Source organism: Astyanax mexicanus, chromosome 4, assembly GCF_023375975.1.
Source record: "Astyanax mexicanus isolate ESR-SI-001 chromosome 4, AstMex3_surface, whole genome shotgun sequence".
Classification (NCBI taxonomy): domain Eukaryota; kingdom Metazoa; phylum Chordata; class Actinopteri; order Characiformes; family Acestrorhamphidae; genus Astyanax; species Astyanax mexicanus.
The window spans coordinates 31,352,894-31,497,072 of NC_064411.1; the positions used below are offsets into that span (position 1 = coordinate 31,352,894).

Below are 144,179 nucleotides of genomic sequence, written 5' to 3' on the forward strand. Positions count from 1 at the left end.
TCGACAATTCCACGCGGTGTTTGTTTACAAACTGCCGCCTTAAATACAGGAAGCAAGAGGGGAATGAACTGGAACTAACTCAGAACACAGTCAGAGCGTAACGTGATAGGGGTAAGGTGAGCGGGTGTTGTTGACTTCATTGTTCATGGGATTTTGGGAAATGGATTCCGGAAGTGTGGAAGGAGGACATGGCAGCGTGACACACTCACAATTTACACTGAAAGGGAAGTATTGGATTGCAGTGCTATTCACAAGGAAGATAAACGTTACCAGAAAAAAATAATGAAAAAAAAAAAGATAGGGGCAGTATTAATTATTATTACACATAGAGAAGTAGTGTGTAATGTATGTGTAACACAACATGCATGTAGAGTTGCAAACGTTCCTAATCATGTGCTGTGATAATTCATGCCATGCATCTCATTAGTTTTTTTGTGAGTGTTGATAGTGCTCCAATAGCATACCATACATTTTAAATCGGGATGGGTCTGGCAATGCGGCTACTTCGTCCCTGGACTTGCCTCTTTGTCATTCCCCTCAGTGTCTTGTCCACAGCCTCACCTTGCAACCTCATTACCTCCAAGGTGTTGTTTTTTGTTCATGTTCAATGTTTATATAACCCAGAGTAGGTCTCTTGAGAGGTAGTTGCACACATTTTCTGTGCCATGTAGCAAGTGATTGACACTGAGAGCATCCTGACTGTGTGACTTCCCTGAAATTAGTTTTTGCAGGCTGGAATGTCTGGCACAAGCCCAAAAGTGAGAGATTCATGTGGTTTGTTCACAAAGCATTTATTACCTTTCTGCAACATTCAGTTTGAGCTTGTTCTTTCCACAGTTCCCAGGCCTTTTCCACAAATCAGGTTGCCAGGTAGGGAACACTATAGCAGGTGAACACAGTATGCTTCAGACTTGGCATCCTTCTAAAGTATTATACAACTGCAAACCTATCAAGACATAGTGGTCCAACCAAACTGACAGATCGAGCAAGGAGAGCACTTGTCAGAGAAACAGCTAAGAGACCCAAGGTCACTCTGGAGGAGCTGCAGAAATCCACACCTCAGGTGGGAGAATTTGTCCACAGGAGAAGTATTAATGTACACTCCACAAATCTGGCCTTTATGGAAGAGTGCAAAGAAGAAAAACATGGTTGACACAAAAAGACATAAGAAGTGCGGTTTGCAGTTTGCCACAAGCTAAGAAAACCAGTTGGAGGCTGCAAAAGACTTGAGACTGGGAAGGAGATTCACCATCCAGCAAGACAATGACCCTAAACATATAGCCAGAGCTAAAGTGGAATGGTTTAGATCAAAGGATATTCATGTGTTAGAATTGCCCAGTCAATGTCGTGACCTAAATCATATTGAGCTACTGTGGCAAAACATGAAAATTCTGTTCAGAGATGCTCTCCATCCAACCTGGCTGAGCATGAGCTGGAAGAATGGGGAAAATCTCTAGGGCAAAAGTCTCTAGATTAAATAAACTGGTTGAGACATACCCCAAAAATACCTGCAGCTGTAACTGCAGCAAAAGTTGGCTCTACTATGTATTGATATAGTTAAAATATTAATATTTTAACTATAATAAAAAGTTAAAATATTTTTTGTTCCACTTCACAATTATGTGCCACTTTGTGTTGGTCTGTCACTCAAAATCTCAATAAAATACATTAATTTTTGTGGTTGTAAGGCGACAAAAAGTAAAAAGTGTAACGTTACAGAGCGGAGTCAGACGCACGCGGTAAAAACTAGATGAGGCTTTAATAAATGGGGCAAAAACAGAGATCGTAGTAGTAATACAGGCGAGGGTCAGAACCAGAGAGACAATAAACCAATGCATTAGAACAGAAACGATAGACAAAGAGTAAACCTGAGCCAAAATACAGAGTCAAAAACCGGAAGATCACAGAGTAAACAAAGCAGAACGGGCGAGACAAAAAACGGAGTCAAAAGGGAAAAAACGGGTCATACACGGTAATACAAAAAGATAGAGAACGCTCGGTATGTCGCTGGATAACAGTGGCAATACTTCGCGGAAAACAAGTGAAAATAGACTGACTTATATACAGTGAGATAATAACAAACAGCTGAAAGCAATCTCAGAATTCCGGAGATGACGAGCGAGAGAAGGCGCGCTGATTGGTGGAGTCCGGACACGTGTCAGACACAGATACATTCTGGGGGTTGGAGTCCTGAGGCAGAGATTGTCCATTGACAGATACAGAGGAGTCCTGGTTTTGGACTACACAGTCAGTAATAGACGTGACAGTTCCCCCCCCCAAAGAGTCCGGGCAGGCTGAGGAACGAGGTCGCCCGCGACGACCACCAACCGACCTCTCAGTGACCAGTTCAGAATTCTGACTGTCGCCACTAAGTTGCTGGACAGAGACTCTCCTCCTCGGACGACCTCTGGACGAACAGGTGGGCCTGAGTCTAGGACGACCTCTGGGACGAGGGGCTGGCTTCTCAGGATGCCGGGAGTGAAAATCCGCTATTAAGCCAGGGTCCAGGACTTGGGGCGCAGGAATCCAGCTCCGCTCCTCAGGACCGTACCCCTCCCAGTCCACAAGGTACTGCAGGACACCACCACGCCGTCTGGAGTCCAGCAACTGGCGAACAGCAAACGCAGGGGACCCATCAATAGTCACCGGAGGTGGAGGGGTCCCGCCAGGCACAGCTTCATCTAACGGACCTGTAACCACAGGTTTGAGCAGAGATACATGAAAAGAATTAGACAAACGAGAATGACTTGGAAGGTCTAAACGGTAAGTAACATCATTGATACGTTTAACAATTTTATAAGGACCAATATATTTAGGAGACAGTTTTTTGCTTCCCTCAGTAGGGCGGAAATCCCGCGTAGACAGCCAGACTCTGTCTCCAGGTCGGTAGGGAGGAGCATCTCCACGGTGACGATCAGCCTTGTCCTTCTGGCGTCGAAGTACAGATTCAATGCGTTGGTGTGTATGCTCCCATACCTCTTCACTCCTTTTCATCCAGTCATCGACCGAAGGAACATCAGAAGTGATCCCGGACCATGGCATGATGGGTGGTTGGTAACCTAATACGCACTGAAAAGGGGTAAGTCCGGTGGTGGAACTAGTCAAAGAGTTTTGGGCAATTTCAGCCCAGGGGAGATAACGGGCCCAGTCTCTTTGGTTCTCATAACAATAAAGTCTGAGGAATTTACCTAGCTCCTGGTTCATCCGTTCGCATTGCCCATTAGTAGTGGGGTGATATCCTGAGCTAAGACTGACTGAAACACCTAAGTGTTCGAAGAAAGCAGACCAAACTTGAGACGTGAACTGAGGGCCTCTATCAGACAAAATATCCTCAGGTATGCCAAAAAAACGAAATACATAATTAAAAAGGGCTTCAGCAGTTTGAAAAGCTGTGGGAAGAGACTGAAAGGGTATGAAACGGACACTACGAGAAAATCTATCAATAACGGTAAGAATAGTGGTGTAGGATTGAGAATTAGGCAGATCAGTAACAAAATCTACAGCTATGTGAGACCATGGACGAACAGGGACAGGTAAAGGTACCAATTTACCGGCCGGCAAAGTTTTAGGAGTTTTACACTGGGAACAAACAGAGCAAGAGGAGATAAAATTATGAATATCACTAGACATATTTTCCCACCAATATCTATTTAACAGGAGTTGATGAGTGCGTGTTTCACCAGGATGACCAGAAGTGACAGAAGAGTGGGCCCAAGTGATTAACCGGTCACGAAACTGAGGAGGTACATACCTCTTGTCACGGGGACACTGGATAGGAATTTCCATATCCTGTAAAGCACTCTCAATCTCATCATCGACCTCCCATCTGATAGATGACACAACCACACCTGGTTGCAGGATGGTCTCAGAAGAAAGAGCATCTAGAGTGTTGTCGTCAGCATACAGACGAGACAAAGCATCAGCTTTACCGTTCCTACTGCCAGGTCTGTAAGAAATGGTAAAGTTAAAACGAGCAAAGAACAAAGACCAGCGAGCCTGACGGGGATTCAATCTTTTAGCTGATTGTAAGTATTCAAGATTTTTATGATCAGTCAGAATTAGAAACGGATGATTGGCTCCCTCTAACCAGTGTCTCCATTCCTCTAGAGCTAACTTAATAGCAAGGAGTTCACGGTCACCTATACCATAATTCTTCTCTGTGGGAGTGAGTTTGTGTGAGTAATAGGCAACAGGGTGTAATTTCAGAGGTTCACCAACTCTCTGAGAAAGAACTGCTCCGATACCAGTTTCTGAGGCATCAACCTCTACAATAAAAGGCTGGCTAGGGTCAGGATGTTTCAGAATGGGTGCTGAGGAAAAAGCCTCCTTGAGAGACTGCATGGCCTTCTCGGCCTCAATAGACCATGCCAAGGTTTTAGCTGATCCCTTTAAGAGAGCAGTAAGAGGGGCAGCAATACTACTGAAATTTCGGATAAATCTGCGATAGAAGTTAGCAAAGCCTAAGAATTTTTGCAAATCTTTGACTGACTTCGGAGTGGGCCAGTTAACTACAGCATCTACCTTATGGTCATCCATGGTGATACCTGTGGGACTTATAATGTAACCGAGAAATGTAGTGGATGAGAGATGAAATTCACATTTCTCACCTTTAACATACAGCTGGTGTTCTAGAAGTCTATTAAGTACCTGACGCACATGACTGACATGATCCTCAAGCGTATTGGAGTAGATTAAGATATCATCTATAAATGCAATGACAAACTGGCCAATCAAATCACGAAAAACGTCATTAATAAATGCTTGGAAAACAGATGGAGCATTCCGTAAACCAAAAGGCATAACACAGTATTCGTAGTGCCCCCTAGTGGTGACAAAAGCTGTCTTCCACTCATCACCTGCTTTGATACGGACAAGGTTGTAAGCACTTCTAAGGTCTAATTTGGTGAAAATGGTGGCTCCACGAAGTTGTTCTAGGGCTGCTGGAATTAAAGGAAGCGGATAAGGGTAAGGTTTGGTAATTTGATTTAAACTACGATAGTCAATGCAGGGACGTAAGCCCCCATCTTTTTTTTGTACAAAGAAAAAACCAGAAGCAGCAGGGGACGTAGACGGACGGATGAAACCCTGAGCTAGAGCCTCCTCAATGTATTCCTCCATAGCTCTTTCTTCTGCCTGAGTGAGAGGATACACTCTAGACTTGGGTAATGTAGCACCTTCAACAAGTTCTATGGCACAGTCATAATGTCTGTGTGGGGGTAGCTTGGTAGCATTAACCTTACTAAAGACCTCCTTGAAATCTTGATAGCTCGGAGGAATGTTAATTTCCACTAAACTGACGGGACTCTCAATAGAAGTGGACCCAACAGACAGACTAGGGAGCTTAAGACAGTGCTCAAAACAGTAGGGGGACCAAGACAGGAGTTCCTGCTTTGACCATGATATATCAGGATCATGTTTCTCCAGCCATGGCAGACCCAGAATTACAGAAAACTCAGAGGAGTCAATTACTAGGAAGCTAAGCAGCTCCTCATGTAAAAAACTAGTGGCTACCTTCACCAAGTCAGTCTTAAATGATATCAGTCCCATCCCCACAGGATCTCCATCCAGAGCAGAAATCCGCAATGCGTTGTTCAGGGGTTGAGTGGGGAGGTTCAGCTGTGCAGCCACATCTTGGTGAATGAAATTTCCTTCTGCTCCGGAATCAATCAGTGCTGCAAACACAGAAACAGAAGAGCGGTAGGAGAGAACAACAGGTAACAGGAAAGACTTTGAAACCAACCCCTTATTAGTGGGAACACTAACCACATTAGCGCGTGAAGTAGTCTCCACGCGCTTTCCAGGGGTTGGGGCCTGACGTCTATGCGGACGGGCCTGACAATCACGTATTACGTGACCAGACCCGCCACAATACATGCATAGACCACCATGAAGTCTGCGTAGACGCTCTTCTTGTGACAGACGTGATGTGTCACACTGCATGGATTCGGGAGCGCTGTCATCTCGGGAAGGAAAGACTGCTGGACGAGGGAGGGTTGCAGGACGAAGGAGATTCACAGGGTTGGATGAGGTCCGAACAGGGGACTGACTGAATGACCAACTTGTTTTTTTAGGTTTGCGTTCATGCAACAGTTGATCCAGACGAATAGCGAGTTTAATAAGATTATCTAAAGATAAATTTTCATCCTTACACGCTAATTCGGTTAAGACGTCAGAGTTAAGACCATTGCGAAACATTACTAAAAGAGCAGGTTCATTCCAACCACTACTGGCTGCGAGAGTGCGAAATTCTAGAGCATAATCTGCTACAGAGCGGTTGCCTTGACGAATTTTGGAAATTAATTCTCCACTAGACTTGCCCTCATGAGGATAATCAAAGACCGTGCGAATAGTTTCTACAAACTGATCATATGAGCTACTTTGTAAAGTAGGCCAAACAGCAGTAGCCCAATCCAGAGCTTTACCAGTCATACAAGATACCATAAATGCTATCCGAGCCTTATCAGAACTGGGTGGTGAATTACTAAAAAAAATTGAGCACTGTAGCAGGAAGCCTTTACATAAATCAGGTGATCCATCAAATTTGTCAGGTTTACTAACCGGAAAAATGTGGTCATTAGTGCTTGAAGGAGTTACAGGGGATGGTACAGACACAGCAGCAGTCGCACCCAGTGTTTGTAATTGTGAAGAAAGCTGTTTCATACCTTCAAGCATTAATGCGAGTTGTTTCTGTTGTTCAGCTTGTTGTTGCGCCATAGTAGTCACGGACTGAGAAAAACCTTCAAATAACTGTTGATGCTGTTGGAGAGTTTGATTTTGGTTACTCACGGCGTTTTTTAGAGCCTCAAAATCCGCCGTCTGCATGATGGCGAAGTATTCTGTAACGTTACAGAGCGGAGTCAGACGCACGCGGTAAAAACTAGATGAGGCTTTAATAAATGGGGCAAAAACAGAGATCGTAGTAGTAATACAGGCGAGGGTCAGAACCAGAGAGACAATAAACCAATGCATTAGAACAGAAACGATAGACAAAGAGTAAACCTGAGCCAAAATACAGAGTCAAAAACCGGAAGATCACAGAGTAAACAAAGCAGAACGGGCGAGACAAAAAACGGAGTCAAAAGGGAAAAAACGGGTCATACACGGTAATACAAAAAGATAGAGAACGCTCGGTATGTCGCTGGATAACAGTGGCAATACTTCGCGGAAAACAAGTGAAAATAGACTGACTTATATACAGTGAGATAATAACAAACAGCTGAAAGCAATCTCAGAATTCCGGAGATGACGAGCGAGAGAAGGCGCGCTGATTGGTGGAGTCCGGACACGTGTCAGACACAGATACATTCTGGGGGTTGGAGTCCTGAGGCAGAGATTGTCCATTGACAGATACAGAGGAGTCCTGGTTTTGGACTACACAGTCAGTAATAGACGTGACAAAAAGCCTTACTCTAACCTTACTTTGGCTGTGCCCAGATACCTTTTGCTACTGATGGCTGGTCCACAGGATCATCAGATTTTATTTGATGTTGAAGAAATCCCAGTCTTCGCTTGATAGACTGCCTCTGCACTGCTGGTGGCCAAATCAATTACACAGCACGATTCAGAGGCACAGCTGGCCTCACTGTGCAGGACCTGAGAGAGAGGTCTGCACAGGGTGGCTTTCCCTGTGGATCCCACAAGATCTGCAAAGTAATTAATAGTGGGAACAAATTTGCTTAAGAACTTCAGAAGTGCATTGGAGAGCAAGTCCACGACTATTTTTAAAAACATGATTAGTTTTTTTATGAGCATGGCTCCCAGAATGCAATGTTGGATTACAAGACTTTTCAAAAAGAAGATAAAAGTTACCAGGAATAATAAATGAATAAAATCTTAGGGCCCTATCGTACACCCTGCACAAGGCGCGTTGCGATGCTCTTCGCTACCTTACACCCCATCAACAGTCTTTATCATAGGTACTATTTGCTCACATAAAATCCTTTCATTTTCATAAGAATCGACAGTGTGCCTTATTATCCGGTACACCTTGAATTGGTATGAATTCTACAATTCAGGTATTAACCCCTCTAAAATCCCTTGTTGCCATGCCAGGCTACAGGTTTCTCTGCAGTAAAATAACTTATTTACATTCTGAAAATTTGAGGGCTTTGAAATCTCCTACAGGACACTCGGAAAAGGTGCCTGTTTTCTCTCTACTTCACTTAATAATTTCAGATCAGTAACAGGAATCAACAAATTCTGCAGGTTTGAAAATAGACATAAAAACTAGACAAACATAACGAGGCTAAAGGTTTTGGAGTATATAAACTGGTTGGTTTGTATTCAGGAAAAAGTTCAGGAAAGAGCCAATTTTGTGATTTTATTTATTGTATTTTGACGTTTGACCTTTTCTCAGGGTGCAGCAAGGAGGGACGAGGAGAGCGGACCCAAATGCCCCAAATTTTAAGAAAAAATCTACAAGACCGTACATAAATTTAGAAAGATAAGAGTTCTGCTTATTGCACCTTATTATCTCTCAAACTCAGTAAAGAATGCAAATTGTGGGGCGCCGAGTGGTCCAGCGGTCTAATGCGCTGCCACTATGAGCGGGAGGTCGCAGGTTGGAACCCCCGCTCATGCAGCTTTGCCATCAAGCTGCCGGTGCTTAGAGGGAGCAAAATTGGCTCTGCTCCCTCTGGGGTGGGTAGATGGCGCTCTCTCCCCATGACACTTAAGGTGGCGCTGGGCGGCACGAGGCGTCTGTGAGCGGATGAATCAGAACCTGGCCGCTGTGCTTTCCTCTGAGCGCGCTGGCTGCTCAGGCAGTGATTCATCCGCAGCAGCTCGAAAAAAGGGTGACTGACTTCACACGTGTCGGAGGAGGCGTGTGCTCGTCCGCATCCTCCGAAGGTCACAGCGTCACCGGTGATGGGGACACACAAAGGGGTGGGACAATTGGATATCCAAATTGGGAGAAAATGGGGATTAGAAATTAGAAATAAAATGATTTAAAAAAAAAGAAGAATGCAAATTGTTAATTACATTATTTATTTATTTTTTTCATAAATTCTGTGAGTTGTTTTTTACAGTGACAAACAGAAGGTCATTAAAAACGTCAAGAAATGCGGTTTCTACATTGTGGCTTTACCAGACTGTAGGTCTAAAAAGGTTTTGATATTCTAGCTTCGGCTGTAATTGGAAGGCAATAAGCTTGCAACGCAGTGAAATGGAGATCAGAAATAGACTGGTATTTGTTTAGATCAGCTAAACGTATGCCAAGAACTGTCCTGACTGCAAGAGACTGTTCCACTGAATGACTTTAAAGCAAAGAGCTACATTAATCTAGTGGGAATTAAAGCAGAACTATCAGGCAGACTATTTCTGAGAGGAGGTGTGAAGGTAGGATCTAGCTGGCATGAGTAGTTATATCTTAATTAACTCTGTGGAGATCGATGAAGTAGAGAGAGGACGTCTAGAATGTTCAGAAATCTCTAAAGAGGAGTGGAAGGCAGACCTTCAGGTCCTGTAAGCCTTTAGGAGAAGCCTGAATAGTTACAGTATGTATTTGTTATGTTTAGTTTATTTTATAGAATCCTTATTTAAAATACTTTTAGGAGTATAAGTAAAAGTTCTCTTTAGAATTCTTTACTTTAGAACTCTTTACTTGCTACTTTAGAAACCCAGGGTCGGAGTTTAGGGTTAGTCATGTTACCTCACCCCTCCCGAGAACAGAGGGTTAAACAACATGCACTAGATACTTGGTTGTTTCACCCTTGGCAGAACCACCTGCAATCAAGCGTTTGTGATAACTGGCAATAAGTCTTTTCTCAGCGATGCTGGTGTGCTTCGGGTCATTGTCCTGCTGCAGAACCCAAGTACACCTAAGCTTAAGGTCACAAACTGATGGACGGAAATTCTACTTCAGGATTTTCGGGTCAGTCATGTTGCAGCACCACTGGAGCAGAAAGGGGTTAAACAAACTGCATTAGATAATGGTAAAACTCTTCTTCTTTGCATGATACAGGTTTTACTAGCATTTGTGGATTGCATGGCAAACTGTGTTCACCGATAATGATTTCTGAAAGTGTTCCTGAGCCCATGTAGGGATTTCCAGTACAGAATCAGTTCTGCCTGTTTTTAATGCAGTGTCACCTCTGGTTTTCTAAATCTTTTGATGGTATTATGTACTGCAGATGATGAGATATCCAAAGTCTTCACAATGTTTTATTAAAGATGTTTGTGAAACTTTTCCACAGGTTTTAGACAGTTTTTACACAGATTTTAGACAGTTTTCCGCAGATGAGGGAGTATCTAGGAGTCTATGTATAAGGCAACATATTATGTAAAACTCACTTTTTGTGTGCTTTTGTATTTCCATTTGGGTCTTAACTGCCCTAAAATAAACACCCCAAGCACAAAAAAACAAGGTTCCATTTTCTGTGAATCACTTTAAAGAGTTTGGTGTCAGGGATCGTAAGCTTCAATCAGCAATTTGCATGCTTCATTATAATGTTGTAATAAACAATAAGTAAATGTGCATAGAACCACCCTGGCACCACCCCTCACCCGTGAAGCCTCCACCAGAGACCCACCGCGCAGCTAAACTGAAGAAACGCTATTTCAGTTATTTTTGTTGAGAACCTCAGACAGTACACATCAGGATAAGCCAGCAGACTTTGTCTGAAGGAGGAATCTGTACCTACTGTCCACGACAAGTCAGCAGACGAGAAAGAGCTTTCTGCTTCTATCAAAGTTAAGCATGAACTAGCTTGTTTGTGTTGTGCCATTCAGCACAAGCTAACACTCACATGTGACAGAGACCTTAAACAGCTCATTCTGAAAGGGACTGAAACTGGCAAGAAGGAAGCAGGTGAGATCTCTTTATGTGAGATCTATCTATCTATGGGATTTGCTATGCTATGCGGAGTCGATGTATGTATATGTATATTTGTACTGATAATGTCAGAGGCATATATATATATATGACGGCATTCGGGGGGCTGAAGAGGGGCATCTTTCAGCCTGGATAATGGTGGAAAAAGTGATTTATCTGGGCAAATTATGCCCTATGTTCTCCTTTAATGTAAATGAATTGCAGGATAATGTAGATTCTGTGTTTTTGAGGGGTTTTTTCTTAACCCTTGTGTGGTGTTCGGGTCTGTGGGACCCGTTTACATTTTTTATCAAAGGGAAAATGATACAATTAAATATTATTTCTAACTCAAACTTATTGGTTTTGGGTCATTTTCTGTGAAGAACATATATCAGAACACATTTTTGATGAACAAACACTGTACACCCCCCCTACACATTTACATTACATACAGGATGTTCGGGTCTACTGGACCCGGGGCAAACAAAGGTGTTTACTCTGTTCTCCTCCTGTCTGGGTGTGTAGTTTGTGTGTGTTTTGTTTCTGCCCCTGTTGTTCCTGTACCAGGTTGTAATATTGTTGAAGAATTCAATGGATACCTGTCAGAAATTGAATGCTCTTTTGCCCAAAAAATGAGCCACCATGCATAGCTGCCCAGTGTGATAAGAATGTGACTAGGGTTGGCGGATGGCATGTCCCCGGTACAGGACATCAAGTCTTTTTTTTGAGCTTTTTATCCCAGATTCCATCCAAAACATTATTCTGAATTGCACTTATTTAGAGGGAAGGCCTGTTTTTAGAGAAAAGTGGAATGAAGTTGGACCTATTCCATAATTTTGCAGAATTTAAAACATTAAAATGCAGCGGGTCCACCAGACCCATGAACACTGAGTAACAAAAATATGAACACCATACAAGGGCTGAGAGAGAGAGTATTTACATGCAACAAAAATACCAGACCAATCTGTCTGTAGAATGGATTATTATATTAGACATTGCTTGGATGGTCACGGCAGGACACTGATACATTTAATTAAAATATTGCGTCTGCCAAATCTCGAGAATACTTCTGCTTTCAATAAAAAATACTAAGGACCGCATTTTTCTGAGTTTGAATCCAGGCCTCTGTGTTCCCGGTGGGCCTATAAACATAATAACCACATTTACCACAGGTGTAATTAAAGAGGTCCAAGGCTAAATGAGGGGGTCTCAGCCAATTAAGGATCATTTTAGTGAAAAAGACACAATCTGGAGAGTGCAGCAGATGCTGGAGAGAGTGTATAGTCTGCGTTGTCATTGTTTCTATGAATCATCTTCTCCTTTGAATCCTTTCTTTGAGATGTTTCTTTTTCGTGCTCTAAAATAACCCGGACTGCCAGGGGGATCATTATATGCCTCAGCACACTGTCTAATGAGGGGGGCGGGGCTGTTCAGGGGGTGGGGGGGTACAGTCAGACAGTGAACAAGATAGAGTGCATCTTGGCTATATTCACACAGCAGGTGAAAGTGGCCCAAATCTTTCTCATACCTGTGATATAGATGCGTCATGTGTGTGGCAGTGTGAATGGCAATAAATCTTATATTTTTATTTCCACTTCGATATGTGGTTATATCTGATACATATCTGGCTTGTAGCAATGTGACTCTGTCAAGTCAAGTCAAGTAGTTTTATTGTCAATACTGCATATGTACAGGACATGCAGAGAATTGAAATTACTTTACTTTCCTCTTCCAATTTTACAGTAGGTACAGATAATAGATATAATAAAAGAAAGAATGGGAGACACTATGTGTACAATACAGCAGGGACACAAATAGACATACATAAGACAGAAACAAGGTCCAGTAGTGGTGGGGGAGAAATAGATATGTTAATATAAGTAAAACGAAATAAGATATATAATCTAAAAGAGTGGGAGATACATTATGTACAATACAACAAGAGACAATAAACATGCCTAAGACGGAAGACAATAGTGCAATATTGATGGTGATTGAGATGGAATGACAGTATAAATAGAACCTGTATAACAGTAGTGCAAATATGGTATATAGCTTAAGGCTTGTAAGTGAATGAGTTCGTAAAGTACTTAATGTTCACAGTTTTTGGGGAATGAAAGTGTGTATTGACAGTGCAAGTATATCAGTAGTGCAGGTGTGTAGTGCAAGTCTGTTTGGAAGTGACCAGTACTTTGTGTATTGTAGTACAGAGTTTCAGTACTGTATTGGTGAGGGGGGTGGGGGTCAGGATGCTGAGTGAGTGTGTGCTGAGGGCAGGATTGGGATGGGGGTGAAGAGTAACCGTTTATTATACCTTGGGTGTATTGACAAATATCTTTCAATTATGATTACTTAACTTTAGCATCTATAATTACATAATCATTGTGTGAAACCCTGTATTTTATATGCATTTATATAGAAGATTAACCAATAATCACAATATATATTCTTTACACATATAGTTAAACATTGCTTGATCAGGCATGTAACTAACACAGACTCTATTATATGGCAAACTAACCCACATGATACATAAGGCATTTAACTAACACATAGAATCTATTGTATTGCGTATTAACCACATGTTACTGACATATTAGCATATAACATATGAAATCTATTGTGTGGCTTGTTTAGCTCACGCTAAAGGCATTTTGTCACTGCATGTCATCAATCATCGACTGGTACACTCTGTATGAACTAAATTGATACAGAGCAGGCTCTTAGACAAAGCAACCTTCTCTGTGTGTGGGTGCCTCCCTAAACCTGCAGCTGTCTCAAAGCGGGGAGTGACGCACACGCACACAGATAATGCCACAATGTCCAATTCTGGGAGAATACACTCAGGGCCAAGCAATGGTCTGATCAGACACGTGAAACGGATTACTAGCACGTGAAATTATGCATGCTAACATGAGATGATTTTAGCAACGCCTCATCAGGATGTTTCACGTCATTTGGGGTATAAACATGGAGTCAGATCAGAGGGGGGTCAGAACTTTTACTATTTGATGGCTGCTAACTGTCTTGTATGTATTGGTTCTCCTGAATATTCAGTACTTTGTAATAAATACTTGGTTTGCTTTCAACTCCACTCCACCTGTCTGCGACTCTCTCCATCAAAACGAACACGCAGGGGAGTTGTACCCCGGATGGTGGATGGGGGTAACCCATCTTTCATTTTCTTTTTACAACAGGGGGTAGAGCAGGAAGAGAATTCAGCATCCTCACAGCCTGATGGATGGGGCTGTCTAGCAGTCTGCTGGTCCTCGCCCAGAGACTCCGCAGTCTCCTCCCTGATGGTAGCAGGCTGAAGAAGCTGTGTCAACAGCACCATCAGAATTCATTACACAAAAAGTCATAAAAGGAAGAGAAATAGGTGCGAATAGATAGAAATGGACGACATCTGTGTCATTCCCCACATGGTCCTGTGTTTTCCTCTCATGTCTCTGCCTAAAGTATTTTTACCTGTGTTTTATTTGTAGCTTCGCCCCCTCGTTACCTGTCCACAGGTTCCTTTTCCTTAATTCCAGTTTTCTTTGTCGTTTCTTTTACGTCTTCAAGTCTGTCATGGTTGCTAGTTTTGTTTCTCGTTTCTAGTTAGACCTGGTGTCCCTAGTTTTGTGTTTATTCTTTGTTTTTTTTGTTTTTTTTCTTTATTTTTTCAATAAAAACTTGCACTTACTTCCGCTGTCTGCATCCTCGCTGCTGCACATCCTGACAAGCAGCGTTAATTTTGACATGTGATATTTATTTCTATCATCTTTGAACCATGAATACTTTAGTTTATTGCTAAATATTAAAAGCTCTGTTTTTAGGGTCAAATGTTAGGGTCATATGTTCCAAACACTGGACAAAAATAATATCGTTACAAATATCTGACTTTGTCAGTCTTTGACGAAAGTGTAATGGACTTGTTCATAATTCTCATTTTCAAATTTGACTTTTTATTTACTTCTCGTCTCATTTTCGTTGTGAAAAAAGAAACAAATGTCATTTGTCGTAAATTTTTTTTTATCATAGTTTTCATTAACGAAATGAGCACTGGTCACAACCACATGTTTCTCATGAAATGGCTGAACACAGAAGATGAAACCGAAACTTCACGTGAAGCGTTGCTCTTTAGCACAAGTACGACAGTTACACAGTGCAAACAATTCAAACAAATGCCAGATATTGTTCACTTTAAAAAGATAATAGGAAAAGACTAAAATAAACAACAGGTTAGGTGAGAAAAAAGCTCATTTCTGTCACTCCAGTAATGTGGAGATGAAAAGAGAACCTAAAGTAGCTAAATGGGAAAGAGAGAGAGAAAGAATAAGTGAAATAGTGAAGAAGGAAGAAAGGAAAAGGTATAATAGAGGGGCGAGAGCGAGAGAAAGTGATATGTAAAATAATAGAAACGGAAAATATAAATGAAAGCTGGGAGAAGGAGGGTAGCAAAAGATAAACAAAGAAATTGGGAGGGAGTATGATAAACAGAGCGGAAACAGATAAAGAGAGAGAGAGAGTTTAAACAGACTCTGCTGTAATTGTTTGTACGTTTTGTAAAGCTGGCTGTTTGTTTGCTAATTTATTTTGCGAGGTCATTTGAGGATGAGCTTTATGGTGTTGATTTAAGTCACAGAGAACATTTTAACTCTTATTAAATGACACAGCCTTCTTCTGCTCTTCAGCATCACAGTCAGCTTAGATTCAATGTTTAAATCAGCTAACGTTCAGCATGAATTCCAGATAACTCTGTTTTATCTGTTTCTAAATTCATCCCATTTTCTCCCCAATTTGGAAAGCCAAAGGGTATTATTGATTGTTTGATTTTCATATTGTGAGTGTCTGCGTACCAGTATACAAGAACACATACTCCCCATCTATGTATAGCACAGTTGAACCTGAGAGGGCACTGCAGAGGCGGAAATGACCACAATAAACTTCAGAGGAACAAAAATATTTAGAAAATATGATTTAAGGTTTAGTGCCTCTTTAATCATTACGTTAAACTTTTATACTAACTTAAATGGCTTTCATACACACTGTGTTTGGCCAGATTTTTTCAGTTTGGTCCAAACCACAACTGCAGATTTGAAAGGCGCTGTTAACCACAGTCTGGACCAAAGTCCCAAACTTTTATTTTACAAATGAATGTGATGTTGGTTTAAACTGTTTAGCTGAACAAAAGTTTAGTTTGTTTGGATTGTGAAAACATTTTTCAGACTAGCCATCACCCATTAAACAGTCTAAGAAAAAAATCAGCGTTGTGCAGAAATGTAACTCCCCATTAGACATAACCAGATAGGGAAAGATAGTTGACAAGAAGGAATGACTACACACTGATGGAGATAGACACAAGCAGCGCACAAACATAAGGCATTAATTCATCACCACACCCTGGAAAAGCACCCTCAAACCCCAAACTGCCAGTGGTTAATGAAATTAGAAAAATTTGCGTACATCGGACGTGACCACGCCAGATTGTACTTTGCGTGTGTAAGATTAAACACAAATGAATTCGACGTTTTTCCTACAAGAAATAATGAATTAATGTAAAAAGCTCATTTATTTGGGTTTAAAAACATACACTCATACAAAATGGAATTAATCTGTATACCAGCGTATTTTCATTATGTAAAACCAACAGCCACTCAAACCCATTTATAAGCACAAGGCCTTTAGAATTATAGTGAGCAAACTTTCAGTGGTATAGTCAGCTAATATTCAACTTTAAATTTAGATTTTTCATAAGCTGTCATTGTAATTTGTAAATTAATGATTGATTGAGAGTTTGTTGGTATGAAATGCCCACATGGAAAGACTCTCACCTGCAATCTGCACTAAATATTGTCCACACACAGAACCAGGCAAATAATCAATATTCCAAACGTTTTCACACTGTCAGCAGCTCTACAGTGTAAAGTCTGAAAGAAGCAGCCATGCTGCCTACTGTCATCTCGCAACACAAACTGGTAGGTCACAGTGATCGTATTTAGCCCTGCCAAAACCAGCCGGCACAGAAAGACCAATTACCCCAACAATAGCCATTCCCAGAAACGGATTTGTGAGCTAGCATGGGTTCCCAGCTCAGTGCCTCCCTTGTGCTCTTCCCCACTGAATATCCTGCTGAATATCCTGCTTATCTCTGCGGTAGGTGCTGCTTTCCAGCAGATAATCAGCTGCTGCACAATCTTCGGGATGTAGAAAGTAATTATCAGATTTAGGTAGAAGTTACAGCTTTCACGAATGGAAGTAAGGAACACGTCTCTGTGGAATGGAGGTCGTTCTCCAGACAATAAGAGAAAATACAATTTCTGCACCTCAATGAGATTATTTTAAAACATCTCTAAATGAGATTTTGCTTATAACAATCCTCCAAATTGGTAATTGGTGACAATCTGCATGAGGATTTATGTTTTACAGTTCTGGACTTTTGGACAACAGTGAAGGGATGAGAGACATTTTGGCCGGGTTCAGTTAATGTTACTGTAAAAGGTGGGTTGTGGCTAACTTGACAGTTTTTTTTAAATTAACGAGGCACAGCTGCAGTCTTAGTGTAAATAAATAAGCTTAAAACTGAAATTTAAACAAGCCAACTATGTAAACCAAGGGGATTTGGCGAATAAGCCCTTTTAAAGCTCACCATCCACTAATTTCTATGCTGTGGTGTGCTGGGGAGGAAGCATGAAGAAGAGGGACGAGATGCGTCTGAACAAGTTGGTCAGGCGTGCGGGGTCCGTGGTTGGCGTGGAGCTGGACTCTGTGGTAACGGTGGCAGAGAGGAGGACACTGCACAAACTACTCTCCATCATGGATGATGACGGTCACCCATTACATTCCATCATCATGGATCATAGGAGCAGTTTCAGTGGCAGGTTCTTGTCACAGAGCTGCTCTACGGACAGACTGAGAAGATCGTTCGTCCCGAGAGCCATCAGACTCTTCAACTCCTCCCAGTGGAGCCGGAAGAGAGAAGACAGATGAGAAACAAGGCTCATATGTGCTTTCTTAATCACAGCCTTTTTTTTTTATCTGTACTGGAAAAACACCATACACATCTACACCCTGAGACTCTTTTGCCTCTTTACTGTATATACTGTTTATTTGCACTCCTGGACACTTGTCACTTTACTGTACATCCTGTACACTTGCACTCCTGGACACTTTACTGTACATCCTGTACATTTGCACTCCGGGACACTTTACTGTACATCCTGTACTTTTGCACCCCTGGACACTTTACTGTACATCCTGTACTTTTGCACCCCTGGACACTACACTACGCACCTAACTTAAATATAATACTTGCACATGTTTATGTTTATGTTTAATAGTCATATCTACTAATACCTCCTATACTTAGTTTATTCTTTTACTGCACTACCTCATATCTACGACTGTTTACTTCCACACTTTCTATAGTTTTTTTTTATTTATATATTTATGTATATATTTTTTTAAGTCTCAATTTAGAATTTTATCCCTCAATAAGTGTATTGTACTACACTTATTGTTTGTTTCTACTGTGTATTGTTTTTGTTTCTACTGTGTTGTGATATCTATCTATCTATCTATCTATCTATCTATCTATCTATCTATCTATCTATCTATCTATCTATCTATCTATCTATCTATCTAATCACGACTTTACTTTAAAATGGCGGCTGTTGTAACAGGTTGTAAACAGTAGTTTTTAATAAAACATTTTGTGCTCTTTTAAAGTTCTTAGTGCCTCATTTTAAATGTCAGGGCTCTCCAGATTCTACCAGTGAGGCGTGGAGCTACTTTGAGCCTGGATAAAGGTGTAAAAAGCGATTTATCTACAGGGACAAAATATGCGATGTTAAAACCCATTTTAGCCTGTTTGGACAAACTGCACAAAACTGCTAGATCTCAAAAAGCTGCGGGAGAACGAAGGTGGGCTATTTAACAAAGGTATTTTACTTTTCATAAGTACTTTTTATAACGTTTTACTACTTTTATAATGTAGGGGCAACAACCTGGTTAAAATATCTAACGTGAGAACTCTGGAGTTTCAGCTAAATCTACTGGATTTGGCTTAGTGCTGAAAGCCCCTCCAGCTGCTTGGCCTATATCGCCACCGTGTGGTCAAAATAAGCATGTACACTTTAACATAATAAAAGTCCTCAAGTTACTTCAGTTGAACCTTCTCCTAATTCACACTTTGTGTTTGTTTGTTTGGTTTTTTACTCTCGGTTTAGCCAAAACTAACATTCTGCGACTTCCTAGAAGCTCTTTAAAATATGTTTAAAATATGAAAAGTACATGAACAATATAAAGTGAACCTTAATTCAAAATCTATTTGCTATTTGTGATTGTTTTAACACATACGTATTATTTTGTGACACAAAACATATATTATTGATTTCTATAAACAAATAAAAGGAGAAAAAAAGAAAAAAAAAATAGAATAACCCAGGCTTTCATATTTCACATACTTGAATCTACAAAAAATCGCAAAAGATATCTCAAAAGCACAACCTAATGCTTTCATGTTGTATTTAAATATAGATTAATTACAATTGAAATATACTTAAGTTTCCATAAGTACATTTAGTATGTATTTCAGTACGTATTAATTTTATTGCTAAAAGTAAATACCTTTCCAAGAAAGTATACTTTTAAAAATATTTAGGCTTTTTTATTGAAGTCCCTGTTATTATATAAAATAATATTAACGAAATAAAACATAAAATAATGATTATAATTATAAAAATAATTTAAAAAAAATTGACCACAAACATCTACCACAAAACTAAAGTGCAACATATAATTATATTGCTGCATATAAACTGCAAATAAAGCAACAATTAAATACACTAAATAACAAAACATACAAAAATATATCTGCTTTCAGGAATATAAAGTTGAATGTCAAAACTATGTACGTTTCCATGTTAAGTAACGTTATACTTAAAAAAAATACTTAAATGCTTTTTCTTTTACAAGGGTTACCAAGACCCTGATATTGTATAAAATAATATAGTGTAACAAAATAAATGAATTGTAAAAAGTATGTAATCACAAAACTCTACCATAAAACTTAAGTGCCATATATGTATTGCTGCATATAAACTGAAAAAAATAAATAAATACACTAAATACCAAAACATGCAAAAATAGATATCACGATATTGCGTTAGTATTGCTTAACTATACGAGACACCGTTCCTCTACTGACTACAGAATAAGAGCCGGTGGTAATAAATGATAAAAGCTCTGGGACTTTTATTCTGTATTGGAAGTGCAGCTGCGCCGCGGGGACCCGGAGCGGTGGGAGATTCCGGGCGGCCTGTTCGCCATTTTGTGCGCAGGACTGAGAGGTAGGAGAAACCCAGTCTGAATAAATACAGTAAATGACCTGTTAGAGACACGATGTATTAATATAGCAGGAGTAAAGTCCCGGTACCGGGTCAGACAGGGGCGGGGGACTGGGAGCGCTGAGCTGGGAGAGGAGAGGGCGAGCGGCGCGGGCTGTGGAGCTGCGGGGCTCCGGGGCTCTGGGGCCTGCACTGCTTCACTGCGCACAGATACACAGCATACAGAGATACTCAGTATTAAACCACCTTAAATTAACCGAGTTAACCGGTTTACCGTCTTAAACTGGAGCTGTTCCTGTAGATTATAGGATTTAGGAGGTTACGGCAGCGCTCTATTGGGTCTGTAGTTGGTTAATTGAGCTGCGTTCTTCTTTTACAATTATTTCTTCTACCTTAACTAGCACTACCACCTTAACTAGCGCTGTAAAACCTAGCAACGCTAGCTTTAACTGCTGCAGATGGTAGCCAGCCAGCTAACTAACTATATTTGTTACTGCTGCACCATATAAGTTACTGCTGTAAAGATAATTTAAACGCAATAACTCAGCCATCAGATAGATAGATAGGTAGATAGATAAACAGATAGATGTGCAAATAATATGTTCATAATGTTAAATAACTGTGCTGCCATTATAAATTTAACGTTATATATGTATGCAATGTATACCTATTTTGTGCAGCTAGCTATTGCATTTGTAAATCTGCAGCACTTGAAGTAAAACGAATAATCTGATCCAGTAGTAATCTTAAGTCTCTTATTTTCGTAAAGAATTGATGATTTAAGTCTTAACTTATTTGTCCATCCCAGCCTGTATGCTCATGATTGTATGCTTGTTATTGGGGTCTAAGGTTTCTAAACCCTAGTTTTATTCATGTTCTACATGCCTCCTGTATTTCCACCACTACAGCATAAGATCATATCTGGTTAAAAAAAAAAAGGATAAAAGAGACAGGTGGTAAATTTCAGTGTTAGTGTGTGATTTGATCAGTGTGTGAGATGGGCTTGTTTTTGTTGTGGTCAGGCTCCTGGGGATAGAAACAGCCAGACAGAATGTGGGATCAGGGTGGACAGCCCTGGCCGCAGTGGCCTCTGAGCCAGCAGCAGTGGATGCAGTCGTTTCAGCATCAGCAAGATCCAGGTAAGTTCATTTAGGCTGTGCGCTGTTCACCAAGGTCAGCCAAAACATATTCAAGCAAATAATGGAGTGGTTTGGGTGTATGTTTACAGAGCTAGGGTATTAGGCCTGTTAGCCAGTTACAGTTTCTTTTAACCTTTTAATCAGTACCAGTAAGTGAGCTGTCTCTAATCAGAGGCTTACTTTAGATATGTCCAGTCTCATGCTGCGTGCTAACCTACAAAACAGAGCATACTAAAAAACTAAATAAACTAAATGGAGAACTGTGGGTTTTCTTGGCAGCTGCTGCCCTTGTCCAACATCATTATTGCAGCAGTAGCACTAGGGGTTGGCGGTATGGCCCTAAAATAATGTCACAATATTTAAGGGTACTTTTGTGATAGCTATAGCAATATTCTTGGGGCTATGACAAAACCACTACTGCATCAAAATGAACAAATATTATATTTCATTTGTTGATATTATTGCATACAGAACGAAATTGCACACTTCTAATATATTTAATATACGTTATTGCCTAAGATACAGCACACCCCTAGTTAACACACAGGCTATGGTCCTCCTTGCACATTACTATCAGCAACGTCCAACATTGCTACTGCATAAGACGTAGGCATTAAAGCTGTAAATCTGTTCAGAATTATGTTAACATTGCAACAAAAAATGTTTATTAAGAACAGATCTTCGAAAGATTAAAACACAAACAATGCGAACAATGATCCACAGGCCTTAACATCTGTAAATAATGCTAAAAGAATGATATCTGAATGATTTTCCTCTAATCTAATTTAACATGGTTTAAAAATATAAAAATACTTTCTAAACAAACCGTTTTTATAAAAACACAACTAAAATTATCATTAAAGCCAAACAGACCAAGGACAAAAAAAAACATAATTTACGACGACTTTCCTCCTCTCTAATATAGTTAACTATGTTTAACAGTATGAAACACTTTCTGAACAAATTGTTTTTTTGTTTTAAGCATATAGCCTAAGTGTGAAAACACACAGTGCACAGTGTGCCCAAAGCTTATTTTGTTTTTAACAGTTTGATTTGTTACGTTGCTATATTGTGATTATCACATCATAGCTTTATATAAAATATTAATATCATTTAAAAAAACAGGCCCCCTATTCACAGACCATTTTCTTGAGCCCGAGGAATAGGGTGGGAAATCTCGGGTTGGGCATTGGCTCAGGCAGAAAATCTGAACTCGATTAAGCCTGCAGGCAAATGACTTATGCAACATTGCTACCAGAGCATTGACATTGGCATGACAACAATCTGACTGGTTCCTATGTTGTATCCATGGCTTGTTGTCTCATATCACTAACTTGGTGTTAGCATGCTGGAAATGGGCCTTGTCTCTAAAGAAAAGCCCTCAGTCTTTAATCCCTAGCACTCAATGGATCTGTGGCCCTACATATGGTTAGCTGACTGTGCTGAGAAAAATAGCAAGTGTCCTGTGCCAAACTGTATCTGTGTGATATCCCTTAATCATCAGAACTCTTTGGCCCTCCAGTGAAAAAGTAGCCTTCGTGAGAGTCTCAGTCAAGGCTGTGTTGACAGCAATATCTAACCTAACTTTCTGCTTTTGGCTCAGCTCTTTATATTTACTACTCTTATATATTAGGCTCCTTACACCCAGTGTGTGTGTGTTGCAGGTCAGGTGGACTGGGCCGCTCTAGCTCAGGCATGGATTGCTCAGAAGGAGTCAAGTGGTGGGGCAGTCGAGCCGCAGCCCAACGGACAGGACATCCCCGGGCTGGACGCTCACAACAACCACTCAAACTTCCAGAATCCAGATTCCAACTTTGGGAGGATGTGGCAACCAGGTAAGAACAAACTATGATAGGGATTGTTAAGAGAGAGAGCAATAAAACAACACCAACTATACAGGTGAATTAAAAAATAATATTATTGAAAAGTTATTTTTTCAGTAATTCAGTTTAAAATGTAAAATGTATGTCATCTGCTGGTGTTATATCAAGTCTAAAGTCAGTGCAGTGTTTTGCCGTAAAATCTTACAGCACTTCATGCTTTCCTCTGCTGACAGCTTTTATGGAGTTGCGGATTTCATTTTCCAGCAGGACTTGAAAAGTACCAGTTGGTCTGATATAATATTAAACTTTTCTGAGATACTGATTTTTGGGTTGTCATTAGCTGTAAGCCATAATCATCAACAATAAAATAAATAAACACTTAAAATACATCACTCTGTGTGTAATATATCTATATGATATGCGTTTCACATTTTGAACTGAATTACTGAAATAAAGTAACTTATCAATGATATTCTATTTTTTTTAGATGCACTAGTATATTGTAAAACGCATTGTGATGTTTTGCTTACCTTGAAAAATGTTACTAAAACCAGGCTGTTTAGAGAACTGAAGCCCACTTAAAGGAGAAATTTTGTGTAAAATGGACTTTGGGTATAGTGAAACATGATAATAAGTACAAACTTTTGTCTATTTTATTAATTTTTAATTTTTTTGTTTTGTTTTACACACCTTCAACAAGTTCAAAGTTCAATGTAAGCCTGTTGGGAGCATCAGCTAAACGCACTATTTTAAAATGCTGGAGTTGAACAAAAGTTGAGAAAAGTTGGTAGTCGTTATCATTTTTCACTACAGCCTAAGTCCATTTCGCATCAGAATTCTGAAAATTCATATTGAAAGTTACTCTGACCTCTGGTGGATATTTTTAGTAATGTGTTTCCGCCCATTGATAGAGGTCTCTTCAATAACATGTATAACAGTAACAGACTAACATTCAGTAACATGCATTCTAACATTAAAGGGTTAATTTATTTATAAATTTGTCTGTTGTTTAGACTGGGCGATGCACGGGCAGCCGCCCCCGCCACCTGCAGAGCAGCCCTGGATCCCTCCTGGGCCCGGGCCGATGGATGTCGTAAATCCGTCTGAGGACAGTAACAGCCAGGACAGCGTGGAGTTCACAGCAGACCCACACCACGGGGTCTTCCCTCAGAACAGCCACGGCTTCGGGGGGCAGCCGGAACACTATCCTGTTGCTACAATGGGAGTCAACCAGTTTGATTATCAGGTATGAGGTTATTTTATTCAACGTTATTTTAGGTTTTTATATGTTCTGCACATGAGCCTTCCGGTGCTTTATTACCATTAAATAGTAAGTGTGTATGTTGGTTATAGCGGTTTGATTAATTATTGTAATTGAAAAACATTGATAGATTAATCACTGGCAGGCTCTACAGTGCTGAGCATACTTTCCTTCTTCTTGGCTTAAGTCTAGTTGTTCAGCCTTTGGGAAAGGATTTTTATTGTAAAGTTCTTTAGAAAATAAGCATCTCTTTTTGTGTCCAGCATGGAGCAGCAGCCGGAGCGGCAGCAGCAACAGGAGGAACATTCGGCCCACCAGGCGCTGGGTTCCATCCTCCATACTGGGGGCCTGACGGACCCCAAAACAGACGAGACAGACTTCCGGTTTCAGGTTTCAGGCCAGAGCGACCCAGATCACCCAACCAACTGGGAATTAAAGCACCAGAGGCTGCACCAACTCTTGGTAGGAGATCCTGTGGATGTTTAGTGAAATGTCTGAAGTTTTTTTAAGCATTTTAAATTACTATCACAAACTTTCAATGTAGAACAGACATAACCTTACTGTGGGTGATCAGCCGAAGCTTGTTTGTGTTTTTATTTGCTTTGCTGGAAATATGATGCAAATGGTTGTTAGTGGGGATGCACCACCTATTTGGCATGAACAGTTTTTGGTCATAAAGGGCAGAAAGTGCACTTAAGTTCTGTAAGTGGTAAGACAGAGTAATTTATTCCAAATAATGACGCTTTTATTTCTAATCATATTGCAATGGTTTCTCTATCATTAGGATTTTTCCCACATGGCTGCACTGTGTATTAGAGTGCTAATATATACATTGCCTGCAGTAGTGAGGAAGTTAGCTATTACGTTTTTATTGCTTTTTAATGCATAAATAAAATTTAATGGAGCGGCCAACACCCCTTATCACATTTGTCTTCAGTATGCCACCTCTTCACAAACTGTTTTCTAATAAAAAGACACAAGCTGGACAGGGTTGGAATAGTTAGCTAGTTGGCTTAACTTGACCTACACTTTTATTTGTTCACCGCCTTTCTTCGTATAAATTTTCAAGTAACATGTCTTGAGTAGCAGGGCAAATTAAAGACTGAAATATCACTGCTTCAGTAAACATGTTACTAGAATAGGACACCTGAGGTAAATATTAGGATTAAATTTCAGTGCTGCTGTAAATTAATGATTATAATACCACTGCTGAGGCATTATTAGAGAATAGCAATACTGTGGAAAGTTCTGAATAATATTACACTGCTGAGGTAAATGTATGACAAAAATAGATTCATGATTATAATACAAAAGAATACAGCAAATTCCAGATTTTATAGACCCTGATTGTAGTTAGGGCTACGAATAACAATTATTTTGATAATCGATTAATCTGACTTATTTTTTTAATGAATTGATTTTTCATTGCATAAAAAGGAGAGGGTGGGTGGCAAAATTTGGTTTTCAGCAACGTACCGTTATTAAAAATATTAGTGTTTATATGATGAATGAAATTGAGAGTCACATTAAATTTATTATAACATTAATATATAATGCTACAACAGTGTACGTATAATAAATATTTGCTCGCGGTTATTTTTAAACACTTTTATGCAACGTCACAGTGAAAGCTGTAGCTGACCAGATTTAAGGTGGAGCGGAAAACTCGCTAAACTTGTGTGAGGAATTTACTAAAAATGAGAAACATCTTGTTTAACTATTCTAGCAGGCAATAGTAACATTATGTGAGGTGAATAAATAGAGTTAACTTACTATAAACTTAGCATAATTTTCTTTTTTTTTTTTTTTTTTTTTTTTTTACCTATGGCTCAAACATGTGTCAAGCTTAATTGTGCTTTACTGTCACGCATTTGGTTGGACTATTGCCCCACATTACAGGCAGCAACTGTACTTATGTGTATAATAATATAGACCCAAGTAATTGATTAATAAATTAGTTGGAAATTATTTATTTATTTATTTTTTATTTGATTTAATCGGTTAATTGCTGCAGCCCTAGGTGTAATGCTCTCTCTTCCCTCATTCAGATGCTGTTAAACGGAGAACTCTGCCAGCGTGGATTCGAGAAGGCCTGGAGAAGATGGACCGAGAGAAGCAGAAGAAGCTGGAGAAGGAGAGGCTGGAGAAGCAGCGAGCAGAAATGGCGAGCGAGGACAAGGATAATGATATGGTAGAGGAAGAGGGAGAGGGCCCTCGGGTGCCACGCAAGAGCAAATTTGTAAGCATCCTGTCGAGAACACACTCAGCACTCAGGAGAAGGACCCTGAAGTTACAGCTGACCCCCTACACACACACACAGCTTCCACTATTAATAGTCTTCACTATTGTCAGGGTCAGACTACTGTCAGAGCTTGAGTGAGAGTTAAGTGTAAGCGTTTGTGCTTCGAATTTTAAAGAAATAGCTTAACAACAATGAATGGAAGATAATATGCACTGCTGTTATCGACTAAACTGTCTATTGACTTCCATTCACTGTTAGCAAGATGATCTTAAACTGTTTTTAATGCACGTCACATCTATTGTTTGGGAGCGTATTTCACAAAGCAGAATTTTACAGTTAGCCAGATAACTTAAGCCCAAACTGAAGCCAGTCCAGTAGGAGAGGAGGTAAGGAACACTTCTGTTGGACAGTCTTCACTTTTGGCTTAGATTATCCAGCAAACTGATAAATCCTGCATTGTTAAATACCCATAGGGTATAGATGCTTGGAGATGCTTGGTTTTCTGAAATAGAAGTATGAAAACTGAGGGTTCTTCCACATGCTTTGGGTCTCTTGGAGGTTTTTCCAACCGTCTGCATGTCTGTGCTTTCAGGATAGTGATGACGACGATGAGGAGGAGGAGGAGGATGGTGATGGTGAAGTTGAGGCTCAGGAGGAGCATGTGCTGGTGAGACGGCTGGAGAACAGCAGCAGCAGAAACTCCTCTCCTGCCCGTGAGGAGCAGAGCGAACCGGAGATGACTGAAGAGGAGAGAGAGTTTCAGCTGGTCAGTTTAGAGATTATTATAAAGATTATTTTCATGGACACAGACACGCATGACACACATATAGAAACTCAGTGGTGGGCCTCATTTATTTTACATGAGCAAAACTTTTGCTTTTTGGTCATGGTTGCATGTGGTCATGCTCATCTAAATTTAGTTTCAGAATTAAAGCAGAACAGGTTCAACTCTACTGACATTTGTATGATCCATTTATGAGAGACCAACGAGAGAGTATCTATTGGTTTAAAAATAATTCTCAGAATTTGATTGCACAAGTCTAAAGGTTTATAGCCTTTGGGTATGTTTGCATGTTGTATTCACGGTCTAGCATGACAAACTTCTGCAGAAGTTTAACATATATTTGTCATTTTTTAAGCAACATAATCTAATTTAATTTGCCACATTGTACCACATTGCATGATGTGAACAAAAAATTCCCTAACCCAAAGAATGAGTATTTATTTATTTATTATTTTTTTTTTTTTAGCATTTACAGATTATAACAACTAATAGATTAAAATCAATTATTAAAATAGTTGGCAGCTAATTTAATAATCGATTAGTTGGGTAGATGTTTATTATACACAAGTACAGTTTCTACCCCCTATTGTTACTGCCATGGCAGTAAAGCACCTTTAAGCTGGATGCATGTTGGAGCCACGCGTTTTTATGCTAAATTCAAGTCAATTCTTATTTTCTCTCACTCAGTGTCACTAGAGCCTGCTAGAGTAGGCAGATTTAGCATTTTCCCCCAAGTTTTCACTTCCACCTTAAATTTCACCTTAAATGTGTCTGCTTGACCAGCAGTTTCAAAACAAGCCGTAGTTTTAGTCAAGTTAGCATTAACGACATGTTGTATTTGTTCTGTCACTCAGCATTACTTTAACTGCTTAAACTATAAATCTTTTCTCTAAGCATACTGCTGGATGCATTTCAGATTTTACGGGTTCTTTTTAAGAAATATCAATATGAGATTCATTTATATTTATTCTATTGTTTCCAATCGCTTAAAAATGTATAATATTCATTATTAATATTTTTTTTATACTGGTAGTTTCCCGTATATTGGGAGGGAGACGGTAATAATAGTGTAGTGTGGTTAACTTCTGGTTTACTTCTGGCAGACTTACTTCTATTATAATATCTAAGGGTAGAGTGCAAGAGAGCTAGGGGAAGACTGTGAAAGTGAGAAAGAGCAAGAAAATTTGATACAGCACAAGGGAGAGGGAGTTTGTGTGCCAGTGGGCCCCTTATTATTATCATGTCTTTCTGAATCAATAATGTCTGTTCCAATCTGATTAAAATTTTCAGTTAGAAGTGTGCTACATCATATGCAATAATAGAATTAATTAAGAAAAATTGTCCGTTTTTTTTTTTTTTTTAGTTTTTATAAATTTTGTTATATCGCCAAGAGTATCGTTTTCACAAAAATACAATGAAATATCATTGTTTTAGGGTCATATCGCCCACCCATTCTCGGGAGTACAGAGACATTTCGTCCTGTACTTTGTTGGTATCGTATTTCGACCCCCAGCCCTATTTGTACTTGTAATATACTGACAGTTTGCTCTCCACTCTTTCTTATCCGATACAGATGCTCCTGACCAAAACACTCCTGACCGAAGTCCTCCTGGAGGTGACGAATGAAGAGATCCAGCAGGTGGCCAAAGAAACTCACCGCAAAGCCACCAAAGGTGTGCCAAACTTCTCCTGCTCTGAATCTGTGCCTTCCAGTTTAACAGTGAATCAAAATTCACTTTTCTTCACACACTGTAGTAGTTTTGTTTATGCACTGACTAAGCTCAGATATGAGAGCTATTTATTTGACTGGCATTGTTGTGAGAACAGCTGTGTATGATGAGCAAGTTAGACTGAAATGTCTGTTTATCAGCCATTCTCTGCTAATGCAAAAAGAGGCAAAAAAAATGAACTGAAAAAGAGAGAAGAGAAGATGATTTGCCAGAGAGTGCTCCATAAACTGTGTTGCTGTTTTATCTCGGAGCAGAATTCTCACTGCTATACCAGCGGGACTCCTGTTTCAGAGAGACTGCATTAGTACAGAGTGGTTCTCTCCCTCTCCTCCACTGTTGACTGACTGCCCTCTGCTCTGTCTTTGTGTGTGTGTCTGAGTGTGTGTGTGTGTGGGACAGACTATGTTAACCTTCTTCTTCTCTCCATTGTTTTTTTTTTTTTTTTGTATGTTCTCGCTGAAGACAGCACTTGTGAATAGTGCATCTATTACCTGTTCCGTCCTTCTCTAGAGACTCTTTGAGAAAATGGTGCCTGTATGTGTTTTAACATGTTGTTCCTGTTGTTGATGTGAATCAAAGCTCCTGCAAAACAGCTGGCACAGTCCAGTGCACTGGCTTCTCTCACCGGCCTCGGTAAGTGCTCCCTTACGCGCACTGAAATGGGCGGGGCGGGTGGGCTGTGAGGGTCTGGCTGTGGTGAATCTTGGGGGTTATCTTGTTTTTCTACTAGAGTATATATTTATTATGCCATTATGTTATCTTTAATTGTGAGCTTTTAAAGCAGGTGGTTAGTTGTCTGCGTCTCAGTGTTTTGATATTTAACTTATAATAGCAGATTTAAATCCTGGGGACTCCATGCTCTGCAAGTTGTTGTTTTTGACTGATAACTTTCTTCGATTATTGTAGAAATATAGTATGTATTATTAGGACTGCAGGTCTACCAACCTGTACAGATTTTGACTTCCTAGTACGCGTCTACGTTCTAAAGCATGCGTGTCGCTTAATCTCGCATTTTGCCATGACGTCCTAAATTTGAGTTGTTGCGATGGTCAGTTAGCAACCTACCTATAGAGCCATCCACTACTTTTGTCCACTCTTCATTTTCCTCCAAATACTTTCAGTCTCTCTCTCTCTCGCTCTCTCTCTCTCGCTCTCTCTATCTCTCACTCACACTCACACACATTCTCACTCTCTCTCACACGCTCTCACTGTCTGTCTCTCACTTTCACTCGTTGTCTGTCTCTTTCTTTCTCAATCTCATTCTTTTTTATACTCACTCTCACACTTTTTGTCACGCCCTCTCTTACACTCTCTTTTACACTTTCTTCTACACACTCTCTCTTACACTCACACACTCTCTTACACTTTTTTCTCTTACACTTTCTCTCACACTCTCTTACACTCACTTACACTTTGTTTGTTTTTCTTTTGTTGCTCGCTCTCGCTTGGTTTCTCACAGCTGATGGCACATATAGAATGTGGAATATGAAGCTAGGCTAGAGTTTATTTCCTCTATTAAAACTCAGTAACTCAACACATTACAATATCCTACTTTAAAAATCATCAAAACTAGCCTGAGATATTATAATACAGTAAAAAAAAAAGATGTATTATGTCTGGTGGGCAGATTTTGTACTCAGAATTCTTTTAAGTTTGGCCAATGTGGGGCTGCAGTATATTGTAAATTTCCTGCTATGCAGAACACCCTCTGTGTTCAATTTCCTTCCAAAGGTTTAAACCCTGTAGGGTGTTGTATCATCGTAATTAAAGGAGCAACATTTATATTTAGTTTTACCATGTCAAACAGCGCAATCCAGCAATCCAACTTTGATGACCACCTCAATTTCCATTGTCTGTTTATCATAAAAATATGTAATACAGCGAGGGCTGACGTCTATTTAATTTAATGTAATCTGACATTTTTATAGGTGTCTGTTTCAAATAGCACCAAAACATAATATATTAAACTCTCACAAACTCTGTGGGAGAGCCACAAACTTTTCACACATTTTCTTTCAAGTCACTAGTTTATATACACCTGACACAGCACATGAAGTTCATTACTTACATATTAACTGTGCTGAATCACGTGTGCTGAATGAGGGAAAACATGAACTTGTAGAATACAGGGTCCCCAGCACACTGAAGACTTGTGAGGTTGTAAAGTTCAGTAGAGCATGCTTCGTTCTCGGAAGGTGGCGTCAGCTAGAGAGCGAGATGGATGTGTTTTCAGGGCGGATGTGTGTATCCTTGCTGTAAGTGTGGGCTTTGTTGCTGCAGGAGGTCTGGGTGCGTATGGTTCGGACAGTGAGGAGGACGAGCGCAGTGCCAGAGGCTCAGAGTCGTCCGACACAGACGAGGAGGAGCTCCGGCATCGCATCCGCCAAAAACAGGACGCCTTCCGTCGGAAAGAGCGCGAACTGCAGCAGCAGGAGAGACAGATTCTGGAGACGCATATTAACACAGGTACACAAGCACCCTCATGCACTCACTCACACACATGAACTCATACCTTACCAAATCTCATGGTCCTCAAACCATGTGGTTGTGGTGTTAATTTCTAATCATTTTTGAATACATGCATAGTAGAAGAAAATTGTTGCACCAAATAAAGAAGTGTCAGATTGCAATACTATTTGGAAACAAGGTAAGGGTTACCAAGAACTGTAAACTGTAACAAAAAAAAATCTGACTGATTTGCCATACATATTAAACTACACACTCAGAACCAATATGTAACACAGGTATAGCACTACATGCCAGACGTGTTTGCATGGAGTTGTAGAGGTTCCTAATGGTGTCTTGCTGTGTTGATAGTGTGTCAAAAAGCATCACACACATTTTCAATCTGGGATAGGTCTGGCCATGGCTAAGGCTGGTATCAAAATTCGATATAAAAAAAGTACCGAACGAAAGGTCTTTTTAAAAAAAAAAAAAAAAAAAAAAAAAAGGTACCCTTTAGCTTCATTGCAAATAGCATTGTAATCAGACACGTCATTATGAGGCACATCGGATTATAATGCACACTATCAATGATCGTCTGGTTTCTGGTCTATTTTCATATATGAGGCACACTGGATTATAAGGCTCATTTTTTGCGACACCTTTTTTTGCGAGTTACTAGTAGTAGGAACAGGGGTGTCGCCATGTTTTCCTTCTAAATTCAGCAAAGCAAAGCTAATTTAAGTAAACAAAACTGTAATTCTTAAAAAAAAAAAAAAAACATTTCAGATGAGTCAGACGAGTATTAGCATTAGCGGCTAACCGCTGCACGACAGAGCTTCACTGAGGAACGCTCAGTGTTTTGGTAAGCCAGGGTGATATTAGCTAGCGCTTCATCCCATGTAGCTTGTTTTAACACGGTAAACACACAGACTAAGGTCCAATTTACTCGCGTCTGAACAGCAAAAGCAAAAAATGCTGCTCCAGCAGTGCTAGCTGTATACTTCTGTATAACGCTGCACTTCAGCAGAATGGTTTTACTGCTCCTGGTAGAATTCATAAATAGGGTGCACCGGATTATAAGGAGCACTGACTTGGTAAAACTAAAGGATTTTAAGTGCCCCTTATAGTGCGAAAAATACGATGGCTGTTTTTTGTTGTGTCAAGTGCGCTGGTGGAGTTTTCCTTCCTTCTCTCTGTATGAATGTAATAACATTTGTGTGTATGTTTGTGTTGCAGAAGCACCGAGCGGAGGCAGCAGGGAAAAGGAGACTTATGAGCCTGAACAGTTAGAGCCCAAGCACAAACTGGAAGTGAGAGATAGGGAGGCGGAGTCAGTGGCTGAGCGCCGCAGGTCGCGTAGCGAGGTGGAGGTCAGTGAGGTCAAAAGGTCAGGGTCAGGAAAGGAGGTGGGTCGCAGCGAGGAGAAAAGCGCTAACGGCTCCCCGAACGAACACCACAGCCGGTCTTCACGCTCCACCTCCTCTTCCTCCTCCAGCCAGTCCTCTTCCTCCTCCACGTCTTCATCTTCACGTTCTTCCTCGCGCTCCTCTTCCTCTCCGCGGAGAAAAAGGAGGCGCAGCAGATCAGCGTCCCGCGGCAACCGCAGACACAGCCATTCGGAGCGTAGTAACCGAGAGAGGAGGCGGAGCAGCAGAGACAGAAGCTCTGCCCGGCACAGGAAACGCAGCCGAAGTCGCAGCCGCAGCCACTCCCGCCAGCGGCGCTCCAGCAGGGGGCGCAAGAGCAGGTCCAGGGAAAAGGCTAAGGCGGCTAGCCGCAGCTCCAGCAGGGACAGACGGCGCAGACGAAGCCGGAGTCGCAGCCGAAGGAGACAAAGGACGACCAGCAGGGACAGGGAGAGGAGGAAAGAGAGGAGCCAGAGCCGAGAGAAGGAGAGCAAGAAGAAAAAAGAGAAGGAGGTAGACAAGAAGAAGGAAAAGCAGAAGGGAAAGGAGAAGGAGAGGGAGAAGGATAAGGAGAGGGAAAAGGTTAGAGAGAAAGAAAGAGAGAGAGAAAGCAGCTCGGTCAGAGAGGAGGAAAGCAAATCTAAGAAAAGGGGAGAGAGCGAGCGCGCAGAGGAGAAAACAATACGGCAGGACAACAGCAGCAGCAGGTCCAGTAAAAAATCCTCGGCCAAAAGCAGCCGAAAACGTTCGGACTCCAGTTCCAGTAGATCCCCATCCCCAGAGCTTAGCAAAGCAAAGAAATCCAAAAAAAATAAACGTAGTCGATCAAGGTCAACGGAAAAATCTCACAAGTCTGGTAAGAAGGCAAGCCGCAAACACAAGTCTAAGTCACGATCAAGGTAGTATCCATTTTTTACTATTTTTCTTATTTATATATATATATATATGTGTGCGTGTGTGTGTGTTTGCCTTAAGCCATGTTGCTGTCTTTAATCTATAATAATTTGTTATTTATATATATTGATATTTCCTTAACCCTTATCTCTCCTCAAAGTTCTTCTAGCCTTTGCATTGTATTGAATTGTCATTAAATGGTGTAATGATGCAAGCTTCCAGTAGAGGGAGCTGTTTCTCAAGTTCTTTAAGCTGAATTTTGTTGATTCTGTTGAAGCTGTGAATGTATAATAATGATGAATTGAAGTGTGTGTGAGAGAGAGAAAGAGAGAGTGAGTGAGAGAAAGCGAGAGATTGCACTAAAAGTCTGCTGGTGTTTCTGTTTGCAGGTCAAACTCTCCCAGTCGGCGTAGGCGCTGAGGCGCGCTGTTCCTGACCCGTATACACTTATTTTAAAATTCCATGAGTTTAACGGGCTTGTCTCGTTATGGAGGCAACATTGTAGGTGAACTCTACTCGCCCCCTCCCCTCTTTCCACCCCTTTCTCCACCCAACGCTCCCCCTTCTTCCCAAAGCTGCACACTGTAAATATGTGATATTTTTTAAGCTATGTCTGCAATACAGGACATTTTGAATTCTAGGTTTTTGTTGCCTTGTCATTATGCAAGACTCAGCATTAGGTAGTTGACTAGGATCTTGAAGCTGTTTAACGTTTTAAAGCCCTCCCACAAATAGAGGGAAGGAAACTTACATTTAATGTAAATTGTCTGAATAAAACATATGATTCTTTCTCTCCAGCCTGAGTTTGTTTTGTTTTAGTGATGTGATTACTCTTTAAAACTCAAAGCCACATTTACGTACATATGGAATTAATAGTGTAGAGTAAGCACCAAGAAAAGAATACAACAATAGAAAGGGGTAAGCACCTTTCTTATGGGCTCAAAAGTGATAACTTGCTAAACCTGAAAATCAAACTCGCAGCCCTGACATAAAAAAACAACAGTTTTTAACAAACCAGGAACAGAAAGCAGCACCCAGTTATACTGTCTGCAGTGAAAAAAAAAAAAGAAAATCAGAGTGAATAATAAAAATGCACTCTGTTGCTCCTTTTAATATTTTGGGTTGACAAAAGGCTCTGACTCCACAAGACCTCTGGAAGTGTCCTGTAGTATGTGGTGTTAAGAAATTACCAGCAGTGCTTTATCTCCTGTTAACTGGATTGCATTGATGAACTTTGGTCACTACCAGTTCAATGCCAGTTCTCCAGTTGGTTTTCATTCTAGGGGTGTGCTATATTGTATTTTACACAATAATATTGCCAAACAATCTGACAAAAAAGTACTGAATTTAATTTTGTTTCCAGTTTATATTCATGCACTTCATATGCTGCAATTATTTTGTGGTTAGATTTATTTAATTATTATTATTACTGACCACTGCATACCAGCAGCACACCACTAGACCTGCCTGATGTTTTTCAGATGTTCTGACCCATGTATCTAGCCAGTGTCTCAGATCTTCAAACTTCAGTTTTATGACCTCACTGTTTACTAGGGCATCTCAGAAAATTAGAATATCATTGTTAAATTCAGTTCAAAATATGAAACTCCTATATTATATAGAATGATCTATTTTAAGCACTTATTTATTTTACTGTTGATTATGGCTTACAGACAAAGAAAACCCAAAAATCAGTGTTTTAGAAAATTAGAATATTATTTAAGATCAATTGGTGCTTTTGCCAGTGTGGGCTGTGTGTCAAGTCTTGCTGGAAAATGAAAGTTGCCAACAGAGGGAGGCATGAAGTGCTGTAAGATTTTGTGGGAAAACATTGCACTGACTTCGGACTTCATAAAACACAGTGGATCAGCACCAGCAGATGACATGTCTCTCCAAACCATCACTGATTGGTGGAAACTTCACACAAGACCTCAAGCAGTTTGGACTGTGTCTCTCCACTCTTCCTCCAGACTCTGCTCCCTTGATTTATAAATGAAATGTAAAATTAATTGATGATCAGTGATGGTTTGGAGAGACATGTCTGTCATCTGTCATGCTGATCCACTGTGTTCTATCAAGTCTGAAGTCAGTGCAGAGTTTTCCTGGAAAATCTTACAGCACTTAATGCTTCCCTCTGCTGACAGCTTTCATTTTCCAGCAGGACTTGGCACACTGCCCACACTAGCAAAAGAACCAATTGGTCTGTTTGAAATGTAAATAATTAAAAAAAAAAAGCATATGCACTTTTACTCAAGTCCACGTTTCTTGTACTTTTTACACGTCTGATGTGAACACATTCTGTAAAGCTCAGTCAGGTCAGTGTTGTATGAGACAGAAAATGACGGTGTTTATGGTGCAGTAAGCTGGTCAGTGTGTCCGCAGGGATGGGCTGTAGATGGCGATGTTTCATAAGTCAAACCCCACCCAGGTACAGACATCACTGTTCATCATACTGAGATTAAGAATTAGTATTAATACTATTTATTAATTATATTCAATTATATTATAATTAACTTATCACTGAGAAAGTACAAGGTAATGAAATACAATGAAGTGGAAATTATTTTAGTAAGGTGATTATATGTAATATTTTGCTACTATTACAATTACAAAGATGGGTAAAAGATTAACTAGGTGGAAAATATGGTTATCAAGGGAATAAAGAAAATATTGAGAAATTAATTTCGACCATTACATTTTTTCCCTTTTAATTATCAAATAGCCCATTAAAAATGTCTTATTTATCTCATTTTTATGTATATACAGAAAACACAAATATCAGAAGTGGATTTAGCCTGGCATTAACTGGGTAACATCTGTACAAAATGTTGACAACTATATTACTGAGAACTTTAGATTTTATTAATGATTTAAATCAGGGATAAACCAAAAGAAAAGTTGATAGAAACAAATAATCTGTATACTGTATATTTGCTGTGTACTGTATATTTTCTGTTATTAATTTAAATTAGGGATGCACTATAATAAAAAAAAAAGTTGGCTGAAAAAAAAATCTGCATACTTTATATTTGCTGTATACTTTATTAATAGTTTAAATGGTTTGAATTAGGGATGCACCAAAATAAAAAAAAAGTTTCCTGAAAAAACTGCATACTGTATATTCGCTATTATTAATAATTTAAATTGTGTAAATTAGGGATGCACCGAAATAAAAAAAAGTTGCCTGAAAAAAAATGCATACTATATATTTGCTACATAATGTATATTTGCTATTATTAATAGTTTAAATTGTGTAAATTAGGGATTTGTGTAAAAATCTGCATACTGTATTTTTTGCTGTATAATGTATATGATTTATTGGGTATTTAAACTCAGTTTAGCTCGTTATTGTATTTGACTTTAAGCACGTGCGCTTGTTTGTCCGGAACCAGTGTGTCGGTGATGAGTTTCCTGCGGACAGAGAACAGTGGGGGACGCTGTGGGTCACATTGTAGTGAGTGGTGGAGAGCTGCAGTGATGAAGAAGAGAAGCAGGTTTATTTATTATTAGAATATCATGCAGTCATGCTCTCCAGAAGATCAGCACAGCTCGCCTACAGACTCCTCACCTCCACCTCCACCTACAGACCCGCATTACAGCCGCGGTGAGACCCTGCACCACACACACACACACACACACACAGATATACTTAAACACAGAGATAGGAGATACAGTATATAGGAGGTTAAATGGGTCAGTAGGTAGAATACAGTACAGCACTGTGTGAGAGAGAGAGAGCATGGTTAGTGTAGATAAAGCTGTTGAGATTTATACACTAGGTTAGCTTAGCTATTTTGTCCAAAGTAAGTACTCATCCATTCAGATCACTGAACTCAGGTCAGGTGAATAAAAGTAAGCACCTAGGCATGCAGAGTGACAAACATTAGCATAAGAATGGGTCACTTTTAGGAGGGAATAAGGATGCACCTATGTGGGATTCTGGGCCAATATTACTAGTGATGTCAATCGATTAAAAAAATAAATCAAATTTACGTTTTTTTGTGGATATTTAAATGTAAATAAAAAAATTAATATAAGAAATGACAAATGCAATTATATTTATATTAGTGGTTTCAATGCTAAAATGCTAATGCTAATGAAAATATGATAAATTGGATAGAAGAAACTTTTTTTTTATTTATTGTAAACAGCTTGGTTGTAAGAATTTCTGAAGTAGATCTTAACTGAGTATGAAAGAGCGTTTTTACACCTGTACTTGGTTTCTATGGTCCGGATCAGTTTTTTTTAGTTGGAGCGTTTCTCTCTCTTTTTTTGGTTTGGTTTTACACAGGCATAAACGTAACGCACCAAGATAAACCATGTAAGCACAAGATTGTCTCCTCTGATTGGTCAAAGCTGTATGGTGAGGGAGCAAAAAAGTAAATATAGCGGGAAGATTCTGTGTTCAAGCGCATATATCTTTGCTGTGTGAAGCTGCTTTAATACAGAATGCTGAAAATTTGCCACATCTCTTTTAAACTCACTGCACATAACTCACTCAGTGTGTAAACAGCAGGGAGCAGCAGAGGCAGCGTTTTTTCATAGCAGTATATATTATCTGGCTAATATATCAGATTAAACTGCGCTTTGTCAGCAGTTTAGCTCAATTTAAAAGGAATATATTTGATAATTGGGTTGGATCGAGACCAGATCACATTCTTACCACAAGCGAAACTGAAACAGAGCAAGTTAGTTAAGGTTGTTGACCTTCTTAACAAAAAAACTCAAGAGTATGAAATACTCTGTCCTTGGCTACCAAGGTCACACACTAGCCCAGTCATTTGTGCATGCTTACTAGGTGTGCAAGGCTGTAGGGTGATTTTTTTTTTTTTTTTTTTTTTTTTTTTTTTTCTTTTGAGGGTGCTCACAAGTGCCCCCATCAGCAATTGATGCACCCCTTTTGTGAGTACATTTTGGCTCGCACCAATGATGCTCTTCGCATGAAGCAAAAAAAAAAAGGGAAGTGTAAGTGGATTGAAATATTTCTTTCTCCTGTAGACTGCCTGTCCAGCAGAGTGGGAGGTTAATCTCCCACAGCACGGTGGACCCGGCTGAGGTGAGGAAATTCCAGGCTTTGGCCAGCAAGTGGTGGGATGAGCGGGGCGAGTTTGGAGCGCTGCACGCCATGAATGACCTGAGGGTGCCATTTATACGGTCAGCCAGACTCTAATATTTATATACAGTCATGGCTGAAACTGTTGGCACCACTGAAAATGTTCTAGAATATTTTTTGTGCAAACACTTCCAGCCATGACTGTACAAATACAGCTCTGGAAAAAAATAAGAGACCACTTAAAAATAATGAGTTTCTTTAATTTTACCAAATTGAAAACCTCTGGAATATAATCAAGAGGAAGATGGATGATCACAAGCCATCAAACCAAGCTGAACTGCTTACATTTTTGCACCAGGAGTGGCATAAAGTTATCCAAAAGCAGTGTGTAAGACTGGTGGAGGAGAACATGCCAAGATGCATGACACCTGTGATTAAATACCAGGGTTATTCCACCAAATGTTGATTTCTGAATTCTTAAAACTTTATGAACTTTATAAATATGAACATGTTTCTGTTGACAATATTTTTATGTGAAATTTGGGAGAACTTTTTGTCACTGTTCATTTTACTTAAACATATACCTATAAATAGCAAAATCAGAGAAATTGATTCAGAAACTGAAGTGGTCTCTTAATCTTTTCCAAAGCTGTATAAATTCTTACATAAATGTAGTCCTGTCCATATAAAGAGTATGTAAAATATTGATGTTTTTATTATCCTCCTCTGCAGGGACAACCTGTTGAGTGTGCACAGTGCCCGGCAGATGGGCAGCCCGCTGTCGGGACTCCGGGTTCTGGACGTCGGATGTGGCGGTGGCCTGCTGACTGAGGTAGGGCTTGTTTTTAGTGATTAAAAACAAATAGTCAAAAATAAAGTAAAGTAAACATGGTTCAGGGATGCTTTTTTATCATTGAGCATGTCCACCCTGCAGCCACTGGCTCGACTGGGTGCGGACGTGTTGGGGATCGACCCGGTGCAGGACAGTGTGCGGATTGCAGAGCTGCATCTGTCACATGACCCGGCACTGTGTGGGCGTGTGCGGTACAGAGCCTGCAGCCTGGAGGAGCTGGCTGATGAAGACGAGCAGGAAGAAGAGGGATTCCATGCTGTTGTTGCCTCTGAGGTTCTGGAACACCTGGCTGACCTGGAGACCTTTATACAGTGCTGCCACCACGTACTGAAGGTAATGGACCAATTTAAATTTTCCCAAAAAACATCAGTGCACCTTATGCATGAATTTTACCAGTCAGGTTGTAAGGAGCAGTAAAGCTACTCCGTTTTATACAGGAGTTTCTGGTTATTTCTCCAGCAGTATTAGCATTAGCCTCTAACTACGCTAAGCGCTAGTTCTTTCGCTATTCAGAAGCAAGTATTATCGGCCTGTACCCTGCTGCTAACCACGGCTAGCACTGCTGGAGCAGCATTAGCATTAGCCACTAACCGTGCGAAGCGTTAGCTCTTTTGCTATTCAGAGGTGAGTATTATCAGCCTGTAGCCTGCCGCTAACCCCGGCTAGCACTGCTGGAGCAGCGTTAGCATTACCCGCTAACCACGCTAAGTTACTGTACAGAGGTGAGAATATCTGGCTGTAGTCTCTGTGTTTACAATATTAAAACAAGCTACGTGGGACAAGCTGCTAGCTAATATCACCCTGGCTTACCGGAACTGTCAGGGTTCCTCAGTGCTCAGTGGGCTAAGGGTTAGCTGCTAATGCTGCTAATGATAATATGGCTGCACCCAGTTATAATGGAGATCTGGAATTCTAAGCTTACTGTAAATAAACAGAATAGCTTCTTACTCACCCAAATAAACAGATTTCAGGAGAACATGTTTTGTTTTTAAGAATTACAGTTTTTTTTTTTTTGCTGAATTAGAAAGAAAACATGGCCACACCCATGTACCTTATTAGTGTTGCATAATGTACCTTATAATTTGGTGCACCTTACCAGAAAAAGACGTTGAATGATAGTGCGCCTTATAGTGTGAAAAATACGATACACAGATTGACACTACAATACTTCTACAAAACTTGGCATGCAGTTATGTCTCAGTCAGATATGTAAATGATTACAGGTATGGTCTGATTAGACACTGGGTCTCAGAGGCTACTTATTGGGAAGTGTACCTATTGGTGAGAGATTGTTGACTGCTAGACATGCCTCTACAATGCACTCAAAGGCATTTAACCTAGATTTTTTATTAATCAAACATTTCTGGCACAGTCTGGGATGCCAGTTTTGGCAGCTTGTGATTGTGCAGGATCTCTAAGGCCCAACTGCAACATCTGTGAGCAAATGTGTTCCTCCATGCCCAATAATATCCTCTTGTATCCAGACAAGATATGAGAGCCTTCTTCTTTATTCCATTCCAAAAGCCCTGTGCTGCTCTCTGCCATCCCCTGGTGGTTTGTGTGAAGTGTGTGGGCTTTAAGTGAGAGAGTTTAATCTTGTAGGTCAGTGTGTGAGTGGGTGGTCACCCCAAGCCGGTCAGTGTGTAAATCTGTAATCCGCTCTAATGCTGCTGCTACAGCCAGTTAAAGACTGGGCCAAACTGTTTTTTAGACCCCTGACAACTTTGTCTCCTGCTCATTTAACCAAACATCCTGCCGGGAGTTTCTAAACTGTGGATCTGCACAATATAAAAAAAATATATATATATTGATGCTTTGTAATGGCATTTGCATCTGCTCTTTTAATCAGATGAACTTGTCTGGCAGAAACCTTCCTCATTCTGCCTTTATCTGCACAAACCATTCTGTTCTCTGAATCTTCAGTCTCTTCAGTACGATGATCACGCTTCAGTTTTCATGAATATATCTAATATAATATTTTCAAACCTCGTCCAGGGCGCTGCACTGTTTCATGCTTTTCAGCAGCAGAAAGATCCTTTTTCTTTCCCATATTGCTTGAAACCTGCTTAATAATGTGGAACAGTGCATTTAGTGCACTTCCCACTTTTAAATCTCTCCTCAAAACTCACCTTTTCAGATCTGCTTTCAACGCATGATGCAACATTTCTGTGTGCCTCTTCTTTTTTCCTCTCCTCCCTTTTTCTTCATCTGTTTTTAACTCATTAAATTACATTTTTAATTTTCTATCTTTTATGCATTGATTGTTTTGCTCTATTTGATTTCTATTGTATGGTATTGATGATGTTGATGATGATGATGATGATGTTGATTATTTCCTATGTATTTTCATATTGTGTTTTTTTTTTTATTCATTTATTATTTTTTTTTATGCAATGTAAAGCGTCTTTGAGTATCCTGAAAAGCGCTATAAAAATAAAATGTATTATTATTATTATTATTTAGCATTTTTTATAAAAAAAATTATCATTGGGAGGTTTTTTCAATAAAATTAAATTTAAACTTAACGGGTCATGACTTGAAATTATACTGACTGTAATTTGCATTGACTGTTTAGGAAAATCTGAGAAAAATATCACTCTCATATTAATTTGGAACAAAAATTGTATATAGGCTAGTTGCAACACATGTATCTCACAGGTAGATGCTAACAGTGCATAGCTGGCTTTAGAGAACAGAACAATTTATTTGTGTAATTTATGTGACTTATGTTTCTATTTTTCTTTTGTTAGTGACTTAGAATTTCATATAATAGTATTTCTTTGCTCTTTAGCTCATTTTGGCCTCATGTAAATTTTGTTCTGTTAAAGACCACACTTCTGTTTCAACAATAAATTGTAAAGCAGCGCACACTTTTCTGATTATCAAACAAACATAATCTATAGCATCAAATTAATGTCAAAAGGGAACGCAAAAATACCAGGTGATAAAAAAAATTACCTGTGTGTTTTAATATTTTGCGTGTGCAAATTTACTTCTCGCAAGCACAAATGTGAAAGCTCACAAAATAGGAACTTTGTGAGCTTTGTCAAGCTTAATTTTTTTTTTTCCCCTCTCAAATTCACAGTTGTCCTCATGTGCTGTGCGAATTGCCTGCAGCGGTTCTTTTTGCTCGATTCAGGCTTTTGCGCTCGAATTTAGATATGGGTGGTTTTGACAGTTTGGGGGTGGGGTCAGGATCACCTCCCTCAGCGAATGCTATTGGCTGATATAGATGAGGGCAGAGAAGGGCAAAAAAGAAGGACAGCAGGAGAGTTAGCTAGCTATGCTAAAATCCAAACTGCCGTTTGCCTGGGTTCAGTGCCTGAACCTAAACCTGGGCTAACAGCAGTTTGGTTTTTAGCATAGCTAGCTAACTATCCTGCTGTCTTTCTTTCTCGCCCTTCTTTGCCCTCATCTGGCTGTTGGTAGTAGGTGGTCACAAACCCAATTTGCATAGTAAGCGAGGACTGTGAATTTGAGTGGAAAAAACACACGAGAAGGAGAAAATTTAAGCTTGAGAACAATATTTTGTTCAGCGCGCACACGATTTACATTTGCACTCGAGAGAAGTAAATTTACACACACAAAATGTTAAAACATGCAGATTACTTTTTTTCACCTGTTTCTTTATCCAAACCAATCTAGTCCTGTGTGGAAAAAGGGTTTGCCCCTAAACCTAATAACTTGGTTGGAATTCTTGTGTTTTTTTAATTTTTTTATTATCTCCTCTTCAGCCTGGTGGCTCTCTCTTCGTCACCACTATAAACCGGACACAGATGTCCTACATTCTGGGCATTATCGCGGCCGAGCAGGTTCTGCGGATTGTACCCAGAGGAACCCATGACTGGGAGAAGTTCATCAGTCCTGTGGAGCTAGAGACGCTGCTGGAGTCCAGTGAGTTGAGCCCTATGCTGCACCTTATCTATGGAAATGGACCAGAAAAGAGTTGTTCATTGATAGTGCGCCTCATAGTGCGAAAAATACTGTAGTGGGTTCTCCTATAAATTTCACCTGATCCAAACACTCATTCTGACAGAGGGTAATTCACTATATGATCAATAGGTGACGCGCTATAATGCTTTATAATATTAGTATGATCCAGACAATGTGTCTTCTATTGATTCATTTAAAAATAATCCTTCTCTCTCTCTTTCTCTCTCTCTCTCTCTCAGCTGGTTTCAGTGTGGAGTGTATTAGAGGGATGCTGTATAACCCTGTGTCAGGAGCGTGGAGCTGGCAGCAGAGCACAGCCATCAACTATGCTCTGCATGCACTCAAACGGAGGGAGGAGCCGCAGTCGGACAGAGTTGAGTCTGAGAGCGAGGATGAAGCTGCGTCACGGTCCACAGCCTGAATTTTACAGTCACTTTTTACACAAGAAAAATTAAAAAAAGCTAACATAACAGAGTGACTGTGTCTGTGTCTGGATTGTGGGGAGCATTTAATTATTTGCTTTAATAATTCAGAACATCATATTGCTCACACACATACAGTGCATTTTTCACAGAGGCCATGAAGTATCATGCTGTGTCTGCTTTGTTAGTAACAGTAAACTGTGGTGCACACTGATATATGTGTGGTGTCCCATGACTTTTGCCTTGTCCCATGGAAGCTAAAGAAAGCTGTACTGTGAGCTGATCTGTGGGATATGTGTGTGTGCGCGTTGGGTCTCCTGCATTGAATGTAGATGTGATTTCTGCCAGTCAGAAACTGTTCCAGCCAGATACTGCCGGTCACCATCATTACCACTCGCTGTACTGTCCACTGTGAGTGGTAATGCCTTCTGTAATGTATTCCAGGTACACACGTGACACTGTGGATCGGGGAATGTTAAATGCCTGCACAACTACAGAAATGTAATTTCCCACTATCGGACCGCACTTAAATAGCAAATATTGAACGCATCAAACATCTTAAAAAGTGTACAGGTGTGGGCCTTTCCAAGCCTTCCCCTGAGGTAACAATTCATGATCAGTTTTTATACTGCTGTTCCATAATTTCTGTCATGTCAGAGTATATTGTAAAAAATTGTCTTCGAATCTTCGTATTCTAAGTGATAATCTGTGAATAATCGGTATGTATTTTGAGAAAAATTGTAATAAAATAAATTCTGATTTAAATTTTTTGTTAGTTTGATTATTAAAGTGATTTCACACTAACTTGTTTGGTTCAGACCTGAACAAGGAGGCTGTATCTGTAAAACATAAATTGGTATATTCTTCAGTCCAAGTGTCCACACTGAGTTTGAGGCAGGTCTAAAGCCCTATCCGGACATGATTAGTTTCTCTGGGGGATGTCTGTAAAAATATTGCACACTTCTACTCGGTGATAAAACTCTTGCATCCAGACTGCAAATTTAAAAAACAGGAGAACCAGTGAGTTTTTTGGTTTTCTCGGTCACATAACACATTCAGTGGCTCCTCCATTTCCACTCGCTGGAAACGCGTGCCCAGAATGTAATTATGATGCATGGCAGTGGACAAATAGCTCTTTTATTAAACATGAGGTGACGAAACTCTGTCCGGTGCCTTAGAAAAAAAATCATACATGGTCCTTCCAGACGGGAATAAAATCACAAAGGACCCCCATAAAAGAGAAAATTACCCCAGGACCTCCTGAGAAACTAATCCTGTCTGGATAGAGCTTATGATGGAAATGTTATGTTTTAGGGGATTTGTGACCTTAAGCTCAGGTGTACTTGGGTTCTGCAACAGAACAATGATCCAAAGCACCTTTGAATGGCTCAAAAAGGAAAATCAAGGTTTTGAAGTGGTCTAGGCAAAGTCTGACTGAGATGCTGTGGCATGATGTTAAAAAGGCTGTTTATGCTCAAAAACTTGCCAATGTGGCTAAATTAAACCAATTCTGTAAAGAAGATTTACAGACTTAATTGCAGTGGTTGCAACAAAGGGTGGCAAAACAAAGTTATTAGGTTTCTGACAAACACTTTTTTGTAGGACTAGGTTCTGCTTAAAGAGATAGAGATAGAGAGATGAAGAGAGAGCAATACAGAGACTGAGATACAGAAAGAGAGACAGAGTGAGTGAGATATAGAAAGAGAGAGAAAGATAGAGAGATGCAGGAAGAGAGAGAGATGCAGAAAGAGATGCTGAAAGAGAGAGAGGGAGCATCTCCAGCCCCTCGGTGACGTCACCCGTCTCCATCAATGCGTGCCTAGACAAAAGAGGCAGGTGCGCACGCGCGCCGCCGGCCGAGCATCCCCCGAGCTCGCTGGGCTCCGGTTGAGCTCGCGGCAGAGAGCGGCAGCGGTCGGGCTGCGGGGGGGCGGGTGGAGGCGGTAGGGCAGGTGGGCTGCTGGGGCAGGGGGCAGGATGCAGTGGCGCGCGGGGTTCGCCTCCTCACGCGCCTTCGTCGTGGACCTGGGCCGGAACCGTAGCCTTCCGGTTCCATTCGGGCTGCCCGCGGACGAGCGGCACTCGGTGTCGGGCTGCGTGGTGGCGCTGCCGCTGCAGGACTGCGGCGGGATCATGTCCGGCCTGGTGGCGGAGACCTGGTGGAGGAGGACGCTGTATCTGACCGGGGGAGCGCTGCTGGCCGCCGCCGCCTACCTGCTCTACGAGCTGCTCGCCATCAGGTACCGAGCGGGAGCTGAACAGCTGAGGAGGGAGGAGGAGGGAGAGGGCTGATGTGCTTTTCACTGCACTGTTTAGTAATGGGTTGCACTGGTTTGGCCTGTACTAGACTGCATTAGGCTGTTTTTGGGATGTATTTGGTTGTGTTGGGCTGTATTTGGTTGTATTTGGTAGTGTTGGGTTGTATTTGGCTGTATTTCGTTGTGTTTGGTTTTATTTGGTTGTTTTTGGGTTGTATTTGGTTGTGTTTGGTTTTGTGTTTGGTTGTATTAGACTGTATTAAGCTGTATTTGGTTGTTTCGGGTTGTATTTGTTGGTTTCTTTTTGTTGTATTTGGCTGTATTTGGTTGTATGACACTGTATTAAACTATATTAGGCTGTATTTGGGTTGTATTTTTTGGGGGGTTGTATTTGTTTGTTTTGGGTTGTATTTAGTTGTATTAGGTTATATTAGGTTGTGTTGGGCTGTATTTGGCTGTATTTGGTTGTGTTGGATTGTGTTGTGTTGCATTAGGCTGCTTTATCCATATTAACCTGTTTAGTCACAAGCTGGTTTGTGTTGTGTTGAAATGTACTTAGTTGTATTAAATTGGTGCTGAGCTCTGCTGTATTGGACAGCTTTGTCTGTATTAGTGGTTCTTGGGTTGCAGTTGATTGCAGTTTGTGTTGTTCTAAACTAGGATGAATTAGGTTTGAACTTGAAGTTTGGTTATTAAACTGAATTGTCTTGGTTTGCAGTTGGTTGTTTTGGCCTGTGTTGGGTTGTTTTGGTTTGTAGTGGGTTGTTTTGGCCTATGTTGTTTTGTAGTGGGATGTTCTGGCCTGCATTGGGTTGTGTTGGTTTGTGGTGGGTTGTATTGGGCTGTGTTGGGTTGTATTAGCTTGTATTATATTGTGTTGGGTTGTATTAGATTGTGTTGGATTGTATTGGTTTGTGTTGGGTTGCATTATTTTTCGTGGGGTTGCATTGGACTGTAAAACTTTCTGTTGTTGTTGTGGGTTAAAAGTGTCTGTATTGAGCTGAACTGAATTGTGTTGAATTTAACTGGTTTGTGTTGGGTTATTCTGGGATGTAGCCAGAATAATGGTTGTGGATTGTTTTGGGCTGTACTGGATTGTATAAAACTGGCTGTTCTAGTTTTGCATGGCACTGGACAGATACCCATTAGGTTATATTGATGTACAGATTAATCGGCAGCGGTAATCTGTTAATAGGACTGCAGCACTGGGTTGTAGTGGATTACACTAGAATCTACTGAGTTGTATTGAACTGGTTTGTGTTGGGTTGTAGTGGGCTGTATTGATCTGGTTTGGGTTGTGTTGTAGTGGGCTGTATTAAACTGGTTTGTTTTGGGCAGATGCTGAATCAGTAATATGAATGTACAGATTAAATCTGTTAACAGGGCTGCAGTACTGGGCTGTGATGGTGTAATCTGGCTGTATGTGGGGGGTGTGCTGGGCTCGTGCGGGGGGAAAAGCTTGTATTGGTGCAGGAGCCCCGGGGACAGGGTTGAGTCACGTTTCTCAGGTCACGTGGGTGCAGGGCTTGTAGAGGCGCTGTGATGGCGAGAAGGAGAGATTCTCCTCAGAGCCCAGTGTTCTCCCAGTTACTGCCCTTCATCCCTACACTCACTTCCGGTTACCGTCCTTCATCCATACACTCTCACTCTCTTCCTCTCACTGTTTAACGCACGGGCGCTGCAGCACGTGCCAGATTACACCGCGCCTCGTCACGGAGCTCCGGCTCGAGGAACGTGATGTTCTCCTCAGCTTTTGGATGGATGAACAGCCACACACACACACACACACACACACACACACACACACACACCCCTCAGCCTCACATAGTAACAGCTGACACATAATCTGAGCCTCCCACTATAACCTCCCGTTATTAATAAAAAATGATAATATCTTTAGTATTTAATATTATTTAAGGAATGTTTTTATTTGTAGTAACGACACGATTATTATTATTATTATTATTATTATTATTATTATTATTATTATGAGTAGTAGTAGTAGTAGTAGTAATAGTATTATTATTATTATTATTATTATTATTATTATTATTATTATTATTATAATGAGTAGTAGTAGTAGTAGTAATAACAGGGGCGTAGCAGCAAATTCTGGGCCCTGTACACCCTCTATGTTAATGGGCCCCTATCCATGCCAGTAAACAAAGGAAAGTGAGCGAAAAAAAAATCAGGATTTTCATGGGCCCCTCTCCCTACTCGGGCCCTGGGTAGTCAGGTCCACTTTTCCCCCCACTACCACGCCCATGAGTAATAGTAGTACTGTTATTATTATTATTATTATGAGTAGTAGTAGTAGTAGTAGTAATATTAGTACTATTATTATTATTATTATTATAATGAGTAGTAGTAGTAGTAGTAATAGTAGTACTATTATTATAATAATAATAATTATTATTATTATTATTATTGTGAGTAGTAGTAGAGGTAGTAGTAGTAATAGTAGTATTATTGTTATTATTATGTATAGTATTAGTGGTAGTAATACTATTATTACTGTTGTTAGTAGTAATATTAGCAGTAGCACTTATGTTGTAATTATTTCCTTCTTCTTCTTCTTGTTAATAATAATAATAATAGTAGAATTAATAGTGGTAGAAGTTGTATTTGAATCAATAGTAGTAGCAGTTGTATTGTTCTAATTATTGTTTTTAGCAGTAGTAATAGTAATATTAGTGATAGTGCTGATGTTATTGTTATTAAAGTTAAAATTTAAAGATAATGCTATTATTATTAGTAGTATTATTATCAATAATTATAATAATAGTAGTCTAAATAGTGGTAGTAGTTCTATATTAAGTAATGGTAGTAGTACAAATACTAGCAGTCGTATTGTTTTCAAAGTATTGTTTTTAGTAGTAGTAGTAATAATAATAAGATTAGTAGTAATGTTATTGCTATTATTATTATGATTATTATTGGTAGCAATGGTGCCCATAGTGGTATTATCATTATTATTTTTTTATTATCGTTGTAGGTAGTAGTGGTTATGGTATCATTATTACTATATTACTACATTAATAGCCATAGTAGGAGGAAGAGGAGTAATTGTAATCACAATGTTTTATTATTAGTAGTAGCAGTGTTAGTAGTATAACTACTCTGTAAAAGGTAGCAGCATCTCTGTTTTGTCAAATAACATTATTGAACTTCCTTTATTTCATATTATCTTTATGATTTAACTTTTAGTAAAAATGTAACTAAATACACTTTAGTAAACTAGAGGCATAATTGTCTCCATGTTCGCATGTTGATTTCTCCCTGCAACTTAAACAAAGCAAATAAACTGATCAGCACACCATATAATGACAGTCAGACATACAGATATACAGACATATAGTGTAGAGTGTGTGTAACTGTTCAGCTTACTTAGGATGAGTTTTGTAAAGGCCTCACATTTACCTCTCACTTCATAAAGCGGGTCATGGGAGTAATGAGCCCTTTCTCACATGCAGCGCTGTGGTGATTAAATATGCATGCTGTTTCCCTCAGTGTGCCCTACTGCACACCATTATCTGTGCTAATGTAATCCCTCCTCAGATTAGATAACAAAATCAATCCTCATTCAGAAACACTGCCTCTCAGAAAAAGGCAGATGAGTCTCAGTCTTAGCATCCATTATTTACACAGAATTTATTTGATTTTCATAGTTTTCCACAACAATATAATACATTACACCAACACAGCTACTGCTATCTTGCCAAAACACTGATTTAAAATGCTTATTCTAGTGTAAATGGCATCACATTGGATAATCACAGGGTCATAAACTTGGTAATGTATGTAGTTGAACTGGTTCCAGTAGAATGGGCTTATATACACACACACATTGGAAAACAATAAAGCGCTAAGAAGAAGTTGTTGGTATGGAATAAAACTGCGTATGTGTGAATGTAATGATGATTACAGCATTGGTTGTGAAAAGTTACATTCATAACGTTACGTAAACTGTACAGTTGGAAAAAGACTCTAGTATACTGTTGGGGTCCTCTAGCCTGGATACAATATAGATTTGCTTGGGCATGGAGCTATACAAATTCTCTATGGCATCCTGTGACAAATTTGCCCTCATATGTTGCAGCTGGAACTGTAGATCCTGCACACTCGTGGGATGCATCTAAAGTGGACCCATAACATAAATGCTGGATAGGAAGTGTTGCAGTGCAGTCTGGTGTAGACATTCCTGGAAAAACCTTGCGGTTTGTGGGTGAGCTTTATCCGGCTGATGCATTTAGAAGCTCTTCCATAAGAAACATCTCATGTTCTGCATATATGAGCAGTTAGTGTACTATTAGGGGTGACCGACTGTTCTATATAGTTCTGGGCGGTATGACCAAAAACATTTTATCACTGTATTTTTATTATTATTATTTAATTACACATTTTTGGTATGACTGGGCATTTTATATAGGTCTGTGACTTACAGTACTATTAGGAGTACATATGATTTAAAACACTAAGGCTTTAAATTAAGGCTTAGATTAACATTGGGTTTACTTTGTCCCACAAAATTAGACAATATATAAATAACAAATCAGACTGCAATATCAGAAAAACAGCTGAAGTATGTAAACAATAGACCTTAAAAAGAGATACGCCATCAACTTCAACATAAGCTACAGTATTAATATATTTAAACAGGGCTATAGTTACAGATTACCTCGTATCATTGAGTTTTAGGGAGTTTTATCTATTGCTGAATAAATGATTCTGTGCTCAGGACAGTTTCTGGGCTCGTCTGGGAGATAAAGTGCTGTTCTCAGGCAGGATGGAGAGAGGGGCAAGTGTTAATCTGCTAATGTTTGTGCCATAGTCTGCGCATATCGAGCAGAGTGCATTTATACTTCTGTGGGTGCGTATCAGCGGCTCTACATCGCTGTGCAGATTAAACTGCGAATTTCCAGAGAGGTGCGAGTCGAGATACGGCATAGGGTACATGGCAGAAGTATAAACTGGCTCCACATAGCTGAGCTTCCAGTGCGTTAGCTTGTTATGCTAACTTGCTAGCGTTATCCTGAGAGCTGTTCCAGTGTGCTCCTATGGTGCTGTTCTACACGGCGCTCCACAGCGCCTCTAGTGTTATGGCGGTATGAGAAAAATGCATACCTGTTCTAAATTCCCCTATTATATAATGTATGAACCAGTATACTGCCCAGCACTAGTTGTATGCGATGGTTCTCCAGATAATCAGAGCAGCAGTTGCAGCAGGATTGAAGTGCACACCATAAGACCTCCATATCTCATCGGCTCCCAAACAGAAGCTAGATTTGTTGATAATGTGATACGGTTCCAGTCTGTAGCAGTCAAAGGTTCTTTGTCAGTGTTTGATGCAGTATCCTCTTTGTATTGAGATTGTTTCTTTAGCCAGTGTTTAGTGTGGGTGTGCAGTGTAAGCTGAATTAAAGGGCTGTGCTGTATTGCGTAAATCTCTTGTTTTGCCTCAGAGCTCTCTCTCTCTCCGTGTATGTGTGTGTGTTTGAGGCCCTGCTGTTCTAAAATTAGCCGCTAGTGTGTTCTCCTCCATAAACTGCTCCTGCTGTTCCCCAGTTACAGCAGTGCTACCCGTTATCTCCGCATGGCCGTTACAATACAGTAGTAATGCACCATTGCAGCACACTAACACTGGATGGATGGTTTGCTCCCATTAGTAATGTTAAAAAGGTGACAGATAAGATAAAATCACACTTATCATCTTTTATATCCTGGTGACACATGCATGAAAACCCCCTCCCACCCCAAATCTCTGGTGAATCAGTGTGATCTTGCATGTGCACATGAACACTCTATGAACACTATCCTTGTCATCTGTGTAAAAAGGAAATGGAAACTATATGCATGTAAATATGGTATCAGTGATATTTTATATTGAAATTTAATACAAAATAATATTTTTAATACCTTATGAAAGTCTGTCAATTAATAGAAGAGGCTGTTCTGCTCTCTATGAATGTTAAATTTTTAGAATAAAAGTTTTGAGCCCAGATAATACTAATAATTAACAAACAAATAATGAATGACAAATAGTTTTATTTAGTGTAGAGAATGACTTATATAACTTATTATACATACACTATTTTGCCAAAAATACATTGCTTAATCAAAAAACAAACACCTAGGCATTCAGACTGCTTAGATTAGTTCTAGAACTGTAAAGCAGCTCGGTAATTTTCTATTTTATGGGGGTCCTCTGTAATTTTATTCTTGTCCAGAACGACCATGTATGTGTTTTTCCTCACACGTTTCCACAAAGATCCACGTAAACACAACAGTGAGTTACTGAACCAATTCCTTATGTGATGTCATGTGACTGAGTAAGCCAAAAAAACTCACTGGTCCTCCTCTTTTTTTCAATTGCAGTCTGGATGCAAGAGTTTTATCACTGAGTAGAAGTGTGAAATATTTTTCACAGTCGTCCCCCTGAGAAACTAATTCCATCCAGATAGGGCTTTTGTCAACCTTATCAATCCAAATAACTCTAATGAAATTCTAGTATTTTCACTGTGAAAAAAAAACAAGCACCTTTTTTTTATAAAAGTTGCCACCTTTTACATAAAAAGCGCTACAAAACTACAATTTAAACATGCAGTATTTATTGGATACTCAACCATTTTGATATCTCAGCAGACATAACAACAATTCATAATCCATGTTTCTCAGCAGTGCTACTATAGTCACATATGAGTGAATTTTACACAGCAGTTTAGTCTTTTGGTAAACAACTTCCCTATACAGCTTGTATCTTTCAGTTTGAAATAAAACGATACAAAATGTGATGCTAAATGCATTAAGATGTTTAACTTATGTGAGTGTAACTATTAAATGAAGTTAATTTTGGGAGATTGATCCATGCCCTTTAGTTCTCCCACTCTCAGCCCTGAATAAACCCTCACTTCTCCTTACCTGCATGTTGAACAACTTGGCACCCACCTCCTCCCTATCTTCCTCCTTTTTTCCTGTAACTCTTCTTGTGGGGATGTTTCAGCTTCATGATTCTCAGTGAAGCCCTGAACTTTTAGCTGCCGCTGCTTTTTACTGCAAAAATCATTAATCTGCTTCGTGTGGTGTTGACATTGAAAGTGACCGCATATATATATATATATATATATATATATATATATATATATATATATATATATATATATATATATATATATATATATCTAGGAGTGTTCCGTGTATTAATTGTTTAAATATTTTTAAAACATCAGTGTAAAATACAATACAATAACAGAAAACCTCAATAAATGTGACACTTATTTGTTAATGGTGCACTTGCAGCAGTGGAAAATATGATTACAAAATGTTGGCTCAAAAGACCCTCCACCATTATACACCTATACAATTTCTTGCACTCATTGGAGAAAGAGAAATTAATAAAGTACTGGGTTTCTGAGATTTTTTTTTTCTTTTTTCACACTTTTGGATGCTTTTGAATGTTTTGAATCAAATTCTCTATCTATTCTGCTGCCTGGCTAAGACTTAAGTAAAGAGTAAAGAAAAGAATTAAAGTAAAACCCTGCGCACGCTTACTGCTATTTTACACCCTGTGAACAGGCTTAGTTTCACAACTTGCTTGCATTGTTTAAATAGTGCAATCTATGCCGATGGGTGTCTTGGTCTAGACGTGAGGTGTGTTTTTGGTGTATTGCTATCTTGGCAGCAAAAAACACTTACTTTTTTTACTAAATGCCATTAAGTTTATATGCAGGATATTTTTATTGTCTGAATTATCATATCAGAACATAAAGTATAGATGGGATAATGTTATAGACCAAATTGCCTTTTCAGGAAAAATATTATATTAGCACGCTTAGTGCTGAATTTGCTCCTGTCTCCCACACTCAGGTGTACCTGCCATCTCCAGCCTCCAGACTACGATACCCAGAATGCTCCACACACTGACTCCCTAACTCCCTTACACACTCATGACAAAATAAATCAGCTCTAGCAGATTCTTAAAAACTGCTCAGATGTTTAGTACATTTTTGCTGCACATCATTTGTTTTAACTTGATATTTTTATACTTGATATATTTATACTTTTTTTGTAATGAATTTAGGTCGGTTTTTTTAAGCACTAATAATATCCTTTATATGCTTATTAAAACGTATTGTCAATACAATTTATAAAAGTAATATATTAATATAAATAATATATAATTAAATTAAATAGCCAAAGACCGATCATTAAAATATGTCTGGATCAATACTGTTCCGATTCATTGTATCGGATCCAAACTTACCTATTTGTCAGTGATCATTCATACAGTATTACTTCGTTTATTTTTGGCCAACTTCTTCAATAGAGGATTATTTAGTATCCTTACAGTTGTGTATCTGTTTGTGTGTTGTGTAGGAAAGAGCAGCAGTTGGACTCTAAAGATGCAATCATCCTTCACCAGTTCACCAGACCCAAAAACGGTGTCCCCAGTCTGTCTCCGTTCTGCCTGAAGATGGAAACTTACCTGCGCATGGTGGACTTGCCTTATCAGGTACACTGATCATTTTTTATCATTTAACAGTTTCAGTATTTCAGATAATAACACATGTACATATTATGTATTAGGTACACTGACCAGTTAAGTAAGCTCAAATATTGCCTTAAATTACACATTCAACTGAGCACCACTTTGTTAAGTGGTAAATGTAATTAAAAGCTAATTAAGTACATTTTAATTAGACTGTTTAACTTGACTACTCCAACAGAAGTCTTTAAATGTGGACCTTGGTAGATGTGATACTGTAAGGGCTTTCCCACCAATGAACTCTAGTTCTTAAACCGGTTCCATTCAAGCTTATAAGAAGCTTTTCAGTGAACCAGCCCATGAACCAGTTTATGAACCAGAACAGTACCAGTTCCACATCTCACCAGTTGTTGGCATGTAGAGGACATAATTATGCATTAGTGCACAAGTATTGTATGATAATAACTTTGACATTAAGGCCAAGCAGTTATACCACAAAAAAGATCCCAACTGAACACATAAGGAAAGGTAACTTTGGGGAAATTACTACACATTGATGATATGCAAAGGGTGAAATGGCCCACCTAGTAGCAAAATAGTGCTGTGAGCCAATGGTAAAGGTCACCACATTTATTTAAAACAGCTTAGTTCACTTAGTCCCTATGACTTTAAAATGTGAATACATTTTCCATAACTTAAAATACTCAAATGATCTGACTGTGTATCTTAACTATTTATTTATTTTAGAGTTATTTTGTCTCAATCAATATCAACTTATTTATTTCAATAAGTATTGCAGTCAGATTTTACAGTGTATTTAATTATTTAAACAAAATGTAAAAAAAGGTAAAAGGTAAAAAAAAGGCACATTTAAGGTTGTGGAAGGATTCATGTAAATTTCTCTTGTCCTTTCCTCTTCAGAACTACTTCGACGGCAGTCTGTCTCCTCAGTCGACGATGCCGTGGATCGAGTATAATCACGAGTGTGTGTCCGGGACCGAGTTCATCATTGATTTTCTGGAGGAGAAGCTTGGTGTCAGCCTCAATAAGAAGCTGAGTGGTCCAGAACTGGCTGTGGCACGAGCCATCACCAAAATGGTGGAGGAACACTTATACTGGTGAGTCACTGAGCCTCACGCCACTGCCCGGAACATAATCGGAGTGAATGAGCTTTTACAGTATATGGATTATTAGCCACTGCCTGGATAGTCTCAGAGTGCCGGATGTAATCTCATAACAGCAGTTCATGTTTGAAGTCAGACGTCAGGAAGTCTGCTTTAATTTTGGGTGGAAATGTAGTTTTCTTTGGGTGGAACAGATTAGAGTTAATGAAAATGTTGGAACCAATCCAGTGCATCCTGTTTTAGAGCTCAGATGGTACAGTATTCTCCCATTCAATGAGGCTGCAAATAGCTGCAGTTTATCAATTCAGTGAGGATTGTAAGAATAATGAATAAATCAGTGTAAATACAGTGGTGAATTATTTAGTATTTTAGATTTTTCTGCATAAATCTGACCTAATACTGACTTAAAACATTTTCACACGTACCGTATTTTTTGCACTATAAGGGGCACCGGATTATAAGGAGCACTATCAATGAACGTGCTGGTCTATTTTCATACATTAGGCGCAGCAGATTATGGAGCGCATTATGCGACACTAGTAAGGATCAGGGGTGTCACCATGTTTTCCTTTAAATTAGCAGGGCTCAGATCTGGGTGGTGGTGGAGTGAGTTAACTAAGTTAAGTAAAGCTAAGCTAAGTAAACAAAACTGTAATTTTTAGAAAAGCGGTTTCTTTCAAAGTTAAACGAGCGCTGGATGTTAATCTACACAGATTTGAAAACTGTTTATTTGGGTGAGTAAAGTTCTTCCGTTTATTTACAGTAAGCTTAGATTCTCAAATTTCTCCAGCACTAAGGTTGGAGCATTAGCATTAGCGGCAGGCTACAGGCTGATAATACTCACCTCTAAACGGTAAAAGTGCTAGCGCTGCGGTTAGCGGCTAAAGCTAATACTGCTCCAGCCTCTGTGCTGGAGAAACTAAACTGAAACTCTTGTATAAAGCTGTACTTTAGCGAAGTGGCTTTGCTGCTCCTTACAACCTGAATGATAAAATTCCTACATAATGTGCACTGACAATTTTTGGGAAAATTAAAGGATTTTAAGTGTGTCTTTCAAGTGTGTCTTTCAAGTGTGTCTTTTAAGTGCGAAAAATACCGTACTAAAAGTAGATAAAGAGAACAAAATAAAAAAAATGATCCAATATATACATTGTGAAATTATTTAATAACATTAGAATGTAGCTGCTGCATAATTTAGGGATGAATGCAAAATTTTAATTTATTGGCTATCATCGCAGCCTGTTTAGGTTGTGATACAGATACAGTACCAAAAGTTTTGAAATACCTTATGGCATTCATTGTGTTTTTTATGATACTGTATTTTAACATTGTAAACTTAATATTGAAAAGATTAAGGCTAGAAAGGAACATACTTTAGATTTTTCTAAGTACCACGTTTACCACACTTGGTATATTAATCTCAGTGTCTTCATGAGGGAGAGTCACCTGCAATAGTTTTCCAACGTCTTAAAGGAGTTTCTGGAGGTGCTGAACAATAGTTGCTGCTTTTTCTTCACGCTGTGAAGCTCCAGCTCATCCCAAATCACCTCAAATCAGTTGATTAGGTTTAGATCAGGGGATTGAGGAGGACAAACACGTTTTTTACTGTTCCATATGTGTCCCTTAATTGTTTTCATGTGTTTAATATGAATTTACAATGTAGAAAATAAAGAAAGAAAAACTTGTGAAGGAGATGGTGTGTCTAAACTTTTGACTGGTACTGTATATGGATTGGGAAAATCTGTGAAGTACTGTAGTAGCATGGCCAGCATAGCTTGGTCCTTTTCCAGCATACAATACATGAAATATCGGCCATGTATATGCATCAAGCTGAAGCCAATGTTTCTAAAAAAAAAAAAGCTATGTTCGTCTGGCACTGACAAACACATCAGAGAGATGCATAACACTGTGTTCAAGTGATGTAATGGGCCGGAGGCAGAAAGCAGCCTTGGTCTGCGGTGAACACACACACACTTAAAACAGAGCCAAAAAGATTTGTTTGGGTATATATTAGGCCCTTTTCAGCAGTCTCTTTTATTCTCTACTTGCCTTTCTCCTTTGTCCGCCATTTTAAATTAAAAGTCCTGTGCAAGGGTTTCTAATTGTGTTTTGTAAAAAAAACTTTCCTAAAATTCTGAGGCAGTGGCGGCAATAATTTTGAAGGAATGAGCCACCAGGAGGGCTGCAACAATTAGTCAACATAGTCAACAGGGGTAATGGGCTCACAGACACTCTGCTCGCTCTCTGTGTCTTCAAAAATGTAAACACATCAGATAAGGGACAAGACAACACCCATACTCACTGTACATCAGTTCATCATACATTTAAACATATTCTCAGCATTTAAACCCCACATGTAATGCCTTTTGTTGTCTTTAAAGAGAGACAAATTTGGTTTAAAACCCACCTGCCAGAAACACAGTACACTTTCGTTTTGAACAGGTTGCAGATGAAGTATATAAAAGTAGCCCAAAAAACAGATGCCTTGTGCTGATCAAAATCACTCTAATGCCAAGCTCAGACTACACAACATTTTTGCCCCTTACGATGTTCACTATGTCAGATTTAGCAGTTATCTTCATTTTGTGTCGTTCTCGGGGGACTGGCAACACTACACGTTAGTCACCGACCAATCATCGTCCGTGTCCTTGCGTGAGTTCGTAGGTCATCGCGGGGGAGAAGCAGTGAATCATGGCTACAGAAGCCATTTGTGTGATGGTAGTGCTTTTGTGCTCAGAAAAACTAAAAAAAAAAAAAGAGCAAAAAAACGGACTTGTTCCTGGATGACCCAAATGGACATTACATGCTTTTTGTACTCCAGAGAGAACTTAAGGTATGGTAAAGATGGAGCTACTTAGGTTTCAGTGCCTGTAAACAGAATATCTCATGGATGAAGTAGATTATTAGATGATTAGTAGATTATTTTTCTGTTTTTCTGGTCCAGTGAACTGCAGGAGCACCACCCACTTTCTTTTCCCATGTTTACATCAGTGCGCCACAGAACGCTCTGTCTTCCTATTGGTCAGAGTCAGGGAGCACGACGCAGAGCAGAATGTCAAACTAGACAATAAAATACAAAAAATTCTAACATGCTAGTCTTTCCGTCGGACGCTCCCACGGCGCCGCTTACGTCAAATTACTGCTCTTTGACTGGGTCATACTACACGGACCTTTGTCGCTCGCGACACTGAAACTCGGATCCGACGCACGCAATTTGTCGGCGCAGACAAAATCGGGTCAAAATCAGGCTAAAATTGTGTAGTCTAATCCGGGCATAAGAGTGATGAGGGGAAAGAGAGCGCCATCCACACGCCCAGAGAGAGCAACGCCAATTGTGCTCTCTCAGGGCTCCGGGAGCTGATAGCAAAATGCATGAACAGGATTCGAACCAGCGATCTCCTAAACATCTCAATTGAAGACCTATCTAAGTAGAATTTTCTAAAAATTACAAAATCCATAATGTGCGAAGGTCTCCTGTAGCCTAATACGCTGTGTAATTTTATATCGGTACGCCAAGGGCCCTGAAAGTTTAGCTGTCAAGATGCAGTAAAACATGAATTGAATCAGAAGCCTCAACATTAGGAAACACAGTAGGAAACACAAAACAACCATGCTCAACTATATACATTATCAAATGCATACAGCAGTAAAAAAGGTTAATACAAAGTGTTTTTACATCAATATTGGGCTTGTCAACAGCATTACTGCATGTAACATATCGTGCAATGTACCACCATCATGATTTTGACAACGTTGTTTTAAGGTATGCTGCTTTAAAATATCTGATACACAATACAGTAAAACGTGTCTGGATTGAACCTGATATGATTGAGATTCGAGGTTAATCCAGGCATCGTTTAATCCCTAGTTCCTACATTAATGTTAATATGACAGTGGGGCTGTAGGCACAGCTTATCTTACATCCATGCACGCAAGGAAAACAGCACATAAATAGTATTTTGTGTGTTAAAAGGCTTCTGGGTCAGTGTTTGCCCATTATCCTTATTTATGGCTTTCCATTTTTCTTCATGTGTGTCTCTTCCTGCCTCCACCAGTCCTTCTCCATCTCCTCAGCCGGAAGTCTCTGGGGTTGGATGCACTTACTGCTATTGATTTAATTATTTATAGTCAGGCAGGGCTGCGGTCAGGCCTGTTTCCCTGTGTATCGAATACTCTGTGTGTGTGTGTGTGTGTGTGTGTGTGTGTGTGTGTGCAGTCTGATGCAGGGCTGTAAATATAGCTAATAGATGTCAGCATGAGGACATGGGCAGGAAGTCTGGATCATATTAGTGTAACATAAACACAATGAGACTATGTTGTCTTAAAGGTCCAGTATAATTGAGATTTTTTACTAAAGCTGGCATCTCAGCTGCTCAAATAGATGCTTAATTAGCATAAAATATGGTTAGCGGGTTGGTGACAAGGGTGTGTTGTGATCTGGTGGAGACAATCTTCCCTTGTGTTTATGAGCATTATCCTGCTAAAAAATGTCAAAAGCCCTTTAGAAGCACTGCCATAAGAGGCAACACACGTGACTACTGGATGTCCTGCACATATCGCTGAGCTGTTGCTGTAAGCAATAGCTCCCCAGATTATCACACCAGCAGTTGGGGCAGTTTGTCGCTTCAACTTACCACTAGGCCTCCATATTTGAACCTGACCATAAGCTGATACCCAGCAGAACCTGGATTTGCTGCTAAAGTTTTTGTGGTTGTAGTTCGTAGAAGTCCAGCTCTCTTGTTCATGACAGCACTGCAAGCAAAGGAGAACAGTTACTGGCTTTGTCAAAATGACCTCTAGCTTCTCTTAGTTTAATGATGTGGCCCCTCTTAAAGTCTGTCAGTTTGCCAAAATGTTTTTGGCAATCAAGCCACATTGCTCAAATCTGATTTTTTGCTTCAGCCTGGTCAACAATCTCTCACCAAGAGGTGCACTACCCAGATTAGCCTCTCAGAGGCTTTTTATTGGGCATTAGGAGAAGCACTATTATGCCCGCTTGTGCGAAACCCAGGGTCTGATCAGAGCACATCTGTAATAATTTACATATCTGCCCTACATATCTCTCATTTCAGATCTGTTAAGAGTGTATTATTTTTGCTCAATATGCATATAACTGACATATTGGGATATTTTCCAAACTTACTGTTTATTCCAGTTAAAATATTTATGAAAGTTAATGGAGACAAACTTACTTGTTTTTTTTTATAACTTGTTTTGAAGGCAAGACCCCTCCCATTTAGCTTTCAGCTATTTTACTGCACCCATTCGGCATACAACAGTTTATTTACATTAATTCATCCTATATCACTGCAGCCATGCCCATTGATACTGAAGTTATAAGGACTGTTTCAGCATAGACTGCTTTTTAAATGGTACTCGCTGCTCCTGGGCTTCCTGTGCAGTTGAGGAATGTAGTTAACCCTTTGAACCCTAGCCTATGTTTTTTCTCAGTTTTTGTCAGTTCCACTTTCACTTGTTATAACACAGTTATGTTAGAAAACAGCCACATATTTTTCTTTATACCAGAAGACATTGAACTGCTCAAAAATGTCATCATTTGAGATGTAAATGCCTTCAGAATTTGTTAATCTTCATGGAATTGATCATGTTTTGATCAAAATTTACCCAGCTCCTGTTTTTTTCATTTTTTTGTACTTATTTTTGAACGTACAGACTTTAAATCAATTCACACAAGAGTTTTCTTGTCAGTTATAGTTAGATTAGTTAGATTAGAGTGCATATTAGTTTAATGTATAAGGATTTTGATGATAGGCTTATTACTGTGACAGAATACATGAACAGCTCATGGACAGCTGTACACTTGCATTTGTTGGCAAGCAGAGAGGATCTGAAACATGAATGAGTTTGGCCATGTCTGTATATTAACAACAATGTATGTATGTGTGTTTGATGTGTTTGTGTCGTTTTCAGGGCGATCGTGTACTGTCAGTGGGTGGAGAATGTGGAGCAGACTGAGAAGATGCTGGAAGTTCCTGGTCCGCTGAGTGATGTTCTGAAGTGGACGCTGTGCCAGCTGAATGGAGGCCTGGTAAAGAGGGAGATGTTCTGTCAGGGAATCGGACGGTTCTCCAGAGATGAGATTTACACACTCATGGAAAGAGACATGCGCACACTCGCCACACTGCTGGGTGAGGATATGGCCTCTCTCTCTCTCTCTCTCTCTCTCTCTCTTACACACATCGCTCTGCTCTCTGTTTAAAGGAGAAATGGATTTGTGTTGTAGTGAAACCTGATATCCTCTCTTTTAGCTAATGCTCCCAACAATCTTACAATGCTAGTGATAGGGGCATGTAAAGGTACTGTGTGTATAAACAGTCTGTTTTAATAAACTATCTGTGCACTTTCAATGTTCGCAGTGCCTCATTTTAAAAAGAGCCCTCAGAATTCTTGTTAATGGTGTAAAAATAGTGATTTCTTTGTATGCTGTATTTTGGAATACTGGGGCAAAGGGAGGTGGGCTATTTGACAAACATTTGTACTTAATATCATATTTTACTACACTCCAAGTCCATTTCACTTTGGATTTCCCCTTTAACTCTGCTTTCTGTTTTTTCTCACCCTGACAAGTGTCTTTTAATATTGTACTTTAGAAAGTCATAAGCCATATCCGAATAGGATTTGTTTTTTAGGTGATAAAACTCTTGCATCCGGATTGAAATTGAAAAAAAAAAACAGAAGAGCCAGTGAGTTTTTCTCGGTCACATGACATCGCGTTCAGTAGCTCATTTCCACCCGCTGTTGTGTTTACGTGGATCTCCGTGGAAACGCACGGCCAAAGTGTAATTATGCTGTGTGGCAGTGGACAAATAGCTATTTTATTAATTGCGAGGTGACGAAATTCTTTTTTGTTCAGCGAAAAACAGTATATAATTCAGCCTGTAATTTTCTCAGAGGACGTCTGAGAAAAACACATACATGGTCGTTCCAGACGGGAATAAAATCACAGAGGACCCCCATAAAAGAGAAAAATACCCCAGGACCCTCTGAGAAACTAATCCCGCCCGGATAGGGCTATAGTGTATATAATGTATATAAATATAAATTTGATTGCTGCCAGGACTGTTGGAGCCCATGCATTGTTGTTAGTAGATTGTGACTGTATATGTGCATGTTTGTGTGTTTATTAGGAGATAAGAAGTACCTCATGGGCTCTAAAGTGTCCAGTGTGGATGCTGCTGTGTTTGGACACCTTGCCCAGGCCATGTGGACTTTGCCCGGCTCCAGACCGGAACAGCTGATTAAAGGTAAGTCATGCACAAATACTACCCAGCTCCACATTCTAACATAAACAAGATACAGTACATCTGGTGTATCTGAGGGCGTTTTCTCACCTGTAGTTGATTTTTTTTATGGTTCGGACCAGTTGATGAGTGTGTTTACTTGCAGAGTTTCTCCCTCTGTTTGGTTTGGTTTGGTTTCACACAGGAACAAAAACCTAAACGTACCAAATGCGCACCAATAAACCATGCGAGCACATTGTCTCCTCTGATTGGTCAGAGCTGCCTGGTGCGAGAGCAAGAAAATAAATATAGTGAGAAGATTCTGTGTTTCAGCCCGTATATCTGTGCAGTGTGAAGCTGCTTCAACACAGAACGTTAAAAATTTGCTGCTGCGCTTTTAAAAACAGTGCTTTTAATTGGACATGCAGTGCAGATGTACACGTAGTAAACTGAGTCATGCAGCTGCAAGCAGTGAATGCTGCACATACCACACGTGTGCAGACAGCATTTGTTCATAGCTGTGGTAATTAGTGTGTACTGGCTTATGTATCAGATTTGATTGCTGCTTCCTACTGCCAGTAAGGTGCATCTGCTTAAAATTTTTGAAATCCTTACAACCAAGCTGATATGTTTACAATAAAGTAAAAAAAAAAAAATTACCTCTAGCTAATTTGTAATGCATTATTTATTCCATCACCACGTTTTTGTTTTATTCTCCCTCACACATACAAGTGTTTATTATTAAAATTAACTGACACCACCAATATAAATATACTTAATTTTATAATTCACGTTCATTCTTTTATTAAAATTTTAATACATATACTATAAAGTGCGATTAATCGCAGTTAATCGCAGAATATAATCACAGAATATAATCAAGAGGAAGGTGGATGATCACAAGCCATCAAACCAAACTGAACTGCTTGAATTGTTGCACCAGGAGAGAAGGCATAAAGTTATCCAAAAGCAGTGTGTAAGACTGGTGGAGGAGAACATGCCAAGATGTATGAAAACTGTGATTAAAAACCAGGTTTATTCCACCAAATATTGATTTCTGAACTCTTAAAACTGTATGAATATGAACTTGTTTTATTTACATTATTTGAGGTCTGAAAGCTCTGCATCTTTTTTTGTTATTTCAGCCATTTCTCATTTTCTGCAAATAAATGCTCTAATTGACAATATTGTTATTTGGAATCTGATTCAGAAACTGAATTGATCTCTATAAATTGTTTTACAGAGCTGTATACACTCACACACACACACAGGTGAAGGTAGTATTCATTATGGCTGAAGATTACTCAGAATTAACAACTAGGGCTTGTTAATGTTGTTTTGATGCTGTAGGACATGTGTAAATCTGTTAGTGTTGTCATGGTTACGGTGTTGTGTTGGTACCTGTTCTCAGGTGAGCTGATTAACCTGGCCATGTACTGCGAGCGGATCAGGAGGAAGTTCTGGCCCGAGTGGTTCGTGGACGTGGACGATTTTTGTTCTGATGGCGAGAGCGACAGCAGTGAGGGAACGCCCACTAATCTGATGGACTGCAGCCTGTTCTCACTCACCGACGCGCTGGCCGACAGCGCCGGCAGCTCCCCCACACACACACACTCGCCCGACAGCGACCGCTCCGGACGCTCGCTCTCCGACTCGGACATCGAGGTGGACGGCTCCGACTCCGAACAGCAGGGCAAGGGCTAGATCACACAGCCGATGACCCCTGACCGGACTGGAGAACATATGAACTGCAGCACTGCATTATGGGACATTATGATCTCAGTATGGACTTCTGAGGAGGAGCCACGTGGACTGGGCATCAGTTTTAAAAGTGTGTAACTGCGGGTGTGTGTGTGTGTGTGTGTGTGTGTGTGTGCGCAAGAGGGGGCTTTTTTATGAAAGATACACTGTTTTAGATATTATATTGTCCAAAAGTATCCAAACTTGTATCCAAAAACGTCACAATACATATGAAAGTGAAGACTTTTTTTAGGTTAAAAATAAATGATAACTCAATTTGAAAACTGTCAACTGAAACAAATATTATATGAAAAATAAGAGTAAATATTTTTAGTTAATTTAAGTGTGGATGTCAAATTTTAAACAACCAGTAGAGGGCACTGTTACTCTAACTAGATATATATTCAGTACAACATTTATGCTGAACAGTAAAGCAGAAGCTAATTAAACTAATAAAAAAACCCTTCTCTCATCAAATAAAAACATATGATAATGCATTACTAAAACGGAAATTAAAAAACAAATAAATTATTTATTTGAAAATATTTTTTAGAAAACAGAGCTTAAATATTAATGAATCAGTGAAACTTAAAAAACAAACTCTACATTAAACTATATTTTTCAAAAATCATAAAGATGCTGTATTTTCCTTCTTAGAACATAAAAAAACAAAGCTAAACTATTAATTAATGTGTGAAATATTTTTAAATAATAATAAGTAATCATTTGGTCTGAACAGTTTTATCTATAAGGACCCTCTGTATGACTTTTTTACATAATAGCCATTTAATTTTGCAACAAATTTAAGAAAAATCTGTGGGTTCTCTTTTAAGATGCATTCACAACAACCTTATTAATTTTAATTATAAAGAATTTTAATAAATCATAACACTTTTTTGTTCCTGCAGTAAATAGTAAAATAAATACATAGAGTTAAAAAGTGGATTTTTAATGCAGAAAAACAAGAGTTTGGATACTTTTGGACATGAGTAGATGTGTAATATAGACTTTACTATAGGTGGGATATGTAAGGGGATGGGCGGTGCTGTTCCTCTGAGACACGGTTCAGTACGGCTGAAATCTGAAAATATTTATTTTATTTTATTTTATTTTATTTATTTTTTTATGGTGTTCGGCCTTTGCTTCCTCCGTGAGCTCAGTTCAGTCTAAACATTCTTCACACCTGTCAATCAAATCAAGGCTCTAACCAAGGACGAAAGCGTCCTTTAATATCTCTACTGTCTTATAAAAACACAGCACTGTGTCTGCATCATCACACACACAACATGCACAAACACACACAAACTACTTTTAACATCGTAATGCAAACACAACTAATTCCAGAATAAGATCCACTATTTATTCTGGATCTTAAAAGCAGACAAAAGTATTTAAATCTGTGTTTTGTATGTGTTATATAAATTAATTTCACCTGATTTTGATTAACTTGAAATATTTTATGGTGTAGTTTATTTATTTTTATTTTAACAATGTTTGTTTGTGTTTTGAATGCGTAAGGTGGTGAAATTTGCATTTTAAAAAATTTGATCCATGAAGTCAGATCAGAAGAAAGATCTGAATTTATTGATCTAAATTTTAGAAATGTCTTATAAATGATACAATTTATATAAAACTGTCTATAATGTTATTTTGAAATATTTTTTTTTTCAACAGAAAATTTCACTACCTCCACAAAACTAATTTATGAAATATGCTATTTAATATTAAATTCAAGTTTATCAAAAGTTACATTTAATTCATATATACAAAATACAGATTTTAAAACTTATTTCAGCATTTAAGCTGAAATAATACACCCACACACACATATTCATGCACACACAGTGCTGTGTTTGGATCCCTCAGGCCTTGTACTAATGTCATTTAGCAGGTAGCAGGTTTAGTATAATGGACCTAATACTAAGCGACCAGGCTTCTTATTAACAGAGGCTGCGTCCAAAACTGCACATCAACATATAGAGCAGTATATCACTATAGTACACCATCACTAACAGTGCATGGTGATGTGTGGGTTTGGGTGCAGTTCAGTGCTTGTACTGTAGGTATTTATCCACTTTGGATGCTGCAGTTCGTGTTTGTGACCAGCAGAGGGCACTGTGAGCATTCTCGTGATTTCAGCTGGGCTTAATATTGCAGGCCACATGTTGTATTTCTGTCCTCAGCAGCAGCAGCAGAACTATGGCCTTAACTGAAGCCCAGGCATCCTCAGTCACAGTCCTGGGCATGAGTCGTGTTTCCATTAGTGTAAAATAACGCCAGATCCAGCTCATTAACCACATGCTGAATTAGTGATTAAGTTCCTCCGAGTGTGCAGAGATGTTCACAGTGAGGAGACACACTCTGCTGTTAACAATTCTGTTTTACAATTCTGTGTGGGTAGGCCTGTCACAATAAATACGCTACTTATTACATTACTGTACAATATATGAACCTCACTTGAGAATCAGTCATTTTAACTGATCTCTATATTGCCCATTGTTGTAGCTGAAGGTGCTGCCATGTAGATCAGCCAGACCTGACCCCTGTACCAGTTTCTCTAGTTTCCAAGAGTCATTTGAAGGTGTAGGAAACCATTTCCAGGTCAAGGGCCCTATTTTACACCCTGCGCAAAGTGTTGCGATGCTCGTTGCTATCTTACACGGCGTAAACAATTTAATTTCACGCCTTGTGGCCCCACTGTTAAAATAGCGTCAGAGTTTCTGAATATATCTACGCTGATTTGCGATGTGCTCTGGAAGTGAGGTGTGGTCAGGTAAATATTTGGCATGGTTCTATCTTGGTGGTGGGAAATACAGATGCACCACTAACTGATTAAAACCCTGACAACAGTCAGCCGCGTAATCTTATCTTAAACGTGCATAACAGCTGTGCATGTTGCACGCTCTCAGCTTGTATATATCCCCGCTCACACAAATTACACACACAAATTAAATGCACTGCAGTACACAAACTTGCTTTTACATCAACAATTTCTCATTGAGACATACTGAAGTGCCACGCTGTTAAGATATCAACGTGCCAAAGTCCGAGCACACCTGACTCTTAAAGGGAATGACAAGTGACTATCACAGAATTAAAATTAGCACACCGGCTAATGGCTTCGTCCGGCAAGTGGTCTTATCATCCCACAGCACTGCCGGCCTCTTTCAGCATCACTACCACGACATTAGCACACCGGCTACCGGCCTCGTCCCACATCGCTAATGTAGCATTAATATGCCCTGGCCAGCCAATCCCTGGATCCCTAGATCATTCAGCCCTCCCACTCCCAAGTTCAGTATAAATTATGTTATTATATTATTATTATATAAAACAGAAATTTAATAATAATTCTTTTTTAATAATAATTTTCTTTTTTTTCATTTGCTGCTTCTCTATTAATATTCTTAATTATAATAAAAGTTTATTGCCCTTTAATAGGCTGTAATTGCATTATTATGATATTATTGTCATCACAACAGTGGCATAAAATGATCTTAAAATGACAATAATATTGTTCATCACAATTATTGCAACTGACAATATATCAAACAAAAATATAGTTATCGTGACAGGCCTACATATGTGTTTGTGTTTGTGTGTGTGCACATGCTAATCATGATGATGAGTTTGCCTTAGGTGGTTTAAAAAGCAGCTTTATAATCAATTGATACCTCTTACTTGAAATCAAAGCCAGTACAAATTATTTTTATTTCTATATTTATGTATGTATTTATTTTTTATTTACATATTGATTTATTTACGTATGTATATATGTATTTATTTATCATTTGTGTACAGTATGGACTAATTTTGCACATTATTAATTGAACGGATTGATAGATTTTAAACGAACTGGCGTGACTGATATGAGTATGATCAACTGAGGAGCTTTAATGTAGGTTTTATACAGCGGTATGGAAGTTAAAAGATATGATCATGATGCTCTGCATTATGCGTTACATGTTTGAGGTGTAAAAAAAAGGTGTGTTCAGACTGCAGGTAAATCAGGTTCTAATTCAGTTCCTCGGATCAGATCTGTTGAGATTACCGTGTACAGTGGGATTTGCATGTCTGGACATCACAATATTATTTGAGTGTTCAGAACGTCCAGACTTGAGACGCATCTTTACAAATCAGACTGTACTCACATTTTAAACTACTTTAAAATGTGGTTTAGATCTGATTTGCAAAGATTTGGGTCAAAAAATCAATCTGGATACTGTCTAGATTGATATCTGGACTAGCAGTCTAAACACAACCTGAACATTTGGATTGGGTATGGTGTAAAACTTGCCGGATCTCATTTTATCACAGTTGTGGTGAATGGATTTATACGTCTGAACCTCGGATATAACAAGAAGTTATTACACCAAATTGATAATAATATACTGCATGATGTCAGAGACACTAATTTACCAAAAGTTTACATAAGATTTTGCGTCTAAAACATGTATTTAAAATTACAAAACATTAAAAGGGTGGAGGGATACCTGTGAGTGCTGAGCAAGAAAATAGTTCCCCTAGAAATCTTAGTAAATCCTGTTTTACCACCATCAACATTCCATATGAAACTGGTATAAAACAATGTACAATTTACTAGTGGGTTTTGAGACAGTATATTAAAAAATAAATGGTTATATTTGTTTTGTAACCACAGCAACATGTGTTTCCATTCACCACCAATGTAAAAAAAATGACTAAAAAAGATTGAAGAACTGCAATTTCACACCAAACCCCCGGTCTGAATGCCCTTATCTCAAACACTGAATTATGAAGGAATATTAGAAAAGCTTGTTTGTAGGATTGGGACACAGCCTGTGATTTCGGTCTCCCCAGTCTGCATATGAACCGGTCTCCAGAGGATGTATCTGGACTTTCTGCTCAGCCTCGTTACTGAAGCCATATTAGCCTGGACTGCAGATGGATGAGCGTGCTGTGTGTGATGTAATCTCCTGTGTGTAAGACAGACACTCCTGATGGACTGAGTAATCTGTGAGATATCATGTACTTACAGTCATTTCCTCTGAGTGTGCAATACTGAACCAATTACAATAGCTGTGACAATTTCACTGTGTGTGTTTACATTAATGCATTCCTCTGTAATTCTTGTACATTTAAAAGATCAATTTGGGGGGCAGAGTAATGCAGCAGTCTAAAGTGCTGCAGCTATGATCAGGAGATCGTTGGTTCTAATCCCGGTCATGCAGCTTGCCATCAGCTGCCAGAGCCCCGAGAGAGCACAATTGGTCTTGCTCTCTCTTTGTGGAGGTAGGTGGCGCTTTCTCCCCTTATCACTCCAAAGGGTGATGTCGATCAGCACTAGGGCATCTGTGAGCTGATGTATCGGAACCGCTGTGCTTTCCTCCGAGTGCGCTGTGATGCTACTCAGCAATGCTGCATCAGCAGCAGTTCAAAAAGAGACGGTGGCTGGCTTCATATGTATCAGAGAAGGCATGTGCTAGTCTTCACCCTCCTGGTGTTGGGGCATTTCTAGTGATGGGGGATATACAGCTGAGTATCAGCTGAAAGGGTGGGAAATTAGAAATAAAAATTTAAACAAAAAAAAAGATAAAGTCAAGGCTATATCTGAATGAACCTGAGAACTAAGGTGGACGATGTCTATACCAATAAATTGAACTACTAAGTCCAGAACAAATTGGAGTACATACAGCTCTGTAAAAAAGAGACCACCTAAAAATGATTAGTTTCTTTGATTTTACCAAATTGAAAACCTCTGGAATATAATCAAGAGGAAGATGGATGATCACAAGCCATCAAACCAAACTGAACTGCTTGAATTGTTGCACCAGGAGTAAAGGCATAAAGTTATCCAAAAGCAGTGTGTAAGACTGGTGGAGGAGAACATGCCAAGATGCATGAAGACTGTGATTAAAACCAGGGTTATTTTACCAAATATTGATTTCTGAACTCTTAAAACTTTATGAATATGCACATTTCTCATTTTCTGCAAATAAATGGTATTAATGACAATACTTTTATTTGGAATTCTGGAGAAATAATGTCTGTAGTTTATAGAATAAAACAACAATGTTCATTTTACTCAAACATATACCTATAAAAAAACAAAATCAGAGAAACTGATTCAGAAACTGAAGTGGTCTCTTAAGTACAAATACTAAACTGGTCCGAGGTGAGTCTTGACTATCAATACTAAACAAATACTAAGTGCAAATAAGTACAAATACTAAATAAGTTCAATACGAGTCTGAGAATAAATACTAAACTAGTTCAAGATGTGCTCAGATCAGTCTGAGTATTATTACTATTAAAAGTAAGCCTGTGTATAAATCTAAACAAGTTTTAATACAAATAGATGAGTACAAAAACTGATCTGAAGTCTGTGTAAATGAGTGAAATACTGAAGGAGTCAAACATGCCTGAGTATAAAGCACTAAAGGAGTGTGAGATAAATTAAGGGTAAGAGAGTGTTACTAAAATATCATTTCTAAATGAAAACGTAATTTGAGAGAGGAGACACCACCTTGTTTTCAGTCACTAAACGGGTGACAGACACCCAGGCAGAGTGAGTATTATTAATGAGAGAAAGAGGTGGGAGGTGTCTCAGGAGGGGTGGAGCAGGTGCAGTGTGTGATGGAGGCCTTTGGGCTGTAAAAGCTTAAACAATCTGAACTCAACCTGCTTATCACCCCCCACCCCCCCACCCCCCTCCAAATGTAAACAGTGGAAAAGAAAATTAAAAAGGGAACTCCCCCGACACCCTGAAACAAATTAGAGCAAACAAATTACACAGAGTCAACACACACACACACACACACACAGCATCTGTGGTTTTGGATTCTGGAGTGAGCTCCAGTTAGACTGCAGTAAAAGGTGAAGAGCGGTAGTTGCGAGGGTCATGCTGAATGCTGGTCTATCCGTGTACTCAAACACACACACACCCACACCCACACACTCACACACACATACACTGACACACATACACTCTGAGGAGCATATTCGTTAGTATATCTGAGAATACTAACATTCTATCTCAAAATCCTTACTCAGTATCTCAGAATTTTAAAATCCTCACTTAGTATCTCAGAATTCTTATTTATCTCAATATTCGGAATTAGTATCTCAGAATACTAGCACTTTATTTAAAAATCCTCACTTAGTATCTCAGAATTCTTATTTATCTCAATATTTGTAATGAGTATCTCAGAATACTAGCATTTTCTTTAAAAATCCTCACTTAGTATCTCAGAATTCTTTTTTATCTCAATATTCGGAATTAGTATCTCAGAATACTAGCATTTTAGCTTACATTCCTTACGCAATATCTCAGAATTCTGACTTACCTCAATATTATTTTGATTTAATACTTATTTTCTATCTCAAAGTCCTTACTCAGTATCTCAAAATTCTGATTTATCTCAATAAAGGATTTTAGAATACTAGCATTTTATCTCAGATTCCTTACTCATTATTTCAGAACTCTGATTTATCTAAATATTTTGATTTAGTATCTCAGAATACTAACTTTCTATCTCAAAATCTTTTTTTAGTATCTCAGAATTCTGACTTATCTCAATATTCTTATTTGGTAACGCAGAGTTATTTATTATTCCAAACCCTTACTTTGTATCTCAGAATTCTGACTTATTTCAACATTTTAACTTTATATTTTAGAATACTAACTTTTGATCTCAAATTCCTTAATCAGTATCTCAGAATTCTGACTTTTTTAAATATTTTGGTTTATATTTTGGAATACTAACTTTTTCTCTAATTCTGTACTCAGTATCTCAGAATCCTATCTGAAAATCTTTACTCAGAACCTTAGAATTCTTACTTACATACTTTTAAACACTAACATAGTTTTTAACTTAGTATCTCAACATTCTTTTTATCTAGTAGCATTCTCAAAATTAAGACATTAAATATGTAAAAAGTCAGACTTAGCATTAATGAATTTTCTGAATGTGTTTTATTTCTGGTGTTATGAATGAAGTGACTGGTGTTCTGCTACCCATTCTGTTCAGTGTGTGTGTGTGTGTGTGTGTGTGTTTTGGCCTTGTCTCCTGGCCCTCTGGCCACCTGGCAGAAACTGTGACCCCTCCATCTGTCTGGGTGTGTGTATGTGCTTGTTTGTGTGTGTGTGTGTGTGTGTGTGTGTGTGTGTGTGTGTGTGTGTGTGTGTGTGTGTGTGTGTGTGTGCACCACTTACCCTCAGTAGTCTCCAGCAGGTGGCGCTATTTCCTTTTGTCTCTTCATCCTTACAGACTTTCTCATTTAGATTATTCACTGTAACTGAATTCATACGGTAACAGTCAAAAGTTTGGACACATCTTCCTATTCAATTTCTTTTATTCTTTATTTAATTTATTTTCTACATTGTATTAAATATTAAAGACATGAAAACAAAGGGACACCTATGATATGGATTTACATAGAAAACAGTAAAAAACTGTCAACATGAGAGTTAATATTATTAAATATCTGATGTGCACAGACAAAAAACAATACAAATAATAGTTTATTGTACAACAATAATCCTATTTTATTGTAATATGTATCTTGTGTACATGTGTTTAGTAAAACATTGTTATTTATATATGCAATATTCCTTAAAAATGCAAATATATAAGTTGCACACAGGGACATCCAATTATTAGTCTTAATTTTTTTAAACAGTCAACAGTTGGAAGAGAATCGAGTAGAGTGCAAGGGCACAGACTCAGATTTCTGGACTCCCAATCCAATTTTATGTATAGTATCAGTCAAAAGTTTGGGCACACCTCTTCTTATGCAATGTTTTTCCTTATTTATTTTTATTTTTTTTTTGTAGATTATCAAACACATGAAAACAATTGAGGGAAAGATATGAAATTACGTAGTAAACAGTAAAAAAGGGTGTTTGTCCTCCACAATCTCCTGATCTAAACCTGATGATCTGAGATGGGGATTTGGGATGAGTAGCAGCTATTGTTCAGCACCTCCAGGAACTCCTTCCTTCAAGACGCTGAGAAAACTATTCCAGGTGAGTCTCCCTCATGAAGACACTGAGATTAAAATACCAAGAGTGTGCAGATCTGTCCTCTAAGATAAATGTGCTAGTTTTAGAAGAATCTATAGTGTAAAACATATTCTGGTTGCTTTCACAATTTTTTTTGTTTATGCATGTGTTCCTGATAACTTTAATATAGTCTTCATATTTAAAGATAGATAGATATATAGACAGATACTTTATTGATCCCAGAGGGAAACTCTGGAAACATTTTCTCTCCCCGTCTGGGAATCGAACCCCGGTCTTCCATGTGACAGGCAGAGGTACGGTCCACTATACTAACGTAAAGGTGAAGATGTGTGTCCAAATGTTTTAAAGGTACTCTGCAAATACCTCTGAGCATACTATATGGTTCTCACTGGATACACACCTGTCACATTGTCCTAATCACTGACATCACCAATCAGAATTTAGTATACTAACGTAATCTAACCATCGTCACACCTGTGAAAACAAATGTTTTAATTATTTAATTTATTCACTTCTCCAAATCACCTGGGGCATATAAACGTACACACTATCTTATAAAAAAGCTAAACTTATAAAAAAAAATCAAGAATAAAATAAAGAAGACCACAGAGATCTTAGAGAGGTAGTGATAGAGTTCATAAACAATGAGAAAACAAAGAAATGTACCCAAGATAACCTCTAAGCAACTGAAGGCCTTTCTCACACTGGCTAATGATAATGTTCATGAGTCCAAATACATACCAAAAGAGATTTTGGTACAATGTTTTTGGATGGATAAGACATTGGTTTCAATGGGAAGCGTAATGTTTGTCTAAAGAAAAACAATGTATTCCAGCATAAAATCCTTATCTTGAATGCGAAAAAAAGTATAATGGTTTGGACATGTCTTGCTTTTTTAGGATGGCTAGGCCAGTTGTCTCAAAAGACAAAAAAAAAAGAAAAAAAAACAAACAAACAACTGCAATTCCGTTTTTTTGTTTTTTTTTAGTGGCATGCTCTGCTGGTTCTGTTGTCCAGATTATTTTGGCTCTACAGGCTGGACAGCAGCCAGTAGGTGTGTGATTTTGAGTGTGTGAATGTAAACTTCAGGTTCAGGTGTATTTTAACGGTAGAGTGACATTGTGTGTTTTTAATTAGAACCTGCCTTCCAGCGTCTCCAGCGAATCCCCTGCCGCTCTACAGGCTTCAGACCCAGTGCCCGGGGGCCGGATTATAGCAGGTAACGCTCTGAAGGGCAGGATGGATAGACTGCGCGACTGAATGAGTGTGATATTCCTCCTTCTTTCTCTGCTCTTTCACTTTGGCAGCATTATCTCCTTCCCCAAGCCACCTTCTCTCTCCACCCCTGGATGCTATCTGCTCGGCCTAATGCCGCGCTTGTCAGCTGCTATAACAATCATTAGCAATCCGTACGAGGCCCGGAGGGAATCCGGCCTCTTGTTTCTGCCCTTTTTATCTCTCCTTTTTCTTCTCTTTCCTCCCAAATTCCCCGAGACAGAGGGGATATATCGCCAAAGCCTCTTTAACCTCTGCCGCATTAGGCCGGATTATTCAGCCCGGGTTGTGTTTTCACTCCTTTTCCTCTTCTTTTCTTCGCTTCATGGTCGAGGCGCACATGCCAGGTGTAACCACGCCGCCGTCACACTCCACTGGCTCTCTGAAATTAAAGAAAGCCAGAAACAATAGCTCCAAAACCTCGGCGCTGCTGGGGCTGAGAGGGGCGACGGCTCGACCCTGATAGGGCAAACAATGCCAGGCCTCGTCCTTGGGCTTGTGTGTGAGTGTAGGCTATGTGTGTGTGTGAGTGTGTGAGAGTGTGTATCTGCACTGTGCCATCTGTCTCCCCTTTTCCTCCTTCACTGGATTTGAGGCTCGATTATTCATCTGTTTCCACAAACACAAACACGCCGCCGCTCAGGGAGCTCCCCTGAAACCGGCGCACTGAGTCTCTCTGTGTGTGTGTGAGTGTGTGTGTGGACGAGGGATGCAAGGTGCTTAGAGAAGAAGCTGCATATACACAAGTCTCGACTACAGCGACATTCAAGGCTAACCAGAACAGAATTAGCTCCTAAACTGTGTTCAGCCCACTGATTCTATATTCAAACATCTGGATCATTGGGATCCTGGGTGGAGCAGCTGTCTAAGCTGGACGTTTAGGCTTTTATATCAGTTTGGTTCAAACCAAAATAGTAAGTGTGAGAAAGTGCAAAGAGCCACAAACCACCATCCAGACCAAAGGACCAAAATTTAATCCAAACAAAAGAGGTGGTCTTGATCCGAAACTTGGTCTGCCTGTTTCACACCTTTTTTTGGATGGTTGAAATTTTCAGACCAATCACAGGAAGTTATGGCAGGAGTATCATCACATTGTAAAAAATAGAAGGAGAAATGTTTGATGCCAAAGTCTTACTCATGCATCACATGGGTTCAATAATGTATGCTGGTGTTTACTATATTTTACTGTAGACTAACTCTTATTAAAAAAAACAGAAATCAAACAAAACAAAGTGTATTGTGCTACTTGTGTGCCTTAACTTACTTGGAATTGGATTCTGGCAGAGAGACAAAATTCAGTACAATACCTTGAAACAAAAAAATCACACCACTTTCCAACCTACTGCAGCAAATGTACAAAATGTAAAAAAGAACAAAAACATGGACTCAGAGTGATGCCTCAGCCATCCATGTCTGGTAGTCCAAGAGAGCACCCAGTATATGTCCTCCCTCACCCTGGATGGGTAAAATAGCTATCCCTCTGCCCTATTACCCTTTGCCAGTAAAAGGTTTTCCATCAAGTGTCTTTTTTGCATATTTTGAAAATACACATAAAAATGGAAATGGAAATGGAAAAAGACCAAAATCAAAAACATTTTAAAGATACAATGAGGTGGAAAAGTTAAAATATTGCTAAAGCCAAAATGCAGAAAAGCAGTATTAAGCCATAAATCAAATCAAATTAGTCAATATTGCTTGTTTAGTATCTGCTCCCAGTCCCAGTAGCCTTAGTTCTCTAAAGTTTATTTATTTTTTCTGAAAAATAAATATTGGAATTAGGCAGGACTTTTTGATAACATTTCAATGAAAACTAACTGGCTAATGATAATATAGTGATTGTTAGCAATGCAAAAACATTGTTCTCTCTCTTACCCATCTGTATGTCCTACCAGTACAGGGGACTGAACCAGTGACTTGTTTAAGTCTTCAAACTGCTTCCCACGTCTGTAAGCCACAACTGGATAATACAGGATTTCTCTGAAAACATAGTAAAAATAATAAAGTAAATTGTTGTTTATGTTTTTCCTTAGTTCTCACAATTTAACTGAGCAAATGAACTGAGCCATGCACTTTCCTATCACTTGCAATGCTCCAAACCTTGTGAGGGTTAGGACAAGGGCATGCCTCCTCCGATACATTTAAAGTCGGCCACTGCCTTGAAACGGCTCTGATCTTGGAGCATTTGTTTAGAGCTGTTTAGCCCAAACTTAAAGAGTTAATCTGATAATTGAGACGGTTCTGATACATCAGCTCACAGATGCCTTGTGCTGACTGACATCACCCTAAGAGTGATGAGGGGAAAGAGAGCTACCCAGAAAGAGCAAGGCCATCTCTCTCAAGGTGCTCTCTCAGGGCTCGGGCAGCTGATGGCAAGCTGCATGACCGGGATTTGAACCAGCAATCTCCCGGCACACATCGGATCAGATTCTTACCACAAATCGTGCCGGACTTTGTTTGATACCAAACCAAGACCACCTCTTCTTAAGGGTCTCGGTGCAGCTTTTGTTCTGTATACAATTATGATTACTGTATTCACACCTGCGCAAAAAAACTGAACCAAGGAGAAAAATAAAGTGGTTTAATCAGACTAAACATTCAGGTGTGACTACACCCTTAGTCTGCTGAGCCACTTAGATATCATGTTTTTTAAGTTCCCTGAATAGACTAAACCTGCCATTACAGTCAGTCAGGTGGGTCCAGAGTGCCGTATCAAACTGTGTATGATGCAGTTCTAGGTTTAGTTCTGTCCAAAACCAGAAAAAGGTCCGTAATCACTGCTGCATCTTAATGAAGAGCCAATCACTTCATAATAGATTATTCCATTTGAGGGATCGTGCAGCTAAACTCAAACAGGCGACGCTTCAGAATGACAGATTTGCGGCGCGGCGCGACCACTGATTGATTTCCTCCACGAGCGGCTAATAGATTTAGCTTTCCTCCGCGATCGGCTCTCATTAACCTTCCAGCACTTTCACACATCATAGATTAATTCTTACACACAAACACACATTAATACAGTACACATACACACACACAAACAGAGGCTCTGGCCTTATTTGTCATAGTTTGGAAAAAATTAAACAAAAACTCAATTAGAAGAAATGCAAATAAAGATCTTTTCCTTCTTTCCTCGTTTTTCTTTTTCACTACACTCTCTCTATTTCCCTCTATTTACTTTTCTGTCTCTTCCTTTTCTCCATGTGTCGCCTTATCGTTAGCATGTGTAGCATCAGCGCTAGCAGTAGGCTGCATGATAAATAGTGCAGCAGTGGTGTGTCACTGTGTGTTGACAAACAGACTAGATTTTTGAATTTTCAAATCAAACTTTTAAGTTTTGTAGAAAAAAAAAACAAATTTTTCCTGTGCACAAAAACTTTATTATTGAGTCTCACCAACTTAAAAAATCACGTTGTGCTATTAGTTGGCCTCATTTAGGTTCTATGAAATGTGTTTTGTAAGTTTGGCTGACTATCCTTTAAGATCAACTAAAAACTCACATACTGAGAACAACACTATATTTTCTGTTAATGTAAGTTTAAGCAAATGAGAATGTATGACTATTACATATCTGTCTTATTGTCAGGCAAATAAGTATTGCGGTAATGCAAAAATGATCAGCTGGACCCAGACAGCATATAGACCGGATATAGGCAGATGCTGGTCTTTCAAGGAGGGGAAGCTCAATTTCGGCCTACATCGTAAAATGTGACGGTTTATTTATACGTAAATTCTACCCTCCCTGAGATAGTTTCATCAAGAGGCATGGCCAACAGTACATTTTATTTGTTACAGCACTTCCAGTCAGCCAGCTCACTTTGTCATACCAGCACAGCTGAAAAGACCTGTTACTTTTCCCCATCTTTTGCACCAAATTAATCTGAGGAGTTGATCTGCCCTGCTGTTTAACTAAGTTTTTCTTCGTAAGGAAGACTATCAAATGGCCTCGCCAAAATCCGGCCCACAACATTAAAACTACCTGTCATTATGTGCAGCTTGCTACCTAGCTAGCTCACTAGCTGGTCCTCCCGTGAGTGCTTTGTGACAGTGAAGGGGCTCAGCAGCACCCGCTTCACAGAAACTGTGATAGAAGTCAGAAAGAGTGATAGAAGTCAGTCTCCAAACTCAATCAGCTACAAAAAAAAAACAGCAGAAATAGAAGCTGGATTTGTCACTAGTCGATTTTAACAAAGAAAATGCAGCTAAAGGGATTGGGAAAGTCTCCGATTCAACTCAGAACAGAATGAAAATAAAATGCTCCCTGCACAGATCATTACACTAAAAGATTGCTGATTCGCTCATTTCGCTGTCAATCAAAAAGGGATTCAGCCTCAGGCAGATCATCCAATCATCATGCAGAAGTTGAGTGCCCGGGCCAGCCGAGGCCGGCCCACTGCTCCATAGACCCCCAGAGACGCTGAGCGTCCGATGGACGGGACAAAGCCCAGCATTTATCCAATGACTCGTCTCGTTTCGCTGCACTCTTTGCGTCGCTATTGAAGTCTGTGGACGCTCAGCGTCCGCACTGTTTAAAGCAGCGCTGTGAAGCTGCGGGAATGAGTGAGAGGAAAGCCGCGTCGTTACCAGTGATAAGAAGATGATTCTGAACAAAAGTTGAGCGCACTGTAGCGCATATTTAGTCAATGACATGCAGTGTTGGGAGTAACGGCGTTAAAACTAACGGCGTTACTAACGCCGTTACTTTTTTTCAGTAACGAGTAATCTAACTTATTACTATGACTGTAACTATAACGCCGTTACCATTTCCGACACCCCGTTACTGCACGTTACTTTAGCAGCTCTATGAACTTTTTTTTTTAATTTCGCTTTGCCCTGGTTAACCCCTCCTCTGTCCGGTGAACTTGAGCTTCTGGCCGCTGTGCCTGTGGTTTGGCGTGGTGAAGTGAGGCACAATTGTGACGATTTGCGTGCTCTAATCAATTCAGTGATTGCCGTGGACAACCCAAGTTCCGAATTAAGGACGTTAAGCTCTTTTTAGCTGCTCCGGTTTTTGTGGTGCTGCTGCTTTCTATTTTAGAGCTTAGATTCTCTGCCCGAATCCCACCTGACCTGAGGACCGACCCGAAATCAGGCTCCTATTTTTATTTTATATAAAGCTCTGGTGTGATAATCACAATGTTGCTAAGTAACCAATTATTATTGTTCACTAAAGGGAACGAAATAGCGAAAATTGAAAGTGAAAAACATTTGTGTTAACTGAATCTAATAAAAACGGTAATTAAAAGGAAAAACATAACTATCTCGAACTGTATTTTGTGTTTATAAAACTAACTAAAACGAACTGAAATTACTGATAGAATACCCTCATTTTTGTGTTTAATTTATTTATAAGCGCTGTTGTACAGCGGAGTTGTACAGCGGGAGTTGTTGTGCCGAGCGCGCGGCACTCGTGGTCCGTTAGTTCTTGTGTAAAGCGCTCGCGCTAGCAAGCCCACCCTAAAATGAACAGAAAAATAAAAACAAAATAAAATTAAACTATAATAAAAATGAAAACTGTAATCACGTAGCTCTGGGCGCACGTGAACGCCTCCGCGTTTGACTTGCAGCATTGTGTGTAGCTGTTCTTAAAAATCATTTAAATTAAATAATATGCTTCTATGTTACAGTGTTAATTAACATAATTCTGATTATATTTCGCTCATTCAATCAGCCCGAAAACAGACAGTTTATGGTGCGGATCGGGTCAGGCTCATAATGACAGTTTATGGTTCGGGCTTGGGCAGAATGTGCACGGGCTCCGGCTGGGTCGGATTTTTTGGGCACGATCTAAGCTCTATTCTCTTTTGGTGAAGCTGTTATATTAATACCATTTTAACGGGCATTAAATTGTTGTTTTTGTCCATTATTTTGTTTTATATATACATATTTCTTTTGAGTGTGGCTTGGTTTGTTAAATTTCATCCCCAGACGCGTTTTTCCGCTTTTTTCCGCTTTTTTCAGTATTACAAGTTTTAGTAATTTTCTTTGGTTGTGTGGAGAATTTCGTTTTATTTTTTTGAAATTCGTTAGATTATATTTTTGTCAACATTTTGGGTTTATTTTCGTTTGTTATTTTTTGTTATTTTTCTAATAATAATAGTAAATGCATAATTGATTTCCTTTTTTGACGGGCGAATAATAAAAAGTAACGCGATAGTTACTTTTACTGGTAACTAATTACTTTTATAGTGGAGTAACTCCGTTAGTAACTCAGTTACTTTTTTGGAGAAGTAACGAGTAACTATAACTAATTAGTTTTTCAAAGTAACGTGCCCAACACTGATGACATGTACAGACAACAGTGTATATTTAATCACTTATTTTTTGACATTTTAGGGGAAGATGAGCTTCCCTTGCAGTCTTACAGCAATCGCCTCTGATATAGACACACTGAGCAACACGAAACACAGCAACTTGCTCTTATAGCCTTCAACACTGAAGCTGGAGGTTTTGGACTGACAGAAGCAGAATGGATGTTTTGATGACATATGACTTGAATGTGAGAATGTGCGTTACGACACACCAGTTTCATTTCAGGCATATGCAGTTACGTTTCAAATGTTTTGGACAGTCAGCAACACTTAGAGGTAATGCATTGAAATATGCATTATTTAAAATAGTGATATATCTTTTACGCACCCATTATAGTAAGCCATTACTGGTGAAAATCAGTCAAATACTTTATATTTTGGAGACTGCAGTGTTGACATACTATATTGCCAATGGCTGAATTCGGTAAAAGCCCTTTTTCCATGATTATTATCATTTTTAGCCCAAGATATTGACTGGCATTCGGCCCATTGGCGTTTATTGTTTATACTGGAGGTCAGAGAACCAAAGAAACATTTTTGGCCTCTACCACCAACAAGAAAACCTCCAATTCGCAATCAGTAAAGTTCCTTGCTCTTCCCCATTTTCCAAAACATTTTTGTAGTAATTAGCCTAGTATAATCCATGTAAATTACAAGAGGAGACCAGGTGTTGTGCTTGTGCATGTGCACTCAATTTGAATTTGACTGAGATGTATTAAGAGAATGTGCGTGGGATTCTGCTTACATACGTTTTTATACATTTTGATTTTTTGGTACAATTTGAACATTTCACACAACATTTTAGCAGGAATTCCACAAAAGACTTAGTAGATGAGGCCCCATGTGTCTCATTTACAACACCACTGCAAACAAAGGCAACTAGATGGTCTAGATGTTGGGCAATTTGATAAAACCACTACCCTGCTTCACTTAGTCCAATGATGTGCAAAAATGTCCTTAAATGCACTGTAGAGGCATGTCTAGCACTCAACCACCTCAACACCCTTTTGTGGCAATACTCAGTGTCTAATCAGACCCCATCTGTAATTATTTACATATCTGCCTGAAACATAACTGTAAGCCCAGTTCTGCAGCAATTTGGTGTAAATTATTACACACTTCACTGCCTGGACTTGTGTATACATTATTTGTGTATTATTTTTTAATTTATCAATCACATGTCTGCATGTGTTATTATATTAGCATATTAGTCTTGAACATGGATGACAATAAAAGTGGAGTGAGAGAGCCTCAGGGTCGTTGAATCCTCTGCATGCCTGTAATTAATAACTCAGTCTAATCAGAAACTAAATATTATAATGTTTTTAACGTGTGGCTTTGAAATTTGCATGAATCTTATGAAAAAGATAAACGCTGCATCTAGGGGAAAGATCAAGGTTATGAATTCCTGGAGCCAATTAGAGAAAGAGTCAAGCCAGAGGACAGAAACGAGAAACACACACACACACGCACTGCTATCACTGCTCAGCTAATTATATTTGCAGATTCTGTCATTTAGACAAAAGGCGAAGAACGGTCCTGCAATCAACACAAAATATTTAACGCGCTCTTTAGGCGGCGAGCGCCGACGACTTTTCCGAACAAAGTCAATCAAATATCACTGTGATAGCTCCTGATGAATTATGAATAATTATTAATGCTGTTTTAGGGATAATTAGAGATAGGTGTGATCTTTGTGAGGAAGGTAATGAGAACATTCTCCCTCTCTGCTGCTGGAATAGCAAATTATTTACGCTGTGGGAGAAACCGATACATTTATGTGACCGTTATTTAAATAAGCCTGAGGTCATAAAGGTCAAAACATGTCTACTTAACATTGGCCACTTTATTGGAGAACTTATTTAGTGGCTGCCGAATGGTAACCATTCTGGGTTTGTTGTGGGAACTTTATTCAGAAATGTACTCAGTGTTGTTTTCTTAGCACTGTTAGCTAGCTGTACTAAAGGGCCAGATAATAATTCAGTGGAAGGGCTTCATGACGTTGGGATGTGATGTTTATCACTCTGGGCTTTGCTAATGCTGTGGTAGACTCTTAGCCAGTGTGCTAATGCTGAAGTAGTGATGTTGGATGGGGCCGGTCGGCAGGTGTGCAACTACACACTTTTTGAGGTGTATGCAAACATACTATCGGTGCCCCCCCCCCTAAAATTATTTCTAGATGCAGAATATCAGTTATGTAATATAAAAAGCAGCGTTGGCAACTCCTATTCTATAACTTATTAGTTTTATGATTCACCATCTACTTACTTACTTGTTATGATTGGTTATATTGTAAATACATCACCTGTCCTGCATGTGCGTCACAATGGGAAAAAAAACATGCCTGATTAGTGTTTGTTTTGTTTTTTGATGTGTATTATCAGGGGCGTTGCCTGGGTATGTAAAAATCCTGGGCTCAGCTCAGTTTATAATATATTATTTTATTCGCTGATCAGTTGGATCTGGTGGAAAACATACAATTTTAGGGCAGAGACCAGGGTTAAGAAACTCATTTAAACTAAGTATAGTACTAAATTCTGGCTATCCACAACATTCAGCTTCTATCTAACTGGTTAGCTAAATACATTTCGTTAATTATAGCTTACAGTAATCCTGCAATCCTGAATTAATAAAAACACAGTATTCATTTGAAAATGAAATAGTTATTGGGTGCTCAGGTACATTCTCAAACCTTTATCTGTGTGTTTTGATTCAGAGACGAGTCTTTTTAACCAGCTATCAGAAACATATCATATCACAGATTAAATGGTTATTTCAGTTACCTTTCTTTTAGAAAAATCGCCGTAAAGAGATTATCAATTCACAGCGGACAGCGGCCTGTCTCCTCACTACTAATACAGCTGAGATGAGCGAAATGATTCGGGGCTAATGGAAGCCCAGGCCAGCTGACGCGTCTGTATATTATCATACATGAACAAACAGCTCTTACAGAAAATGCCGACTAGAAATAATTTTCCGGCATAGATTTGGCGCCCCCTCTAGTGCAGCGCCCCTATGCGTCGCATACGCTGCATACCCCCTTTTTGTGCCACTGTCGGTCGGTATTAGTGTGAGATGTGCTAATGCTGTGGTAGACTGGTAGCCTATGTACTAATGCCGCAGTAGTGATGTTGGATGGGGTCGGTCAGTATTGGTGTGGGATGTGCTAATGTTGCGTTAGACTGATAGCCAGTGTGCTAATGCCGCAGTAGTGATGTTGAATGAGGCCGGTCGGTATTGGTGTGGGATGTGCTAAAGCTGTGGTGCTGATGTTGAATATAGCTGCTAGCTAATTATTAACAGTTTTCTTTTTCGCATTTAGTTAGTATGCTCTGTTTGGCCAGTTAGCTAGAACATATTGAGTTAGAACATACTGGGAACATAATTATGGCGAGATGCCCTGCACTTGCTGGTTGTGATTTAGCAAACAAAGAAAATAAGAAATCAATGAATAAGGGTTCTAGGCCTTCAGTACAGGGTCTGGCTGTAAAGTACCACCAGGGCAAGTAAAAAAAAAAAAGCCACCAAAAATTGTTTGTCATGAAGAGTATGACCATGGTCTAACCCTATTTCACCCTAGGCCCTACCTCTCTTTTGTGTGTTCACCCCTAGTGATAGGGTGTCCCGATTAGATTGAAGGGGAAGGTTAGGGGTACTGTTAGCAATACATGACCCTTTAAACAGTAATTTTTCAAAGGCACACTCAAAACAGAGGTGTTCAAGGTCAGAGAAACCCTCAAATTTGAGTATTTTCCTTGTTAAAAATTATGATAACCCCTAAATTACCCATATTTTATGGCCATTTTCTTAATAACATCTCGGTTGCTAGCTAGCTAACTTTCCATTCCATCTTAAATGGTGCAACAGACAGCAGAAGCTGCAGCATTTAATATGGAACAGAAATATAAAAAAATAAAATATAAATAAATAAATCAATTAATTAATTAAAAATAAATAAATTACAGCTCCCCATGACATAGGAATTAAGAAATGGACATTAATGATTAATTACTGCAACAAGCACTGTTCTTTAGGGGTATCCTCAAATTATCAGTCATGTTTAAAAGATTGCTGTACACACTATAACCAAAATATACACCCTCACGCTTCAGTGTCTATGTAAACTACACATTCATAAAGTGTATTCAAGCTCTGCTGCGAGTGTGTGTGTGTGTGTGTTTTATGCTGGTGAAAGAGGACAATGGATTCAGTGTGAAAATGCTCCATTATTCCCACACAATCATCCAGCCCTGCTCTCTTCACAACTAATGAGTGCTTGGCCCCCAGACGAACGCTGCGGCCTCCACCGAGACCGGCTGCTCTTTATTCGACAATGGACCCTGGATTCATCAGAGAGACAAAGTGGCTGGACAAGTCATTCAGCGCTGGAAATGCCAGCCAAAACCTGCTTTTCCCTCCTCAAAGCGCTGTGGCCTGGAGTGTGCCCAGGATGAACAGGCATCCATGGAGGGCCTGGTCAGGAGGGATTGGCCCTTTATGGTGAAATAAATGTCACAATTATCACATTCTCAGTTAATTCTCCTTGACAAATGTTTTATTCAGGACATCAAATAATAATGATATCTCTCTTCCTGGGTTGCGTTGGTCAACACATTTTGCTGTTAGCCTAGCGTACAGACGTTGAGCGGAAATTCGTTGTTACTGGTTGTGTTTTGAGGTCTTTGTTTATCCTATTTAGATATAGTTTGAAAACCCTTGTCAACATATATCTGTTAACGCAAGTCCAGTCTGAAAATCATTTCAGAGTGTCCATCCTGGGCTAAATTCCGACCAGAACAGACGTTCAAATGCCAACAGTTTGGTCGGAAGAGTTACGTAAAAATTGCCCCAATTTCCCAAATTCCCAGCCCTTATGATGCACCTATTATCCACCACTGAGGTAATCTTCGGATCGCACTTAGTCTGGAACCTCCCCCTCGACCGTACCGCCATGGGTGACCCTACCAGGAACCAGACGGCATCGCTCTCAGGTTCATCGGAACACACAAGATTCTCCACCAACGGCAAGGTGGCGATCCATGAGAACACACATTCACACCCATTCATACACACACACACACACATTTATACATACATACACAAACATACATACAAACACACACACACAAATAGACACATACACACACTGATACACACAAACACACTTACATACACAAAAACAGACACACATGCATACACACAAACATTCTAATAAAAATACATACAAACTCACATACACATACATGCACAAACACATGCACAGACACACTTACATACACAAAAATTCACATACATACAACAAACATGTTGTACAAACACACATGCACATACATACACAAACACAAACTTACATGCATACATACATTCGTATACACACACACATAAGAGGTTTTCTTCAGATCGCACTTAGTCTGGAACCTCCCCCTCGACCGTACCGCCATGGGTGACCCTACCAGGAACCTAAGTTCCAGACGGTATCGCTCTCAGGTTCATCGGAACACACAAGATTCTCCACCAACGGCAAGGTGGCGATCCATGGAGAACACACATTCACACCCATTCATACACACACACACACTCATACAGACACACACACACATTCATACACACAAATACACATGCAGACATGCATACATATGCATACACATACAAACACACGTACATGCACATACACAAAAACACACTTGTATTTACACACAATTTAACACACATACATACCAAACACATTTGTGCACATACATATACACAGAAACACACATAATTACATGCATATACATACACAAACACATGCACAAACACACACACACGCATAAGAGGTCTTAATCGGATCGCACTTAGTCTGGAACCTCCCCCTCGACCGTACCGCCATGGGTGACCCTACCAGGAACCTAAGTTCCAGACGGCATCGCTCTCAGGATCATTGGAACACACAAGATTCTCCACCAACGGCAAGGTGGCGATCCATAGAGAACACACATTCACACCCATTCATACACACACACACACACACACACACATACATACACACACATTCATACATACACACACACATTCATACACACATTTACACACATTCATACACACATACATACACACACATGCAAATACACATACAGATACAAAAACTTACACAAACACATTCATACATCCCAAAAACACATGTAGACATGGATACACATGCACCTACAAACACACATGCACCTACAAACACACATGCAGACATATATACACATGCATACATTCACAGAAACAAAAAAACACGTACATACACACACAATTTCAAACACTTAAAAACATACATAAACATACACACATGCTTACAAACATGCATACATACACAAAAACACAATTCCAAACACACATACATACATACACACAGAAACAAAAACACGCATACTTACATGCATACACACATGCACATAAAGACAAAAACAGTTGTGTGTATATGTGTTTAAAATTATGTGTACATGTGTTTGTGTATGTATGTGTTTAAAACTGTGTGTATGTGTTTGTGTGACTGTATGCCTGCGTATGTATGTGTATGTGTGTGTGTATGTGAGTGTATTACTGTGTGTGTATTTCTATGTGTATCCTATTCGTCTATCTCTATATCTATGTAAGTAACGCAACTGTGGTTATTTCTTCTTCTTCCCTTCTCCCACTGATACACTGATCCTTCACTACGCCGCAAGCTCTTCACAGGGGTCATCCGCTGAGCCCCTCCCTTCATAAGCGTTACACTGAACACCTCAGGAAGACTCAGCAGTGAATTCTGGCATCCCAGACTCACCCCCCTCCAAGCTCACGACATAGGAGATCACAGAATATTACCCACAACCTCCAGACCACTATCCCATCATCTAGATTACTGCTAACATCCTACTGTGTGCCTCAGCCCATTTACCAAAATTCTAACCCTGCAGTGTACGTGTGTGTATGTATTTATGTATGTGTTTGTGTATGCATTTAAGAGCTCTACAGCCAGATCATATACAGATCACCTTTTCAGCTCTTTCTTGCTTTCCACCTGAAGCAGCTGAGCAGGTGCTGTAGCCATCCTCTCTGCATGGAAAGAAATAAAAAAAACAAAGAACTAAGTAAGACATGGTTTAAAAAACATTGACACAGACATTGCATATACATGCACAAACAATACAACACAACAAAACAGCATTCTATGCTGATCCTTTTGCTTTAATTAACTAATTTAATTACTGAAAATTGACCTTTCTGTTTGGAGCTGTCTCTCCTGGCCTGTGATGCTGCAACTCCAGGACCTCCACGTCGTTCTCCAGGTCGTCCTCGTCCTACAAGAGACAGAGACAGAGACACAGAAATGAAGGTAATTTACTAATAATTTCACTGCATAATGCTTGTCATATATTTATAGAATTTTATAAGTAATATATAATAATGTTATCATGTTAAATGCTAAAATCTATATTGCCGTGACTGCAAGAATTATGTCTAAAGTGTTTTGGACTAAATTATACCATGAATTAATATAATTATTATTAAATGAGATATAGTAAATAGGACATACAGGGAATCTTCTATAGCTGACAGCAGAATTTAGTCCAAACTCTTACCTGTGCAGCTGGCACTGGCTCCAGTTCAGGCTTTGTGTCCTGAAGGTCCAGCCGGTGAGAGGGATCTGCCTCTTCTACCTGCACCAGGACTCGGCGAGGAGACCTGAAACGACACACAAAGGAGGTCCGAAAGTTGGTGACAGGGCGTTTCAGGGATCTGCGCTGTGTATTAGTGGTGGGTGACAGTGCAGTGTCTCCCTGGCTGGATGGCTCCGGATGAGAGGTGGTGGTGAGCTCTGGAGCTGGAGCTTCTTCGCACTGTCAATGACAAAAACAAAACAATAGGAGATTATTATTCCTTTCACACACCTTTCTCACAGCTTCTTATAACAGGTTTCATAATGAATTGTAGATATTTAATCATTTTAAGATAGTAGAGAGGCAAAGATTATTTAGGATTAACTGCAAATTCTTACCTGTGCAACTGGAGCTGGGATTTCAGGCTCCGTAGAGTCCAGCCTGTGAGCGGGGGCTGCCTCCATAACTGGCACCAGGACACTCCCAGCACGCGGCCTGGGACAGGAAAGCTGCTATGGAGGGGAAGATGAAGGTTTTAAAGACACATATTAACAGATATTCAACAGATTTAAGGTGGTATTTGGTTTTGAAAGCAGCTGTATGACTGTGCTTCTCTGCATCTTAATTAATTGTTCATTGTGATTTTCTCACCTTCTCAATGAGGGCCTTCAGCTTCCCCTCAAGGAACTCGAGCTGAACCCTCCTGAGCTCCGTCCAGGGGTCTGGCTCCTCCTGAATACAACTCAGGATTATATACACTGCAATATAAACTAAACACACTGCATTTTTAGACAAATCAACAAAAACAGTTTGCTAGAGACTCACGCAAAAAGGCAGGAGAGTGGGAGAGTGGTGTGCGCAGTGAGACTCCACCTACAATAAAAATAAATTACAACCATTTTTCAAAACTATAATCAACATATGTTGACATATACATGCATTTACAGTGTGTAAAAGGTGACTGTGATGTTTTTCTGCATATTAATTAATTGTTCATTGTGCTTTACTGACCTTCTGAATGAGGGCCCTCAGCTTCCCCTCGAGAAACTCGAGCTGAACCCTCCTGAGCTCCATCCAGGGGTCCGGCTCCTCCTGAATAAAACTCAGAATTATATACACTGCAATATAAACTCAACACGCTGCATTTTTAGACAAATCAACAATAACAGTTTGCTAGAGACTCACGCAAAAAGGCAGGAGAGTGGTAGAGTCGCGTGCGCAGTGAGACTCCACCTACAATAAAAATAAATTACAACCATTTTTAAAAACAATAATCAGCATATGTTGACATATACAAGCATTTGCAGTGTGTAGAACGTGACTGTGATGTTTTTCTGCATATTAATTAATTGTTTATTGTGCTATACTGACCTTCTGAATGAGGGCCCTCAGCTTCCCCTCGAGGAACTCATGCTGAACCCTCCTGAGCTCCGTCCAGGGGTCTGGACCCTCACCCTGCCACTGCAGACAGGCAGCCCTCAGCTCCTCAGTGCCCTTCAGAAACATGGGGGTAAAAACACAATTGAGGATTATATCCACTGCAGTATAAACTAAACAGGCTGCATTTTTAGGCAGATTAAAAATAAGTTTGAAAGAGACTTACACCAAAAGGCAGCAGAATGAAGGGGTCTCCTGAACCACCAGAAGCCCCCTGCAATAGAAATACATGCAATATGCTTTACCATCATTTAGAATAATAGGACATAAAACATATACAATAATTTACTGTCCCTGTTAATGCTGATATTGTGAGCAGCTCAGTGAACATTTTAGAGCTTATTTGATGATATTTGTGAGCACATATACCATCCTTTATAGCACCCAAGCAAGGAACCCTTTCCAGACTGATACAGTTATTAAATAAAATGCTAATGTTATGCTAACTAGGTCAGGCTAGCTACTCATTACTTCCTCACACTCCGCCTGCAGAACTAACAGCTGCTGTAATTTATGCTGCTCCACCTCTAGTTTTATCTCCTCACTATGAATTTGGTGTAAAATTAGATAATTGTTTACTAACCTCCAGGCGATGCTCTTCGCTACGCCAAAACTCCATGTCGGACCGCAGGGTGTCAGTATACCCTCACCGGCCTCCGACACCTGAAAAACAAATATATAAGATTAAAAACAGAAAATACAAGTAATAATACAATAATATGGTAATTAAAACACAATACAATTAATTAAACAGTAAATATGAAATAATAAAAGGGTTTGCTGTCGAAAAATCGCTGGATCTCCTCCGGTAAAAACTGCTGCTGCTGCTTTTCTCCAGTTCAAGAACTCTGTAAACAAAACAACCGTCCAATCTTCGCTATGAACGACGCCGCACGCCGCGTCACTTCTGTAGCCATAGAAACGCGTATATTATATATTATATATATATATATATTTTTTTCTTTTATTTCTCATTTTTACGTGCTTTGAGTGTCTGACTGTAAAATATTTATGTTTATAACACAGTTATTAGTACAGTTATCTCAATTATACCGAAATTATATGTTGTGGTGAGCCCTGGTAAAAAACAACATAAAATAAACGCTTAATTTTACTTAAATTAAATTACTTAAATTAAAAATAAACGTGTACAATAATAGTATACAATAAATTGAATAAAAATAATATTTTTATTATTTAATTGTTATATAATTATTATTTTTAATTATTTAATTAACATATTAATGGATCTCCTCCGGATAATAATGCTTAATATTATTATAATTATTATTATTATTATTATTATTATTATTATTATTATTATTATTATTATTATTATTACTATTATTATTATTAGTATTATTATTATTAGTAGTAGTAGTATTGTTAGTGTTGTTGTTGTTATTGTTTTTATAATTGAAGTAATGATTAAATAATAAAATAAATATAATTCTAATTAAATATTTATGTATAATAAAATAATAATTGAATAAAAAGTAACAAAATAATTTAATGAAAAAAAAAAATAATAATAATTAAAATCGATGTGCAGAAAAAAAACGCTGTGCACGTTTTTTGCCTGCAAAAGACACAGACATTTTTTAATTATTTTGGATTTTATAGCAGCACTCGTAACAGTTTTCTTAACAATCCACTTTTTTAAACAAAATAAATGTTGTGGATGCTACAAAAAGTAAATTACGATATAAGTATGTGCTAAAGAATAAAAAAACGCTGCCTTTATGATCGCACAGTGAAATTAGTTAAATATTTTCTCTTTACAAAATGTAACGTGACAGCCTAGGTGTTGTAGTCACACCACAATGCTTATGAACTACAAATCCCACAGTGCTCCGCAGCATTTCACCGGATGTTGTTGCTGTCCAGTGTAAACACAGGCACACACTTGTTCACTCCAATGGCCGCAGGAAGGTTTTTTGACACACTTTCTCCTTCTGGTCTTGTGTAAGTTGTGGTGTTGTTTGTGCTAATAGCAGTGGTGTCATTTTGCCCGGTGCCAGAGGCTGTTTTAGTCACATTTCGCTCTGCTGGAGTTCAGCTGGGGCACGAAGCCTGCTCGGGTGTTCCACATTAACCTCAGTGTACAGACCTGACATTGCAGCAGATCGGCTTTTTTCTGCAAGTCATTAGATATTTAGATAATTTAACATGATAGCAGCGGTTATATGTTCCAGAAACATCCGTATCTGAGCCACTTTGCTCCCTCCTGCAGTCTCCATGTGTGTGAACGAGCCTGAAGTTGGCCTCTCATTTAAATTATTCAGTCCACCTTAAATGGTACAGTAATCAGGTTACGACGCCCGAGACAGTAACATGCAACTTGCCGCACCATTTAAGGTGGAACGGATAATTCTGATAAGCAGTAAACTTCAGCTAGCTCGGTTTGTCTGTTGTTTACAGTAACCCAGCCTCGCTTTCTCTTAAGTAGCATAACAAGCTAACCCTGCTAAGGCTGCTTTAGCACTTTACCCGTGTAACAAAAAATGTTTTAAGCAGTTTTAGGCTTTTTTTAACGCACTTGCTCGTCTTGTTTGGCAGTAGTTATGATGGTGTAATTGTGTTCATTTCCACTACAGTAGTTTTATACCAGCTAGTTAGTTAGTTAACCTAGCTAACTAGGTTTATTAGCTGACGGTTTCTAACAATGTATAGTTTAGAAAAGACAACGTAGTTAGTTTAAACATGAATAATAAACAATAAATAAGCAAAAACAACATTATTAGTTAGCTGTGGCTCGTACATGTATTTAAAACTGTAGCTATAGCATAAAAGAGTATTTATACACTTCTCTGCCTAAACTGAACCCTGTTTTCTACTAATAAATATCCTCAGTATTCTAATTGTATCTATATAGCTTTGTATTGTAATTATTTTATAATTGTAATTAAGTATCCCTATTGCAAATTAGCTACGTTTATTAGCTAAATTGACCAACTTTCAGCTATTATCAATAAAACAATCAAAAGAACAAAATTAAATAGCTCCACTTAACTGATATACAGCTCTGTTAAACAAAAAAAGAGACCACTTAAAAGTTTCTTTGTTTTTACCAAATTGAAAACCTCTGGAATAAAATCAAGAGGAATACGGATGATCACAAGCCATCAAACCAGGCTGAACTGCTTGAATTTTTGAAACAGGAGTGGCATAAAGTAATCCAAAAGCAGTGTGTAAGACTGGTGGAGGATAGCATGGCAAGATGCATGAAAACTGTGATTAAAAACCAGGGTTATTTCACCAAAGATTTCTGAACTCTTAAAATTTTTATTGAATATTAACTTGTTTTCTTTGCATTATTATTTGAGGTCTGAAAGCTCTGCATCTTTTTGTTATTTCAGCCATTTCTCATTTTCTGCAAATAAATGCAAATAAATAGCAAAATCATAGAAACTGATTCAGAAACTAAAGTGGTCTCTTAAATGTTTCCAGAGCTTATATTGTTTATAAATGCTGTGTTCTTGTGAACAGGGTTTACATGTAAAGTGTTTTTGTTTTCAAGGTTTATGTATGCAATGTTATTGTGAATAGGGTTTACATGTAAAGTGTTTTTGTTTATAGGGTTTATATATGTAATGTTTTGTATGCGTATTTAGTATATATATATATATATATATATATATATATATATATATATATATATATGTTTTTATGCATACATACAGTTTGTTTGTAGGATATATAGCTGAAGGTCAGTTTAGGGTCTGTCTGGGGGGTCTAACTGAACAATTGGTTGCAAATCTAACTGTGTTTTGTGTGCTCTCTCTTTTTGACCTCACAGGTCATGCATGCAGCTCGTCCTGTAGCCTGTGCAGTGTAGTCGCTGGGGGGGTGCTATCTGACCCTGAATACCCCCCTACCCCTGCCCCTGGCCTCCCCAGCCCCTATGTTCCCTATGCTAACCCTTCTCAGCATGTTTTACTATATCTGTCTGCGGCGGCGGTGCAGGAGCGGGTCCCGGGGAGAGTCTCTGGGCGGACGGCGCGCGCTCGTCGATTTGGGTCAGCGTTCCACCCTGCCAGTGACCGTAGAGGTGGAACAGTACGCTAAGGAGGTTCTAGACTTCAGCTCGCATTATGGCAGCGAGAACAGCATGTCCTACACTATGTGGAACCTGGCTGGGGTGCCAAACGTGTACCCCAGCTCTGGAGATTTCACTCAGACGGCTGTGTTTCGGACGTACGGACGCTGGTGGGATCAGTGTGTTAGCTCTCCTGCCCAGATACGCCGCACACCGCCCTCCTTCCACAGCCGAGACTTCCTGGAGCTGGCTTTCGAGGAGCAGGTGTACCCCACCGCTGTGGAAGTGCTGGAGACCTACCATCCGGGTGCTGTTGTGCAGATCCTGGCCTGTTCACTAAATCCGTTTACGCAGAATCCACCTGCTGATGTCAGGTAACAGAGACAGACTTGTACTGTATACACAGCTCTAGAAAAAATTATGAGACCATTTCAGTTTCTGAGTCAGCTTCTCTGATTTTGCTATTTATAGGCATATGTTTGAGTTAAATGAACATTTGTTGTTTCATTCTATAAACTACGGACATTTCTCCCAAATTCCAAATAAAAACATTTTGAGAAGTGGCTGAAATAAAAAAAAGTACTGAGCTTTTAGACCTCAAATAATGCAAAGAAGTTCATATTCATAAAGTTTTAACAGTTCAGAAATCAATATTTGGTGGAAAATCTCTGGTTTTTAATCACAGTTTTCATGCATCTTGGCATGTTCTCCTCCACCAGTCTTACACACTGCTTTTGAATAACTTTATGCCACTGCTGGTGCAAAAATCTAAGCAGTTCAGCTTGGTTTGATGGCTTTTCCATTTGGTAAAATCAAAGAAAAAATGTGGTCTCTTTTTTTTTCAGAGCTGTTTGATGTGGCATTGGCAACACTTGCTAATATTTTTGCACTACACGTACAAAAGTAGCATATAATGCATGTGTCATGCAGTTGTACAGGTTCCTTATAGTCCTCCCCATACAGCATGAATATTTCTGTAGGTGTCCAATAACATCCCACACATTTTTTGTCAGGAATAGTGCTGGCAATGCAACTGGCCATGGCTTAGTAATTGTCTTCAAGGTAAGCTCTTGAGATAGCAGCGGCATGTGGACCAGGATTGTCCAGGACCACCCCAGGAAAGGAAGAGCAAGAGTTTCATCAGAGTTACCAGCCTCAGAAAACATAAATTAACAGATTACCCCCAAGATAAGAGAAACTAAACGCTTCACAGGGTATTTTGGTTTGTTTATGACTTTTAAGTTACTGCATGATTCCTTATGTGTTCATTCATAGTCTGGATGACTTCAGTATTCATTTACATGGTCAGAAAAAAAATAAAACATTGAATGAGAAGGTGAATCCAAACCTTTGACTGGTACTCTATGACATTGATACATGCATTATGCATTATTATACATACGGGTGCATAAGAAAAAAATGCAATATCATTGAAAAGTTACTTTATTTCAGTAATTCAGTTTAAAATGTAAAAATCATATATTATATAGATGTATTAAACACACAGAGTGATCTATTTTAAGCGTTAATGTTTTATTGTTGATGATTATGGCTTACAGCCAGTAAAAACCCAAAAAATCAGTGTTACAGAAAGTTTGAATATAATATAAGATGTACTTTTGTTAGTGTGGGCAGTGTGCCAAGTCCTGCTGGAAAATGAAATCCGCATCTCCATAAAAGCTGTCAGCAGAGAGAAGCATAAAGTGCTGTAAGATTTTGTGGAAAAAAAAAACTGCACTGACTTTGGACTTGATAAAAAAACAGTGGATCAACACCAGCAGTTGACAGACATGTCTCTCCAAACCATCATTGATCGTAGAAACTTCACACTAGACCTCAAGCAGCTTGAGACTCTCTCTCGTGTCTCTCCACTCTTCTTCCAGACTCTGGTTGATTGATTTCCAAATAAAATGCAAAATTATTGATGATCAGTGTTGGTTTGGAGAGACATGTCATCTGCTGGTGTTGACCCACTGTGTTTTATTATCAAGTCTAAAATCAGTGCAGTTTTGTTTTCCCAGGAAATCTTACAGCACTTTATGCTTCCCTCTGCTGAAAACAACATTTATGGAGTTACGGATTTCATTTTCCAGCAGGACTGCCAACACTGCCAAAAGTACCAATTGGTCTTTATATATTATTCTAATTTTCTGAGATATTGGTTTTTGGTTTTTCATTGGCTTAAAATAGATCACTCTGTGTGTGTAGTACATCTATATAATATATGAGTTTCACATTTTCAAATATATATATTTTTTAATTACTGAAATAAAGTAACTTTTCAGTGATATAAATTTTTTTTGAGATGCACCTATATGTTAAAATAATAAATATGAACCTATGTATTGACATTGTATTAAAGTCTGTGTGTGTATGTGATCATAGGTGGGAGGTGTTATGGTCAGGCGAACCCACTAAAGCCATGAGCCCCCAGGCTCGTCAGTTTTCCCCCACCATCCGGCCCATCAACTTCCCCACCAACCTGCTGCGTCTGGAGGTGAACAGCTCTATGCTGGAGTATTACACCGAGCTGGATGCAGTGGTCCTGCGGGGGGTCCGCGAAAGGCCCATCCTCGCACTCTATAAGATGCCTATGATAGACATCAGCGATCTGAGTGATGGTGAAGAGGACCTGAGTGAGACCGGGGGAGCCCTATGCTGCAGGTCTGCCGCTGCTGACCACAAGCACAGCCTCGGCAACGGCTACTTCGATAAACTGCCATACGAGGTAAATACAGCTCACTTATACTGGATAGATATAAGGTAAGGTTTGCTGACTAAATGCCGTCTTTCCTTACAAACTTATTGGAAAACACTGATTCCTAAACCCAGGCTTCTTTATGAAAAATGTACACAGCTCATTTGCATATTTTGGGGACAATTTTTTTTTTAAAAAGGCAACATGGAGGAGATCTCAAACATAAAGCCAATGGAGCTTTGTAGCTTGTATTAAAGAAAACTGTGCCTGTCATTAATCAAATATTAAAATAACTGTACACTATAAAATAATACTACATTCAGAGTGGGCACAGTTAAACTAAACATTCTGTAGATGATCTCATGGAGGTTTATTGACGTGACAGAAGGCTTCATGCTCTGCTGAAGTTCATCTGATATCATGTTTATAGTCATTTTTGGATAATTAGAGTGTGTCTTTTTATGGGAAAGTAATTTGAAAATACCTGTGTGCTGTTTGAAATGTTATGCTGGCTTGGATGTCTTAGCCAAACTACTGCTGTTTCACCATGTCACCCTGGCTGTGTGTGTGTGTGTAATAGAAGAACGCTATACTGCCATTGTCTGTAAGCTGATATTCAGGTTAACACACTCTCACTCATCTTAAAGGAGCACATAAACAACATTACCAGAACAACTGAAGGGTTTCTGAGTTCCTTTCATATTTTATTTCACATGTCTCATTAGTAGGGGAGTAACGGTACAGAAAATTCATGGTTCGGTTCACACCACGGTATAAACCCAGCGGTTCGATAAGTTTTCAGTACGTTTGGTGGAGGAAAACATAAAAAATAATAAATAATTCTGTATAACCTCGCCTTTATGAGCTTCATAATAACAATGTAACTTCTTTATAACAATGTTTTGTTTTACAATCCTCTGTATGTTTATACAAGTTTACAGTAGTGCTATAGTGTGCTTTGGAAATAGTTCAGTAATGGCTTGGGATCTGTCTGATTTCACATCTACAGGCTGTTTAAAAGCAGTTGGGATAAGTAGTAGGGTTGAAGTTTCTTTTTTATTAGTAACTTTTTAGGGCAAACTAAATGTAGTGAGTTGCTAATAGCAACAGTGCTACAGCTACACTTTCCAAGAGCAACACTCCTGTGAATATTAGTTCTGCATTACGTTCATTGGTTCCACAAGTGTAACGTGTGTTCTACGTGCATTTACACGAACTGAACCGTGACGCTCATATCGTAACGATTGGTAAAGAATACACATACTGTTACACCCCTACATGACCAGTGTTAAAGAGCCCTATGTTCTGTGGGTCAGTGGTGTAATGGCGTGGAGTGTTATGGGTTAATGTTATGTAAAAGTGTAACTTTGTGGAACATGTTATAAATAATTGGTGAACTATAATGTGGTTTGGGCAAGTGGTGTAACAGTGTAGAATGTGTCATAGGTCACTTATGTAATAGTGTAGAGTTTGTGTTATTGGTCAGCAATGTAGCAGTGTGGAGTGTGTTACAGATCAATAATGTAAACTTGTAAAATGTGTTATGGGTCATTGATGTAGCTTTGTGATGTAGCTTTTTCAAGTGATGCTTGAAAACTGCTTGAATTGTTGCACCAGGAGTGGCATAAAGTTATCCAAAAGCAGTGTGTAAGACTGGTGGAGGAGAACATGCTTGAAATGATGCTTGAAAACTGAGATGAAAAAACAGGGTTATTCCATCATTTTTTTTTTGGAACTCTTAAGACTTTATTAATATATTTTTTTTATTTCAGCCATTTCTCATTTTTTGCAAGTAAATGCTCTAAATGACATTATTTTGGGGGAATTTTGGTAAATATGTTGTCTGTAGTTTATAGAATAAAACAACAATGTTCATTTTAGTCAAATACATATCGATGAATAGCAAAATCAGAGAAACTAATTCAGAAACTGAAGTGGTCTTTTCATTTTTTCCAGGGCTGTATGTTACAGGTCAGTGGTGTAACAATGTGCAGAATGTGTTATTAGTCATTGATGTATTAGGGATGCAGGTACAGGTCAGCACTGTAACAGTGTAGTGTGTTACAGGTCAGCAGTTCATAATGTATATTATAAGTCAGCAGTGAGACAGTGTGTGTTTGGTACAGCTCAATGGTGTAACAGTGTGATTGATGTGTGTTACGAGTGAAACACTCTCGCTCTCTGTCTCTTTCTTCAGTTGATCCAGGTAATTATAAGTCACCTGGCGGTTCCTGATCTGTGTCGTTTGGGTCAGTGCTGTAAACTTCTGCAGCAGCACTGTTCTGATCCGCTGCAGTACGTCCAGCTCAGCCTGCAGCCGTACTGGTCTCGGCTCAACGATGCATCACTCGCCCATCTACAGCCACGCTGCACACTCCTGCAGAGACTCAACATGTCCTGGTGCGGAAACCGAGGAGCCGTGACGGCCGCCGGATTCTGCAGGTGAGGCAATAATAATCAACTACAGTGGCTTGCCACCTCTTGAACTTTTATTTTGACACCTTACAACCACAAACCTCAATGTGTTTCATTGAGATTTTAAGTGGCCAACAAAAGTAGTACATAATTGGAAAGTGGAAACAAAATGATGTATGGTTTAAAAAATTTTAATCAAATTAAAATCTGAGAAGTGCGACTAAATAGAATCTAGTGCAATCAGTTGCCTTCAGAGGTCACTTAATTAGTTAATAGAGTGCAGCTATGTGTATTTTAGTCTCAGTTTAAATACACCTGTTTTGTATTGACCTTAGTGGTTTGTTAGAGAACGCTAGTAAACAAACAACATCATGAAGACCAAGAAACGCACCAGACAGGTCAGTGATAAAGTTGGGGAGAAGTTTAAAGCAGGGTTAGGTTATAAAAAATGTATCCCAAGCGTTGAGCATCCCAAGAAGCACAGTTCAATCCATCATCCAAAAATAAAAAAAGTATTCTTCAACTGCAAACATGCCAAGACATGTCTATTCACCCAAACTGACAGATCTAGCAAGGAGAGCACTGGTCAGAGAAGCAGCCAAGAGGACCATGGTCACTCTGGAGGAGCTGCAGAAATCCACGGCTTAGGTAGGAGAATCTGTCGACCGGACAACTAGAAGTCGTGCACTCCACAAATCTGGCCTTTATGGAAAAGTGTAAAGAAGAATTTACAAAGCGCTATGTGTGGCAGAAAAGAAACACTGCTCATCACCCTGAACACACCATCCCCACTGTGAAGCATGGTGGTGGCAGCATCATGCTGTTGGTATGCTTGTCTTTAGCAGAGACAGGGAAGCTGGTCAGAGTTGATGGTAAGATGTATAGAGCTAAATACAGAGCAATGCTGGAAAAATAAATTGTTAAAGGCTGCAAAAGACTTGAGACTGGGAAGGAGATTCACCTTCCAGCAAGACAATGACCCTAAACATACAGCCAGAGCTACAGTGGAATGGTTTAGATCAAACAATATTCATGTGTTAGAATGGCCCAATCAAAGTTCTGACCTAAATCCTACTGAGCTTCTGTGCCAAGGCATAAAAATTACAACCTGGCTAAGCTTGAGCTATTTGGCAAAGAAGAATGGAGAAAAAAAACTCAGTCTGTAGATGCTGAAAGCCGGTTGAGACAAATCCCATAAGATTTGCAGCTGTAATGTCAGCAGCTCTCTCTGTCTCTCTCTCTCTCGCTCTCTCTCTGTATATATATATATATATATATATATATATATATATATATATATATATATATATATATACAGATTTTTATTTTATTAAATTTTTAAAAACCATGTATCATCTTTGTTCCACTTCACAATTATGTGCTACTTTGTGTTGGTCCGTTATTTAAAATCTCAATGAAATACATTTTAATTTTGTGGTTGTGAGGTGACAAAATGTTAAACATTTTTTCTTATATATTTTTTATATAAACCATTGTATTGATCAAATCAAACGAATATGTATAGTGCTTCATGAAACTGATGTAGTCACATACTAGTACCCATATCACCCCCTACAGTTCCTGTAATGTATTACAGTCTGTCAGAGCAGTCTGTCTCTCTCTCTCTCTCTCTCTCTCTCTCAGCTTCATCAGGTCGTGTGGAATGAGCTTGGTGTGTCTGGAGCTGTCCTGCTGCCATTTCCTGAATGAAATGTGTTTGGAGGTCATCTGTGCGACGTGTCCACGCCTGCAGGAGCTGGACCTGTCCTCGTGTGACCGGCTGCAGCCTCAGGCCTTCACACACATCGCCAAGCTCGCACACCTTCAACGCCTCATTCTCTACCGCACCAAGATAGAGGTGAGAGGGACATACCTCTTTTTCTTAATAAATTGTTTTTCTTCTTCTTTTTTCTACATAATAAATGAATACTGAAGTCATCCAGACATAAGGAATCATGTAATAAACTTTAAATTGTTAAACAAACCAAAATACTCTGTTAAGAGGCATTTAGATGGGCTCTTCTACATCTGGGGTTTCTGAGGCTGGATTTATCCTGTGCAACAGAGCTAACACCTTGGGCCCTTATCATATACCCTGCACAAGGTGCGTTGTGATGCTCATTGCTATCTTACAGCCCACCAACAGTCTATTTTCACACTCTACACTGCTCTGCACTGTTTAAATAACAAAGCTGTTTGTGAATATCTATATATATGCCGATTGGTGTGCTCAGGTAAATTTCTGGAGTATTGCAATCTTGGCAACGGAAAACACAGGTGCGCCACTGACTGATTAGAACCCTGACAACAGCCAGATGTCCATTACTATTTTGGCAATGTGGGGCAGCATGCTCAGCGCAAATACACAAACACGCTTGTTACACATACAAGCTTCGTCATCACATCATAACTATTACATCGACAATAAACAGAATATTACATAAAATAACATTACTGTTCCTGTAAATGACCTGCTCACGCACCCTCTCAGCATGAACGCTCAGGTTAGTTTCCTCTGCTGAGAAGTGCAGAAGCGCTACGCTGTTAAAATACCAATCTTCCAGTCATAGCGCACCTGGCTCTTAAGGGGAATGGTTGCTGATTGGTTTATTGTACATTACGCCCAAAACACACCCATGATTAACTAAACATTAGTACATGCCTTTTCTGCGTTTCTAACCGTGCAAGGTGTACATATTGTGTTCTCATGACAAAGACAAAGACACACTGATGCCCTAAAACAAACTGTATGGTGTACGGTTGACGGGTCACCTATAGATTTTTAAAATTGGCCTTTGGTCATGCTTTACTGGGGCGGTCCTGATGAGAGCCAGTTTCTTTAAAATGCTTTTGATGGTCTTTGCAACTGCACTTAAGGATACTTTCTAAATTCTTGCATTTTTTTTGTATTGACTGAACTTCCTTTCTTAAAGTTTTTTTTTTTACTTAGTTGAGTAGTTCTTGCCATAATATGGATTAGAACATTACTCAAATAGGGCTATTCACTGTATACCAACTCTACCTCTTTACAACTTTACAACTGATGCTCTCAAACACATTAAGAGGAATTCAAGAAATTCAATTAATTAACTCTTGACAAGTTCAGCACAGCTGTTAACTGAAAGCTGATCATTCCAGGTGACTCTACCTTATAAAGCTGACTGTGAAAATCCAGCCAAGATGTGCAAAACAGTGTCTATCTAAGCTTTTAACACTTTATGGTTTACTAAATAATTCCATATGTTTTTCCTCATATTTTAGATGACTTTAGTATTAAATTTTAAATTTTAATTTTAAATAGTGAAAAAACCCCTGAATTTAAGGTGTGTCCAATGACTGGTACTGTATGCAAGGTTACTCAGCTCTGTTAATGACCTTAGACACAGCTCACTCACACCTGTCTTGTCTGCACTTGCCCAGAGAACATTAATAACACCAGTAACACCAGTTACATGGACCGCAGCACTGTGTCTGAATGTGTGCTTAAGGACGGCTCGGTGCTTTGTGGTTTTGCTCCATTCCTTCCTTATAGGCATAGAGTTACAGTGCAAAGATAGATACTGTTTTATACACACACACATATACACACACACACACACACACACACTGTCAAACCCCCATCCCACTGCTATTAGGCTGTCACTGACATAATTAACATGTTTTCTCACCATCAGCAGACTAAGAAGGATACACAGACACACACACACGCGCACACACACACTCCCGTCACTAAGACATGTTTTAACCCAGCTGAGAACAATAGCTGTATTGTGTGTGTGTGTGTTAATGGAGGTGTTTAGCGTGTCGTCTTTAAGACAGCGATGATTCAGCTGTTTCCGTCAAAACTCTGAGATTTTTTTCCTCTGAAATTTTACACCGTCTTTTTATGATGCGAGTGTTATTCAGGCATGCTGGGCCATGAAGTCATGTAATAGTTTTATTTTGACATATCCATTTCTCCATCTGTACTCAATAACACGGATAAGCACACCACTGTCTGTGCATCCCGTTTCACTCTGTGTTGTTTTTCCACCGCTGGATGCTAGACTCCTCCGCTGTGGTTGAAGACTTTGTTTTCTTTGATCATTTAAAGGAAAGCCGCCTTTGTTTCTTTGCATGATGTGTTTTCGGTGTGTTGTGGGGTTGACATGTAATGTAAATCACATTATTTTATTTTTTCCAATACAATGCTTTAAAGAATAACTCCGGTGTGAAATAGACATTGAGTGTATTGAAACGTGACAAAAAGTACTTACCTTTGTTAAATAGCCCACCTCCGCTCTCCCGCAGCTTTCCAAGATTTAGTATTTTGTGCACTTTGCCCAAACAGGCTTTTAGAATGGATAATGGATGCCTTGCGCCTGCAGATAAATCACTTTTTATACCATTATTCAGGCTCAAAGTAGCTCCACACTCTATTAGTTGAATCCGGAGAGCCCTGACATTTTAGGCAAGCCATTTAGAACTTTAAAACTGCACAGGAACTTATTAAAAGCTACTGTTTACATCCCATAGCACAGGTAAATCTCCAGCACCACCATTTTAAATTTAAGTCACAGTAAGTCAACAGTTGAGCACGAATAGTAAAACTTGTAATGTTTATGTAATTTGTTGTTGGTTCTTTGCATTCTAATATCGACAGTAATCAGATATTTTCAGCAACAACTGGAATTCATGCATTTCCAAGGACTTAATTTTGCAATCTGCTCAACTGTCCTACCTATCCGTTCGTGCTCAACGTTTGACTTATTGTGACTTAAATTTAATATGGCGGTGCTCGAAGATTTACCTACGTTATGGGATGTAAACAGTGGGTTTTAATAAACCTATTGTGGTGTTTTAAAGTTCTAAATGCCTTGTTTTTAATGTCAGGGCTCTCCAAATTCTACCAATGAAGTGTGGAGCTACTCTAAGTCTGGATAACGGTGAAAAAAAAAAATTATCTGCAGGGGCAAGGCATGTCCCGTATCATCCATTCTAAAAGCCTGTTTGGGTAAAGTGCACAAAATACTGGATCTCAGAATGCTGCGGGAGAACGGAGGTGGGGTGTTCAAGAAAGTGATTTAAAAAAAAATCTAATTAATCACAATCATAACTTTTTGCTAAAAAAAAAAAAACTTGCACAATTCAGAAGCAAATGAATGAATAAATAACTGGCATAGACTTAAAAGCTCTCTGTAATGAACATCAGTCAGTAACAGATGCTGTAAATACTCTGTATCTATTACAACCATAGATAAATTATTATAGTTTCATGTTCCTTTATTTACTTAAAAATGACAAAAAACTTTTTTAGAGACAGTCACAGACACACATGTCAGATGTCATTTTCAGGAGATTCTAGGCTACTCAAATATATGTCTTAAAGAGTAACTACACTCTCAGACATTTTTTATATTAATAGTTGAAATATGTTGTTCTGTATTTCTGGGTATCGAAAATCGACACCAAAAAGGCACCGACTGAAATGTCTTGAGTACCGAAAGGTCTAAAAAAAAAAAAAAAAAAAAAAATCCGGAAATTCCACAATCTATATGTATGTACAGTACTGTGCAAACGTTTTAAGCACCAAAGCAAATTAGACTAATTCATTTATCTCAGCAATATGAGTGTTTTTACCTTAAAAAAGCATCACATATGGTTTGAACAGATGCAAATAAACATACATACATACAGTAAAACATATCAAAGAATTCTCATTTTTAACTATGTTATATGCTGTGAGCCAAGCAGAAGCACAAAGTGTAGCTCCAGTTTCTCTTGGATGCACTCAGCCTCAGCCAGCATGTGTATATTATGTTCAGTTCCGTCAGCAGCTCACCCGATTTACCAATTTACCAATATTTAACAAACCAGGTGATGATATGATGAGAACTAGATATAACCTTATTAAACTCAGATGAGGAGAGGTTAGGAGATGTTTTAAGGAAAACAGGGCTGTAAAAGCTTTGCTGTTTTTTTGTAAAAATGCTGTTTGTATTTATTGTAATGCTAGTGTGTTTTTACTGAGCTAAAAAACACTTACTGCCCAGATAAGAAGCTTTTTCTTTACTGAAATTCCCACAGGTGCCTAAAACATTTGCACAATACTAGATATAGCACTTTATGTCAGGAGCATTATAAAGCCCTTGCTGACCAGATTTATTTGAGGTCCCAGTCTTCAGCCCTGATAAACAAGTACATCAAAACAGGTGTGATCATGTTTTCTCTTTTTCTGTGTGTGTGTGTGTGTGTGTGTGTGTGTAGCAAACAGCCATGCTGAACATTCTGACATTCTGCATTGAACTGAAACACCTCAACCTGGGCAGCTGTGTGATGGTGAGTCAAGTACACACACCTATAGCACACCTGGAAAGGCTTGAGTTTGTTAAGATGATCAGGCAGCATATTCATAATCATATTTTGTGTCTGTAATTTAGCTTTTAGAGCTTCAGTTATCATGAAAGTTTTGTTAGAACCTAAAATACACCCTTGACTCAGATTTGCTTTAACTGGCCTGTGAATGTCCCTGGTGTGCAGATAGAGGATTATGACGTGGTGGTGAGCCTGCTGGCGGCACGGTGTCGGGGGTTGGTGTCTCTGGACCTGTGGCGCTGTAGGAACCTGAGTGAGCGGGGGCTGGCCGAGCTGGTGGCCGGCTGTGCAGGGTTAGAGGAACTGGACCTGGGCTGGTGCTCCAGTCTCCACAGCAGCTCCGGCTGCATCCAGCTGTTGTGCCGCAGGCTGAAGCGTCTGCGCAAACTGTTCCTCACCGCAAACCGCACCGTCTGCGATAACGACCTCGAGCAGCTTGCAGCGAACTGCCCTTCACTGGAGCACCTCGACATACTGGGTGAGGATATAAACACACTCACATCTACAGTATATACATACACTCACTATGTATCATAGCTGCCACCAAGATCAGGAGATCACTGGTTAGAATCCTGGTCATGTAGCTTGCCATCAGCTGCCGGAGCCCTGAGAGAACACTATTGGCCTTGGGTGAGTAGACGGCGCTCCTAGGATGATATCTGTCAGCACAAGGCGTCTGTGAGCCGCTGTATCGGAACCAAGTGCTATATATCGAGTGTCACTGAATCACAGTATCGTGATGTCATCGTTATCATAAGCATTCTGTCATGATGATATTGTATGGTGAGATGCCCTGTGATTTTCACTACTGGTTGCAAAACCTCATTAACGTAACATTGGGCTTTCAAAGTGCCTGTAATGAAGATCAATAAATGTGTATGTGTATGTTCCTCATGTGTTTCGTATAGAAAAATATTAAGAGGCCACTTCAGTTTCTGAATCAGTTTCTCTTATTAATAGGTATATGTTTGAGTAAAATGAATATTGTGGTTTATTCTATAAACTTTGGACAACATTTCTCCCAAATTCCAAATAAAAATATTTTCGTTTAGAGCCTTTATTTGTAGAAAATTAGAAATGGCTGAAATAACAAAAAAGATGCAGAGCTTTCAGACCTCAAATAATGCAAAGAAAACAAGTTAATATTTATAATGTTTCAGAAGAGTTCAGAAATCCATATTTGGCAGAATAACCCTGGTTTTTAATCATAGTTTTCATGCATCTTGGCATGTTCTCCTCCACCAGTCTTACACACTGCTTTTGGATAACTTTATGGCACTCCTGGTGAGTGCATAGCAGTTCAGTTTGGTTTGATGGTTTGTGATCATCCATCTTGATTATATTTCAGAGGTTTTCAATTTGGTAAAATAAAAGAAACTGGTCTCTTTTTTTCAGAGCTGTATCTATAAGTGTCTGTATGTAATAGTGTATCCCATATGTACTATTAATCTGTAATTACTTACATATAAACAATGTGTGCAGGTACGAGGATGGTGAGTCCGGCCGCTGTGCGCAGGCTGCTGCAGTCGTGTCCTCGGCTGCGATTGCTGGACGTCTCCTTCTGCTCTCAGCTCGACACACGGACTGTACAGGAACTGACCAACCTGTTCCCGAACATCTCCATTAAAAAGAGCTTCACCCAGTGACCTCTGCACTAGCAGGGGGCACAGGGTTTTACTGGTGCTGCAGTTGTGACTGCTCTGCATTACAGTGTTTTTACAGCAATAGTCTAAAAAAGAACAGCGTTTCTAATCTCACCTCATGTGTAGTCAATCAGAAAAGACATGTGTGGTGTCTGAATTTGATTGTCTGCAACCTTTGACATGCCACCCAAAAATATGATCTCTCAAAGAGAGTCACGTCAGTCACTGCGTAACATTTCATAACATTTAAAAAATTAGGTTGTAAACTACAACCGCAAGTTAATATTATTTAATAATAATTATAATTGAATTTCGCAATTGTTTTCCCTATTATCTTTTTATAAATTAGTGTTTTGAAATACACACATTCAGAGTGAGTTTTGGTGTGAAATTTTGGTTTATTGTAGAGAAAAAACCTACCAGTTTGGATTTCTAAGCAGTGGTGGTGATGGGAAAATTTACATTTGCATAAATTACATTTTTATTTCCATTATATTTATAGCATTTAGCTGACGCTCTTATCCAGAGCGACTTACATTGTTATTCGCATTACAGAAATGGGAAAATGTATTGTTAGGAGTCTTGCCCAAGGACCCTAATTAGTGTAGAACAGCATAGTCACCAAGTCTCCCATATGATGTGGTAGCTCATTGGCATTGCAGTGGTGTTATCCACTGTGCCACACTACAACACAATTCAGCCATTTTATTTATTTATTTATTTACTATTGAGTTTTATATGAAAAACACTTTTTTTCTTCTCAAATAACAGTACTTATGACATGAATAAACATTGTTAAATGTTATTACAGTAATGCCTTAATTAATTATTAGTTGTAGGCACTAGTTAAAAATAAGTATTAAACATTAACAATAATAGTAATAAAAAATAATAATAATAATTGAGAAATTTAGTTTAAAAATGCTGTAATGATTAACCCTCTATGGCATTAATTACATTTTTGGAAGAAAAAAATATGTTGTCTTTGGAAACATTTTTGATTATTTAAATCACCACTGCTTTATCAAAATGGCCCTAACAAAAGTAACCTACATAATTTTTCCCAAAAGACAACTAATGAAACAACATGGTTTTAGTATGTTTATAACAAGAATGTAAGAATATAATAAGAAAATAACAGGCAAATGTACTTCTTTACATATTCTTGCACATATACATATTGTTATATATATTTGTAATATGTATATCTACATACATTACATTACAATGAGGCGTGCAAGTGGTTCATAAGAACCACTTGCACGCCTCATTGTAATGTATGTAGATATGCCATGTTACATTATATTTAACAATAAATAAATAAACAAAAAATAAGTTATGTATAGGATGGAATGGTATAATAAATCTGGTTTGTTGCCCAAAGGAAATATAATTCCATAGAGTGCTAAAGATGTCTTATTTTGTGTTCGTTAATAATTAATTGAGGCATTCGAGACAAGTCATAAGTACTGTTATTTAACGTACCCTTATTGTAAAGTGTTACCGAAAAATACATTTGCTGTAAATCTTTGATTTCTTCATCATTTTAATGATATACGATTTTAAAAACACATTTTAGACCCATTATCTTTTTCAAAACTATGGTAGTTCTGTATATCAGATATCAGGGAGTGTGTTCATATCATTACATACTAATAACATACTAAATACTTCCTAAATACTTCCTGTAAAGGAACTTTTAGAGGTTCACCACCACTGCCGACAATTCTGACATACTGGTAACTTGCTAACGTAGAAGTGTTTCACACCAAATGTACTCTGAATCACTTCATTCACATCTTAATTTATTTACGTTTAATTATGCAGAGCATTTCGTAGTAGTGATGAAATGACCCCTTAATAACACTTTTAATATACACTGGCATGCCAAAAGTCATGGGATAGCAGTATGTAAATTGATCATGAAGTGTTACCTTAAGGAAAGGCTTGGAAACACCCACACCTGTATGCGTTGTGAGGAGTTATCTTGTGAGTGTGGTTGAATGTGCTGGCTCTTGAGAGCACTGGCTGTCTAGTGATGCTGCACTGGTGGCAGTTTGAAAAGAGGCGGTGGTTGACTTCACATGTATTGGAGGAGGCAAGTGATTGGAGGGTCTTAAAGAGAGGGTGGGGTAATTGGCATTGGTGTGACACTTGTGGGCGGGGCACAGTTAGCGTTAAAGCCCTGACTAACCAATAGATAGAGAGCTAACAGTTTAGTTTGTATCACAATGTCTTTACTAACATGCCCAGGGTTTCCCACAGCAGTATGTAGATAGGGAACTAGTATTGTGTCCCATGACTTTTGCCATGTCCTATGGAAGCTAAAGAACGCTGACCTGTGGGATTACTATCAGAGTCAATTGTCTGTCCACATGGACAGTTATAGCCAGATGCTGCCAGTCACAATCATTACCACAAACATTACCACTCAACTTCAGAAATGGAATGTCCAATTTTTCTGGCAATCACTATCTGGCCTTGCCTAAACTCCCATAATTCATGTCACTTGTCCTAGTGAGTTTGTGGGTTAATTGGCTCTCCTAAATTTGGGTGATAATTAGTTGATAAATATTTGTAGGCGAGGCCTAGCTAGATTAATAAGCATAGTACTAACAGACTTTAAACTGCTGTTAAAGGAGAAATCTGGCGTAAAATGGACTTATGGTCTTGTGAAACATGATAACAAGTACAAACTTTAGTCAAATAGCCCTCTTCAGTTTGGCCACAGCATTCTAAAATATAGTGCTTTTAGCTGATGCTCCCAACAGGCTTACAATGCTATTGATAGGGGCATAGAGTTGCCCATTCAGTTGCCCATGCAAAAAAAAAATCAATAGAATTTTTTACATCATTAACAAGCTCAAAGTAGCTCCAAACTTCATTGGTAGAATTCTGAGGGACCCTGACATTTTAAATGAGGCATTTCCAAAGAATTAATTTTGCAAGCAGTTCCCCTATCCTACCCTTCGTCGTTCATCCTAATCAGTTGAGCTTTTCATGCTTATTGAGGTACTGTCTTTATAAACAGCCTTTTTTAATAACCTACTATGTGTACTTTCAAGTTTTAAGTTCTCAGTGCCTCGTTTAAAATATCAGAGCCCTTAGAATTCTACCAATGAAGTATGGAGCTACTTTGAGCCTGTTATTGGTGTAAAAATAAGCAATTCCTCTGCGTGGCCAACTCTATGCCCCTATTGCTAGAATTGTAAGCCTGTTGGAAGCATAAGCTAAAGGCACTGTATTTCAGAATACTGGGGAGAATAGTGTTGAAATATTTCACTACATTGTTTCACTACAATTCTAGTCCATTTCACACCAGATTTCTCCTTTATGGCCTAGCCTAGTGTTAGACACCATTAAAACATGCTTAATTTGATTGACTACATGCAGGCTGAGGAGGAGGAAACTTGGAAACTTTAAGAAGAGGACGAAATGAAGCACGGAGCTAAGTGGTGGCTCGGTGTAGACTCTTTTGTGTTTGTTTTGTTCACACCTGACCTCAGTAATTGTTCTTAATCTCAGGGTTTTATTTTCACGTTTTATTTTTCGCAGGCTGAACTGAACACCCCTCCTCATGAACACGACACCTGAACTGCAGTTGCCATGCAGTAATTGTGGATAGTTTTCTTTATGTTATTTTCTCCAGTGTGGGTGTTGATGTTAATGTATATGACACGCAGTTATGACTGATTTTATTTATGTGCTTGTTTTGCGTACCTGTAAAGGGAGTGCAGCGGTGCAGGCAGCTGTAACATCGCCTCACTCAAAGCTCCGAAACCTCTGAAAGCCTCTGTTCAGAGGCCTTTAAGGCTTTCTGGATGAGTCTGGAAGTCTGACGGAGTCTGAAATTTGAAGTGTGTCCCACCTCCCGCGCACATGAGAAGCTTTTACTTTACTTTTGCAAAACTTGGAAGTTTTATTTGAAACATGCTGACTGCTAGACAATGTATTCTGGTGCCTTATATATATATGTATATATATAATGAGAGACGCCATTGTCTGTATGTCTGTGTGTATGCATATATATATATATATATATATATATATATATATATATATATATATATATATATATATATATATATATATATATACACAGTATTTTTCACACTATAAGGCGACCCGTGTTATGAGGTGCCCTATCAATGAATCTACACAGATTTCTCTTCTGAGTGGGTGAGTAAAGCGCTTGCTTCCATTTATTTACTGTAAGCTTAGATTCCCAAATTTCTCCAGCACTAAGGCTGGAGCATTAGTGGCTAACCGCTAGAGCTGCACTGAGTAATTCTGAGTGTTCCAGTAAGCCAAAACGATATTAGCTAGCAGTTCGTCCCATTTAACTTATTTTAACATGGTAAACGCGCATGCTACAGTGCGATATACTCCCCTCTGATTGTTGAAAGAGCTAGCGCGGTTAGCGGGTAATGGTAATGCTGCTCCAGCAGTGCTAGCCGAGGTTAGCAGCAGGCTACAGGCCGATAATACTCACCACTGAACGGGAAATATCAGTTAGCGGCTAATGCTAATGCCCTCCAACCCCGGTGCTGGTAAAAAACTTCACTGAAACTCCTGTATAATGTTGTACTTCAGCAGAGTGGCTTTACTGCTTCTTACAACCTGACTGGTAAAATTCATACATAAAGCACACCGGATTATAAGGTGCACTGATGTTTTTGGGGAAAATTAAAGAATTTTAAGTGCGCCTTATAGTGCGAAAAATATGGTTTGTGTGGGTCTGTGTGTTTGTGTGTGCTGGCAGAGTGGAATAGGCTATGTTCACACAGCAGGTAAATGTGGCCCATATCTGGCCATATCATTTTCATACCAAATGTTTATTTTCATCTGTTCACACTGGCGTCTTTTTAATGTGACCCATATCTGACATTCATCTGAACAGTTTTTGCTGCTTAACTGAAAACATACACTGATCAAACCACCTCCTTGTTTCTACACCCATTAGTAATTTCTTCATTATTTATCATCTCAACTTGTTGTTCTGTAATTACAGACTGTAGTCCTATATCTGTTTCTCTGCATACTTCATTATTATTATCCTCATTTGACCTTGTCAGGACTCCACAGGAGAGACCACCACAGAGCAGGTACAGTATTATTTGGATGGTGGGTCATTTATTCTCAGCTTTTTAAACACCTTAGTCAGTGTCACTGCTGGACTGAGGATGTTTACCAGCAGCACCCTGTGGGCAGCACAACATCTGCAGCAATAGATGAACTCCTGTCTCTGACTTTACATCTACAGATTGGAGCAGCTTAGTAGAAGTCCATAATACAGTGGACAGTGAGTAGATACAGTGTTTAAAAACTGTCTAATCCACTTGAACCAGCTCACTATAAAAAGGGCACAGTATTGAAAATGTCAGACTTAGTGTATTTTTGCCATTCACACTGCCACACAAATGATACAACGGTGTCACATGATTAAAAAAAAATCAGATGGCCGCTCTTTTACCTGCTGTTTGAACGTAGCTGCGGTAATGAACCAAAGTTCTCAGTTAACTGCTTATTTTTTTTTGTTCTTCATTTTTTTAAATAAGTGCACTACTCTTCAGCCAGTCATTTATGCTGCCCAATGTGGTATATTTAAGTTTTTGTGGGAGTGAATTTTATTGAAATGTCATGTTCTCATCCAAACTGTTTCATCACCTGAACCATTTTTATTCATAAAAGCATATATAATAACCACTCAGAATTGTACAAGTTATTTTCCATAAAAAAAGAACAAAGAACATGTTAAAAAGACCCACTCACCACTTTCTTCAAAATATTTATATTTGAAAATTGTACAATAAGTTTATTTTAGTGGTTTCTTTTTGTAAAATTGGTGCATTTTTCAGGATGTTTTGCTGTGTTCTGCACTGAGACTGTTTGAATGATGAGACTGTCTGAATAAATATGAGGATTAATGAGAAAAAATAATTATTGTTCTTTAAATGCACTAAATGAAAGTCACTGAAACATTAGTGAATTATTAATAAATATTAAATATTTAAAGCACTTTTCCTAGGTAATGACTTACCACTTCATACCATGAACACTACACAACATCTGTGAAGGTGTCCTGTGGTATCTGTTACCAAGACAGAATAATTATGTAAGCTCCAGATCACTTAAAGGAGAGTAGACTTGGTCTGGGTCTCTACTGGTTCAAAGGGTGGTTGCCTGTATCGGTGTCTATAATGTTCACAGTCTGATAGGCACCGTCTGTATCTACTGTTTAAAGTCTGGAAGGCTCTATCTGGTTTAAAAGATGGAAGCCTCAGTCTGTTTCTCTACAGGTTTAAAGGATGGTAGATTTTATCTCCACTGATTTGAAGGACAGTAGACTCTAGTTGTGTCTCAACTAGAAAAACAGAATTTTGTCAAGTCTGTGAAATAGAAACAAGCTAAAGGGCTCTACTAGACCTGGACCATTAGAAATGTTCTACTTGGATCTGGGAGTTAAAATACACTTCCTGGCATGAAAAAGGTCACCACATCGATTTAACTAAGCAAATATGTAAGAACCTCCAATTGGATAATTACTCTAGGGGTAATTATGTTTTGACTTTCAACAATTTATTTAACCCTAACTGATGCAGTGAGTAGCTTCTCATATGTTAAATAACCATGTAGTAAGATGCATCCTGTGGTCATGGATATGATGTTAATGTTAATCTGTTTCAAAAGGGTCAAATTATTGACAGGCATCAAGCTAAGAAAACATCTAAGGAGACTGCTTAAATAAACTTAAATTAGGTTAAGAACTGTCCAGTGCATTACTGTGGAAGGCTAGTGAGCAAACATCATCTTCATGGAATAAATGTTGTCAGAAAAAAAATCTTAAATGAATGTAACCTCTTAAACGTTTGGTGAAATCAAATTAAAGAAAAATTACACTAGAACTCAGGTATATGTTTAACAGTGAAATTAAGAGCATTTCCTCATGCACAATGTGAAGGGAATTTAAGAGATTTGGATTAAATATCTGTGTAGCCTTCAGAAAAGCACTTATCAGTAAGCATAACCAGCAAAAACGCCTTCAATTTGCTAGAGAACATAAACGATGGTCTCTGGAGTTATGGAAAAAAGGTGTGTGCGTGGTGTGATCCGTCCAGATTTACCTTCAGAGTGATGGAGCATCATGGTAAAAAGAAAGGCAGCTGAAATGATTCACCAATAATGCCTAGTGCCTACTGTACAAGTCTGTAGGATCGGTGCTATAATCTGGGGTTGCTGCAGTTTCAGGTCTAGGTTCATCAAAGAACGAGATCAGATGACTACCTGAATATACTGAATATAGACCAGGTTATACCATCAATGGATTTTTGTCTTCCCTGATGACACAGGCATATTCCAAGATGACAATGCCAGGATTCATAAGGCTCTGATTGTGAAAGGAACTCATGGATTGGTCACCACAGAGTCGACACTTTAACCCCGCTGAGAATCTTTGAGATGTGCTGGAGAAGACTTGCAGTGCTCCAAATCTCCCATCATCAATACATGAAGATCTTGGGGAAAAAAATGTTATGATATTACAGAAGCTTGTGGAAACGATGTGTAGAGAGGTGATCAGAGCTACATACCATCCACCCTAATATTAGAGTATGTTTCCCCTTTTTTGTCCAGGCAGTGTAGTTTGAAGCATAAATCAGTTCACATTTAAACCATATCTATTTATCAAACTAAAAAAGCTTTATTTGTGTTTAGTCTTGTGTTTGTTAGCAACACTAGCCTAGCATCTGCTGTTGTAAGCTACCAAACCTGACTTTGCTGTTAAGGACTGCTGGGGTCAAAGGTTGTGCTTTGGGAAATCGGAAGTGTAAACAATGGCTTTGTCTGAAATGTAGAAAATGCTATTCTGAAGCAGCAAGGCTGATTCACATCTGAATCGAAGTTTAGTTTAGAAATCTAATCTTTATTTTATTGGGCTAAAAATGCTAACAGCTATTAACACAGCCAAGCACTAATATCTAGCAGTGAGCTGTCCATTGTTTGGTGTAAACGGGACTTATTGTTCCATAATGGGACTTTTATCACTTTTATCAGCCTTCTCAATGAGATTGTAAGGTCAGTAAGACATAAAGTCAGCATTTCTTGTTTTTTTGGACAGAGGAACTGGGAAGGGCTGATCTGTTATTGGTAGATTTTACCAGTCTGACAGCAGTTTGGCTGCAGTTCCCAGTATTGTGCCACCAGAGTGTGCTAAAAGATCACGCTTAGCTGGATCTAGATGCAAAAACATGCACTTCAACCTAAACCTATTGAAGCAGTGTGTGATCAGGGTTACAGCTGATAGAGACATACAACTAAATCGCCTCATTAATGATGAATTAATGATTATTACAGTAAATTAAAAATGATTAATGGAATACCCAATTTTATTTATGTAATTTCTGAGCGCTTTACCTGTAGAATGTGGTTGAGCAGCACAAACACACTAATATTCTCTTTATAGAAATCCTGCTGACTATTAGAACTCACATTTATTTTTCAGACTATAATGAACTATTTTCATACTATCAATGAATGTCTATTTTCTAGTCTATTTTCATACATAAGTTGCATAAAGCGACAGTAGTAAGAATGCACACTTGAAGTAAACAAGGTGTCGCCATGTTTTCCTTTTATTTCAGCAGGTCTGGCCACTGAGGGGGTGACTAAGTAAAAAAAAACAGTAATTCTTAAAAAAAAAGACCCTTTTCTTTTAAAGTCAAAAGATTTCTCTCCTGAAAACTGTTTATTTGTGTGAGTAAAATGCTTCTGTTTATTTACAGTAAGCTTAGAATTCCAGCATTTTCTCCAAGGGTGAGCGCTAGCTGGGTTTTGCAAGTGCTTAGCCAGTCCTGGTTAGCAGCGCTTAGCGCTAGTAAATGCTGCCCGACAGCGCTACACTGAGGAACCCTGAGTGTTCTGGTAAGCCAGGGTGCTATCAACTAGGGGCTCATTTCACGTAGCTTGTTTTATCATGGTAAACACACAGACTATAGATATACTCGCCTCTGAAGGATAAAAGAGCTAGCGGCGCGGTTAGCGGCTAAAGCTAAAACTCCCGTATAAGGCTTTACTTCAGCGGAGCGGCTTTACTGCTCCTTACAACCTGACTTATAGAATTCGTACATATAGCACACAGGATTAAAAGGTGACTTATTGAGAAAATGTGCATCAACACATCATGTAGTAACTTAAAAATACTCTGTAAAGCATTTAGGTGGCTCTGTGGTGTCTGAGGCTAGTGAAATTTTCCTATGCAACAGAGGTAACTCTCGCTCTTCCTTTCCTGGGGCAGTTCTGATGAGAGCCAGTCTCTTCACAACGTTTTTGATGGTCTTTGCGACTGCACTTCATATTTGCGACAGCATACTTTCAAAGTTCTTGAAATTTCTCGGATTGACTGACCTTCATTTCTTAAAGTATTTTTTTCTTTACTTAGTCAAGCTGTTCTTGCCATAATAAGGATTAGAACATTACTTAAATATGGCTTTTCACTGTGCACCAACTCTACCTCTTCACAACCTTACAACTGATGCTCTCAAACACATTAGGAGGCCAGAAATTCAAGTAATGAACTCTTGAGAAGATTCAGCCAAGATGTGCAAAACTGTCATCTAAGCAATAGGTGCAACTTTAAAGGATCTAAAATATAAAAACAATTGGTTTATTTAACGTTTTTTGTGTCTACTAAATAATTCCCTGTTTTTCATCATAGTTTGGATGACTTTAGTATTAATCTAAAATGCAGAAAATAATTCAAATGAACTGAATCTAAGGTGTGTCCTTACAGAAGTAGTGTGCAATGCATGTGTAACGCAAAGTACCAGACGCCACAGCATGGAGTCGTAGAGCTTCCTATTGGTCTCCTGTGATAATCCATGCCATGCAGCTTGAATATTCTCATGTAGTTTTTTGCAGATTTTGAAGATCCACACAATTTTAAGTAGGGATAGCACCAGGCAAATCTACTCATGGTGTAGTATCTATGTCTTCAATGCAAGCTCTTGAGACGGCAGCAGTATGTGGACGAGCACTGTCCTGTTGGAACAACGTACTTGAGCATGTGATCGGAAAAGGTAGTCCCACTGGTTGCAGGACATTAATAATGTAACTTTGGGCTGCCAAATGCCTGTAATGAAGACTGAAGGTGATCGGGTATCGCACACAATTACTTTAGGTCAACATGGATTGTCTTGTCTCCACAAAAACACATAAAAAGCAGAATTCGATGTGCCATCTTCAGTGATGAGTCCAACTTTTACAGGCACATTTTGTTAATAAGGTCCTGCAACCAGTGGCGTTGGCATGTTGCATTACAAACAATCTTTATGTGTAGCTTAATTCATGTTGCCCATATCAGCCTAAATTTCCAATCATTTATTCCTGTTTCTTATAATTTTCCTTCTGAATAGTATTGCAATCTGACCCTAACTTCTGGACTTTTGGGTGCAACTTTTTTTTTTTTATATATATATAATTAGTGGATTGGTATTGATTCTTGTAAAAACAGTATTGATTCTTCTGTTTTTATTTTTCATTGATCTGACTGAAATAAAAGTCTTTTTGTATTTTTTCACATTTTATGTAGATGATGGTATTGTTTTTATATTTTCACAGTTTTAATAAAATTTGATTTCAAAACACGCTGTTTATTGCTTAGTAATATACAGTATTACAATATACTAAATTGTAACCTGTGTCTTTTGATGCTTATATTATATTACCAGGTTCTTGTCAATACACCAAATACCCAAATGTGGATACCATATCCCATTTGTATTATTATTATTATTATTATTATTATTATTATTATTATAAAAGTCTAAATGCTTTAGGAACAGTGATTCATTTTTAGAACTATGGTCTCAATATCTTACATCAAATATTAATGTCAACTCAGGTTACTCTCATAATAACTAAATAAATAAAAACACTGAATTACGATGTATATGGTCTGTTTTTTCTACTACAGTGATTAGGCTTCCCAGATGAAAATGGATAAAAAAGACTTTTTTGTACAATAAATAAATCACCATTAGTTCACTTTCCCCAAGTCTGAGCTTTTAAAACAACCAATATCAAACCAGCAGCTAACAGCACGTCTAATATTATAACTGATAATACAGTACAGCAGCCAGTGAGCACAGCAGCCAGTGAGCACAGCAGCAGCAGCAGCAGGAGGAGCAGCAGCAGCGCTCCTGCACTGAACACTGCACTGATCCTTAGCAGCCCGTCTGCACTGCAGTCTACAACAATACAGCTGATACAAACAGAGCAACAACAAATCACATATTTTTTAAATTCTGTTTAGAAATGTTTGTGTTAATTCTACTAATTAAGCAGCAAATATTTTTTTTTCAATTTTATGCTGTTCTCTTTTTCTGTTCTTCTCTATTTTGGTTTGTTCTATTGTATTTAATCCAATCCTACTCTATTCTATTTTGTTTGAATTATTTAGGGCTGCATGATATATCGCTTCAGCATCCTCATCACAAAGTAGGCATGCACAATAGAGCTGTAAATGCAGAACTCACAGTGTCATATAAGCCAAATCTGATAATGTTACTTTGATTATTTTGATTAAATGGAGTTTTATTGCTGTTTCAAAAAAAAGGAAAATCTGTGCATATCTACTAGATGTACATCATGTCTGCCTAGTTGCGCTTATTTTACTTTTAATGTTATGCCTTATTAATATTGTGATAATGTATGCTGGATTATGGAAATACTATTTTTTGAGTTAAATTTTTTAATATTCCAAAACATAACGCAAATAGTGCATAGATCCAATATTGTGCAACCCTAGTTCTATTTCTCATTATCTTGTTTTATATTCTATAAATATGTTCAACTCTATTCTATATATATTTTTTTCTATTGTTTGATGTCCTGTTTATTTTTTATCTATTTGTTTATCTTTTTATGTTATTTTGTATTTTGAATTATATATTCCTATTAATTGTGTTTTTTGGCCTGTATTTTTATTTTCTGTTCTGTTCCAATTTATTATTTTCTTTTCTTTCATTTTCTTCCTTTTAATCTATTTCGTACCATTCCATTAAATGCTTTTATTCTGATATATTTCACCTTTTTTTCTGTTCTGTTTCTTCTTTTTGCTTAAAGACGTCATTGTTTTAGCTTTTTACATTTGTTTTAGTGCCTCAGACTTTTAGAATAGAATAGAAAAGAATAAAATATAAACAAAATTTATATTCTGACAGAGTTAGTCACAGACCTATCTGACCGACAACAGCAGAGTTCTGGTGTTTTCTGTCCCCTTCTTTCTTATTCATTCTGTACTTTCTCCTAGTGGCCTCAACATATAGAATATGATAGAATAAAATACAATAGAAAAGAAAAAAACACTATGTTATTAGATTATAATAATAAAACTATTAATTACTGTACCATTATTTTCTTTTGCTCTAATTTCTGTTTTTCTGAAAGTTTAGTCAACAATCCAGCATCTCCTGTATCCCAAACTGGACTGCACAATGAGAAGGAAATTGATAAAACCACAGAAAACTTACTGTATTAACTGTAATTATTATTATAGCAGAAGTCTGCCCTTCTAAATCCTGTTTATCTGCACCCAGACCAGACCTACCCTGGACCCAAAATCACACAGACCTAAACCTGGACCTGGACCTGGATCTGGACCAGACCATGGCCAAGAGCAACAGAGCCCAAGAAACATGAAAAATGAGTTCCCACAAAATCAGAGAGAAAGAGCTATGGCTTCAGGCTCTGATATTCTCTGATAGGAGACACGGCTTAACACCCCGAGATCCCTCTATTAATAAAACAGTTAATAATAAAATATAGCTGTTGTGTTTTTAATGCACACACTGCAGTAACACTATTCTAACACTATTCTATTAAAATCAACAACCAATTAAAAAAATAAAACAATCATTATGATCAAAGATTTGATTTGCTAGAGCCTCTATATATAAACACATAAGAGATTGAGAGTTTAAAGCAGAAATATTTAATATAATTTAATTGGAGCAGTATAAACAGTGCTGAGTTGGGGGCTTTAGTGCACAGCTACAAAATATTAAAAAACAGCAACATAATAAGTCATAATACCAAATAATAATAACAACAGGAATAGATTTGAAGTTTGAAACGTTTTAAAATTGCTTACCTTTCTTTTAATGAAATAAAATACCCTGCTGAATAAAGACTGGACATTATAAAAACAAAATAAAGTAAAATCATATGTTTGTAATTAAAAAGAAACAAAAAAATCAAGCAGTATTATAGAACAATAATAATAAAAAAAAATAAGTATAATGAAACTAAAGAAAATAAAATGTCAATTTCAGTTAAATAAAAAAAATAATAAAAGCAAATAAACAAAATCCTCCTGCTTAACCATTACACACACAGCAGTTTAAAGTATTGATTATTCCTCCTTTTTAATTTAATTATTAATCTTTAATTAATCTAGATTTTTTGGCTCTCCTCATTATTACACTAATAATTAATCTAAAATACTTTTAAAAAATTGTCCAGTCTGAGATTAAAATATAAAAATATGAAACCACAGAGAAACCAGAACCCAAATAATAATAATAATAATAATAAAAATAATAATGCAGTCCTGTGCTGCTGTAAGCCCGGGTGCCAGTGGCAGCAGTTTGCAGTTTCCAGTAAACGCACCTTTTGTTTTTGTTCTTTCCCTCCTCCTCTGTGCGCTCTGTCCTTCTGTCCGCATGTTCTCCGCACCAAACCAACCAAACCACATCAGTGCTTTAGAGGGAGAAAACAAGCGCTGTGTCCACCTGTGCACGGCTGTGTTCTATTATTCCCAAAGTTTTCTCTCCTTTGATCTGGCCTGTATGTTTGTTTGTCCATTTGTTTTTCTCTATGCCTGTTGATTTGTCTGTTTTTCTGTCTGTCTGCCAGTTTGTTTGTCTGTCTGGCTTATTGTTTGTCTGTCTGGCTTATTGTTTGTCTGTCTGTGTTTTTTCTCTGTTTACCTGTTTATCTGTGTTTGTGTGTCTATGTGTCTGTCTCTCTTTAAGTTTGCTTTGTTTGTCTTCATGTCTTTTTGTCTGTCTGCCTGTTTGTCTGTTTTTGTCAGTTTGTTTGTATGTCTGTTTTGTCTGTCTGCCTGTTTGTTTGTCATTCTGTCTTGGGTCTGTTTGCTTGTTTAGCTGCATGTTTTTCAGTCTATTTGTCTGTCTATCTCTTTGTTTGTAAGTTTGATTTGTTTGTCTGTCTTTGTGTCTGTCTGTTTGCCTGCCTATTTGTTTGTCTGTCATTCTGTATGTCAGTTTTATGTTTATGTCAGTTTGTTTTTATGTCTGTTTTTCCTGTCTGTATGTAAGTTTGTTTGTTTGTGTGCATGTTTGTCTCTCTCTGTTTGTAAGTTCATTTTTGTGTGCATGTCTGTCTCTCTCTGTTAGTCTGTTTGTCTGCATGCCTGTCTCTTTCTGTTTGTTTATTTGTGTGGATGTTTGTCTGCATGTCGGTCCCTCTTCACTGTTTGTAAGTTTGTTTGTTTGTGTGGATGTTTGTCTGCATGTCTGTCTCTCCCTCTTTCCCTCTGAATGTAAGTTTGTTTGTCTGCATGTCTGTCTCTCTCTGTTTGTTTGTCTGTTTGTTTGGTCCTCACTGGCCCCCCACGGGCGGGGTCATGCGCTTCTCTTTCTGTCTGCGGTTGCAGAACCACACGCGCACCACCTCCTTCTCGAGGCGCAGGCTATCCGCGAGGCTCGTGATCTCGGCGGCCGCGGGTTTGGGGCACTTGAGGAAGTGGCTCTCGAGCGCGCCCTTGACGCTCACCTCGATGCTCGTGCGCTTCTTGCGCTTGCGGCCGTGCGCGGCGAGCTTGTCGAGGCCCGCGGGGCCGCTCGCGCCGCAGTCCGCCTCCTCGAGCCACTTGCCCAGCAGCGGCTTGAGCTTGCACATGTTCTTGAAGCTGAGCTGCAGCGCCTCGAAGCGGCAGATGGTCGTCTGCGAGAACACGTTGCCGTAGAGCGTGCCGAGCGCGAGCCCCACGTCCGCCTGCGTGAAGCCCAGCTTGATGCGCCGCTGCTTGAACTGGCGCGCAAACTGCTCCAGGTCGTCGGAGGTGGGCGCGTCCTCATCCGAGACACCTCCACTCCCACCGCCCCCTCCGCCGCCGCCGCCGCCGGGCTCGAGCTGGTGTTGGAGCGTGTGGTGGTGGAGATGCGCGTGCTGATGGTCCTCGTGCTCGTGCTGTTGCTGATGCTGCTGCTGGTGATGATGATGGTGATGGTGGTGGTGATGGTCGTGCTGCTGTTGCTCGTGTTGCTGCTGCTGTTGCTGGTGCTCGTGCTGGTGCTCGTGCATGGCGAACCCGGGCTGCGAGTACACGAGCTCGTGCCCGTTCGCGCTCGTCCTCCACGCGTCGCTGCTGTTGCCGTGATGCACGAGCTGTTGCTGCTGCAAGCTGCCGCTCGTGCTGGTGTTGCCGCTCGCGCTGTTGTTGGTGTTGTTGGTACCGCTCGCGCCGCCGCTGCTGCTGCTGTTGCTGTTGTTGCCGCTCGCGCTGTTGTTCCCGCCGCTCGCGCCGTTGCCGCCAACTCCTCCGCTCTCCTCGCGCGCGCTCTGCACTGTCGGCTTGACCTCGCGCTCTCCGCTCGGCCACGCGTCCCCGTGTGCCGCCAGCGCCGCCGTCAGCCACTGGTGCGCCTGGCTCAGCGCGTGCCCACCGCCGACGCTGAAGTCGCTGTGCATCAGCAGACCGTGCGCGTGCGCGTGCCGGTACGGCGGCTCGTGCTGCTGATGCTGCTGTTGCTGCTGCATGGCGGAGGGCGGGAGGCTGTAGGCGGCCATCGGTCCCTCCGCCACGGCGCCGCGCGCGTCTCTGCAGCAGCAGCCGCGCGGCACCGCCGCCAAAAAAGCCCCGGGAGCGCACGGCGCGCGCGGGGGCGCGCAGGCGCACCGCGGACACGCCCACGGCGAGGGACCATTGGAGGGAAACCTAGTGACGGTGGAGGGAGCGAGGGGGTGGGTGGGGTTGGGGGGTTCGAGGGGTGTGTGTGTGCTTCGATTGGGTTGGTTGGTGCTGGAGACACACACACATTCTCTCTCTCTCACTCACTGAAAGTGTGGGAACAGCAAGGCCAAGCTCTTTGTTTTTGCTCCAAATCAAATATAAGCCATGCCAAAAATCATGGGACAGCAGTATGTAATTACCAGGAATACATAGAAATGCATGGAATACATGGAATCACAGTATACAGTGCAGTGGATGGTAATGATCGTGACCAGCGGCATCTGCCCAGAATTGTCTGTGTACCGACAAGCAACTCTGGCAGAAATCACATCATCTACATGCAGGTCAATGCACTCTCCTTTAGCGTCCTTTAGCGTTTAGGGTTTCAATTAATTCTGCAGTTTCTTTTATGAGTTACCAGAGCTTTCTTGCTTTTTTTTTAGGACACTTCAGAATTTAAGTTTTCAGGAAACATATGTTCTGTTATGTTTAACACATATAGTATAAATTAGTATAGCACATTTGTCCATTAAAGCAGCAATTCTAATTTATAGTTATATTCATATTTTTAACTCAGTTAACAGAACACTTAAAAAAATTTTTCACTAAAAGTGGCTTAGAAGTAAACTTAAAGGGGACATATTATACATAGATTTTTCTATATACTATATACTTTATACTATATACTTTATATACTACTTATATACTATGTTACCAAAAGCTATCTGTTTGCCTGCCTTGCGTTTGTGAGCTGCTCAGCCATAGAAACCATTCCATGAAGTTCTTTACGCTAAACTCTTCTTGAGCTAATCTGAAGGCCACATGATGTTTGGAGGTCTTGCAGTGATTGATCTGCAGAACATTGGGAACCTCTGCACACTATGTGCTTCAGCATCTGCTGTTGACAAAGCAAGTTGCTTCCTCAATCCTCAGTCGCTTCCCCTGTGTTATAATATCACTGACAGTTGGCTGTGGAATATTCAGTAGTGAGGAAATTTCATGACTAGACTAGATGCACAGGTGCTGCATTTGATACACCTGTGGCCATGGAAATGATTGGAACACCTGAGTTCAATGATTAGGATTTTTGAACAAATACTTTTGCCAATATAGCTTACAGTATGTTTTGCATCATAAGCAGGTTCTCTATTTCTTCACACCTTTCATTCTATTTCATAGAGGTTTATAATTTTGGTCATATCATGGTAATCAGGTCTCTCCAGTCATGGCTTATGTAGAGATCTGATTGAGAGAAACACAGAAAAACAGAAGCACATCCACTCCTACTGTATTTTGCAGAAAAATGACCAAATAAAGTGGATTACTAAACTAAAAGAGGGGCAGTCTTATTCTCAGTGGCTGTTCTACGCTCATGCTGAGAAGAAGCGGCAGACTGTGAGCATTATCTGCAGTGCATCTGATTATTGTATTTTCATTCACCCCAGAGATGGAATAGTTTCAGCTTATTGGTTTTATGAGCAGCTGATTGGATCTCGCCCATCTACCCAAGAGAAACAGTTGCTGCGTTCACCGTTCATCTGGCATCTTCAACTTAATAAGAATACTGTACGTCCAGTATATACAGCTCTGGAAAAATGAAAAGACCACTGCGAAATGATCAGTTTCTCTGATTTTACTATTTATAGGTTTATGTTTGATTAAAATGAGCATTGTTTTTTATTCTATAAACAACTGGCAACATTTCTCCCAAATTCCAAACAAAAATGTAACATTTATTTGAATTTAAATGAGAAATTGTCAAAATAATGGAAAAGATGCAGTGCTTTTAGACCTGAAATAATGCAAAAAAAAAAAACAAGTTCATATTCATATCAGATTGTGGTGGTTTTGCTATTGTTGTTAGTTGAGTGAGTAGTAGATCCTGGCTGAGCCCTATGCATAACCCCAGCTGTTAGGTGCAGGATTTGTCAATTTCCTGTATTATATTACATTTATGAACAACAACAAAACGTATGTGTACTAATATCAATATTTGGTGGAATAACCATGATTTTTAATCACAGCTTTCCATCAGTCTTTCAAACTGATTTTGGATGACCTTATGCCACTCCTGGCGCAAATATTCAAGCAGTTCAGCTTTGTTTGATGGCTTGTGACCATCTATCTTCCTCTTAAATACATTCCAAAGGTTTACAGTGGAGTTCAGGACTGGGGATTGGGCTGGCCATGAAAAAAATAATTTCTTCTAAAGTCAAACGAGCGCTGAGAGCCCTGCTATTTAAAAGGAGGTGCTGAGAACTTTGAAAGTTCACAGGTGTTTTTTTTTTTTTTAAACATTGTTTATACACACAGTAATTCAGGTAGTTCAGGAAAGTTTATACTCTAATAGTATTTAAGACCATAATTCCTGAAATAAGTCAAAAAATCTTACACTTATAAATTCTTGGTATGACAACAATTATTGCCTTTAAATTAGATCAGATTAGGGTATCTTTGAGTGCTACTACTGATGACCAGCTGCTGTGTCCAGAAGCTGCAGCATCGTTCAGAGAGAGCAGATTTGGGATGTTTTCAACAGAGCTTCTAGTTACCATAGAGAGGAATCCAACAACTGCCCAAATGCCCCGCCAAAAACTACCCCTCCACTCTAAAGCCCCCCTGAAACTACTCCCTCCAACACACGGCATCTAAAGACCCACTTACATCAGCTTTCACTCACAACAAAGAGCACAGAGACAGAGAGAGGGAGAGAGCTGTATGAGATCTGTACTTGTGCGAATGTGTGTGTGTGTGTGTGTGTGTGTGTGTGTGTGTGTGTGTGTGTGTGTGTGTGTGTGTGTGTGTGCGGGCGTTTATGGTCTCTGATTGGCTGCTGTGTCTCTTTATTGTGTAGATCTTAGAAAAAGAACCTGAACATATTAAACCAAAGCATTCAATTAGTTCCCAATTAAGTTAATATGCAAACAGAATTTGGAAGGAAGATACAGATTACCATGGAGTTGTAGAGGTTCTTAATGGTGTCCTGTGATATTACATCCCATACAGTTCAAATATTCTTATGCCGTTCTTGTGTTTTTTTTTTCGGTAAGTTTAATAGCGTGTCCAATAGCATCCCACACATTACCCACCAAGTTTCATTCCTGTTGGTAGATTAGTTCTATAGTTTTAAAGATAAGTATACAGCAAAATTGTACAATAATTAAATCATGGATTTAGTAGGACTCTTAAGAGATGCTGCCAAACTCATATCAATATAGAAGGAGGAGGGGGAGCTGTGTTTGTTTCCAGTACTGTAATATTAATCTACACGCTAAAAATGTTCTAAACGTTCCTGCCAAAAGAATAGAACCCCTAAGGTCTTAACAAAATGCAAAAAACATTTCATTCTCAGTGTTTGATCAGAACATACAGTACCAGTACAGTACTTCCTTATTCGATGTTTTTATTTATTTATTTTTTCTACATTGTAAATGAATACTGAAGTGATCCAGACTATGAAGGACCACATAATGAATTATGCAGTAACTTAAAAGTTACTAGTTTTGAAATAAAGCATAATACTCTGTGAAAAGCATTCAGCATCTCTTATCTGGGTTTAAGCTATTAATTTGTGGTTTCTGAGGCTGGTAACTCTGATGAACCTATCCCGTACAACAGAGTTAACTCTTGCTCTTCCTTTCCTGGTGTGCTCCTGATGAGTGCCAGTTTCATCATAATGTTTTTGATGGTCTTTGCGCCTGCACTTGAGGATACTTTCAAAGTTTATGATGTTTTTTGGATTAACTGATCTTCATTTCTTTACTTCTTTTATTTTGAGGGTATTTTTTTATAAATTAATCTACAATGCAGATTTTTTTTTTTGCTGTTTACACAACCAAATAAACGACCCATCTGTGTCAGATTTGAAGTAAAAGATTGGATTTGGGCCACACTTACCTGCTGTTTCAACAGCAGACCACAGTTTTTCTACTTCATCCAATATGTTCAACTTAAACACTGGATTGTGTTGAGAATTTTAAACAAATCAAGAAGAATGGACCAATAGAAATGCTTCAAAAATGACCTGGAACAAATACTTGACTTCCTGTGAAAGTTAAGAAATATTTTGAAGGTACCAAGTTTTGTCTCGAAAGTGCTGGACTGCTTTTCGCTCTGCTTTAACTCTTTAGTATCAAAAACAAGATCTATTTGAAGATGCATGAACTGATCTGACGTTCGTTAATGGGGCTCAGGGCTCCAAAAACAGCGAGTTTAGCGCAAGAGCTGCACACACCCTGGCGTCAGAGCGAGAGGGGATTAATGAGAGGAACTCTAAAGACGTGGTGCTGAAATCCATTGGCATAATAATGAACATCGTTGTGGCGTAACAGTGAAATCACCCAAATCAAAAGAACATTTGTGGCAATTAGGGTCGTAATTCGGCGCATTACGGCGCAACCGCGGCGGATCAGCGAGGCGTGTGGGGGGAGAACCGAAGCGCATTACTCTAATGGCGTAATATGCAAACTATGGGCTGTTCAATTACACAGCTTAACAACGCATAAACGATGCGGGGTCTGTTATTGGTGGTCCGGGCTAATTGGTTTGGCGTGAGATCGCACGCAGGAGACGCTATTCTGAGCTCCGGGTGGGGGGGCAGAACTACATCTAAGAGAATAAAAATTAATGACGAGCGTTAAATTAACTGTAATTATGCGACCCTCTTCATCCTTTACCTCGTAATTAGAGAAGTGTTTGACGGTCTGTTTCCTCCCTTTCAGTGGTGGACCCTACTGTGGAAAGCTATTCAGGGTCAAATACAGGGTCATAAACACGTTAAATCCACATATTTTGTCTTTATTAAAACATTTGTTTTTCTCTTTTTTATCTATGTTTTTTCTCAAACTCTCAGTGCCTTGTTCTCTCACTCCCTTTTTCTCTCTTTTCCTCTGCTCTGTCCTTAACTCTTTTTAACTCCCTGGTTTTGTTCTGTTTTTCACTTTACCCTTTTGTATTACACTCCCTTTCTACATTTTTTTCCCCTCTGTTCACTGTCTTTCAGTTGTGTCCCTCACTTTTTCTCTGTTTTTCTCTTTTCTCTGTTCTTTTTCTGTTTTGTCCCCCCTATATCTCTTTATTTTTCTCTTTTTCTTGTTTTCTCTCTTTCTCTGGATTCTCTGTCTATATATTCTCTATCACAAATTCTCTCCTTTCCTTTTCACACTCCCTCTGTTTCTTCCTCTCCACTTTCTCTCCTATTCTCTCTTGCTTGTTCTCCCTCCTTCTTACTCTTTCTTTGTTCTCTCTCTCTTTCTCTCTCAAATACTCTCCTTTTCCCTCCTTCTCTTTGTTTTCTTTCTCTTTTCTCTCTTCAATTTTATTTTTCCCCCTCTTTCTCTCTCTAATTTTCTCTTCTCTCTGTTCCCTTTTTTATTTTTTTTGTCTTTTCCCTCTCTCTATTTCTTCTCTTTTTTTCTCTTTCAGTTTTGTCTTTTTACCTTGTTTTCTCTCTCTGGATTCTCTGTCCATATTTTTTTTCACAAATTATCTTATTTCCCTTTCTCACTCTATCATGTTCTTCCTCTCCTTTTTAATGAATGGAATCTCTCTCTATATCTATCTTTCTCTTGCTCAATCACTCTTGCTTGTTCTTGCTCCCTCCTTCTCACTCTTTCAGTTTGTTTTTCTTTTTTCCTGTTTTCTCTCTCTAGATTCTCTGTCCATATATTCTCTTTTACAAATTATCTTCTTTTCCTTTCTTACTTTATCAGTTTCTTCCTCTCCTCTTTCTCTCTGTCCTTTTTAATGTCTGGAGTCTCTCTGTATTTCTATCTTTCTCTTGCTCATTCTCTCTTGCTTGTTCTCCCTCCCTCCTTCTTTCTCTCTTTCTTTATGCTCTCCCCTCAGCCCCCCACCCTGCTCCCCCTCCTCGGGGTGGGGAGTGTGGGGTAATCCAATGTAATTAGGCCGCACAAAAACCTTGTTAAATCTCTCCCTCTCTGCACCAGCCTACACACTGCTGGGGTCTATTGTGATGGACTGGCGAGCTGAAAAGACCACCCCCGTGTGAGAGAGTGAGAGAGAGAAAGAGCGAGAGAGAGAGAGAGAGAGAAATAGAGAAAGAGAGAAAAAGAGAGGGGGGATAAAGTTGGAGAGAGTGCCCCCTAGGTCTCGGTAGATGAATGGCTGGCCCCCTGTTGTGCCAGAGGAGGGGGCATTAGGGGTAGTAGGAGCCTCCTGTAGTTGAAGCCCCTGTTTCTTCTCAATAAGATCAAACACACACTCAACTCACACACACTCCACTCAGCACAGATCACATTAAAGTTTCATTTCATAAAAATGTTCTAAGTTCTACACGAGAACATGATTCGTGCTATCGTCACAAATGAAACAATAGAAGAAGAAAAAGAACTTGTGTTGTTCTGAAACCCGACTCCCCTTTTATTTGTATTTATTTATTTTATTTGCATACATTGCAACCACAGTGATTTGAAAAAAAAAAACTGTCCAGGGAAAGTAAAAAAAAAAAAATCAGTTCAGAATTTCAGAGAACTTCAGGGAACATCAACCTGAAAACTTAAAAACGTGTATTGAGCCAATGAAAAATTTAGATTTCTATCAATTTTTAGTATACTACACGTGTCAATGCTCTTTCTACAGTGTTGGTTTATACAGCTTTCCTATAGGCTGGCACCATCCTGGCACCATATATTTGCATATTGGGTGTGGCTTCTCCCTTACTTACCATCTTTGTGTTGTCTGTTACCCAAAGCTACCTTATCCTAGACGTGCACTAGTGTAACATATGTGTTGATTGCCAGGCCTCAGTGTTGTAGAGCTGTAAGAGCAAGTCACCTTTATTCTGTGTTTCTAGTACTCACAGTATGCTGGCTTGGAGCTACTATATATATATATATATATATATATATATATATATATATATAGTCAAAATATATAGAGTCAAAAGCAAAATTCAGTGTACAGAGTTTAATACTACAATAAATAAAACATTTGGCAGGTAAACATTACTAAAGAATTTCAAAATTACTACTACTACTATTAAGCAAATAAAAGCCATGGAATAATGTGGCGCTGCATTGTTGCAGCAAAATCATCTAAGATACACTGAGTAAAATATAATTGAGTAAACATGTTTACTGAACAATTTGTAGTTAAATACACTTTTGTTACAGTTTATTGTGTTTTTATTTTTTTTATTTCTTTGTATTGTATGCAGCTGCCTTTTGTGAACTGTCCAGAAAAGTGATTTTACTCTAAAATAAAAAAATACTCTAATAAAATGTTATGTTGATCAGTTTTTATTTCTATATTTTTATAAAAAAAAATATTCAGTTTAGTAGTGTTTTTCTGTTGACATGTACAACAAACACTTCTGAGTTTGTTAATTTTGCTAAAAATGTTTTAGCAACTAATTTTAACACATTTTTTTTTAGTTGGCAAGTAAGTCTAGCATACATTTTTTTAATTACCTTGACTAAATATATTAAGTTCAACCAACTTAAAATATTAGATAATGATAAAATGTTGAGGTGATTCAATAATTTAAGTTTAGCTAATATTTAAGATTTGCTAAGTCAACTTAATTTTGTAAGCACAGAGAACAAATGAGCCATAAAGTCGTACTAACTTGAAAAAGGCCAGGAAATTAGTTGCTTAATGATTTTAAGTTGGAGTGACTTAAATTATTTATTTTTTTATCAGTGTGCAATTATGTCACATAAATGCCTTTATTTCTATGTTTTTTGAGTTGTACCAATGCACACAAAGGAAATAAATATGTGTATAATATATAATATAATATAACTTTCAGCCATGGACAGAGGTGTCCTCTCCAGGTTACATTCCTGCCTTGTGTCCAATGATTCCCTCCAGGTTCTGGACCCAACATGACCTTGACTGTCCTTGTGGTGTCCATACTGTCATCTTTTTTCATTATTTTCCTTTCTGAACACAAATCCACCAGCACTCCACATTCCCACAGCATGTTCCACATTCCCACACTGCACATTCCACCATCCCAAATTACAGCCTGCGTCCCCACATTCTCACCATTAACAGTGTTAGTGAAAGCAGTGTGCAGCAGAAGTGATGATAGATTTTACGGAAACTGCCTGTCCTGTGCAGCTCGATTAGCCACACACACCTTGTTGCTCACGCTGAAGCAGAGCAGATGGTGGGGGGACATTCTGTTACGAGGCATCGCTGACATTGAGACATCAATATTGCAGCAGCGACGCTCAACCAAACCCCCAGAGAGCCTCACAGAGCTTAAACTACAGAACAGTGAGTGCACAATATTGTTAAATATAATTTTTCTGACCATCCTTTCCATCCTGATCATTCTTTCCATTCCATCCATACTGATAACATTTTATTCAAGACATCCCACCATGCAAAAACTAATTTCAGACCTCAAATAATGTAAAGAAAACATTAATTTAAAACATTTTAATGTTTAACGATCTTTAATAACAGCTTTCAGGCATCTTGGAATGCTCTCCACCAGTCTTACACTCTGCTTTTGGCTTCAGGTCTGGATACATCAAGTGACCTACAAAAAGAATGGCAAATGGCGAAGTGCATGGAAAGAACAGTTGAAAACAGGCTCCTAAAGACAGGGCTCATGTCATGTAAAGCTAAAAAAAAGCTCTTCATCAATGAGAAGCAAAAAAGAGCCAGGCTAAACTTTGCCAAATACCATAAGAATTGGAACATAGAAGACTGAAGTAGGATCATCTTCTCTAATGGGTCTAAATTTCTGGTCGTCTAATGGTTAGACAGAGACCTGGAGGGCGTACAAGCTTCAGTGTCTTGCATGCACTGCAAAATTTGGTGTAGGATCGGTGATGATCTAAGAAAGATTAGTCTTTGCAAATGACGCATGAATCAAGCCGCATACAAGGTTATCCTGGAAAAACATTTGCTTCCTTATGTTCTGGCAATGTTCCCCAACTCTGAGATCTGTTTTCTATCCAGAAGGACAATGCTCAATTCTACACAGCTAGATCCGAAGGTATGGATGAAGGACCACCAGATCAAAACAGTGTCGTGGCCAGCCCAATATCCAGACCTGAACCCCATTGAAAACCATTGGAATGTACTCAAGAGGAAGATAGATGATCACAAGCCATCAAACAAAGCTGAAGTGCTTGAGTTTTTAAAAACCAAAAGCAGTGTGAAAGACTGGTGGAGAGCATTCCAAGCAGACACATGAAAGCTGTGACTTTTTTCTTTGCATTATTTGAGTTCTAAAATTACAGCTGTTTGTTTGTTATTTTGACCATTTCTTATTTTCTGCAAATACATGAGCTATAAATTACACTCTTTTTTTAAAATTTGGAATAAAATCTGTCAGTAATATAACATCAATCGTATCTTAATCTGATAGGTGTAATGAACACATAATCAGACCAATCGGGATGAAAATCCCACCCATATTGCCCACTGATAGGCTCTTTGTGTGCAAGTGGGCTTAATATTACAATTTCCTGATTTATCGGATGTTGTAGATGATTTGTTAGCATCATGGAGCCGCTATAAACATATGGGAGAATTATAGACCACACAGGAGGAGTGAGATCTCTGCTATTATTATACATTTACTGAAACAGTTTGAGGGGAAAGCGGCTACATTATACAGTAGATTACAGTACAGTACATTCCAACATTTGCATATTTCCACATTCCACTACAAATTCCACTTTTCCTTCAGTACCCTCCACTCCTTAGCTCAGTAAGAGTCACTGATGTTGTCCCTTCATGTTCTTTTTCTCTCTTGTTCTCGAAGTGGTGTGCGATCTTTAATGTTTCGGACACGTCTGGAGAGATGCTGTTCAACGACGGTGCCATCCTCAGCTGCCCAAACATCAGCCACATCATTAGACTGAAGGGATTTAGAGGGTTTCATGTCTGCCATCTGAAATTGTGGAACAAAAATGGTCTCAGGTTCATAGCAAAAAGAGAAACAATGAAAGTTAAATGAATATGTGGATTATATAACTAGCATAAAGTGCCCCATACACTTCATGAAGTGCATTATAGTCAGTAAGAATGACTGAGTGGATATTATGAGTATTAGAGCGCATTATAGAGCGCCCCCTACACATCCTGTAGTGTATTTCAGTTTGTCAGAAGGAGATTGTGGATCATATAAACATTATAGATCATAATAGAGCACCCCTGCACATCCTGTAGTGTATTACAGTCTGTCAGAATGAGTGTGTGGATCATATGAACATTATGGCGCATTATAGAGTACCCCCTACACATCCTGTAGTGCAATACAGATTGTCAGAAGGAGAGTGTGGATCATGTAAACATTACAGAGCAACATAGAGCACCTTCTATGCTTTCTGTAGTGTATTACACTTTGTCAGAAGGAAATTGTTGATCATATGAACATTATAGTGCATTATAGAGTGCCCCTACACATGCTGTAGTGTATTACAGTCTGTCAGCAGGAGATTGTGCATCATATGAACATTATAGCGCATTATAGAGTGCCGCCTACACATCCTGTAGTGCAATACAGAGTGTCAGAAGGAGAATGTGGATTATATGAACATTAGAGAAGCTTTACAGAGCACCTTCTATGCTTTCTGTAGTGTATTACACTTTGTTCAGAAGGAAATTGTGGATCATATGTACAATATAGAGCAGTATAGTGCGCCCCCTACACTTCTTGTAGGGTATTACAATCTGTCAGAAGGAGAGTGTGAATCATACAAACATTACAGAGTATTATAACACATTATAGGGCACCCCCTACTTGTTCTAAAATGTATTACAGTCAGAATGACTGTGTGGCTCATGCAAACATTATAGAGCATTATAGAGCAAGCGGACATTTCCAGTAGTGTATTACCATCAGTCAGAATAATTGTGTGAATCATATGACAATTATAGAGCATTATAGAGCAAGCCGACATTTCCAGTAGTGTATTACCATCAGTCAGAAGGAGAGTGTGGATCATATGAACATTATAGAGCATTATAGAGCAAGCCGACATTTCCAGTAGTGTATTACCATCTGTCAGAAGGAGAGTGTGGATCATATAAACATTATAGAGCATTATAGAGCAAACCAACATTTCCAGTAGTGTATTACCATCTGTCAGAAGGAGAGTGTGGATCATATGAACATTCTAGAGCATTATAGAGCAAGCGGACATTTCCAGTAGTGTATTACCATCAGTCAGAATAATTGTGTGAATTATATGAACATTATAGAGCATTATAGAGCAAGCCGACATTTCCAGTAATGTATTACCATCTGTCAGAAGGAGAGTGTGGATCATATGAACATTATAGAGCATTATAGAGCAAGCAGACATTTCCAGTAGTGTATTACCATCTGTCAGAAGGAGAGTGTGGATCATATGAACATTATAGAGCATTATAGAGCAAGCGGACATTTCCAGTAGTGTATTACCATCAGTCAGAATAATTGTGTGAATTATATGAACATTATAGAGCATTATAGAGCAAGCCGACATTTCCAGTAGTGTATTACCATCTGTCAGAAGGAGAGTGTGGATCATATGAACATTATAGAGCATTATAGAGCAAGCCGACATTTCCAGTAGTGTATTACAGTCTGTCAGAATGACTGTGTAGTTTATATGAACATTAAAGTACACTTCAGTGTATGGAACAGTCAAATGCTTGCAAACATCAAAAAGACATATACAACGTAATAAAAACACATGCAGAGCATTAGATTTTACCTGTTGTGTATTAGAGTGTCTGAGAGTGCTGTACTGAGCCTGATCCACCTGCACTTTATTTCTCAGGGTGTTCCACAGCTTCATCAGGTGGGATCTGAGACCCTCTCCATCAGTGTCATCCATGTCTCTCGAACTGAACTCGGGAGCTGAGAAATTTTTCACCTCAGGTTTCTGAAGAATCTGAAGAATAATAAAGAAAGGAGACTGTAGCCTATTGGTTGATGCATATTCTTAGCAGGAGCTGATTTTGACCAGATATTTTGGCCAACGCACCAATATTCTTTGGCCAATAGCTGTCAGAAACTGACCTATAATAATGCAAAAGCATAATTTTTATGATGCAATAATAAATATCTCAGTTTGAAGAAGATTGTGAATCCTTGCTTTCAGTGACTGGTGTGACCCCTTTGAGCAACAATATCTACAACCAAGCATTTTCCATAAATAGGAATCAATTTGGTCCATTTCTCATTACAAAACTTAAAGGACCAATAGGTACTATAATTTCGGTACCACTTTAAAATAGGACTACATTTATAAAGGGTTTATAAATAGTTTACAGTCAGTTTATTAATGGTTACCAATTAGATTGTAAATGCCGTAAAAATCATTAATAATCAGTTATAACACATACGTAGAAAAGGCAACAATATAGATGGCTGTGGGTTCACTATTTGGCAAACAACAGGTCATTGTTGCCCTTTCTATGTATGTGTTATAACTGATTATTAATTATTTTTAAGGCATTTACAATCTAATTGGTAACCATTAATAAACTAACTATAAACCCTTTATAAACCCTTTATAAAGGTAGTCTTATTTTAAAGTGGTACCATAATTTCAGTAGTAAATGATAAAATGATCAAGATGTATCATCAGATATTAAGGAAACATGCTGAGTTAAAGCACTGGCAGCTCTTGTCAGCAGGGCTTCAGCCAGTATGTTTCTATTTGAACAGTGCAGTCCGTGCGGGGTATCTATGTTTGTTTTGGCCTCTGACTCCACCTGCTGCTCCTTCCCCAACACTTACTCCACCCCTGTCCAATACATAACAGTGAGCAATCGGTGCTGCAGCATGGAAGCTAACAAGCAGAGCTGGTTCAGTTAAACCTCAGCTGCTACACAGCCTAAAAAGCCTCGGCATGTCTCAAAAAAAGATCAGAGACCAAAGAATGAATAAAACAAGAGTAAATATTGTCAATTAGTTTGAAAGGTGGAGCAGACAACTCTCTGTGGTGTTTTGAAATTGGACTGCAGTAGCTATTTCACATGCTCACTCTCATTTCCTACTTAATGCTTCTTTAAACTTTGTTATGTTGAGTGTGTTGTGAGTTTCCATCTATGAATCAAATAGTGACATTCTTCCACAATGTTACTATTAGGTCATGATCTGAATTTCAATTTGGCAAATAGTTTTATACTGCTTTAACCATTTCTACGAAGACTGACATTGGTTATTTGTGAACTTTGGGTCATTGTCTTGCTGCATGACCTAATTAGAGTTAAGAACAGATTAGTATATGAATAGACAATTTACAATTTAATCAAAAATGGCAAGTGATCTTGGTTTAAGATCTGAACCTTAATTGCAAAATGTTGAATTTATCCTGCCTTAACCATTTCATGATGATTTTACGATGGCTAACATAATAGGGTAATGGTCTTGTTGCAAATTCCTTCTTAAGTTAAGGTACAATTCTTAAACAGATAATTTATTCAATTTAATAAAAAATGGTATGACAAGCCATCTTGGAACAGAGGCGGTAAAGCAGCACAAAGTAATAACAATGCTTTTCCCATGTTTAACTGTTGGGATACATTTTTTTGCAATGCAGCCTTTAGATCTTTACAAAAATGAAGGTTTTCTGTTTAAAACCAAAGTTCTATTTTTGTTTCATTTGTATACTTTCACCCTGTTCTTCAATTGTCAGGACCTCACAGGAGAGACCAACACAAAGCAGCTAGTATTTAGGTGGCGGCTTTTATTTATTCTCAGCACTGCAATGACTGTACTGGCATGGTGGTGCTGTGTTAGAGTGTGTTAGTGTGTGTTGTGCTGGTGAGCTTGAGTGGATCAGTCACAGCAGTGCTGCTGGAGTTCTTACACACACCTTAGTTTCACTGCTGCACTGAAAAAAGTCGACCAACCAGATCGAACAACTCAGCATTCTGAACCTCCAAAAAATGAAAAGCTTATAGGCTTATAGTCAATTGTGACTAGATATCAGTATCCTGAAGGAGTTTATGAAGGTTTAGATCTAGACTGTGAGAACACATTCCACATTCCACTCTCCATATCAGAGAACACACCAGATCTGATCAGCAGTGTGTGTGTGTGTGTGTGTGTGTGTGTGTGTGTGTTGGTTTAAAGCTAGAATAAAACTCCTCTGTCATCTTCCAGCTGAGTGAGGCATCCCTCGCTCTGATCAATGCAGATTTGTTCGGAGGAAATTGAAATCCATAGGATATTAGGCAGCCACCAATGATTTATTGGACTGGCGTGTGTGTGTGTGTGAGAGAGTCTGTACCTTGCTGTGTTTTTGTGTGTGTGGTATGTCCTCAGGTGTGACCTTGCTGCCCTGCTCCAGTCTGAAGGCCCGGTGGATGAGGTCCTGTGGTGGGAAACGGTTCCGCACACTCACTCGCTCAACAGGAAGAGTATGGAGCTCGCCCAGAGAGACGAATGCACTCAGAGGAGAACCTGAGATATCAAGAGCATCCATATACTTAAATATACAGCTCTGGAAAAAAAACACTTCAGATTATGAATCAGTTTCTCTGATTTTACTATGAATAGGTAAAGGTTTACGTAAAATAAACACACAAATAAACAAAAAAGAGCTTTCCGACCTCAAATAATGCAAAGAAAACAAGTTCATATTCATAAAGATTTAAGAGTTCATCAATCAATATTTGGTGGAATATCCCTAGTTTTTCACAGTTTTCATGCATCTTGGCATGTTCTCCTCCACCAGTCTTACACACTGCTTTTGGATAACTTTATGCCACTCCTGGTGCAAAAAGTCAAGCAGTTCAGCTTGGTTTGATGGCTTGTGATCATCCATCTTCCTCTTGATTATATTCCAGAGGTTTTTAATGTGGTAAAAAAAAAAAAGATTTTTAAGTAGTCTCTTATTTTTTTTTACATATTTTTCTACATTTTAGATTAATATTTAAATACAATGAATTAAGGTACACAAATAGAAAAGGCATGGTAAACAAAAACATTGTGTGTCCTCTACAATCCCCTGATCAGATCTAAATCTGATAAACTGAGATGGTGATTTAGGATGAGTTGGAGCTTCACAGAGTGAAGGAAAAGCAGCAACTATTGTTCAGCACCTCCAGGAACTCCTTCAAGACTCTGAGAGTTTTGAGAAAACTGTTCCAGGGGACTCTACCTCATGAAGACACTGAAATTTAAGTACCAAGAGTGTGCAGATCTGTCCTCTAAAGAATCTAAAGTATAAAACATATTCTTCTATATTAAATTTATAATCTAAAAAAAATCACTTAAAACAACAAAAACACACTGAATAAGAAGAGGTGTGCTTATTTTACAAATTAAAGCCATTTACCATTTAATGTCTACAAGTTATTATAATTATAATCCTCATAACCATAAACATTGCACTGTTATTCCTCTCTGTGCCACTAAAATAACTTATGAGGGAGTTCTAAAGGTGGCAACAGTTATCAGGATGTCTTAAAACTCTTAAATAGTTGCACGCAGAAATAAGTGTTAGATTGCAATGCTTTTCAGAAGTAAGGTAAAGGTAACCAGGAACAATAAGGGCCCTATTTTAGCTATAGCTTTATTTTAGCTATATGTTTATCTATAGGCGGTTTTTCAACTGCACACCATGCAGCTTAATTTAGGGTCTGTCAGTGTGACTTCTCTTAATTAAGCATGGGTATGTTTTGGGCGTTGCATGAAATAAACCAATCAACATTTCATTTGCCATTCCCTTTAAGAGCCAGGTGTGCTCTGACTTTGGTGAATTGGTATTTTAGCAGCACAGCGCTTCTGCACTTCTCAACAGAGGAAACTACCCATTTACGGAAACAAAATGTTATTTTATTTAGTATTCGCTTATGGTTGATATAAATATAGTTGTGAGCGGGATGCACGCACCTGCATAGCCGATAAATTAATTAAACATCTGACTGATTACTGTTCACAATGGCGCTCCTGTGTTTTCCACTGCCAAGATACCAATGCGCCAGAAATGTATCTGAACACACCTGATTTTCAGACCAAACCTCACCCACCTTGCATAGATATGTTCCTGAACTCCAATATATTTTAAAGGCCCGGACAAAAGATGTAAAAATAGACTGTTGGTAGGGTGTAAGATAGCAATGATATGATATGAGCTATTCTTGATCATACTATATATATTGAGCCATTTATTAAACATAAACCCATTCACACATTATGCAGCACGATGCGAGATGCCAGTCTCGGAATGGAGTTGTAGAGGTTCCTAATGGCGTCCTGTAATAATCCAACATAATACTCTTGGTAGAGTATTGAAAGCATGTCCAACAACATCCTCCACATTTTTAATTAGGGTTTGGTTTGACGATGCAGATGGTCATGGCATAGCATCTTTGAGTTGACCACAAGGAAGAAGAAAAGAAAAGAAAACAGAAAAGAAAAAAAAGAAGCACTTACATCACACACTCTCTCTCACACACACACACACACACTCAGGCAGCACAGTTTACTAAAACATTAACAAGCAAGGGTGGGAGAGAGAAAGAAAGAGAGACAATAAGAAGAGAGAGAGAAAGAGAGAGAGAAAGGTAAAGAGACAGAGAGAATAAAAAGAAAAGAAAGAGAGAAGATAAACTAAGGTGGGTGATTTGGGGGGAGGTGGTGTGGGGGCACTATTCTCTCATCACTTGCTTTGTCCAGATTTATTTGCTTTTTTTAAACTGGTGCACAAAAAAAAACAAGACAGCACACTCCAAGAGTGCAGCTCACTCTAATGGAGAGAGAGAGAGAGAAAAAAAAGGTGGAGAGAGGGAGAAATAGAAAGAGAGAGTGAGGGAAAGAGTGTGTAATTGTGAATGGAGGCATTCAGCTGGAGACGGCGGCTAAATTGCAGCAGACAATGATGCACATCCAACACTTAGAAACGGAGGGGTAATTACTCCTCCACACATAGACGAAGAGAGATAGAAGAAGAGAGAGAGAGAGAGTGTGTGTGTGTGTGTGTGTGTAAAAAAGTGTACAGTGGTTTTCTCCATCAGTCTTTGCAAGGAAATATAGAACCCCATTTCAAAACAATTGGGACGCCATCAGATTAAAGTTTAGAGAATCCCATTTTTGGATTGTTGCCAGATTAAAACCTGGTATTAGTTTAGGATAAGTGACAGATTAAAGCCTGGTATCAGTTTAGAGTGAGTGTCAGATTAAAGCCTGGTATCAGTTTATGACTAGTGCTAAATTAAAGCCTAGTATAATTTTAGGATTGCAGCCAGACTAAAGCCTGGTATGAGTTTAGGATTAGTGTCAGATTAGAGCCTGGTATCAATTTAGAGTTAGTGTCAGATTAAAGCCTGGTATCTGTTTAGAGTTAGTGTCAGATTAAGTCCTGGTATCAGTTTAGGACAAGTACCAGATTAGAGCCTAGTATCAGTTTAGGATTAGTGCTAGATTAAAGCCTGGTATCATTTTAGAATTGCTGCCAGATTAAAGCCTGGTGTCAGTTTGGGATTAGTGTCAGATTAAAGCCTGGTATCATTTTTGAATTGATGTCAGATAAAAGCCTGGTATCAGTTAAGGATTAGTATCAGATTAGAGCCTGGTATCAGTTTAGGATTAGTGTCAGATTAAAGCCTGGTATCAGTTTAGAATTAGTATCAGATTAGAACCTGGTATCAGTTTAGGATAAGTGACAGATTAAAGCCTGGTATTAGTTTAGAATAAGTGACAGATTAAAGCCTGGTATCATTTTAGGATTGCTGCCAGATTAAAACCTGGTGTCAGTTTAGGATTAGTATCAGATTAGAGCCTGGTATCAGTTTAGGATTAGTGTCAGATTAAAGCCTGGTATCATTTTGGAATTGGTGTCAGATAAAAGCCTGGTATCTGTTTAGGATTAGTGCTAGATTAAAGCCTGGTATCAGTTTAGGATTGCTGCCAGATTAAAGCCTGGAACTAGTTTAGGAACAATGTCAGAAAAAGCCTTGTATAAATTTAGGATTAGTGTCAGATTAAAGCCTGGTATCAGTTTAGGATTGATGTCAGATTAAAGCCTGGTATCAGTTTAGGATTTAAGTCAGATTAAAGCCTGGTATCTGTTTAGGATTGATGTCAGATTAAAGCCTGGAATCAGTTTAGAATTTACTTCAGTTTAGAATTACTGCCAGATTAGAGCCTGGTATCAGTTTAGGATTGATGTCAGATTAAAGCCTGGTATCAGTTTAGGATTGATGTCAGATTAGAGCCTGGTATCAGTTTAGGATTGATGTCAGATTAAAGCCAGGAATCAGTTTAGAAATTACTTCAGTTAGGATTACTGCCAGATTAGAGCCTGGTATCAGTTTAGGATTGATGTCAGATTAAAGCCTGGTATCAGTTTAGGATTTATTTCAGATTAAAGCCTGGTATCAGTTTAGGATTGATGTCAGATTAGAGCCTGGCATCAATTTAGTATTAGTGACACATTAAGCATGGAATGAGTTTAGAATTTCAGATTAAAACCTGGTGCCAGTGCCAGATACCTCAAAGCTTATCATCATGTTAAATATTAGAGTATTTGAACAAAGCCTAGTCTCAGATTAAGGCTGGTCTCAGATTAAAACCTAATCTTAGATTTCGCATTTTGAGCATGGTACAAGGTGTGGGTTACCGTGGTTGGTGGTGTTGGGGTTGTAGGTGCCGTAGAGTGTGAGGGTAATGTTCAGTACAGCTCCAGCTTCCTGCTCAGTGTGACTTCGGCTACAGCCAACAGCCGTCCCTTTATGATCCTTCACCTGCACACACACACACACACACACACACATGCTTGTTTTAGTAGCACAAAATAAAAAGGGTTCTAGATATTCTTGGAGAATGAAGAGGATTCTAGACATGCTTGTTTTAAAAGCACAAGATGACGGTTCTAGATTTAATTGTTTTAATAGAACAAAATGAAAAGGGGTTCTAGGTTCTAGTTCTTGTTTTAACAGCAAAGGATAAAGAGGGTCATAGATGTTTTTATTTTCAATAGAACAAGATGAAGAGGGTGCTAAATGTTCTTGTTTTAATAAAACAAGATGAATACGATTCTAGATTTGCTAGTTTTAGTAGCACAAGATTAAGAGGGTTCTAGATGTTCTTATTTTTAATAGAAAAAGATGAAGAGAGTTCTAGTTGTTCTTGTTTTAACAGTGCAAGATAAAGAGGGGGTCTAGATGTTCTTGATTTAATAGCATGAGATAAAGAAGGTTCTAGATGTTCTTGATTAATTAGCATGAGATACAGAAGGTTCTATAGATGTGCTTGTGTTAATAGCACAAGATGAAGAGGGTTCTAGATGTGCTTGTTTTAATAGAACAAGATGAAGAGGGTTCTAGATGTTCTTGATTTAACAGCACAGATGAGTGTTTGCTTGTTTTTACAGAGCAGAATGGACAGTTTTCTAGAAGTACTTGTTTTAATAGCACACGATGAAGAGGGTTGTAGAATTTTCTGGGTCCTAGATGTTCTTGTTTTAGTAGAACAAGTTGAAGAAGGTTCTAAATGTTCTTGTTTTAACAGCACAAGATGAGTATTTGCTTGTTTTATACAGAGCAGAATGGAGAGGGTTCTAGAAGTTCTTGCTTTAACAGTGCACGGTGAAGAGGGTCCTGGATGTTCTTATTTGAGTAGAATAAGAAGATGGTTCTAAATGTTCTTATTTTAATAGAACAAGATGAAGAGGGCTGTAGATAAAGAGGGCTGTAGATAAAGAAGGTTTTAGATGTGCTTGTTTGAATAGAACAAAATGAAAAGGGGTTCTAGATGTTCTTGTTTTAATAGCATGAGATAAAAAAAGGTTCTAGATGTGCTTGTTTTAATAGCACACAAGATAAAGAGGGTTCTAGATGTGCTTGTTCTTTTTACAGAGCAGAACGGAGAGGGTTCCTGGCCAGAGTATAATGTCCCACAGCGGAGGGCAGCATTGATTTGTTGTTGGTAAATAAACTGCTGGACACCACCAGCGGAGGATCGATAGTGTTTGTAGCATCACCAGGAGAGTGTTTTCTCTCTGCACTGAAACTCTCCTCACTTCCTGCAGAGTCAATAGCACAGAGCTGCAAAATTTAATTCTGCCTTCATTGCACCCATTCCCTTCTCCGTTCATTGATGAACTTTCAGTTAAAAGGTACATCCCAATGCAAGCAGTAGACCAGCATAGGCTCCCTAACATGGGATTGTTATAGTAGTCCCTTAAATTCATCTAAAACACGATATATTCAGAAACATAGCAAACCAAAAGTGTGATGTTCTGGGGTATACTCTATATAGGGGTATCAGCGAGCTGTCAACTGTGCACCATGTAGCTTGATTTAGCACGTGTCAGTGTGTCTTTTCTATCGTAACGACAGGAATAGTATGCCTTCAGCACATTAAAATGTGGAAAAGGAATGAACTTATTCTCTGAATTAATCATGGGTCTGCTTTGGCCATAACATGAACCATGAACCACTAATAAACCAATTCGCGTGTCACTTGCCATTCCCTTTAAGAGCCAGGTATGCTCTGACTTTGGCAGATGTGCTGACAGCATG

General features: G+C 38.9%; 7 protein-coding genes across 8 annotated transcripts in view; 4 read left to right on the plus strand and 3 right to left on the minus strand.

The window, feature by feature from the left end:
- The first annotated feature begins 20,036 nt into the window (after window positions 1-20,036).
- pnisr (PNN-interacting serine/arginine-rich protein) lies at window positions 20,037-34,663 on the plus strand. The gene is made up of 12 exons (XM_007230941.4): window positions 20,037-20,145; window positions 21,165-21,281; window positions 22,946-23,116; window positions 24,118-24,350; window positions 24,629-24,827; window positions 26,414-26,604; window positions 27,200-27,373; window positions 28,965-29,064; window positions 29,701-29,754; window positions 31,402-31,587; window positions 32,803-33,871; window positions 34,256-34,663. Exons 2-12 carry the CDS (start codon window positions 21,194-21,196, stop codon window positions 34,284-34,286), a joined length of 2,496 nt encoding a protein of 831 aa, XP_007231003.3. The 5' UTR covers window positions 20,037-20,145; window positions 21,165-21,193; the 3' UTR covers window positions 34,287-34,663.
- A 2,612-nt stretch (window positions 34,664-37,275) lies between these two features.
- coq3 (coenzyme Q3 methyltransferase) lies at window positions 37,276-44,892 on the plus strand. The gene is made up of 6 exons (XM_007230943.4): window positions 37,276-37,470; window positions 38,865-39,020; window positions 39,652-39,751; window positions 39,854-40,105; window positions 43,507-43,666; window positions 43,945-44,892. The coding sequence occupies exons 1-6, from the start codon at window positions 37,391-37,393 to the stop codon at window positions 44,124-44,126; spliced, it is 930 nt and encodes a 309-aa protein (XP_007231005.3). The 5' UTR covers window positions 37,276-37,390; the 3' UTR covers window positions 44,127-44,892.
- A 1,175-nt stretch (window positions 44,893-46,067) lies between these two features.
- On the plus strand, window positions 46,068-70,041 carry faxcb (failed axon connections homolog, metaxin like GST domain containing b). The gene is made up of 6 exons (XM_007230944.4): window positions 46,068-46,367; window positions 54,759-54,894; window positions 55,789-55,985; window positions 61,923-62,140; window positions 63,140-63,256; window positions 64,644-70,041. The coding sequence occupies exons 1-6, from the start codon at window positions 46,105-46,107 to the stop codon at window positions 64,934-64,936; spliced, it is 1,224 nt and encodes a 407-aa protein (XP_007231006.2). The 5' UTR covers window positions 46,068-46,104; the 3' UTR covers window positions 64,937-70,041.
- A 5,119-nt stretch (window positions 70,042-75,160) lies between these two features.
- On the minus strand, window positions 75,161-91,412 carry LOC125801093 (uncharacterized). Of its 2 annotated transcripts, XR_007438615.1 has the most exons (10): window positions 91,187-91,412; window positions 90,538-90,660; window positions 89,992-90,039; window positions 89,818-89,898; window positions 89,565-89,678; window positions 89,149-89,406; window positions 88,786-88,866; window positions 88,561-88,621; window positions 77,124-77,228; window positions 75,161-75,633 (listed from the first exon to the last, which is right to left on the minus strand). XR_007438615.1 is itself a non-coding variant. In XM_049476880.1 (9 exons), the coding sequence occupies exons 1-8, from the start codon at window positions 91,220-91,222 to the stop codon at window positions 88,565-88,567; spliced, it is 798 nt and encodes a 265-aa protein (XP_049332837.1). In that variant the 5' UTR covers window positions 91,223-91,412; the 3' UTR covers window positions 75,161-77,228; window positions 88,561-88,564. The 2 variants fall into 2 exon arrangements, 1 of the variants encoding a protein (XP_049332837.1); XM_049476880.1 differs by having other exon boundaries at window positions 75,161-77,228.
- Window positions 91,413-92,477: 1,065 nt separating this feature from the next.
- On the plus strand, window positions 92,478-113,455 carry fbxl4 (F-box and leucine-rich repeat protein 4). The gene is made up of 8 exons (XM_007230945.4): window positions 92,478-92,568; window positions 94,403-95,016; window positions 97,028-97,370; window positions 99,538-99,782; window positions 101,400-101,613; window positions 106,002-106,073; window positions 106,275-106,587; window positions 107,592-113,455. Exons 2-8 carry the CDS (start codon window positions 94,508-94,510, stop codon window positions 107,753-107,755), a joined length of 1,860 nt encoding a protein of 619 aa, XP_007231007.3. The 5' UTR covers window positions 92,478-92,568; window positions 94,403-94,507; the 3' UTR covers window positions 107,756-113,455.
- A 7,262-nt stretch (window positions 113,456-120,717) lies between these two features.
- On the minus strand, window positions 120,718-123,627 carry pou3f2b (POU class 3 homeobox 2b). Its single transcript, XM_022673173.2, has one exon. The coding sequence runs from the start codon at window positions 123,560-123,562 to the stop codon at window positions 122,372-122,374; it is 1,191 nt and encodes a 396-aa protein (XP_022528894.2). The 5' UTR covers window positions 123,563-123,627; the 3' UTR covers window positions 120,718-122,371.
- A 9,633-nt stretch (window positions 123,628-133,260) lies between these two features.
- LOC103039520 (neuroendocrine convertase 1) overlaps window positions 133,261-144,179 on the minus strand; it is a 48,622-nt gene continuing 37,703 nt past the window's right edge. The window contains exons 11-14 of the mRNA XM_022673174.2: window positions 142,277-142,400; window positions 137,942-138,114; window positions 135,413-135,592; window positions 133,261-133,602 (exon numbers count right to left, since the gene is read on the minus strand). Coding sequence (XP_022528895.2) covers window positions 133,444-133,602; window positions 135,413-135,592; window positions 137,942-138,114; window positions 142,277-142,400 — 636 coding nt within the window. The 3' untranslated portion in view covers window positions 133,261-133,443. The remainder of the gene's footprint in view (window positions 133,603-135,412; window positions 135,593-137,941; window positions 138,115-142,276; window positions 142,401-144,179) is intronic.

Bases quoted from the DNA above. Each gene is read 5' to 3' on its own strand.
- faxcb (XM_007230944.4), top strand. From the start codon at position 46,105: ATGCAGTGGCGCGCGGGGTTCGCCTCCTCACGCGCCTTCGTCGTGGAC. The intron at 46,368-54,758 runs GTACCGAGCGGG...TGTGTTGTGTAG, and splicing joins TACGAGCTGCTCGCCATCAG to GAAAGAGCAGCAGTTGGACT. The intron at 62,141-63,139 runs GTGAGGATATGG...TGTGTTTATTAG, and splicing joins CACACTCGCCACACTGCTGG to GAGATAAGAAGTACCTCATG.
- coq3 (XM_007230943.4), top strand. From the start codon at position 37,391: ATGCTCTCCAGAAGATCAGCACAGCTCGCCTACAGACTCCTCACCTCC. The intron at 37,471-38,864 runs GTGAGACCCTGC...TTTCTCCTGTAG, and splicing joins AGACCCGCATTACAGCCGCG to ACTGCCTGTCCAGCAGAGTG. The intron at 39,021-39,651 runs GTCAGCCAGACT...CCTCCTCTGCAG, and splicing joins CTGAGGGTGCCATTTATACG to GGACAACCTGTTGAGTGTGC.
- pnisr (XM_007230941.4), top strand. From the start codon at position 21,194: ATGTGGGATCAGGGTGGACAGCCCTGGCCGCAGTGGCCTCTGAGCCAG. The intron at 26,605-27,199 runs GTAAGCATCCTG...CTGTGCTTTCAG, and splicing joins TGCCACGCAAGAGCAAATTT to GATAGTGATGACGACGATGA. The intron at 31,588-32,802 runs GTACACAAGCAC...TTTGTGTTGCAG, and splicing joins GGAGACGCATATTAACACAG to AAGCACCGAGCGGAGGCAGC.
- pou3f2b (XM_022673173.2), bottom strand. From the start codon at position 123,562: ATGGCCGCCTACAGCCTCCCGCCCTCCGCCATGCAGCAGCAACAGCAG.
- LOC125801093 (XM_049476880.1), bottom strand. From the start codon at position 91,222: ATGGAGTTTTGGCGTAGCGAAGAGCATCGCCTGGAG. The intron at 90,661-91,186 runs GTTAGTAAACAA...ATGTTTCTGAAG, and splicing joins GCGAAGAGCATCGCCTGGAG to GGCACTGAGGAGCTGAGGGC. The intron at 88,622-88,785 runs GTCAATTTTCAG...CTTTCCATGCAG, and splicing joins AGACAGCTCCAAACAGAAAG to AGAGGATGGCTACAGCACCT.
- fbxl4 (XM_007230945.4), top strand. From the start codon at position 94,508: ATGTTCCCTATGCTAACCCTTCTCAGCATGTTTTACTATATCTGTCTG. The intron at 97,371-99,537 runs GTAAATACAGCT...CTCTTTCTTCAG, and splicing joins TCGATAAACTGCCATACGAG to TTGATCCAGGTAATTATAAG. The intron at 106,074-106,274 runs GTGAGTCAAGTA...CCTGGTGTGCAG, and splicing joins ACCTGGGCAGCTGTGTGATG to ATAGAGGATTATGACGTGGT.